Source organism: Kogia breviceps, chromosome 7, assembly GCF_026419965.1.
Source record: "Kogia breviceps isolate mKogBre1 chromosome 7, mKogBre1 haplotype 1, whole genome shotgun sequence".
In the NCBI taxonomy this organism is placed as follows: Eukaryota; Metazoa; Chordata; class Mammalia; order Artiodactyla; family Physeteridae; genus Kogia; species Kogia breviceps.
Genome location: NC_081316.1, coordinates 113194377 through 113320809, shown reverse-complemented (window position 1 = coordinate 113320809; position 126433 = coordinate 113194377). Strand labels below are relative to the sequence as shown.

The 126433-nt window shown below is 41.4% G+C and overlaps 6 protein-coding genes across 14 annotated transcripts; 2 read left to right on the top strand and 4 right to left on the bottom strand.

Annotated features, from left to right (window-relative positions):
- Positions 1–8148: 8148 nt before the first annotated feature.
- Positions 8149–33513, bottom strand: DDX25 (DEAD-box helicase 25). 4 transcript variants are annotated; one of them, XM_067039272.1, is made up of 12 exons: positions 33366–33513; positions 32693–32759; positions 32396–32440; positions 31537–31672; positions 30244–30336; positions 30028–30130; positions 28352–28466; positions 27020–27197; positions 18696–18933; positions 17124–17286; positions 14666–14854; positions 8373–10228 (listed from the first exon to the last, which is right to left on the bottom strand). In XM_067039272.1, the coding sequence occupies exons 1-12, from the start codon at positions 33426–33428 to the stop codon at positions 9858–9860; spliced, it is 1761 nt and encodes a 586-aa protein (XP_066895373.1). In that variant the 5' UTR covers positions 33429–33513; the 3' UTR covers positions 8373–9857. The 4 variants fall into 4 exon arrangements, with proteins under 4 accessions (XP_066895375.1, XP_066895373.1, XP_058924639.1 ...); XM_059068656.2 differs by lacking the exon at positions 8373–10228 and adding an exon at positions 13285–13492; XM_067039274.1 differs by lacking the exon at positions 32693–32759 and having other exon boundaries at positions 8149–10228.
- A 73-nt stretch (positions 33514–33586) lies between these two features.
- PUS3 (pseudouridine synthase 3) lies at positions 33587–43563 on the top strand. Of its 3 annotated transcripts, none has more exons than XM_059068658.2 (6): positions 33650–34776; positions 36090–36218; positions 41059–41479; positions 41593–42158; positions 42724–42914; positions 43031–43563. In XM_059068658.2, the coding sequence occupies exons 3-6, from the start codon at positions 41105–41107 to the stop codon at positions 43339–43341; spliced, it is 1443 nt and encodes a 480-aa protein (XP_058924641.1). In that variant the 5' UTR covers positions 33650–34776; positions 36090–36218; positions 41059–41104; the 3' UTR covers positions 43342–43563. The 3 variants fall into 3 exon arrangements, with proteins under 3 accessions (XP_058924642.1, XP_058924641.1, XP_066895357.1); XM_067039256.1 differs by having other exon boundaries at positions 34725–34776; positions 36104–36218; XM_059068659.2 differs by lacking the exon at positions 36090–36218 and having other exon boundaries at positions 33587–34776.
- On the bottom strand, positions 36963–47499 carry HYLS1 (HYLS1 centriolar and ciliogenesis associated). 4 transcript variants are annotated; one of them, XM_059068661.2, is made up of 3 exons: positions 46932–47499; positions 40428–40545; positions 36963–38304 (listed from the first exon to the last, which is right to left on the bottom strand). In XM_059068661.2, the coding sequence occupies exons 2-3, from the start codon at positions 40439–40441 to the stop codon at positions 37377–37379; spliced, it is 942 nt and encodes a 313-aa protein (XP_058924644.1). In that variant the 5' UTR covers positions 40442–40545; positions 46932–47499; the 3' UTR covers positions 36963–37376. The 4 variants fall into 4 exon arrangements, with proteins under 4 accessions (XP_058924644.1, XP_066895359.1, XP_066895358.1 ...); XM_067039258.1 differs by having other exon boundaries at positions 36963–38301; positions 46932–47057; XM_067039257.1 differs by having other exon boundaries at positions 46738–47051.
- Positions 47500–68037: 20538 nt separating this feature from the next.
- LOC131760383 (prostate and testis expressed protein 3-like) lies at positions 68038–69963 on the bottom strand. The gene is made up of 3 exons (XM_059070294.1): positions 69915–69963; positions 68598–68720; positions 68038–68180 (listed from the first exon to the last, which is right to left on the bottom strand). The coding sequence occupies exons 1-3, from the start codon at positions 69961–69963 to the stop codon at positions 68038–68040; spliced, it is 315 nt and encodes a 104-aa protein (XP_058926277.1).
- Positions 69964–74314: 4351 nt separating this feature from the next.
- PATE2 (prostate and testis expressed 2) lies at positions 74315–74929 on the top strand. The gene is made up of 2 exons (XM_059069862.1): positions 74315–74432; positions 74793–74929. The coding sequence occupies exons 1-2, from the start codon at positions 74315–74317 to the stop codon at positions 74927–74929; spliced, it is 255 nt and encodes an 84-aa protein (XP_058925845.1).
- A 33684-nt stretch (positions 74930–108613) lies between these two features.
- Positions 108614–111034, bottom strand: PATE1 (prostate and testis expressed 1). Its single transcript, XM_059069916.1, is given in 3 exon segments — positions 108614–108747; positions 109525–109695; positions 110950–111034. Coding segments are annotated over 3 exon segments (390 nt in total).
- Between the last annotated feature and the right edge of the window lie 15399 nt (positions 111035–126433).

The window sequence follows — 126433 nt, the reverse complement described above, 5'->3', positions numbered from 1 at the left end:
AAGAAATATTTAGGTAAAAGCGGCCTTAAGAAAACTAACTATAAATCTCTGTGATCAAATAATACATTAAAGGTAAAGGACAAGATAAATAGATCCAGGGGACAGAAATAGAAACCAGTCGAGAAATATATCCCAGTACATATGGATTATAGTATATGATAAAGGTGGTATTTCAAACCAGAGGGGAAAAGGATAGTTTATTTAATAAATTGTATAGACACAACTGACTGTCTGTCTGAAAAAACAAAACAAGGTTAAGCTCTCTACCTCATGAGTTATGAAAACCACAACTGACTGTCTGTCTGAAAAAACAAAACAAGGTTAAGCTCTCTACCTCATGAGTTATGAAAACCAAGTTTCAAATAGATGAAAGATTTAAATGTATTTAAATTTAAACATTTAAAACAAATTAAATATTGGTTTTTATATTTAAACAGTTTCATGAGGAAATATTTAAAACAATTTTAAACAATATTTAAAACAATTTAAATATTTAAAACAATTTAATGAGGAAAAAATTAGGAGAATATTTATACAATCTGGGGTTTGAGGAGATTTTTCTAAATAAAGCAGAAAGTCCAGAAGCTATAGAGGAAAATTTTAAATGTTTAAATTTTAGAAGGATAAAAGATAACATATACAGAGTCAAAAGACAAATTATAGACTGGAGAAAATATTTCAATTACCACCAGTAAAGAGTTAACATCTATAATATACAAAGAGTTCCTACACACAATAAGAAAGAGAAATGACCTAGTCGAAAATGGACAAAACAAAATGTCAGTACATATATGGAAAGACGCTCAACGTCATTAATAGTCAAGAAGATGTAAATTTTTAGAGTGTGACATCACTTTTCATTTATTGCAATAGCAAAAAGAACGAGGAAGGGGAAGGGGAAGGGCTGGGGAAGATGTGGGAGAGAAAACACTCTTAATCACAGCTGGCAGGTATGTGAATTACGACGGATTTTTGAGAAAGGGATCTGGTCACAGATATAAAAACTAAAAATATGCCTCTCTTTGACCCAGTAATGTCATGTCTGGCAATTTATCCTATGGGGGAAAAGAAAACCCCAGCAAGTTCCAGGATGCAAGGTTATGCATAGAAAAAAATTCTTTATAGCATTTTTTGTGGCGGGTTTTCCCACCATACTAGTAATGGTTGAGTGATACACATATATCCATATACTGTAATGTTATGCAGCTATTCAAAAGAATAAATGACAAAGACAAATGCTGTATGATTCCACTTTAGATACCTCTAAAGTAGTCACACTCCTAGAAACAGAAAGGATGGTGGTTGTCCATGGCTGGGGTAGAAGCGGGGATGGGCAATTGTTTAAGGGGTACAGAGTTTCAGTTTTGCAAGATGAAAAGTTCTGGAGGTCGGATGCGCAGCAGTGTGGATACTTAACACTATTGAAAGGTACACTTAGAAATGGTTAAGACGGTAAATTTTACGTTATGTGTATTTTACCACAATTTAAGAAAAAACAAATTAGAAGGATTTTCATGAGGTTATGTGACAAAAGCAACTTTCAGAGAAATCAGTGTGGTATTTGTGAACTAAATGGCGGTGGATGTACATACATATCTGTTGGGTAGAGTCCCGATCTGCTTGGCCGTGATCTGTGTCCTCTGGTTCCAGAGCGCCCTCACCCTCCTCAAAGCCCAGGATTCCAGGCTGGCGTTGAACTAAGCTCACTAGCTCTGTCAGCCCTTGGGTGGCAAAGCACCCTTTAGACTTTTGGCCTGGTCCTCCCCCATCTCAACCCTCCTGCTCCAAACACCAGGTCCCCCACAGGCTCTGGTACTGCCCGCCAAGGCCCACAGCTGTTTCCAATATTCTGCACAAACTTTTATGGAAATGGAAAGCCCCATTTCTCATCCATCAGGCCCCAGCTCCTTCTGATTAGGTTCATATGACCTGACCTGTCAGCAAGGCCTGAGCCAGCCATCAAAGGGGAGATTGTTCTGAGCCAGGAGGTGAGAGGGGCAGGAGCCTGGGAGCTGAGAAGGGCCCAAGGGAGTCTTCAGCCGGCCTGGGGCAGATGCGGGTATTCTCAAGCTGAGGGGAGGAAGGCATGCAGGGCTGGATAAATTCTTTAAGGGCCCCTGGTCTGCTCATCTTCTCTGGCCATATCTTCTCTCTCTAGCCTCCAAGGCTCTTCCAAAAGACATATCCTACAGCAGGAACATCTCCCCATCCCCAAGCTCCAAACTCAGCCCAGTCTCTCTTTCCTCTCATCTCTCACCTGTACCACAAAAGCCCTCTGGATGTAATAAAAAAGAAAAGGTATCTCTTCACAATTCCACTCTTCCTAGAGCTGCAGAATCATCAAAAGTCAAATATTGAAAATAACTCAGAGATCACCTAAGTCTCAACTCACTCTCAACATAGAAACCCCCTCGATAGCATCCTTGACCAATGGTCATGACAGTTGACGCTTTAACATTCTAAGCTATGTAGTCCAATATGGTAGTCCCTAACCCCATGCGGCTATTTAAAAATAAATCCCAGACTTCCCTGGTAGTGCAGTGGCTCCGAATCCACCTGCCAAATGCAGGGAACATGGGTTCGATCCCTGGTCCAGAAAGATCCCACGTGCTGCGGAGCAACAAAGCCCGTGCGCCACAACTACTGAGCCCGTGAGCCACAACTACTGAGCCCGCACACCGCAACGAAGAGTAGCCCCACTTGCTGCAACTAGAGAAAGCCCGCGCACAGCAACGAAGACCCAACGCAGCCAAAAATAAATAAATATATTTATTTTAAAAAAATCCCACACCTGGGCATATCTCCAAAGGAAAGGACATCAGTATCTCGAAGGTGTATCTGCACTCCCATCTTCATTGCAGTATCACTCACAATAGCCAAGATATGGAAGCAACCTATGTGTCCATCAATGGATGAAAAAAAAGATAAAGAAGATGTGGTATGAATACACAATGGAATGTTATTCAGCCATAAAAAGGAAATCCTGCCATTTGTGAGCACATGGATGGAACTGAAAGGCATTATGCTGAGTGACACAGGACAGAAAGGGAAAGAGAAATTCGGTGTGGCCTATGTGGGACTTTTAAACAAGAAAAAAACGTCAAACTCAGAGAAACAGAGTAGAATGGTGGTTGCCAGGGGGCGGGGGTGAGGGAAATGGGGAGACATTGGTCAAAGTGTACAAACGTTTAGTTATAAGATGAATAAGTTCTGAGGATCTAATGTACAGCATGGTGATTATATAGTTAATAATACTGTATTGTGTACTTGAAATTTGCCTAGAGTAATTCCCGAGAGTTATCGCAAAAAGAACGAAAGAAAGAGAAAAGGTAACTGCGAGTTAATTAAATATGTGTTAATTAACTTGATTGTGGCAATCATTTCACAATGTATACATGGATCAAATCATCATGTTCTACACTTTAAATATATACAATTGTATTTGACAATTATACCTAATAAAACTGGGAAAAATTTAAAACTAAAAATTCAGTTTCTTAGTCACCCTAGCCACGTTTCCAGTGCTCAATAGCCACGTGTCGGACAACGTGTCAAGAACTTCAAGGGATCTGACATTTTGCCCTAGTTGCAAGGTAACAAGTTAATCTGCCAGTTTCGTGAACGCTGAAGAAGACATGACTCCAGGGTCTGAGACAAGGGGCTTTATTATTTATAGCAGTATCAGTAGTTAGAGTATCAGCATCTTCTTGCTCTAGTTTTCTGAGCTCCAGTTCCTTCAGGGCAACATGAAGAGCGTCAGAGATACCTGCTTATATGTGCATGAAGTGGGTCACAACACTAGACAAGAACCCTGAGTGTAGAAAACCTGAATCTTTTATCACAGGCAGGAACCATGCTGTCCTTTGTTCTGGAGGAAGACACTACCTCTACCTTCCAAGGCTGTTGGCTATACAAAGGTTCTTGAAACGTGTCCAGGAAAAAGGGCACTCAGTGCCTCTGCTTGCTAAATGCGCAGAAATGCAAGACCCATGGAGAACTGTCTCCCAGCATGATGCAGATATTGAACACTTGCATTGTTGCAGAAAGTTCTGCTGGACAGAGCTGCTCTAAGCAACGAGGAGCTAGCTGCTTTGCTAGGCCCTCCCCATCACCTCTGAATTCTGACCCAAGGAGTCACCGAGAAATGAGCCAGCATTGGCTCTTTGTGTCCTTCCGTATACGTTTCAAGGTGTTTTCCTTGATGCAGATGTTCATTCACATCACACTTCCTGTCTTTCCCAGCTAATGATTTCACATTTATGTGGTGCTTCCCTCACTGTTTTCGTATGCTCTGTGGTCATGGGGACGCTGTGAGGGTCCAGGATGGGGGGGCAAAGGTGACTCAACCAGGACACTCCTGAGTGCTCCGACAGCCCAGTGCAATGCCTCCCTCCCTCCCTCCCTCCTTCTTCCTCAGGAGGCAGGCACAATCCCACCCTTAGGTTGCTTACAGTCTAGGAGACGTGCGCTGTCATCTTCAAAAGCTTAGAAGTTGTAGGGGTTATTACAGCCCTGGTCCCCACCCTGAGACAGAAGCCATCCCTCCCTTCGGCTGCAGCCCAGGACTCTGGAAGGAGGAATAAGCCCTAGCCTAGGGGATACTGGAGGGTCAGGCAGCCTGTCCTGGATGGCCAGACGCAGCTCCCCTCTGCTCCACACTCCTTCCCTTCGGGGAAGCTGTTACGTTTCTGACCACGTTGCCTCAGGTTAATAACACAGCTGCTTGGTGAATCCTGAGTCCCAACCCATGTGAGAGGGAAGGACTTGGGCCTGGCCCAGAAAATCCACTGGATTTTCTAGAGTTACAAGGCCCTGGTCTTAGTGGTAGTAGGGCAGCAGGAAAGAAAAAAAAAAAAAGACTTAATGAGACAGGAAAACCAATATTCTTGTGACCATTGGCACGAAGAAACCTCTCTGGGGGGGGGCCCTGCAGGGAGCTCAGGCCAAACCAGATGGTGAGAGGCAGCCATTTAAACGAACCCCCTGGGTTCACGCTTTCGGCTGAGGCCTCCAGACTCCAAGTGGTGTTTCCATCCTACCACCAATTCCACAGGTCTTTCTGCTCCCTGCCCTCCTCGTTTTAATGATCTCAGACAGACATAAAAACAGCTGAGCTCAGCACCAGCAACTGAGACAGGAACATTGCCTCAGGGTCCCCGAGGACCCCAGCTGGGTACCATGCCGCCCTCGTTTCCATTTTGACAGGATAAAGTGAACTCATTTATTCGGTTGTTTTAAGTGAGCTCACACGAGGCAGTGCCAGAGAACGGAGACATAAATCTCTCCCAGCACGTGGAGTCACTGCCAGACACCTTGGATAAAACTCTCTGCCTGTTCGAGACAGTTTTTCAGCCCCTTTAGAAATGAGGAGGGAAAAAGTACTAAAAATCGAAGGGAGTCGGGGGAGGGTGTTAGATTCTGGGAATGACAAACTTGTCAACACTTGGGCCTAATAAAATTCTTCCAGTAAAGAAGGCAAACTTTTAACTCCGAGATTTTCCTGAGCGCGCTTTCGGGGGAGGGGAGGTGCGTGGAGGGCATCGCTGGTCACCTGGCCAGGCTGCGGGTTAACCCTGATGGGGGAGAGGGGTTTTCTTGCAGCCCATAAAGGCAGCATCTGCACCAGAGGTGGGCAGCTTGTCACACTTCGCCCTCTGCGCTGCGGGTACAGCCTCACATGCTTCTAAACGAGAGCAAACTCACACAGGCTGTTGGAAAACATTTTGAAAACCCCAGCCAGAGCAACCTTACCTAGGAAGTGCAGTCACTCAGGAAGGGGACAATGGGTGGTGTGGCCTAGCCAGCCCCCGTGGCCACGGGACCAAGAACTGCTTTTGTTTTTCCTTCACTGAGAGTTCTTTAGAGTTTGTATTCTTCGCAAACACTTGAAAGCAACAAACATGTAGAAGAAAGTCGCCCACAACTTCACCATTCCTATAATGTATCCAACAGTTTTGTTTCGAAGTCTCTTGTCTACACACGTACTTTTTTAAAAAAAAATAAATCTATTTATTTATTTTTGGCTGCGTTGGGCCTTCATTGCTGCGTGTGGGTTTTCTCTACGTGTGGCGAGAGGGGGCTGCTCTTCGTTGTGGTGCACAGTCTTTTCATTGCGGTGGCTTCTCTTGTTGTGGAGCACGGGCTCTAGGCATGCGGGCTTCAGTAGTTGTGGCACGCAGGCTCAGTAGTTGTGGCTCTCGGGCTCTAGAGCACAGGCTCAGTAGTTGTGGCGCACGGGCTTAGTTGCTCCGCGGCCTGTGGGACCTTCCCGGACCAGGGCTCGAACCCGTGTCTCCTGCATTGGCAGGAGGATTCTTAACCACTGCGCCACCCGGGAAGTCCCTAAACCCATACTTTTAAAGCAAAATTGTGACTAGGACTCCAGGCCCCCTTCCCGCTACCCCCTCCCTTCTTTTTCAGCCAAGAAGTCTCATCTAGATTGGTGTTCTAGAACTTCACTACTCAAAGTGCACTCTGCAGAATAAGGGCATCGCCGCCACCCAGACCTGTGAACTCGGAGCCGCAGCTTAACGTGTTCCCTCGTGGTTTTCCGTTTACACTCAAGGCTGGGAGAGGATGCTCCAAACACATGGGCCAGGACAAAACTCTTCTATAAACTGGGGCAATACAATTCCTTCCTTCCCTCCTCTTCATGCAGGGATGGGACATGAGTGAGGGGAGGCACTGGGCTGGGCGCTGGATGGATTAGGAAGGGTCTCTGCCTTCCTGCGCCCGGTGTCTTCGCTGACATAACGCAGAGATGAGAAGGATTTCAGAGCTGGAAGGGACCTCTGGGGATGAGGCTAGAACCCAGGTGTCCTGACCCCTCCACTCGCATCACTGGAGCCTCACCTGGACTCCCTCAGGCAGACAGGTCAGCAGGTGGGCGTGCATGGCCCAACCTGAGAACACCCAGCGGGAACACTCACCCCCCAACCTCGGCAGTCACGGCCTCCTGGCCAGGCCATCCCTGCCCATCCCCTTGTGTCTTGGCTCCAGGTGTGCCTCCTGACTTTGTTGAGACAGGAAAGATTCAATATTGTAAAGAAATCAATTATCCACCAATTAATGTATGGACTGAGTAAACAAATTATTACTGCCAAATGGGTACAGATAAAAATTCAGAGGTTTTTGGAAATTGAGAAGATGGTTCTAAAATTAATCTTGAAGAATAAAATTGGTAATGATTTTTTTTAAATGAGAATTAAAATAGTTAAGAGGAGGAACAAGTCCTTGAATTAAAACACTGTATGACAATAATAGTTAAAACTGTGGCACTAGCGCAAGAACAAACCAAAATTAAGTAGGTACCCAGAATCCTATTATACGTGTGTAAGTGTACAGAAATTTAATATGATAAAGGAGATTGTGGAAAAAAGAAAGATTTCTCAATAAACGGTATTGAATTTAGTTAATTTTTTTTAAAAAGGGGAAATGTGACCAATTTGATGTACCTCACACCAGAATAAATTTCAGATGGATTATCAAATACCTCTTTTAAAGATAAAAATTACAATAATAATCAAGAATAAAACTGAATATTTCCTAGAGCAGGGCTGACATTCTAGAACCAGCAGACAGAAACCACAAAATTATTAAATTATTTCACTACAAAAATGAGACAGTTTTGTGTGTAAAAGCCACGGTATAAATTTAAAAGGCAAACTAGGAAAATATATGTTCAGTAAAAAGTTAATATCGTTATTTGGAAAAATCAAGTCACACGTGGATTTCACAAAACTTGGTAAGACGGTATTAAGATCTCATATGATAAATGGGCAAAGGACACCCCAGAGGTTTTTCAACCAATGAACCTCATGCCAAAAAATAAAAATATGCAACTTTGTATTAAAAGAAATGTAAACCAGAAAAAGTTACCAAGCAGTTTTGAAATGAAACTATCCCTTGCTGGTTAGGTGAGGTGAAATCAGTGGGGTAATATAAACTGAAATAGTCTTGGCCTTTGGAAGCAATTTGACACTACCTATCAAAAGCCAGAAAAATGCTCCTATTTTTTTGACCTAGTTCTCAAACATAACATCTCTAATTCTAAGAAATAATTCAAAACAATGGGCAAGAAGATTTGCTGCAGCATTATTTACAACACTGAAAAACCAGACAACCACATAAATGTTCAACGAGGATAATAATATGCATTATGTTATATTCACCTCATAGGATAATCTGATCAATTATGGTTATTATAATTCCAAAGACTACGTAGCAACATGAAAAAAAACCCGCTTGAATGTTTCAAATAAAAGGACACAATACCATCAATGCACTATGATTAACTAAGTCACGTTAAGATGAAAAGGACCATTTCAAGACAATAAGTGTCGTAATGAAGTAATGAGCTTTTTGATAATTTTCCCTTACCACTTTTTTGCTGTTTTATTGCTTTTATAAGGTAAATATTAAATTAAAAATGATCCACATTCTGCATACGCTGATGAAAATAGGTATAATGAGATGGTCACACGGGGAAGCCAGCGAATCTGAAAGTTAAGACAGGTACAGGCAGGAGTTAATCACTCCATTTTCTTTTTGCTTGCGGGAAACAGTCTTCCTCTGTTCCGTGTGCACAGCTCTGCTTGTGGCATCAGGGAAACGTGGTATCTTAGAATGGGTGGAGTCTCAGAGGTCACTTTATACCCAGCTCCCAGCTAATTCAAGAACCAGGACTACAGCATCCATTCCAAGTAACTGTAATGGATGCTTCTGAATGATTGAATATTCCCACAAGCAGGGAGCTCACCACCTCGCAGAGTAGCCTCTTCAGGCCTCGCCTTCTCAACCATATGCCTGAGGCTGCCGTACAGGACCACACCTCGAACCCTCACACAAAGCAGGGCTCCCTTGTCAATCACTTCCTTCCAACTGGGATTTCAAGCCACAGATCACAAACTAAGGGACTGAGTGAGACTGCATTACCTTCCTGACAAAAGAAAAACGTTAAACACAAACTAAGAGACTGTCCCCATTCACGACAAACGTATTCTAGAATGGGGAACGTAGAAACCCACGGCTATTCTACTGAAGAGGAAAAAATAAATTACGGGAAAAGATGAATTCCCAAAGAAAAGTGCAACAACAGAGAGTTGCCTATGCTTCTCCCTAAAGACTAAAGACTTTAGATCTGTAAAGATTCTCATCTTTCAGCTGTCTGATTACCAGAGGGGGAGACCCATCTTTTCCGTGCTCCTTTCTCATTCTCCCTGCCAGAGCTTCCGGTTGTCTCTAAGCTCAGCAGCAGAAGTGCAAGGCTGATGAGCGTGAGGGAGGGCTGGCGGCCCAGCGAGCGCCGGGGGACTCTGTCCTGGGTTTACAGGGCACATCAGTGCTTCTCTTAACCAAGAATCACCCCATTTCAGGTGTGTTTCCTGTGTTTCATGAGGTGAGTCTGAAAGTTTCATGTTTACAGGCGGGGTGGAAGACCAGCCACATTAAAAATAGATAGTGGTGCTTCAACCCCACCCAGATTTCCAAACGATGGGTAGCCAAGTATTATTTGGTGGGTGGGGCGTATTGTCTGTCTTCCACCCCAAATTCATATGTTGAAGCCCTCAACCAACCCCCCACCCCATCACCATGTGATGGTATTTGGAGGTGAGGCTTGGGGGAGGTGATTAGGTCATGAGGGGAGGTCCTCGCAGTGGGATTGTGGGATGAGAGACCCCAGATGGAATGCATGTCCCTCTCTGTCTGCCACGTGAGGACACCGTGAGAAAGCAGACCAGTCCTCACCGCACCAGAAGCCGACCCTGCCGGACCTTGATCTTGGACTTTCCTGCCCCCAGAAATCTGAGGAAATACATTTCTGTTGCCTAAGCCCCCCCAGTCTATGCGGTATTTTGTCACAGCAGCCTGAGCCAACCGGGACACAAAGCAGTAAGGGAGACGGAGGAAGAGGGCAGCATCCAGAGACAAGGGCTCTTACAGCTGGCCTGGCTGACCCACCCCTCCTTAGAGACGCGGGGACCACGGGAGGGCTCAGAGCCAGAGGACAGTGCTCCCGAGAGGGGGGTAGTGGGCAGGAAGGGAGGAGGGAGAGTCCCAACTCTTCTCTCAGCCGTGGGTGAAAAAGTACAGAAGGCGCTGGGATGAGCTCTTTCTGGGTTCCTCCCAGAGCGGAAAGCGGGTGCTCCCTGCAGCGCGGGGCAAGGCTGTGATGTTTCCCAGTCTGTGGGCTGCAGCGTGGTGACTGTCCTCGACACATGCTGATTCCCTGAAAGTGGCAGAGGGGTAGAGAGGGGCTTAGGATTTAACAGGACCCGACTCTTCTGCTGGCCCTTGAGAAAACGAATGCGCCCTCCGGACCAGCCTGCAGGGCTGTCCGTACTGCAGCAGGAAGGCCCCTGAGCTCGGAGGGCAAAGAAGAGCAGGCCCACGGGGAGCCCCTCGCTCTGGACCCCACTGCAGCATCCATCCCGGCCGCGGCGCGGTCTCCGCCTTGGTCCTCTTTCTGACCTGGGCTCCCGCCTGAGTCGACGGGAAGGAGGCTGAACCTCTCGGGGGACCAAGAGCGGAACCAAGGCTGGACACAACCGGCTCCTCTCCCAGGGTCTTCTCTGGAAAGGTACTGCTTCACCCCCAGCGATCCTCTAAGACTTTCCACTGTTGACCACACGTGCAGAGTCTGCCAGAGCTCTCCTGGGGCCCGATGTCTGCCGGGAACATCAACACTTTCTCAGGAGCAAAAGCAATCGTGTCTCCTGAGAAGGGCTGTCAGACGTGCTTCCAGACTAGGACCCGCACGTTTGCCTTTCCTGTTATTCGTAGTTGCCTCAGATCCAGCACCTAGCATCCAAGGAATCTGTGCCCCCGGCGGCGCTGAGGCGGTCACTCACAGCTCCCACGGGAAATTACAGCCCTGCTCTGCGTCACCGGGAATTTCAATATGCTCACCTGCGGCTGGCCAACATAAACCTAATGCATCTGGTCTAGTGTCTGTTGCCAAGTAACACACAGCTGATTAGCCCGGCTCACGGCTGCGCTGGAATCATCTGGCTACTCCCGGCTTCTCCGCGAACTCTTCCTCAGGCCGGCAACCACAAAGACAGACAACCCCGGCCCGGCCAGGCACACAGACGTGAAGGCTGCTGGCAGTTCTGGGCGAGGAGCTGTGCCCCGCAAGACAGCCTTGGGAATGCCGACTACTACCCAACTGGACGGTTCGGGTGAAGGCAGCTGTGACGCACACAGAACAGGGGTGGATTTCTGCCTCCTAGGTGGGGAGACAGATGCAAGTGAGGAGGGGCAAAGGGCCAGGAGGAATGCCCACTCCTTGCAGACTCTTTGGGAATAGCTGCCAAGTGGAAATCGCTCAAGACGCCTGTGAGGGGAACTGATAGAGATTCCATCAGATCTGGACAGGAAAGGGAGGTGGTAAAATCTTACTTAAGAGACCCCAATGCTCACCTGACTACGACGGAAAGTCCAACTCAACTCTCAAATGCTAAGAGAGAGCAAACCCTCTCGAAACACTTCCTATGTTCGTTCATCTTGCGCCATATGACTCCGGTTCAAAGCCAAGATGGCAAACATCAGGGGAGAACGTCAGTGAATGAAGAGATGGCAAGAGAACACATACTCAGCAGAACAAGTATTCACTGACTGCCTATTACATGCTGGGCGCTGTGCTGGGCGCTGCGTATCGAGTGGATAAGCTGATCCGGCCCAGAGAGGAAGGCAGACATACCTACCATAAGGAGAACACGAGGGGACCTTCAGAGGCGGAAGCTCTATTTTTTATAGATTCTGTCCCTGGGACTTCTCTTCGCCTCGGCATCTCCTCCCTAAGACAGTGGTCTTTAAGACCTGTTGCTTTACCTGTTTTCAGCTCCCTTAGGTAACTGTGTTCCTGAGCTCTCCACTAAGAGAGTTTGGTTTTTGGTGCCCAGTATGGGGAAGAAATCTGCATTTTTTTTCCCCCAAGTTCTCCAGGTCATTCTGGCGATCAGCTGGATCTGGAACACTGTCGCAGTGGATCTGTGTTAGGTGACCGCAAGTGGGTACTAAGTGCCTGAGAAGAGGCACCGTGAAACTCACGTTCTCTCCTATAAGAGGAGATACAATGTCTTCTCCTCTGGGAAACTGGCCCCGACGGTGTTTGGGGTGCCTCCTCTGAACCCCTTCCTTAAGCAAAGACCATTATTAAAATAATGCTGGCTTCTTCCGAGTCTCTGCTGTGCGACTCTGAATTCTGAAATGACTGGTACATCTTATTCATCTCTCTTCCTTGGTGCTTGGCATAAAGGGTGCACGATAAATATCTGTTGTGGGGTGAGGAGGCTGAATGATTTTCATGTATCTCTGAGCCCTGCCCACAGGATACAACACGGGCAGGTGACATGCACATGGAATATCAGAAGACATAGGCCAGAAACACCCCTCCACACTGGGATGACAGGCGCGTTCACGGGGGCTGCTGGTGGCAGCCTGCTGTGACAGAGCTGGGGCCCGGCTCTGGCTGTGGGCTGCAAAACCTGCTAAGGCTTTCTGGGAGAGTATCAATTTCCCCCCGCTTTTTCTCAAGCCCACTGTTTCACTTTTTAGGAGCAAATGTGAGAAATGAGAAGTATCTCAGCGGGACTTGCAGGAAAACATCCAGGATTCTCAGATACACCTTTAAGTTCTTAAAAGCGAAACCCTTTGGCTCCCTGAAGTGTCACCTCTTTACTTAGGCAAGGGGGTTCCCCGCACCTCCACTGCCTGCTTTTAAGAAATGTCTATAATAAAGCCACATTTCAGAGACTATGAAATACCTGATGATGGATTAAATCTTCTCTAATTTGAAGACATTAAGAAGTAAAATAGAAAAATATCTTGAAATTCTGTGTGTTGGTTGAAACACTAAAAAAGAAGCAAAATACTCTCTTTCAAATCGTTTTACTTTGTGAAGGTTTCATCCTGCACTCACACGTGAGAGTGTGTGTCTGTGTGGGGGGTGCAGGGTTGCGTGCACGTGTGGGGAGGGGGCGAGGGGGAGGGAGGGAAGAAACGGGGTGGGAGGGGCAGCAGTGAGCAAGTCTGAAGACGTGTGGTTTTTTCACTTGTCGACCAACTCAAATTCCAGAAACGGTGATGTTCTACTGCCATCTCGCGGCACCGTGAGATAGTCACAGGCGGCATGACCTGCTCAGATTCTATAAACTAAATCCCACAACAACCCAGTAGCCCAGGCAAAGATGTTTATCTGTGAAAAGATTGGAATAAGAAATAATCTCCCTTTTTTTACTCAAAAGGATCAAGTGCTTCACATCAATTTGGTTCAGAAAGACCTCAGGTCTTAAAACTAAGGCTACCAAGACATTTATTTTGCCATATATTAACAGTTTCATGTTGAAAAAGTTTCAACATAAAAAATCACTTTCAAAACCTACATTGTCGCATAAACCAGAATACTTGTAAACGATAAAGTTATTTCTTCAATATTCAATCTTTTCAATTTCATCCATGTCTTCAGGGTCGAGTTGCTTAATATTGCTATCTAAAATAACAAAAGAGAATGGAACAGTCTTATCCCAGGGCCTAAACGAAATTTCATTCCATCCAATTACATTTCTGAAGATAGTGACCCCTTGTATGGAAAGCCGCGAGGTACTGGGACATTCCCTAGATTAGGTAAGGAAGGGATGGTATCCAAATAACCAATCCATACTAACTACAATGGCATCAAATGCACCAGACAAGACAACATACATGTCTAAATACTGTGGGGCAGAAACAAATCGCCAGAGTGCAGAGAGGGGAACCTGGGAAGGTGCCTGGCTGAGCTCAGGAGGGTGAAGTGGGCGTGTGCATTGGGGGGTCGGGTTTGCTGAATGGCAACAGGGAGTGTTGATTACCGTAGCAACAGTGATCTTAATGCTTCTTTCTCCGCCCCCATCCCTCCTCCGTTATCCTAACGCAGGGGTGCTTAATCAACTTCCCTGAAGGGTCCACAGCTAGTGTGCAAACCTTTTAAAATGATATTCCAAACTGCACATATGTGCCTGTGTGCACTTCCCCGGGGACAGTGTCCTTTGCTTCCCACAGAGGTTAAGTACCATTGTCCTAAAGGTGAAAGATACATCTGGAGTCCTGCGAGGGTTCTTCCTCGCCTGCTCCGCAGCCATATCTATCCAGGGCCCTGGGGCAGGGGGACATCTCAGCTTCTGTTACCCTTCAAGTTTCCACCAGAATGCAACACGCCCGTCCAAGAGCCCCAGTGGGTTAGCAGAGCCTGCCTTGTTTAGATGGCGGGGCGGCAGGCACTGGAGGAAGGCAGCAGGCCTCAGGATTTAGGACTGTCCTAGTTGGTCGCTGGGGCAACAGGAAGGGAAAAATGTACATAAAAAAGGAAGCTGGGGACACAATATAACCTTAAAGGAGCTTATTACTTTGCCTCGGGTGGTTCTCCATGGATGTAAAATCTGCTCTAGATCCCAGAATGAGCAATAAAATAAAAATATGAGCTCATATCAATTCCACTTGGTTTTCACATCTTCCTTTAGTTACCCCTGCCTCCTGTCAGGAACTCTGGCACTAAGAAGTAGAAGCCTACTCCCTGGCTCCTGCCCCCACCCGATCGCGAGCCTCTGGGCTCGAGGCCCACGACGCACACCGTCAATGTCAACGTGGGCAGGTCCACGGCTCTGGGCACGAAGGGTACTCTACTCACTGAAGTGGTCCTGGACCTTCATCAGCAGGGGCAGCTTATCCACCTCGATCATGTTGAAGGCAAGGCCTTTTTTCCCAAAGCGGCCTGTCCGCCCAATGCGGTGGAGGTAGGTCTCATAGTCTGGCTCCTCTGCTCCATTCACAGGCAGGTCAAAGTTCACAACAATCGTGACCTGCTGCACATCAATCCCTGGAAGAGAAACGACACTGCAGGGTCCTGCAACTTCTTCCTCAGGACATAGCTATTCAAGAACCACATTTGCCAAGGGAATTCTCATTTAATAGACACAATCTGTAAATCAAACCTGCTTTTACATAAATGAAATAGGTCCTCTGGTCAGGCAGTTTGCTGGCAAGTATGTATGTCTATGATGCTGGATAAGAGTGTCAGTAGAAGCGGATTATACAGAAGTCTAAATATATACAAAGCGTGCGTGCGTGCATGTGTGCGTGTGTGCGTGTGTGCGTGTGTGCGTGTGCGTGTGTGTGTATGTGTGTTGGGGAGAGGCTCTCAGCAGGTCACAGAGCCCTTCCATCTTCTCCACCCCCACTGTGCTAAGTGCCCAGCAAGCCCCTTAGGCTCACATTCCCTTACCCATCACAGGGCCCCAGCTCCACCCCATTCCATGGCCATTGCCCTCATCAGGTCATTTTATCCATTGCCTCAACTGTTCCAACAATTTCCGGACTGGTCTCCCCAGTCCCTCATCTCCCACTCCTCTAATCGTCACCATGGTCACCACAGCAACGCCCAGAGCACGTGTGTTTAGAATCCAGCTGCCCAAACAGTACAGGATAAAGTACAAACAACTCAAGACTTCCAAGAGTTCTCCCCTTCCTTTCACACCTTTCACTCCTAACGTTTCCTAGGAAGACTCTTCTGTGCTCACCCAGTGCCTCCATGCCTCAACACTAACAAGCTGTCTGGGTCACGATTCCCGTCCTCCCTGTGCTGCGCTTTGACTCTGGAGCAATTTGTGCCCTCTTTTCTCTGGGGTCTGCAGTTGTGCTGTCCAGTATGGTAACCATTGGCCTTATGGCTATTTAAATTAATTCAAGTTAAAAATCCAGTTCCTCACATACTAGTCACACATCAAGTGCTCAACAGCCACCACATGTGGCTTGGACAGCAGAGGACAGGAGATGTGTATCCATGCAAAAATTTCTACTGGCCAGTGCTGGTCTAGAGAGTCAGTCGCCCAGGCCGTGTGCTCCCGAGGGGAAGGAACCTCATCCTCTTTAGGCTACTCCTCCAAGTGCCAAGCTCAGCACTCGTGGCAGGTCCTCAGTGCCATCTGGGGAACTAGTAATAAATTAGGAAACATGGTTTGAGCGTGCGGTGTAGGCAAGGATACACGAGGGATGAGGAAAGTACGAAGGCCCTCCTCTTGAAAAAACAAAGATTTTTCTTCCAGTAGTCAATAGTTTTAAAATTAAAAACACCTCAGAGGTCTTCCCTGGTGGCGCAGTGGTTGAGGGTCCGCCTGCCGATGCAGGAGACATGGGTTCGTGCCCCGGTCCGGGAGGATCCCACGTGCTGCGGAGCGGCTGGGCCCGTGAGCCGTGGCCGCTGAGCCTGCGCGTTCGGAGCCTGTGCTCCGCAACGGGAGAGGCCACAGCAGTGAGAGGCCCGCGTACCGCAAAAAAAAAAAACAAAACACCTCAGAGATGACCAACATCATCAGTCGTTAGGGAACACAAGCTGAACACACGAGATGCCACACGCATCTACCGGAAAGCTTAAGATGAAAAAAGAGTGTCAATACCAATTACTGCCAAGGATGGAGCACAACTGGGACTCTCCTGTATTGCTGGTAGAGACGCAAAAGGGTACGGCCACTCGGGAAAACAGCTTTGCAGTTTCCTATAAAGCTAAACATACACTTACCACATGACCCAGAAATCCTCCTCCTAGGCATTTACCCAAGAGAAATGAAAGCATATGTCCACATAAGCCTTATACATGAATGTTTATTACAGCTTTAGTGCAAACAGCCCCAAGCTGTAACCAATCCAAATGTCCATCAGCTGGTGAATGGAAGACCTAATTGTGTTACGACCCATTCAATGGAATGCTACTTAGCAATAACAAGGAATGACCTACTGATACATGTGACAACACTGATGAATTCCAAAGTATGATGTCAAGTGGAATAAATCAGACACAAAGGCTACCAACCGTATGATTTAACTGACATGTCATTCTGCAAAAGACAAAAATACAGAGACAGAAATCTGGTCAGTAGTTGGCAGGGGTCATTAGTTACAGCGACTCATTGAAAATGGGCACTGAGAAATTTTGAGGGGAGATGGAAATGTTCCATATTTTGATTACAGTGATGGGTACGTGACTATATATGTTTGTCAAAACTCTCTGAAACATCCTTAAAAAGAGTGAATTTTATCATATGTGAATGATACCTCAATAAACTTGACTTTAAGTGCATGCACATACACACCTCGAGCACAGACGTTGGTTGTTATAAGAACTTTCTCCTTCCCATCTCGAAACCTCTGAATGACAGAAGCTCGCTGATCCACAGTCAGCTCTCCACTTAACAGGGACACCTGGTGGCCATCCTGCATCATCTCCACAGTCAACCATTTGGCATTTTGACGAGTCTGCATGAAAATCAAAACCCAGCATGGTGCCCAAGGTGAAGCAGCCTGGCTTTGTGTGCAGCGCTCACTTCTGCGGGGCGTGGGAGCTGGGGGTGCTGCAGAGGAGTTTTGCTTCACCTTCCCTTTGGGGCCTAGAGGGATCTGAGAATGTGGCAGGGGATTCTCCCTCCCCCGTGCTTTTAAGGGGCACATCCTCTCAACCTGTAAGAGCTTTGGCTTCTCAGCCCTGAAACAGAGAATAAAATGCTCTGCCCGCCTCTCACGGTGGTCTGACGACAGAATGAGGTAACCTAACAATGATGACATCCTTGTGTACGCCAGGCACTAAACCTTTACGTGCATCACGTTCATCTGCTTTCATAATGATTTGATGAAGTAGCTGCCTAAGTTCATTTAAAAAAACTGAAAAATTGGGCTTCCCTGGTGGCGCAGCGGTTGAGAGTCCGCCTGCCGATGCAGGGGTGACGGGTTCGTGCCCCGGTCCGGGAGGAACCCTCGTGCCGCGGAGCGCCTGGGCCCGTGAGCCATGGCCACTGAGCCTGTGCGTCCGGAGCCTGTGCTCCGCAACGGGAGAGGCCACGACAGTGAGAGGCCCGCATACCACAAAAAAATAAAATAAAATAAATAAATAAATAAATAAACCCAAAGCTTAAAACCATTAAGTGATTTGCCCAAGGTCACATGGCTAATCTGTGGCAGAGCTGAGCTTTCCTTTACTCTACAAGTATGTTTCCAGGGCCATCCATGTGCTGGGTGGGGCTATTCTAGGGCGGGGCATGAAGGTGAGTGGAACAGGTGAGAGCGTGCTCTCACGGAGCTGACAGTGTGCACATGGCGGTGAAAAAATACAACCAAGACACGAACACGAAAAACGTCAGACAGGAAAAGTAAATACGAAAATAAAAACAAGGGGCTGTTACTAGTGAGTGACTGAGTGGCTGCTCTGCTCATAGTAAGTTAGGAGTAGAAGAGAACATTCTCAACCTGATAAAGGGTATCTATGCAAACACTACAATCAATGTCAACCTGAACGGGGAAGTGTTAGAAGCCGTCCCTCTGAAAGAAGGATGCCCAGGGAGTTCCCTGGTGGCCTAGGAGTTAGGATTCCAGGCTTTCACTGCTGTGGCCCAGGTTAAATCCCTTGTCGGGCAACTGAGATCCCACAAGCGGCGCGGCACGACCAAAAGAGAAAGAAAGAAAAAAAGAAATAAAAGAAGGATGCCCTCTGTTTCACATCATATTGAAGTCCTATTCCATTACTTCAGTTTCACCCATAAAATACAGATAATCTCTATGCAGAGTTGCTCTGAAGATTAAACAACGTAATGTACAAAAAGCAGCAAACACGGTGCCCGGCTCCACCTGCACAGAAATCTGGGCACGAGTAGGACAAGTCCCGGCAGACGTACCTGGCAGAATATGATGGCCTGGCCAATGGTGATGCCACCGTAAATGTTGCACAGAGCCTGGTACTTGTCTTTCCTGTTCCTGCACAACACATAGTACTGTCGGATGTTGTTCAGGGTCAGCTCCTCTTTTCGTAACTTGATAACGTTGGGGTCAGGAATGATTCGCTCCGCAAACTGCCAAACGGAGTCTTCAAAGGTCGCTGAAAAGAGGAGCATCTGGCACTCGGAGGGTAAAGCTCTACGGGAGAGGAGGGAAGAAGGCCGTCACCCGATGGCCAGGCCTGTCCCTCTCCTGCGGGGGCAGCTTCCAGCACTTGACGCCCACGGCCATCAGCTGCCCCCCACGCCCCTGCTCCTGCGCTGGGGCCACCGTGAAACGTGCTGCGGCCACGACAACTACACCTGCTGCAGAGCGCCACGTGTCAGCCCCTCCTGCCCACCAAGAACTTGGGGAAATGGATACACGGAATGTGGGGCTCCAGACTAAAGTTTACGTGCGTGATCTGGGTTTTCACGCCAGTGTTCTCCTTAGGAGAGACGGGCTCGTGAAGCTAGGCTGTTAGTCTAGGCGCTCTTTGGGGCACTCGTCCCGCACACGCTCCATGTGGAGGAAGGGCACAGAGGCTCATCATATTCGATGGCAGGTGTTCTATCTCTGGGGCGGGAAAGAACAGCCACGGTGTCTATTTGGACTGGGAAGAACCTGGATATAGATAAAAGGGGAGCAGAAGGGGAAGATGCTACCGCACGTGGAATGTAAACTGAACCCACAGTGAACAGAGGCTAATTGATAGCAAGTTCAAAAGAAAGGCGAAATGAATGTACAGAGTCAGCAGTCAGGATACAGCTCAGCCTGTACAGGAGAGAGGGGCGGGTGACAGCAAAGGGGCTGCAGGGGACCTCCAGGGTGCCAGTAAAGTTCTGTGTCTTGACCTGGGCCTTTGTCCCATGAGCATAGCCTCTCTGTCATAGTTCACCCAGCAGTACACTTAGGATTTGTATATTTCTCTGTACATATCTTACACATCAATTAAAAAGTTAATTCTTTTTTTTTTTGCGGTACGCGGGCCTCTCACTGCTGTGGCCTCTCCCGTTGCGGAGCACAGGCTCCGGACGCGCAGGCTCAGCGGCCACGGCTCACGGGCCCAGCCGCTCCGCGGCACGTGGGATCTTCCCGGACCGGGACACGAACCCGCGTCCGCTGCATCGGCAGGCGGACTCTCAACCACTGCGCCACCAGGGAAGTCCCCCAAAAGTTAATTCTTTAAACAACAAAATAGAAGAGAGACCAGAGAGGAATCACTGCCTTTGAGAAGACAACAGGGCACGTAGAGAATAAGCTGTTAGGACTAAAAGGGAGCAGGTGAGCTCATACAGTCCAGCGATTCCCAAACATTATTTCAAGCCTGGGACCTGAATCATCTGGGAGCTTTTCAAACAATCGGACCGATTTCTGGTTGGCCACGGCAGACTACGTTTGTTACCTTCTCAGTGTCCGGCAAACCGCTAATGTGACTATAAAGTGATTAAGATATGAACTCACAAAACGTGCAGAATAAGAGAAGAGAAACGGGTGAATGAGATATTTCAATATATTTTTGCAAGACGGAAAAGCGTGATAACCAAGAAGGTGGATGAAGCTACAATATGAGCACTACAGAGGGAAGCGCTGATGCAAAGGCAGCAGCTCCCTCAGAACCACTGGGAGGTCTAGGACGTGCAAGACCAGAGGCCTGGTGGGGGTGGGGTGAGGGCTGTGAGAAGACATGAGGAGAATCTGTATCAGCAGGCTGCATCGCTGGGCCATCTGCTCTCCCACACCCTTCACCTGGAAAAAAAAGGGCACTAGGGCTGGTATCCCACGGCTGCGGCCCTTTCATTCCAGAAAGAAAACTTATACAAATTGTCCAAGGGAAGGAAACATGGGCTGTTCTGCAGAACACACTGGATTTTGAAGACTTAGTATGAAAAGAAAGAATGCAAAATATCTCGTTAACAATTTTTAGTTTGATAACATTACTTGTTAAGATGCTATTTTTGATGTCACGTTAAATAAAATATTTTATAACATGAATTTCACCTGTTTCTTTTTTAATGTGGCTGTGAGAAAATTTTTAAGTTACACATGTGGCTTACATTATATTTCTATTGGACAGTGCTGTGAGTTAATGTATTTTAAGCAAAAGAAAGGAAAACTGAACAATGGAGGGGTGACCAACCAACATGAATACTCTAATTTTACTTAATATTATTTTCAGTAGAAAGCCCTGTTGACTACTGAATCTTCCCTGGACTTCCGCATCTCTTATTCACTGTTACATTTAAACATACCAACGTATTGGTAGGGGATGGCAAGAAGGGAGTCTTGCTTGACCTTGGGCCCACATTTTTTTAAATAGGAAGGCTGGGTGAAAATATATACAAGGAGCTTCTGGACCCCACCCTTCTTTGGCAGCTAAGCTTGTACAAGCAGAAGAGCCTCAGCAGAAGGGGAGGGTAAAGCAGACAGCTGAATAGGGGATCAAGTGAAAAGACGTATACTGAACGGTGGACCCCTCCCAGCCCGTCCACCCGAGCATCCTGCTCTGCTCCCAGGATGGCAGCCACGGAGTGTCCCAGGAAGGAGATTACATAGAGACATTACATGCTCCTAAAGACCTCCAGGTGACAAGCATCCTTAAGTGAAGCTTCCAAGTTACAAGCCCCAACTGTGCACACAGAGCTGTCGATAGATAAATAAGCTTTCTAGTTCCTCAGCTTGGGTTATGAAAGACTAGTGCAGGGTCACCAGATGTGAGGAGGAAAGATCCGCCACATAGACAGACTGTGGCCAACAAGCACAAAAGGAAACTTAGATCACTCAGAGACAGGGTTGAGAACAGAAAAAAAATTTAATGCTATAATTAATATCCTCAAAGAGATAACTGTAGATATCACATATCTTTCTTGTGTTATGGACGTTTTGCATCCATAAGACAAGAAGAGGAAGCTATGGAAAAGAAACAGAGGACAATGCCGCTATGATCCAGACAGGACAGAAAAAGGCTAACCGACTGTGTTATTTTAGTGACGGATGGAGTGACACATACAACTGGGTTAAAGAGGTAAACAATGGAAACAGAGCGGACTGCACGAAATGAAGGGATGAATTCGGGACTAGGCCTGGCGGAGAAGGTATGTGGAAAGCATATATGGAAACTCAATCGCACAAGTTCAGGATGAGACAAGCAGTACTTCTAAATTAAGTTTTTTGCCTCCTCCAAACACACCAGCGCTCAGCTGAAGTAGTTTGCCCGCACCATGCAAAGGGACACGTGTGACTGTATCTTTCCCTTGCCGTCCCTATGAGACTGAGTAAAGTTACATTTCCTGGTTCAGAGGCTGCAAGTAAAGTGTCCTGCGGGTGAACAAGTTGGGAACAGACGTCTTTCCTCTCTCAGTGTAGAGTGGAGTGTCTCAGATCTTACCAGAGACCATGCTTCTACAGTATATCCAGCGAGATTTCAAATCAGGGCAACACAAAATACACGCCCCCCCCCCCAATCTCTTAGGTACTTGGTTTTGAAAAAATGGAGTCTCAAAACATCTTTTTGGCTTCTATGAAGTTTTTATACAACACAGAAAATATACAACAAAGACTGTTGACATTGTATCCAAATACAAACTAGCCTTTGTTCAACGCCCTGCGTGAGCAGCAGACAGTGTAAATGTATATTCTGGCATATTCCATTCAGTCTATAAATTCCTTATCAAAGAACATGAAAAGATCTCACCAGCTAAATGTCCTGCATCCTTTGTACACGATACTTCTAAAAACACAAACAATTTGCTTACCTACGATATTGAGCTTTTCATTACCAAAGTTTTGGGTCACTTTGTTATTTCAAACTTGCAGAAGCCCTACTAAGATTTCTAACTGCAGCAATGGACAAAGAGCTACCTCAGACGTGTGCCTACAAGATGCCTGCCATTGCAGCTGGCCAGTGAAAAGATTTAAAATGTTGGCCTACTTGTTCAAAGTTTGAGACAAAAAGAATGTCCAACTCCAACTTGGAAATACGTCAAGGATGAGAATGGAGAAAAAAATTATAGTAAAATAGAAATAACACACTGTTTCTCCATAACTGTCTGATGCCTTGTGAAGAGGCCTTGTACTGACTGCCCCTGAGCTGTCTGGTGTTCTGTAAAGGTTGCAACAAAAACTTGTAGCAAAAAATGACTAATTTTTCCTTTTTGTAGGAATAAAACTGCTGCAGAAGTCAAAAAATGTCACCAGAAAAGGACAGCCAAGTTGAGGACTTCCTAATTTCTTTACTAAATTTGTAAAGAATCCATCTTTCAGTTTGACAAGTTTAAGTCACCTCTGTGCTTTGTAATCATTTTCCCGGAGGGGAAAAGGTTTCACTTACGATGACATCTAACAGACTTCAGAGTGTTTGAAAATGATGGACATTTTAGACTTGGATAACCTAAACGACGGATTTATAGATGCAAAGGATCTGAATGACAAACAGTTCGTCCACCGAAACAAGCCTGCAGATACAGTGGAAGAACATTTTGAAGGAGCTAGAAATTGATTCTTGCAAGTCTAAAAACCACTGTTGCTAGTAGGTAAACTCCTAAGTATTCTATGCTTGAACACTTTTGTTCAGAGGATATCACACTGGACTGATACCAAGAATCAGTGTGGGGAAAAAAAAAACAATCAGTGCAGGCTTCTACTATATATAAAATAAATAACTAATAAGGACCTACTGTACAGCACAGGAAACTCAAATCAATACTCTGTAATGACATATATCAAAAAGGAATCTAAAGAAGACTGGATATATGTATACCTATAACAGATTCACTTTGCTGAACAGCAGAAAACACACCACTGTGAATCAACTAAACTCCAAAAAAAAAAAGAATCAGTGTGGGCTTAATAAGGGCAGAGCCGCAAGTCAAAATGAATTTTAGATTTGACTGTATTCTGTTTTACTGCCACATACAAGAAAAGAGGGCTGCAGGGAGTTCAGAGGATACTGGAAAAGAGAGAGTCAAAACATCTTATCACACTGTGAGACAGAAAAAAAAGTGTCATTGTTGTTTCTGTCATTAAATACAGGTACAGTAAGTCCCCTACATACGAACCTTCAAGTTGTGAACCTTCAAAGATGCAGATGTGTGTTCACATGTCCAATCACGTAAGTTAGTTCATGTGTCTGGGGTACTTTGCCACACGCATGCATCCTCTACAAGTGGCTGTGCTTTTGTGTACTTTACTGTGACATACTGTATAGAGCACAGTAGTACAGTATCTTTCTTTGAAGCAAGAGGATGACTTCACTGAACTCCTTGCTGTGCAACACGAGGGGCTTACTAATGAAGACCTGATGGAACTGGAGGCCCAGAGAAAGGACGAAGAGAGACAAGAGGAAGGAGAAGGAGCTGAAGAACTGAAGAGATTCATGACGCAGGAAATGGCAAGGGGATGTTCTGTATTTGAGGAGGCACTGTTAGTTTCTGACGCACAGGACCCGAAGGCAGAACGGTACACGAAGGTTGCAGCAGCCGTTCAGAACGCAATCCAGTGCTACCGTGTCATCTATGATGAGAAAAAAAGAGCTACTACCCAGACGTCACTGGATCGTCTTTCAAGAGGGTAGATAGAATTGAATCCAGCAAGGAACCAGAACCCGTGCCATCAACGTCAGGCGTGAGTGACATTGCAGCCTGCCCTCCGTCTCCTGTTGCTGACGGTCCTTCAGCTCTACCATCTCCCACCCCTTCTCCCTCCTCCAGCCAGTACCTCTTCTCGCCTGTTCACTCGATGCCAGCCCCTGGATGCCAGCTGCTCTGCTGTACTACTGTACTTTTCAAGGTGCTGTACTTGAAAAGTAAGTTAAGATTACAAATATTTTATTTTGTGTGTTTTTTATGTATTATTTGCGTGAAAAGCATTAGGAACCTATTACAGTACAGCACTCTATAGCCAATTGTGCTAGTTGGGTAGCTAGGCTAACTTTGTTGGACTTACAAACAAACTGGACTTAGCGAACACGCCCTCGGGACGGAACTCACTTGTATGTGGGGACTTACTGTAATATGTTTAATTAGTTCTGTCGTATTTACATTCTCCTCATAAATAGTTCTATAATTATGTATCTTAAGCATATACAATAGGGAATTCCAGGGAGGTCCAGTGGTCAGGACTCAGTGCTCTCACTGCTGAGGGCCCGGGTTTGATTCCTGGTTGGGGAACTAAGATCCTGCAAGCTGTGTGGGGTGGCCAAAAAAAAAAGAAAAAAAAAAAGGGTATACAATAGCACAGCCTCCAAAATTTAAGCAGCCAGTCATGTTTAAAAATATTAAATTGCTATATCAGAGATGAAACATTATTGTTGTATTTTTCTCATACATATTAATTAGTTCTCCTATGAATTACTAATTGCCAGTTTAGTTCTACAGTTGTTTTGTTTAAATAGTAGCACTAATGTAACAGAAAAGTACAGAATAATACATAGTTTCAAATATACATGTATTTTCCATATTTTTATGTTAAAGTAATATCACATGTACAATTATTTCTTCTGTATTAGTTATATATATATATGAGATATATGTGTGTACATGTATGTGTATGTATGTACATATGTGTATGTATATATGTACACATATATTTGCCTGCTATGACTGTATCCCGGGTTGTCTTCCTAAAAAGTTGGTCACCGCAGGGAAAGAAGTAACATAAGAAATTTCCCCAGATCTGGCAGGCACAAGTTTTGGGAATGAAAAGAGTGTATCATGTATCTAGTACAATGAAGAAAAAAAAGATCTGAACCAAAAAGCACATCACTGAGAAGTTTCCGTACATAATGGAGAAAAAGATTCCAAAACCTTCTAGCAAGGAAAAAACAGATGACAGACAAAAGTCTGAGGATCAGGATGACATTAAACTTTCTAGCAGCAACACTGGAAACAGAGTATTAATTATAGTAAAAAAGAAAACACCTTTTTTCTGTTTTCAACACTGTCTCCAGATTTACAGGGAGAAAGCTTTTCAAGACAGGATTCCACATCCAGGGAAACTCAACACAAAGATCAAATTTACAGGTACAGTAAAAACATTTTCAGACAAGCAGGGGCTAGAAAATGAACTTCCTACACATCCTTTTGCAGGAAGCCATTAGCAGATACATTCCAGCATATTCAGTAAACCAACAGTAAACCAAGAAAGAGGACCCACAAGACAGGAGATTCGAAACTGTTAATGAGGACAGGGGAAACCCGTAATGCGGCTGTGACCACAGGGCTGGAGCGCAACCAGTCCAGGCTGAAACTGGAGACAGTGAGTAAGGGAGATCTTCCGGAAAAAAAGAGACCGATGGAATTTTAAGATGTATCTGACTATCTGGAGATATCACTGACGTATGACACGTATGATGAAACAGGCAGAGAAAAATTAAAGACCGCTACACGGTGATAGTAACCAAATGAAGGAAAAGAGGCTACACTAGGGGGAGAAGCACAAGAAAAACATAATTATAATAATTCAATACTCAGCAGTGAACGCTATTTGTGTTGTGATAATGATATCAATACCAGCTGTGAATGTAACCAACAACGTTGTATATAATGAATATACAACGAGAAATTGCAGTGTGAGCAGGTTATTTAAAGATATGAAAGTTAATGTCAAAACGGACAGTATCCTCTAGGGGTTGGGGCAGGGGATTACTGGTTATCATTACAAGTCTTTCAATATTATACTTGAATTTAACACAGTACATAAATACTTTATTTAAAAATGAGCGATGCAGACTCTCAAAGCCCACTCCCAGAAATTCTGATTTAGTAAGGTTCAGGTTAGGGCTGATAATCTCAAATTTTAAGCCCCTTGGTGATCCTGGGAGAGAGGCCTAGGAGATCGACAGGATTTATTTAACAACTTACAGGCAAAGTCAGGACTAGATACGAGGCTCCTGATCCCAGGCTACTGTGTCCTCACAATAGCGCTATCAGGTTTTAATGAATCTCTTTAGAATTTTGCTCAAATATAAGATTACTGCAAAATTTGGTGCAGACCCACTGTATACGGATTCCATCTGTAAGCCTGCAGCACAAGAGTAAAGCAATCAGGCAAGATTACAAGATGAAGCAGTCGGGAAATTACAGCAGGCTGAAGGCCCACTGAGCTGGTGAAAATAATGAAAACGCAACTTGTTTTAAAAGTGAAAGAAGTGGGGAATAAGAAGCAAAGACAGTTAGGAGCAGCAGACAAATGAAATTCCTCCTCTGGACAGAAGATCCAGGAAGAAAAGGCTGGATGTGAAGGTTACCTTTGAATACGGATGCTTTGGTCTGAGAATCCTTGCGTGTCGATCATCACATCTGCTTCATCCAGGACAAACACACGAATCTTAGTCAAATCAATTAATCTTCGCTTGAAACACCAATCTAGGACAGTCCCAGGAGTGCCAATTATAATCTGTTTGGTGACATGAGTGTCTCTGGGAACTAGGGAGCAAAGGAAAAGGGTTTAAAGGCTTCCTTCAGATGCAGACGACTCTAACCGGCCACAATTCCCCATTTTGTAATGGTTTTCCAAGTGCCAACCTGAGGGTCTTTGTGGTTTTTGATTTTAGAGTTTTAGGGTAAATTCCCAAGTTTTTAGGTTTACAGTAATGATAATAGTCGTGCATATTTGATTCTGCCCCACGGTCATTTAAAAAGCCACCCTGCAGCATTCCCATTGTCCTACAAAAACACTGGCACAGCAGTGAAAGGCCTACAAATCTTCCCCAAATGGAAAACAACCAAAATGTCTATCAACAGGTTACATGAAATAAATAAATGACAGAATATTATACAGCTAGTCAAAAGAATGAGGTGGGGCTATACATACCGACATGAAAAGATGTTTAAAATGCGTAACTTTTTGAACAGTGTGGAAAAAAAAAAACGCTCCCATTTTTGTAAGCACTCAAAAACAAAACAAAAAAACACACAAAGATTTGTTAACAAAACCATAGTTGTCTTTGGAAATAGGTTTTTGAAAGAACAACTGTCACTTTTACCTTAGAATTTTCTGTGTTTTAAAGTATTTTTTTCACTTTATGCATGTAACACTTCAATGAAAAAGTGAAACAATAAAAGCTGTTCTGCACAAAACAACTGAGCCTCACAGAAAAGAACAGGCAAAAGCATCCTCTTCTGGGCTGTGGGAATGATGCAGCTAACATTTGCTGGGTCCTTATTATGTGCCAGGGGTGTGCACAGTGCTTTATCTGTATCATTTTATTTAATTCCAGTAACATCTCTATGATATAGGTGCCATTATATCCACCATTTTATTTTTTTAAATTTTTTTTTGGCGGTACGCGGGCCTCTCACTGCTGTGGCCTCTCCCGTTGCGGAGCACAGGCTCCGGACGCGCAGGCTCAGCGGCCGTGGCTCACGGGCCCAGCCGCTCCGAGGCTTGTGAGATCCTCCCGGACCGGGGCACGAACCCGCGTCCCCCGCATCGGCAGGCGGATTCTCAACCACTGCGCCACCAGGGAAGCCCTCCACCATTTTAGAGGCAAGAAAGCAGAGAAGGCATACACCACGACTGTGTTAGTAGTGCAGTAGGGATTTAAAATATCAGCCAGGGCTGGCTTGCTGGTACTTACTTCGATTCCCTCGAATGGCGTACATCACTTGAACATCCACACAGAATTTCCCCATCTGTTCGACCACACGGCCAGTTTGCAGAGCCAGTTCATAAGTAGGAGCCAAGCACAGGCACTGAGGGAGGGAGAGAGAGAGAGAAGGGGGGAAGGAGAAACGTTCATAACGCCATCATGCAATTCTGAAATACAATTAAAATTTGTGGAGGGAGAGGCACAGAAGTGAAACTGGAGATTTTTGCTGAACAGAATATTTTTACTTGAATACGACTTAGCAGCTGATAGATCTAGGGTGAATGTTAAGTATGGGAGGGGAGAAGGGGCTGAAGGATGAAGCAGCATCTTCCTTTTATATATTCCTCTCTGAAAGGTCCTGAAGAAACACAGGTTACGGGTCACGCTGTTTTGGCAGGGGAAAAATGGGTTGTAGTGGGGCTGGGAATCAAGAAGAGAAGGGATGCAAGACTAACTGCAGCTCGAGTGTGGTCCCCATCACCTCTTCCCTGATATTAAAAGTCTGCCCATTTCCAGAGCACTCCCTGCTTGGTCCAATCCATCTTACACATCTCTGGCAGAATGTTCCCTGAAACTCTCTCATTTGTTACTTCCATCCCCCCTATAAATGGTGGTTGTTGATGAATGAAGATGTCGATGGAAGAAACTGGTGATATTTAACACATTTTTGAACTTCAATTAAGGATCTGAGATAGAGAGAGGGAAACACAGCTAAAGTGATAAAAACCAGTTTCCACACACATCTCTCAACATGTGTTCAAGCATGGCTTCTCCTCAAGGATTTTTACTCATGATATCAAACCCCAGATATAAACTTCCCTTAACCCGTCTAAAGAAAGCACAGGATTTCCTATGCCTGCCACTAGTCACCCCCATCCATGTCCACGGGTTATCTTGCTGCGCAAGGTTGTAAACTTCCTGAGGGAATCCTTGCTGCCCCATAGTTTTGAGTGCATCCAACACTTGGGCTCCCAGTTTGTCACCCAATTCGATGAACACAGGTTGGAGAAAGAGGGAAAGATCACCAGATACTTTCCATATATTGACACTAGGTTGGGAGAAGGGCAAGCGCAGTTCCAGCCCCTGCTCAGTCGCTTTCTGACAACTGTGACCTCACGTGTGACCTTTCCCTCTCCAAGCCTCTGTTTCCTTCTCCACTAAATGAGTAGGAGGGACTGGGTGACCTACAGCTATATAGCTATCACTACTGAATGCTCACTTTATGTTGAGCACGGTGCTAAAAAGGTACATTAATTCACTCACTCTGCATGGCAATCCTATGAGGCAGGTGTTCATTCATTCAATGTTTAAGGAATGGTTTCTACAAGCCAAGCACTGTGATTGAAGTTAGGGTTCAAGGGTGAACAGAACAACTGTGATCCATACCTTTGTTAAGTGTTATCTTCACTGACAAGAAAACATACTCCAAAAGATATACTACCTCGCCTAAGACTTTCAGCTGGTAAGTAGAGAGGCTGGAATTGGAACTAGTCAAACTATAAAGCCTGTGCTCTCAATCACTGCTCCATACTGCTGCCCAATACTCTGACTTTATGAAAGAACGTCTATTCTAAATATCATCACGTCATTGCAGCAATATTGCCTATTACTAAAATATCTTTGGCACAGCAAGCATTCACATCTCTCTCCCAGCCTTTCCTTACCTGTGGAAACAATTCCAAGGCATTAACTCTGCTTAGCATTGCCAAGACAAAAGCAGCTGTCTTTCCTGTTCCAGACTGACTCTGGGCTATGAGGTTCTGAGATCTGTAGAAAAGAGGATATGCTGGACATAAACTGAATACAAGTTCCTGGGCATAAACTGAATATATAAGTGACTAAAAATAACCAGGTGGAAAACCACTATCCTAGAAACTCACGGATGTGCCAGCATCATAGGGAGAGCCATCTCTTGAATTTTGGATGGTCTATTAAATCCCATTGCATAGATCCCTTTTAGTAACTCTTCTTTTCTGTCAAAAAAAAAAAAAATCAAATACTTAAAAGTCTGTGATGCGTCAGAAGCCTCAGAAATACAAACTTGAAAGGTGCATTTCTAAGTTAGGCCACTTTGCAACTGAGTATAAAAAGTAATATTTGGAAATATACAAGTTAAACCTCAACTCTCAAACATATACAATCATGTCTGCAGTTGGAGCACTAAAGTAATAAGTTATGTCATAAACCCAGGCCAAGGATAGTAGTAAGGGCCTAATGTTGAACTTTCTCTTGAACCAAGGAAAAAAAGGAAAAACTCATCTGATAGAAGTGCATCAATTTTCCAGGAGAGTTTTATTTTCCACACAAGCAGAAAACTAAGTGAGATTTATTGTTTATTTCTTTTTACTCAATGACAAACTTTAATGTTTCAATGGCAATTTTCAGAGAAAACACAATTCCATTTAGGTGATTCTTAGATCAATTCTCTCTAGGAGCAGAAGATGCAATATTAGCTCATCCTTCTGAGCCAGTATTTTTAAATGCATCTTTCCTGGGGTCTCAGGATAGATGTTACAAAGAGGATAAAGTGAAGTAGGCTGGAATACTTCCACTACAATGACATGCACATTTTGGACACGCTTAATTGGTAGATTAATTGGTAGATTACTGGCAGCCAACCTTTAATCATAAGTAAGCTTCTCCCCAACTAGAAAGCAGGCATTGGCATTTTGGATTTCCCCACTTACGTAAGTCTGTATCAGTAACTCGACCTATTCAAATCATTTCCTTAATGCCAGTTGATAACTCCCTAGGAAATGCAAACCTATTTGGGAAAGTTATTCATGTAAATACCATCTGAGACAAAAAAAAAAAATAATTAAAAAGGTAAAAGCTTGTAACTTATCTAAAGGGGTATTTGGGTCATCAAAATTCCTGTTATCTGTATTCTGGTATGGAGAGTAGCCATATGGCTGTGTCCAGCTTAGCTATCCCCCTTAGCATAGCAAGGTTAAAATATTTTACCATCAAAAATGTTCTCAAGTCGTTGGACAATTCAGATATCCTAGTGTTCCTCTTTGAGCTATATTTTAATTGCATGCAAAATGTCCACATCTCATTTGAATATTGACCATTAGAACACGAAGGAGATCCTGAAGATTATTATTAGCAGATTAGTTTGTTCTGTGCTATGCTCTCTGGAATTTTCCTACACTTAAAGTAAAAATACTCACAGCCGCAGCTCTTCAAATGTTTTCACTGAGTAGAGTGGAGAGCTGGGATCCTTTTGTAAGACTTCAACTTGGTGACTGGATTCTACTAAGGACTGCCGGATTAACTTGTTCAAGAGTGAATTAGCTGCCAATTCCACTAGAAAAACAAGGATAAAACGGGATATTGCAGGGGAAAAGTCAAGCCTCCTGAATGACATCTAACAAGTTGCCTCCTTCCATTCAGGAGTTGTATATCAAGCAACTGTTCCTTCTCTCATTTTTCTTCCCAAAGAAGGTTCTAAAGAGAATGACAGGGCTTCCCTGGTGGCGCAGTGGTTGGGAGTCCGCCTGCCGGTGCAGGGGACGCGGGTTCGTGCCCCGATCCGGGAGGGTCCCGCATGCAGCGGAGCGGCTGGGCCCGTGAGCCATGGACGCTGGGCCTGCGCGTCCGGAGCCTGTGCTCCGCAGCGGGAGAGGCCGCGGCGGTGAGAGGCCCGCGTACCGGAAAAAAAAAAAAAAAAAGAGAATGACACAGCACTGAGAATTCCTTTTTGTTTCCACGAGGATCCAGTTTCTTATGCTCTGTTGCTATACCAACCTCTAACCTCAACCAAGCCTACATCTATTGCCAGCAGACCTAATTTTTCCTTGCCAGCTGAAAATTTGTAACCCATTCCTGCATATTCTATTTAAATTTCCTCTAAAGAAATAATCCTGACTCCTAAGTTAATATTTCTTCTGACATTCACTATTTATAAAGAAAACAGAAGCAAAGATGGTTCCTTTCCAATTAAGATGGTATTATTCACCCACGTTGTGGAAGTCATGATTAAAGGAAACAGAATGCCAGTAAATACATGCAAATGAATTTATTTCCTACCTCTATCTTCTTCACCATCTTCTTCGGTGTTATTAAGAGAACCGTCTAAAAGGATGGAAGAGACACAACTGTAAAGATAAATGCCAAGCAGAAACGTCCAGTGTATCATCCCAGTTTCTCCTGTCGACTCTACAGTGTGTACAAAGGAAGGGTCAAGCAGTGGAGGAGTGGGTAAAAAGACTGGAAAGGTAGTGGAGGGTCTTGAATGTTAAATTAAGGGATCCGAAGTTGCCAGGGACATGAGGAAAGCAATGCTTTTTAAATGAACTGAGCTCAATCTTCTTTAACAACACTCACCTACGTTTGTGACCGTAGTACTCTTAATACCCGGAAGGTTTTTCCGGGGATGGATGACGTTTGAAAACTATTGAAAGATACAAATTTCAATCAATACTGGGCCCAGTGCCACCCCCTACCACGGGCTGGAAGGGAGGCAGGGAAGGCCACGCCAATACTGTTTCCTTTGCGATATTATGTATTAACGGATTCCTTTGAGAAGCAGGTCTCCTGTATGAATTATCCTAAAATCGGAGGAGACTTTCTACTGCCCCTGTATATGAAGTTCCTCTTTATAAGCCTCTAGTCTAAATGTGACAGTCCTGGGGGGGGGGGGTCACAGCACGAGCAAGGGATAGCAGATAGGAAAGCGCGTTGGTAGATAAGATGGAGGCTAGCTGAGGCTTAATGATCAAATTGGGACAGTAGAAAACTCAGGGTCTACTTGGGGCTCCCAGCTGCTTTCCCTCCCGCAGGTGTCTTCATTTTGCCTTTTCAAACCACAGGTCTTGTTTCTCTCAGGGTCTCCTTTCCCGTGGCCCTCTTCCAAATCCTTGTCACACCCTCCCTCCACCATCTGACACCCTGCTCCAAACCCTAGCGGAGCTCTCCCTTCCCCTCCCCAGCACATTTCCCTCCGCGAGTGCTGTGCTAGCCCCTGCCCCCTTGCCCTCCCCGGCTCGGTGGCAGTTACGTGGCCGTTCAGCTGCTCGCTCTCCGAAGCCCCTGCGTCGCCTCCCCAAAGTAACGACGCCATAGCTGCGATCGCTACTTCCGCTCCCAGCACGTGCGGCGGCCACAGGCGCGAGGTAGTGCCCGGCCTCACCCAGCGGCCAATGGGCTTTCTCGGGGGGGGGGGGGGGGGCCCGACCAGCCGCCGCGCGCAGGCGCCCGAACGCCGAGTTTGTGGGAGGAGTCGGGGGAGGAGGGCGGGGTCCGCGCAGGAGGGAGCGAGCTGTAGTGGTCTGCCACTGCCCCAGTCAGCGCCAGGCGTTGGAAACCCGGCCGGGGCGCTATCATGGTGAATGTTCGCCCGCGGCTGACCTTTGCTGAGCCAACAGCAGCGTGGGACTCTAAGCGGCAGCAATCTCCGTACTGATTCGAGTCCTACCTCTCCTACCCCACCACCCTCTCCCCAGACTATTCTCCTGGTGGTGAGGCAGGACCCCTCCACCCCGCTTCAAGCTCTCGTGCCCGCGTCCCCCCGAAATTTCCGCTTCTAGTTGCAAGATGTCAGAAAGGCTAGTGAATGGCATAGGAAAGTGGAGAGTCAGAATTGGTGAGTTTCATCTGACAAATGAATTCGAATGCGAAAGATGCAGAGAGGAAGTAAAGTTGTTCAAGCTCCAACTACCGTCCCTGTTACTAGATATCTGTGATGTTTCCACATACTGGCTTATTTTCATTTTAATTCTGATACGCGCCTCTTGGTAAAGCAATCCGGAGAAAACGGTTTCCCTTTCGGTACAACCTACACCTCCTACCTTCACTTGCATAATCCGGGATAGATTCTGTGCGCTAATGACTGCTAAATTTGGACAAAAGAACCAGATCCCCCACCCCACCCCCACCAGTTTTCTAACTGGAATCTTGCAGTTTCGATCAGCATCTCTAGAAAAACGCGCAAACAAAACCTAGTTATGATCTCTCCGTGGTGCTGAAGCAAGACTCCACATCCCTGTTCGGTCACTTGCGGACACCTCAGTCTTCTGTTTTGAGATTATCACATCCCTTTTCAGCCTTTCCATGTGGATTCTAACTGTAAATGTTTTTGGCTCTCAATGATAACTTTCTACTAATTTAAGTACGAATAAAATCAGATCAAGTTCTTTAATTTTAGTTTTCTATTATCTTAGCGCACTAGAAATTATCCTTTTATTCTAGTCCTACCGCAGGACCCAGACTCTGCCTTGTTGGAGGTGGACAAATGACTAGATTAGAAAACATTAGGCAGATTTCAGCGTCAAGCCTGCACTCCCGGCTCTTAGAACTACATTTCCCATGAAGATGGACTACATTTCCCATGAGGCCCCGGACGCGCGCGTAGAAGACGCAAAGGGACAGCTTCCTGTCTCGAGAGAAGCTGCGTGGCCGACGACCGGAAGGTAAATGTGGGGGTTTTGGGGTGGGTTATTTTCTGGGTTCTTCAAAGGGGAACGGGCAGATGGACAAACAGATGGACGTTTCTGTCTTTCCCTCTAAGCCCCTGTTCCCATACCTTGATCTTTTCAGGAAAGCGCTCCTTAGATCACGGAAATGGGAACTCGCTAAAGACCGTGTTTTTGTGTCTGGTGCTTCTTGGAGCACTTGTCAGAAACATGTAGCAGTAGGAGCTTCTTTAATTCGATTCCTTGAGGGCCCTGGGACTGCGGAGTGTAATCTCTTCTGCCTCAGTTAGAATTTTGTTTGCTCATAAAACGAAATATTTTATAAGCATAAAATATTTGCTCATAAAATATGAGGTCGGGATCCCACTAGTATGTGGGGTGGGCAGGCGTGGCAACGATTTTCAAATTGTTTGGGGGATGACTTTCCAGTATTAGTGATCACAGTGCGTGTTTCCTAATCCTTTGGCTGTTACCCCTGCTTACTTCTTTGGTTTAAAAGTTTATCGTGGGGAATGCTTTCTACTACTTCCACTGGTTACTAATATTTTCGAGACTAAACCTTTTTAACTTCAAAAAATACATCGAAAGTCTAGCGACGGCTGTTTTAATGTCTACAGTCAATGCTTAGCGCACGCACGAAATTCCTTTGTGGTAATTTGGTCGCCCCCCTCCAGTTATTACATGGCTGTTTGGGAACCACTGTGCTTCACCCGTCAGGAGTCCTCTTCCCCAAAATCTTATTACTCGCTTAACCCCTTTGGACTAGTTTTTCGGTTATATAAGGGGTTGAACTAGATAATCACTTCGGACTTTTTGATCCGGTAATATTGGGCTTTGATATATGAAGAGTAAATCATTGTTTTGCTGTAATTTGTATGTAAAAAGTGCCATGTGGCTTTTAACTTTTAAAAAAGAGAGGTTTAAATAAAAACTACCTTTAATCCCACCACCGAGTTAGGTGTGTTGATCTTTCCTTGCGCCTTGCGTGTGCAGTATGACTGAGATTGTACGGTACAGTCTGCAACTTGTTTGACCTAATTTGCATTTTTCTATTAGCTTACCATAGATTTCCAGTAACTAATAGTCTAACGTTTAATTACTTCACTGTTGTTGGGTAGTTTGCAGTTTTTACGTATTTGCAGTGAATGTATCCTACATATATCTTTGAGTCACTGATTCTTACTTTCCCTGATGAATGCCTAACAATGGAACTGGGTGAGTGACTGAATGAATGATGTCGCTCAAATATTAAGGAGAAAATGTATTTTAGCAGATAGTAATGGTCAAGGTCATTCATTTTTGTTACACAGCTGTTTTTTCCTAGAACAAGCAAGCTATTTCTGCTGTCACTCTTCTGGCTTAAATGCTAAAACTGACAACCTCCAGATTTTAGGTGTTTTTGGACCAGAAGCATCAGGAACAAATAGATCCAAGTTCAGGTGAGCTAAATTAGTGATTTGGTCTGTACTCTAATAGACCAGATTCATTTTGGTTATTATCTCTCCATCTGGTTCCAGCTGCTAGGAGTTTGAAGTTCTGTTGCAGAGTGGGAATAGCCTTCAAGTGACAGGCATAATTTCTAAGAAAATCTTAGTGGCAAATTATAAAAACAATGACATTCTAGAAGTAAGAAATGGAGGGCAATATATGCTGAAATAATTCTGAAACAAAACTTGGGTTAGAATCTTGCATGTCACACAGTGCTGTTATTGAGCATCTATTAAAAATTATTAAAAGTTAGCTGGATTTACTATATTCCTTTAGTAATGAAGGTTATCTACGTTGTTACCTTTCCTCCTTTAGGACTGTGTGTAAAGGGCAGGCTTTTGTTCATTCCCCTTGGCTCTCATTATTTAGGTAGTGAGAGTATGATGGGGAGTATGATTGGAAGCAGAATCGTAACCTAGGTTTTTGTTTGTTTGTTTGTTGTTTTTTGCGGTACGCGGGCCTCTCACTGCTGTGGCCTCCCCCGTTGCGGAGCACAGGCTCCGGACGCACAGGCTCAGCGGCCATGGCTCACGGGCCCAGCCGCTCCGCGGCATGTGGGATCTTCCCGAATCGGGGCACGAACCCGTGTCCCCTGCATCAGCAGGCGGACTCTCAACCACCGCGCCACCAGGGAAGCCCCATAACCTAGGTGTGAGATCATCTTTGGGAAGTATTTAAGTAAAAATAAGATCAAATTCACAAATTTCCAAAATTCTTTAATAGATAAGCTTACTGCCCAGCAACTTTAAACACACACTCATAAAAACAGCAACTCACATTGGCCAAAGGTAACAAGTTTATAAAACAGAAATAGTGCTGGCTTTGCTTACTAGTCTGACAAAACAGAAAGACCAGGTCTGTTTTTCTTTTTCTGGAATGTTTCCTCTTGCAATTGCTAGATATGAGTGGTAATTTGGAAGTTAAGTGGTATCCGATACCAATGTGACATACACCTAGGAAAGACCAGTGATGGGTGAAGTCTTTACTCTGTGTTCCATGATCTTTTGAGTTAGTTGTTTCTATTTAAGTAAAAGGAGAGAGGTTAAGAACCAGGTTATCCCAAACAATGCTGTGAAAGGAGAGACAGGTTAAAAAAAAAAAAAAAAGACTTAAGAAGGAGAAAGAGGGAAGGGAAGCTTCTTGGGCATCACACCATTTGCAAGGTCACAACGAACACCCCAACGAAGGGCAGATCGTTTCTTCTCAGTTGGTACTAGGTAATTGTTTGGAACATATATGTGCTGAGGCTTGGATTGGTGTTCTGCACGACAAAGCATCTGCTCTCGGACACCCCAGCGTAATTCCTTCCTATGATCTTCACCAGGTAACCGCATGGAGTCCCAGTCTCGTTTATATTCAAAATAGCGGGCTACCCGGTCTACCTTGCCCCGGTTTCGGCTCAACTGGTCCAGCCTTGGGAGAATAAAGGACTTGGGTCGGCTGGCAACGATCAGGTCTTGTTCATAAGCTGGAGGGCCCATTTCTTCTCTTCGTAGACAGCAGATGAGCTGATCTTGAGAAATTCCTTGGTATTCACGTGGTAGACTAAATTTTTGTGAAATATCAACTGGAGATTCCCTGTCATCCTGGAACTGCAGATTCATCAGCCTCTGTCTTAAGTCCCAGACATCCATGTCGCTTTCTGTACCAGACTCTGATTCACTGATGATGGACTCATCCGTCACTAATACTTCCCCACCTGGCTTTCGACGCAGTACCTTTCTCTTCATCACGGGCTTTCGGAGTCTTTGGGAGGCCTCTGAGACTGCTTCTGAAGAGGCATTGCTTTCTATATGTGGGTAATGCAATTGCACAGGAAGAGCAGGTCGCTTTCCTGGGGTTACTGAGGCTTTACTGTAGGGATCATATAGGATGGACTGGGCTGCTCTCCTGACATCTCCCTCACCCTGCACTGCAGAGATATGGGTAAAACCTGTAGCAGCTGCTAACATTCGTTCTTCTGGATCCATATTGGCCCATTTTTGTCCATCAGGTCCCACAAGTTCCTCCACTGCTTCCCCTACACTGTAGGACCTTCTGCAAGAGAAAACACCAATCAGTTTTCCAGTAATAAATTTCCAGCTCAAAAATGGTTCATTCCCTTCTTGTGTACTATTTTATAGCAGTGAAATGGAGAAAGAATGGCTAAGGCAGTCATAAGTAGAACAGCTAAGTAGATAGTAAAATACAGATTAGTACAGGCAGTATGGGAGCACTTTGGAGGGGCGTTAACTCAACTCGAGAGTGTATTAACCGCTTTCATTTCCACCGTCTGTTCTTACTCACTCCCACTTTTACTGCCTGGTAGTCTTGCCATCTTTAGTAGCTCCTAGGATAGGTGAGTTCAGGCATGAAAATAGCTCAAGAGGCTAATGATATGGGGCACAATACTTAATGTACATTATGTAACTTGTACTTAGAGGGACAATTTATGTATCCAGCACTGTTTTGTGTGCTTCACATTTATTAAATGCGCGTAATCCTCACAACTGTGGGATAGGTACTCTTAGTATCCCCTTTTCACAGATGAGTAACATAAAGCATTGAGAGATCAAACAGCCCAAGGTTACACAGCTAGTAAGTGGTGGAGCTGGAATTCTAACTCAGGCAGTCTGGATTCAGAGTTCTTGCTTTTAACCATGAGAGTGATTTAATTCAAACAACCATCACAAAAGCAGTCATATAAATGCATACACTCCGTATGCTTAAGAAACAACACACCTTCAGCTGCCAAGCTAACTATGTTCATCCCAACAGCCTGTCACTGAATTAACTTTTAGTACCCAAACCAACCAAATACCCAACGCCAGTTTCCTGACTGGATCTAGAATAAGTATCTACTGCCCACTATTTCCTGTGTCTCTACTATTTTTCTTCTTAAGCTGAAAAACTAATACATATACATGTAGTTTAAAGCAAGGACTCCCCACCTCACACCACCCAAACCAAGTTTCACTCTCAAAGGCAACTTCTTATAATTTCTCCAGTAATTTTCCATATTCATATGTACTTTTATACCATAAAGGAACATATTATACAACTCTTCTGAACCTTAAAGATAGTCTTGGTGATCCAGCTGTTTCAGTACATGTGGACATACTTCATTTTGTTTAAAGGTACATGGAATTCCAGTGTGTGGATGTACCATAATTTATTCATCCTGTCCCTGACTGATTTTAGACTTAGTCTTTAGTTCTTAAAAACGAATGTTACAACAAATATCTTGTAAGTTTTTGCATACTTGTGCAAGCATATGTGTATGTTAAATTTCTAGAAATGGAATAGGTGGGTCAAAAGGGATGTATGTGCTCAATTTTGATAGCTGTTGCTTGATGCCCTGTAAAGAAGTTGTACTGTGTATTCCAGATCTTGTTTCTCCTTCCTGTCTCCAAGGTGGTATACTATCAAACCCTCTCCTCTTTGCCATCAGTTTGGTAAAGAAAACACTTCTCATATAAATTGGCATTTATTTAAATTGAGTAAATTTGAGCATCTTTTCATACATTTACAAGCTTTTTTTCCCTTTTGTATGAAATGCTTTTATCCATTTACCTCTCAGGTTGTTGGATTTTTTTCTTGTTGATCTTTATATTAAAACTGATTTATATATTCATGGAATACATACCATCTTTACATTTTTCTTGCCAGTTTGTTACTTACCTTCTGACTTTCTGCTGGTAGAAACATATTTTTAGGTAGTCACATTCTTTTGGTTTTCTACAGTTTCTGGGTTTCTACAGTGCCTTACTTATAAATGCCTTTCCTACTTCAACAAGATTATAAGAAAGTTATCTCATGTTTTCTTCTAGTACTTTTATAGTTTCATTTTTTACATTTAAACTTTTCATCTACCATAGATACAGAAACTCACAGAGCAAAAAACTAAATGAGCTACCTGGACTTAGATAACCTACTCAGCCTTAGAACAGATGTGGAGATGATATTCTTTAACTAAAGTAACCATCAGTCAAAGGTTGTCTAGTACTGTCCCAGTATTATAGATATAGTACAGTTGTCCTCAGATTATTGCAATATGCCAGAAATTTCAACAGTGATATCTAAATTATATTATCTAGAGTGACTTTTAACTGCTAGAGGTACAGAAATCTTTTATCAGGACATGCATTAAATTTGACTTAAAGATCTTGATGCTTAATTACCTTCTTTCTGCCATCAAAACTGCTTAAAGTAGGAAAATCTTGACTCCAGATTCTACTTCCAATATGAAGTACAATCACTGACAAGTTTCTTCCATCAAGCCAGCTCTTACTGTACCACCTTTAAGACGGAACTGAGTATTAGATAGAACATACAAGCCACTAATTTTACCTGAAATATTGGAAAGCACTAGAAACTTGGGAGTAGACATAAATATTCCATATAAACAGATCTTATGATTGGAAAGATGAAACAAATATAATGAGAAGTCAAAAGGAAATGTTTTAGGGGAAAAAAAATCAATAACATCCGTCCTCAGTCATCTCAGCTCATGAAGAAGAGAGAAATGAAATCTACATATTCCGTAAATTCTGACTACTCTTAATGCTAGCTGAATATTTTTTTCATGCTACTTTCCCTTTCCACTGTGAACTGGCCAGACAGGATGGAAAATAATAGTAGCTGGATGATCAACCCATAACAAAGCTAATGCTTGTATCCCTGGGCAGAATCAAAAGTCCATATCCTTTAGGCATCAAATGAAATCTTAGATACTATTTGAACATAATGGAATGATACTGACATCACCAAAGCAATCAGCACTAAAATTGTACCTCTTTACTCTCTTTTCAGATAGGGTGGATCTCTATGATTTGTTTATTCCTGAGGTTGTCTTACCATGGCTGAAAATGACATAGAAAGAATCCAGACTGAGAAACTCCTAAAAAGAGTGCAAGAACTGGAGAAGGAGGTACAGAGACTTAAAAAAGAACAGGCCAACAACAAGGACTCAAACGTTATAGAAAATTCTTCAGGAGCTGTAAAAGCTAAGCGTGCATTTGACTTCAGCGCTCACGGTCGAAGACACGTAGCCCTAAAGATAGCCTATCTGGGCTGGGGATATCAGGGCTTTGCCAGTCAGGAAAACACAAACAATACAATAGAAGAGAAACTGTTTGAGGCTCTAACCAAGACTCGACTAGTAGAAAACAGACAGACATCCAACTATCACCGGTGTGGGCGAACAGACAAAGGAGTTAGTGCCTTTGGACAGGTAAGGGCCATTGTACTGTTCCACAAAGCGAGCAATACCAATATATTCTAGGTGTACATACTGAAGATTCATATTATTTGTATCCGTAAAACAATCTTTCTCTAATTCCACAGGTGATTTCTCTTGACCTACGTTCTCACTTTCCAAAGGGCAGGGACTCAGAGGATTTTAATTTAAAAGATGAAGTCAACGATGCGGCTGTAGAGATCCGTTATACCCACATTCTCAATCGGGTGCTCCCTCCAGACATCCGTGTACTGGCCTGGGCTCCCGTAGAACCTAGCTTCAGTGCTAGGTTCAGCTGTCTTGAGAGGACCTACCGCTATTTCTTCCCTTGTGCTGACTTAGACATTGTAACCATGAACTATGCAGCTCAGAAGTACGTTGGCACACATGATTTTAGGAACTTATGTAAAATGGATGTAGCCAATGGGGTGATTAATTTTCAGAGGACTATTCTGTCTGCTCAAGTGCAGCTAGTAGGCCAGAGCCTGGCTGAGGAGAGATGGCAAGAACCCTTTCAGTTATGTCAGTTTGAAGTGATTGGCCAGGCATTCCTTTACCATCAAGTCCGCTGTATGATGGCTATCCTTTTTCTGATTGGCCAAGGAATGGAGAAGCCAGAGGTTATCGATGAGCTGCTGAACATAGAGAAAAATCCCCAGAAGCCTCAATACAGGTAAGTTTTTAAAAAATGAAACAAGGAAACACCCAGACCCCCAAAACAAAACAGCTATTGCCCTGAGATATGTAAGAATATATTTTAAAATATTCTTCCTCTCCCCACCATTGTCTAAATAACTAAGTCTCTGATTCTGCCTTCATGAAGCTTTTACTCTTAACTTATAGAATGTTATGAACATGTAGCAGGGAGTGGTATCTTTTAATTTTCTTCTGTTACTGTTCTATCCCTTTCGTAAGAAACCGGTGTTTGGACCAGGCCCTTTAAATAATTTTATAGCATTATGGTGGAGCTGAGTCAGCTCACTTCTAGGTGACTTGTTACCACTGAAATTTAATGTAGACCAAGCCTAACTAGTTGATCCGTGGTTTGCTGCCTTTTTCTTTTTTTAATTATTAAGTTGTTCAAGGTTAGGAATGGTGTTTTATTTTCTTAACTATTAGATACTCAATACTGACAAAGTTTTCCCCCTCCTTTTAACCCAATTAATCCTGTTTTTTTAAGAATTGTTGGATGGCTGCTATGTATTCTCATACTCTGTTTCTTCTCTCTTTCTCTCTAGTATGGCTGTAGAATTTCCTTTAGTCTTGTATGACTGTAAGTTTGAAAATATTAAGTGGATCTATGACCGGGAAGTTCAGGAGTTCAATGTTACCCACCTTCAGCAACTATGGGCTAATCATGCTGTTAAAACTCAGATGTTGTATAGTATGCTACAAGGACTGGACTCTGTTGCGGTACCCTGTAGGACAGGTATGACAGGGAACCAAAGTTATACAGGGTTATGGCGGAGGGAGATTCACATAAAGTTTGGAGGGGATTCTATTGTGGTAAAGTATCCATGTAATGCTTGATTGTATACATTATAGGACCAAAGATGGATGGAATGATAGAATGGAGAAATGTTAAGCCCTCTGTCATAAAGCAGACCAGTGCCTTTGTAGAAGGAGTGAAAATGCGCACTTATAAGCCCCTAATGGATCGTCCTAAATGCCAAGGATTAGAATCCCGGATCCAGCATTTTGTACGTAGGGGACGCATTGAGCACACACATTTATTCCATGACAAAGAAACAAAAGCCAAAAGGGACTGTAATGACACACAAGAGGAAGAAAATACTATCTTGGAGAAACCAACAAAGAGAGTTTGTGTTGATACAGAAATTAAAAGCATCATTTAACCATAGAGAACTCACCAAGATCTAGGAGGCAACAAAAAACCATTAGGCTAAAGAAGTTCTTCCTTGAATAAGAAAGAATTTAAACATTCTTTCATTCCTGTTCAAGAGAATTAGAGATGGAAGAAGCAAAAAGTAATTTTAAAATGGACATATATTTATATACACCTGGAAACCTGTGCCTTGTGTTCAAATTCATTAAAGCCAGATCCTGCAAGTGTCTGATTTGTTGTGCTGTCCTTTTTTGTGTGTGTGTGTGTGGTACGCGGGCCTCACTGTTGTGGCCTCTCCCATTGTGGAGCACAGGCTCCAGACGCACAGGCTCAGCGGCCATGGCTCACGGGCCCAGTCGCTCCGCAGCATGTGGGATCTTCCTGGACCGGGGCACGAACCCGTGTCCCCTGCATCGGCAAGCGGACTCTCAACCACTGCGCCACCAGGGAAGCCCTTTGATCTCTTTTAAAAATAAATTTATTTATTTATTTTTGGCTGCATTGGGTCTTCATTGCTGCATGCAGGCTTTCTATAGCTGCAGCAAGTGGGGGCTACTCTTCGTTGCAGTACATATGCTTCTTACTGTGGTGGCTTCTCTTGTTGCGGAGCACGGGCTCTAGGTGTGCGGGCTCAGTAGCTGTGGCTCGTGGGCTCAGTAGTGGCACATGGGCTTAGTTGCTCCGTGGCATGCAGGATCTTCCTGGACCAGGGATCGAACCCATGTCCTTAACCACTGCGCCACCAGGGAAGTCCAGGTTTGATCTTAAGTGAAATTCCTTCAAGGTTAACTAGGTTGTATTATCAAATCTAGAAGAATAAGGATCTAATGACATTACTTTGGGTAGTTAAAACAGAAAAACTCAGGGCAATCATCACAGATAAAGCAAATCAGAAGTCCCAAAATATAACTTTGAAGAATTACTTCATTTATCTGTATTGTACAATACATTGTATAAATTCCAGTCAGACTGATGGTAGGGACTAAATGAATGTGAGGAGTAAGGTAGGGCTTAGCTTTTTCTTTCTTCACTGGAAAGATGGAAGGAATTATTTCAACAGGTTGTGAAGTTTAAATGAGATTTTATATATATATGTTTTTATATATATTACATATGTAATATATAAAACATAATATGAGTATATATATTATATTATAAATAAAATGGTGCTTTGTGAGAAGTATTACACCATTCATTTCAATGTTCATGCAATACAAAACTACCTACTAAAAAGATAAACACAGAACAGAGGAAAGTAGGGACAGAAATGGAACAGGACTCTGGGCTGGAATGGGCTGGAAGAATTCCAATACTAAAGCGCAAAAGAGATTTTTTTTTACGGCATGTGTAGTATACTATACTATGATTAACATGTTTTCTTTGCAGTTAAATTATTGCACAGTTTTTCTTTCTCGAATGTATGAAGAAGATAGATGTTTGCAAATAATAAAATATAAAATTTAATAAGGTCCACAAGTAGGTGTCAGTTTTTTCTCTTTCTTTTTAATATAAAGACCTGATAATCCTTTCTCCTTACTTTCTCCTTACTTAGGGGGAAACTTTCACATAGAAGCTAGCACAGCTTGTATTTTGTAGATAAATACAGATGATATTGACCAAAATACCCAACAGTACCTTCTGGTCAAAATCTTAAGCAATTCAGTGTCCCATGTTTACCTAGTTGCAAGTGAAAGGATTTTGAGGGTGGAAGGAAGGATTTTAAATTGGAATAGCAGGTCTGGATGACTAGTTAGATTCTAAACTTTGCTGGGAGGCTATTGCAGATTTAGAACAAATTTCTCTACCTCTCAGAAGGAAAGCATGCAGCTTCAAGAACGAAAGTATTAGAACAAAAGAAAACAAAACACCCTAAAAAAGACAACCATAATCCAAAGAGACAACAAACTAGTGGAAATACTGTAACAGGTTCAAAATCACTAATTCAAATTCCTATTAGAAAGCTATTAAAAGGTACAAACACCAGCAGAATAGGGAAAAGACAGATGATTTACTGAAGAAATAATAACTAATAAATATAGAAAAAGATGTTTCATCTCATTAATAATGCAAATAAAACATTAAGCTATCCTTCTAGATTAGTAAGACTTTTCAGTACCCAGTGCTGGCTGGAGCGTGGAGAAATAAGTACTCTTACTGTGTACTATGTGTGGGGGGAGGGTGCAGAGGGGAGATGACAGTTTTTCTAGAGGACACTTTGGCATTATGAATCATTATTTAAAATGTACCATAATTTCTAAGCCACAATACGTTTCCAAAAAATTATTCTAAGGAGATAGACTGGACTAGAACGCAAACATGTACATGTACAAGTAACCACTACCATGCTATTTTCTGTTGATGAAGAAACTGGAAAAACAAATGTCCATCATTAGGGGAAAGGTTAAATAATACGTGGTATAGTAGAGCCATACAAGAAATAACATGCACCCATTAAAAATGATAATGCAGGGACTTCCCTGGTGGTTCAGTGGCTAAGACTCTGCGCACCCAATGCAGGGGGCCTGGGTTCCAGCCCTGGTCGGGTAACTAGATCCCAGAGGCCGCAACTAAGAGTTCGCATGCCACAATGAAGATCCCGCGTGCCACAACTAAGACCTGGTGCGGCCAAATAAAGAAATAAATCTTTTTAAAAACTGATAATGCATATCTACATTTGGCATGGATCAAATCACTTATTCCTAAACTATTAGGGACTAAATAAGGCATAATCTGCTTTTAAAATGAATATACTTTGTTATATTCAAAATACACAATTATATAAAAACAAATACATTTTCCAATCATGTAAATATATACTCATAATGAATACCTCTTAAGTAAACCCAAATATGAACACGGATTTTTTTTTTTTGATCTGTGGCTGATGAAATCTCGAGTATTTTCTTCCTTTTAAAATATGTACTTAACAGTGCTTGGATTTATTTCTACAAATACTGAGATTGTATACTTTTTATAACCAGAAAAAAAAAAGTTGTTTTTCTTTCTTCATTTTGGGGCAGGACTATAGGATTCTTCAATTTTACACGCTATCCTAACTCATTAGGGAAAGAGCTTCTCGCACTGTGACATCCGGAGGTTCACAAAAGGTGAAACTAGAGGGGGAGAAGGCTTTTCTCCCTTCACGACGACAACAAAGACCAGAGTCTGCACCAGCTGGCCCGGGGCGTGGTTATTGTCTCAGACGCTCACGGACTCCAGGGAAGCCGGTTGCCCCGCGGGCACCGGTCCCGCCGCCCACAGGCCCCTCGGCCCCGTCCGCCTCGCAGAGCGGCGACCACGAGGGTGCTCGCCGCTGCAGGCGCCGGGCCGGCAGTGGACCGGCAGCTGGCGCACATCGTGACCTTGAAGGGTCGAACGCGCCAGGGGCACGCACGGCGCCGCTCACCCGTGCCTCCGCAGGCCGCACACCTGGGCTCGGCGGGAGCGTCAAGGCTCCGTACGGCGCGCTGGAGAGACCGGCAGCCAGGGGAGAGAAACTCCAATGCCACGTTACTCAGAACCTGACCTCTCCACATCTGTGGGCGGGCGGGCGGCCCTGGGGAGCCCATGCACCATCTCTCTCAGCTTTCTTCCGCTTACCGGTCCAGCGGACGTTCACTGGCCGCACCGAGTCCCGCCGCCCCGCTAGCGTAGTACCGCAGGTTTCGGTTAGCGTTCCACAGCTCGCGCAGGCGCAGGGCTCGCAAACGCGCCCAGGCTGCCGTTAACAGCCCGGCCGCCCAGATTTAAACCCGAAGAGCGAACGGCCCCCTAGGCCCCGCCCTCCTCCTTCCTATTGGCCCAGAGGGTGAACGTCTTCCAAGTGTACATTCCGATTGGTGCCTATTTTCTCTTGGCCCGCCCCCATGGGCGGGAGGAGGCCTGGGACTCCTGGCTTGGATTCGCTAGGGCCGCCACCCGCGTAACCCGGAACCGTCGCGGCGTCGCTTTTAGGTGTCCCTGAAGGGGAGGAGAGGACTCTCAAGCCTCGGTTAACAGCGAGGTAGCTGGATTTGGGGAGAGGTGTTCTAAACGTTCCGTCCACCTCAGGGGAATCAGTCTCCTCCCTTCGCTGCTCCGGCGGCTGCGGGGCTGCGAGACATCGGGGAGGGCAGTTCTCAGAGCCGGGTTGGAGCCACTTCCCTCGGCCCCGCCTCTTGCCTCCTGACGGTCGCCCTGGAGTCTGATATGCGCAGGTTCCCTATAAAGACCGGACGCGCGTCCGCAGAGAGTACTTCCCGTGGTTTCCGAGGCTCTCTGATTTGACCCATTGCTGTGTCTCCAACCCTTGCCAACGTGACTGTCAAACCGCTCCTGCCACTCCAACCTCCTTGGGTGAACGAGGCCTCGCTTGTGGTTTTCCTCTGGAATGCTCCCGCCTACTCCCTTCGCGTAATCTTACCCTTAAATTTGTTTTGTTTTGTTTACGTACCTGGGGGAAAAGGTCTCGTGCTTTGGGAGTTGCTGACGGTGAGACCTAGAAAAGAAAAAGGGTAGAGGTCTTCACAACTCATTGTCCTCATCACTGCCCTGCAGCCTAACTAAAGCAACTTGTCCTCCTCGTCCTGAGCGTTCTGTACCCCACCTCACAACAAATAGGAAAGTGACAAATTTAATGTACACTATTAAATTCAGGATTCAGTGAGAGGGAGAAAATAATCTGTAATCTTTTCCTCCAAACTTCATATTACCTCGTACTCTTACCCCTTTGTCCTAGGGCCTTTGCACTATCTTTAAGGCACTTCGGATTTGTTGGGGGAAAGAAGAGTAATAAAGGAGAAGAAGACAAGTAGTTTGTGAAGATGTGAATGACCCGACCCATTGATTTCCAGTGTCTTAACACGACTTTAGTGCACACATTCTTTTCTCATGAGCAAATATCCCACGTTTAGGTTTGGTCATCTCATAGCTGCATGTCTTTTTCAGTGGCATTGAATTTGTCTTAGAAACAAGAGCGGACAGAGTCATTTTTCTTATGTACTGCTTTGCTCATTCAACAAACTCCTTACACACACACACACCCCCCCATTAGTTTCTTGTTGTCCTTTATGTTAAAATTGTATCTTTGAAACGCTTTAATCAATAACTTGAAGGATCTATCTTCCGTCATCTTTCAAGTGGTATCTTGTGTTCAACTCAATCCCTGTTTTTTGGTGGACCACTTCATCCTCCAGCTTTGTCTAGATCTGATTTGATAATCCTCGTGGTTCCTTGAAATACGCTGAACCCAGGTCAAGAAAATTTAACCAGGGCCATCTAAACTACAGTATATGGAAGGAAATCCTATTCCTGCAAATCAAACTGCATCTTTCAAAAAATATATTAAGGAAAATTTCAAACATGAAAAAAATGAAGCTCTGTGAACTCAATGCCAGCCCCAACAATTATTAACTCCTGGCCAATCCGCTGCTCCCGTATCACTATCTACATAACTCCTCTTGTGTTTCTTTGAAGCAAATAGCAGGCATCTGAAAGCTATAAATATATCAGTATGATTTCTAAAAACATAAAGGACTTTTAAAAAGCGTAACCACAATATTATTATTACAGCTAAAATATTTAATGTGTTTCCTTAATATCATCAAATATCCAGTTTAATTTTCTACCTGCCTCGTAATTTTTTTTTCTCTACTGTGCTTGTTTAACCCAGGACCCAGTCCACTTCACACGTTGTGATTGGTTGATACGTCTTTCAAGCTTCTCTTATTCTACAAGTTCCACCTCCATGTTATTCCCTTGCAGTTTGCTTGTTGAAGGAACCAGGTTGTTGGTTCTGTGAAGTTTCCCATAATCTGAATTTTGCTGATTGTGTCTAAGTGACATAGTTTAACATGGTTTCCTTACCTTTCGGTAGTAATGCATCCTTTTCCAGATGCTTTCCCTGATTCGGCCTAGCTACTTTAATTAACGCATCAGCATCTTTATGCATTCGAATATTGCTTTCAACTGGTTATATCCTCATGTTTAAGTTAATCACTCCTTTATGATATCTTTCCTTACCTCACCCCTTTGTTGACATTTTCATACTCCTTCAACTGTAGACCTCTCATCTTTTATTTACGTGTGTGGATGGTAGTTTAAGGAATAGGTGAGAATGAGATCTTCCGGGAGAGTACAGAGTGAAAAGAGAAGGCAGCCTGATCTCTTCTGGACACTCTCATCTGTTGAACTCTGGGAGACAACCCTGTCCTGCTTCTGCTCCTGCCTCTCTCCTCTGCCTTTCAACTGTTTCTGGTCCCCAAGGATTGGTCCTTTTTTTTTTTTTTTCTCCTCCCTAGGAGAGCTTAATAGTTTTTTTTGTTTCCACTATTCATTTTATGTGAGATAATTTCAAAATCTATAATTTCAATCCTTACTCTCTCCTGAGTTTCTGAAATGTATCTAATCTGTATATTAGAATTTCTCTGTGAATTTCTTTTCATCTTTCCAAATGCAGCATATCTGAAATATTACTCATCTTTCCCCTCTGGAGTCACCCTTGTGATTTCCAAGGGTGAATGGTATTATCATTTCCCCGTGCTCACACCCGTTAAGAGATGATCATTTTTTTACTCTTTCTCATCCCCATATATCTCATTAAGTTCTGTCATTTGTTCCCTTGTAAAGTCTCATCTCTCTTCCTTCCATTTCCTTTTTATCTACTAATCATTTGTTCAGCCCTATTATTTTGTTCTTGGATTCTTTCAGACACATTTAATAATATTGAAGGATGCGGCATAGTAGCTAAGACTGTAGGCTCTGGGTCATATTATCTGGGCTCAAATTCTGACTCCTCCACTTCCTAGATGTGTGACCTGGGCAAGTTATGTAGCCTCTCTTTGATTCTATTTTCTCATTTTAAAAACGAAGGTGATAATTCAACTTCCTTTGTATGCTTTCTGTGAGAATTAAATGAGAAAAAGTACGTTAGCATAATGTCTATGAAATAATAACTCACTGCATTATAAATATTATATAATATTCTTTATTCTATTGTTACAAGAAGAATAGCTCCCTTTTATCCCTCTTGGCTCAGTCCATCCTATACATCATCGCCAGAGGAGTTGTCCTAAAACATTAGTCAAGTTATTCTGCTAAAGCACCTGCAGTGGTCTCTCTTTGCCGGAGTAAATTCATTCTTCTTGGGGCCCTGCATGATCTGGACCCATCCTGCCTTTTCAGCCTCATTTCCCAGGTCCCCTCTACTCAAGCTTCACATTCTAGTCAGTCTTGTTTCTTCACTGTCCTCCTCAAGCCACTTGGTTTATTTAACTTTGGATCCCTTCCTTATCTAGATTCTCCTCTTTTCTCCTTTCAAATCCTATGCCTCTTGAAAGCTCATCTCCAATTTACCCCTTCCACCAAGCCATGCCTGATTACCCTCAGTCATTGGAATTTGACCCTTTTTGAAATTCCTATAGCACTTACCTCTATTTCTCATTTAACTTCTAAAATACCCTCTATTTCTCATTTAACTTCTAAAATACCTAGACTGAGACTATTAATATTCTGTTTAGTTTAATCTTATCTCTTCATCCCAAGCTGCTCATTCCTTTCCAGTCTTACTTTCTGATACTTCATAATGTGAGCCCTTCACCAGTCTACTCACTAAGCATTCAGATGTCAGCAGTGATTATTATTATAACTATGATGATGATGTACACTTCTGCCATTGCTCATACAGGGCCTTCTCTGCTCATCTCTTTCTCTCTCTTCTTTTTTAGCAGTCACAAAGGCAACGGTTATAAACGAAACAGCAAGGGTGCGGAATCAGACCAGAGTTCTCTTCCCAGTAAGTTGCTAGCATAATTTGGACAGGTTAGTTTCTCTGTGTTTTTCTTCTCACCTGTTAAATGGAGTTACATGAGATATTATGTTAATTGCTTTCAGTTCTAAAACCCTTTCATTTTAAATCTATTTAAGGGCCAACTCAAGTATGTTATTCCCAATCATTCCTATTTATGTCTTAAGCACTGATACTCATATCTTGCTTTTTATTCTTTTTTTAATTTTTTTGCGGTACGCGGGCCTCTCACTGTTTTGACCTCTCGCGTTGCAGAGCACAGGCTCCGGACGCGCAGGCTCAGCGGCCATGGCTCACGGGCCCAGCCGCTCCGCGGCCTGTGGGATCTTCCCGGACTGCCATCGGGAGGCGGACTCTCAACCACTGCGCCACCAGGGAAGCCCGCTTTTTATTCTTATTACTTTTCCAAGTGTGTATTTCTTTTCCTCCCAAGAAGATCAAGCTCTTTGAGAGCAGGTATATGTCTCATATTTGCTGTTATTTGCCACAACTATCAAAGCTCTGTGTGTAATGCAATTCAGTGTGGTTGGATTAAATTAGAACGTTTAATTACTTCCTTTCACTCAGGAGCAAAACTCCTGTCCTGAAATTCCTAATAATCAGTGAGATGCCCCAGCTGGGAGGGGCAGATGCTGTATGAGTTGAGATGGAATGAAATATGGTGACGTTGTAAATCAGAGTTTCTCAAATTCAGCACTGTTGATATTCTGGGCTAGATAATTTTTTGTTTGGGAGGACTGTTCTGTGCATTGTAGGATGTGTAGCAGCATCCCTGGCCTCTACACTTTAGATGCAGTAGCATCCCAATAATGACAATCACAAATGTGTCCAGATATCACCAAATGCCAACTGTTGGGGCAAAACCATCCCCAACTGAGAACCACCTCTTATAAATGAAAGTCTTAGACAGGACATGCCAGATGGTGAAGGAGGTTTTCTTTACACCATGTTTCTTTGTATCTGCTGTACTTCTTACAGATGTTTACATTTTTAGAAATAAAAGAATTAGAACCGAGTAGAGTTTTTTGTGTGCAGAAGGGAAAATATCGTAAAATTTCTGTGCCCACAGTCCAAGGAGAAGCAGCAGAGTAAAGCCAGCATTTAGGTGGCTTCATAGAAAGTAGTTTCAACCTGAGGCTCAGAGAGAAAAGGACCGACCCTGATTTCTCAGAGCCTTAGGAGGTTGTGAGAAGGAATTTTAATTTTGGAATGAAGAAGGACAGTAAGATACCTAGGAGAATAATTGGGCCAAGGGTTGACCTAGAGTAGGGCTGAAAGAAAGAAACAGGGGAACCCTGGGGAGGAAAGAAACCCTTTGATGCCTTAATGTTGCAGTTATCGCGAGGTTTTGATATAACAGTCTTTATGTATACAAGGTTGCTTTAAGTTGCTGGTCTCTTAATTTCACATGCATTTCCAGTGTCCTGCATTTGTGCTCTCCTCTTGATTTCCTGCCTTTACTATATGTTTTCATTTACTGTTAAGCTTTCCCGTTTGTAATTTTCTTGTTTCTAGTTGTGGGCTTTTCTTTTCTGCCTAGAGAAGTTCCTTTAGCGTTTGTTATAAAGCTGGTCTGGTGGTGCTGAATTGTCTTAGCTTTTGCTTGCCTGTAAAGCTTTTGATTTCTCAGTTGATCTGAACAAGAGTATTCTTGGTTGTAGGTTTTTCCCTTTCATCACTTTAAATATATCATGCCACTCCCTTCTGGCCTGCAGATTTTCTGCTGAAAAATCAGCTGATAACCTTATGGGGATTTCCTTGTATGTTATTTGTTGCTTTTCCCTTGTTGCTTTTAATATTTTCTCTGTCTTTAATTTTTGTCAACTTGATGAATATGTGTCTCGGTATGTTCCTCCTTGGGTTTATCCTGTATGAGACTCTGCACTTCCTGGACTTGGGTGACTGTTTCCTTTCCCATGATAGGGAAGTTTTCAGCTATTGTCTCTTCAAATATTTTCTCAGGCCCTCTCTCTCTCTTCGCCTTCTGGGACCCCTATAATGTGAATGTTGGTGTATTTAATGTTGTCCCAGAGGTCTCTTAGACTGTCTTCATTTCTTTTCATTCTTTTTTCTTTATTTTGTTCCACAGCAGTGAATTCCACCATTCTGTCTTCCAGCTCACCTTTTCGTTCTTCTGCCTCAGTTATTCTGCTATTGATTCCTTCTAGTGTATTTTTCATTTCAATTATTATATTCTTCAACTCTGTTTGTTCTTTAAATCTTCTAGGTCTTTGTTAAACATTTCTTGTATCTTCTCAATCTGTGCCTCCATTCTTTTTCTGAGACTTTGGATCATCTTTACTATCATTACTCTGAATTCTTTTTCTGGTAGTTTGCCTATCTCCATTCGCTTAGTTGGTCTTCTGACATTTTATCTTGTTCCTTCATCTGGAAGATATTCCTCTGCTGTCTCATTTTGTCTAACTTACTGTGTTTGCAGTCTCTGTTTTGCAGGCTGCAGGATTGTATCAATAGTTCCTCTTGGCTTCTGGTATCTGCCCCCTGATGGGTGATGCTGGTCTAGAGGCTTGTGCAGGCTTCCTGGTGGGAGGGACTGGTGCCTGCCCACTGGTAGGTGGAGCTGGTTCTTATCCCTCTGGTGGACAGGGTTGTGTGAAGGGGGGTGTTTAGAGATGGCTGTAGACTCAGGAAGACTTTAGGCAGCCTGTCTGCTGATGGGTGGGGCTGTGTTCCTGCCCTGTTGGTTGTTTGGCCTGAGGCTTCCCAGCACTGGAGCCAACAGGCTATTGGGTGGGGCCAGGTCTTGGTGTTAAAATGGCAGCCTCCAGGAGAGCTCATGCCAATGAGCACTCCACAATACCTCTGCCACCAGTGTCCCCATTCCTACAGTGAGCCACAGGCACCCCTTACCTAGCCAGTATACCCTCCAAGACCGGCAGGTAGGTCTGGCCCAGGCTCCTATGAAGTCACTGCTTTTTCCCTAGGTCCGGGTGTGCATGAGACCTTATGTGTGTCCTCCAGAGTGGAGTTTCTATTTCATCCAGTTCTATGGAGCTCTTGCATTCAAGCCCTGCTGGCCTTCAAAGCAAATGCTCTGGGGGCTCCTCCTCCTGATTCCAGAACCCCAGGCTGGGGAGTGTGACATGGGGCTTAGTACTCTCACTCCTGTGAGAGAACCTCTGTGATATAATTATTTTCCAGTGTGTGGGTCACCCACCCAGCATGTATGGGATTTGATTATATTGCGTATGCACCCCTCCTACAATCTTGTTGTGGCTTCTTCTTTGTCTTTGGATGTATAATATCTTTTTTGGTAGGTTCTAGTCTTTTTTGTCAAGGGTTGTTCATAGTTTGTTGTGATTTTAGTATTTTCATGAGAGGAGATGAGTTCAAGTCCTTCTATTCTACCATCTTGTCTCCTTCCTCAGGGACATTTTATTTACTGATGTAAAATAAACTCTTTCCAGCCTGGCTTGAGCATGTGGTTAGAAAGACATTAACACCCCACCCTCACCCCAGTTACATACACCCTCATTAAGAACTTCTGTTTTAAACTCTCCTGAAGCCAAGATTCCTCACTCAGATCTTGGTTGTTCAGTCTAGTGACAGAGAATAGTCTATATGCAAATAAGGATTCTTGGGGAGCCTATGCATGGAATGTCAGATTCCCCCAATGCTTGCCTGCACTCTTTCTTTTGCTGCATTGTATCCTTTGTCTTTACATAAAAGTGGTACTTAGTATGCTCTATGAGTAAGTATGCTCCGTAAGGAATAAGTATGTTCTATGAAGTCTGGTGAGTCCTTTCAAATATCTAAACTTGGGAAATCTTTGCAAAGCCTCAAAGAAATACTCAAAAAATTTCAAGAAATAAAAATAATATAAGCAATGTTTATTTACCACATGCAATAAACGAAAGCTAAAAACAAGACTGAAAAGACTCTACAACCAGGAAATATTAGAAACATGTTAGTAAGCAACTCTTATGTCAAAAGGGCAACCCAAGAACAAAAAAATGTAGAATTTCTTAACAGCAAACATGAAAAACATGACATAGAAACTATGGAATACAGCAAAAGTATTTACTAGAGGAAAATTCATAGCATTAAATACACATACAAATGAAAAAAAAAATGAATGAATTAAACACTCAACTCAAAGTAGCAGAACAAGAAAAACAAAGTAAGCAGAGAGAAGGAAACAACTAGCAATAAATAAATGTAGAAATCTAAGAGTTAGGATTTTATTTTCGTTTGGCTGTGTTACTTTCTGTAACTGTGTACCATAGACTTAGTGGCTTAAAAACACATTTTTTATCTCACAGTTTCTATAGGTCAGAAGTCCAGGCACATCTTAGCTGGGTTCTCAGCTCAGAATCCCACAAGGCTGCAGTCAAGTGTAGGCCAGGCCATGTTCTCATCTGGAGACCTAATTGAGGAAGAATCCACTTCCAAGCTCCCTCTGGTTGTTGATAGACTTAATCTTGTTGCAGTATAGGACTAGGTCTCTATTTTATTTCTGGCTATTGGCTAGGGCCTCTTTCAGTTTGCAGAGGCTATCCACAGTTCCCTGCCATGTGGCCATCCCCGCAGGCAATTTTAATATCACTTCTTTAAGGCCAGTGGGAGAATCTCTCTAGTCTGCAAAGTGAGTCTTATACAATGTAACACAATAATATGAGTAGCACCCCATCACCTTTGCTATATTCTCTTGGTTAGAATCAAGTCACAGGTTCTGCCCACACACAAGGGATGGGGAGTTATCCAAGTGTGTGACGCATTAGGTATATCCCATACGTTAGGATATGTCTGCCACAGGTAGAAAACAGAAAAATATATATAACTAATGAACTAAAAAGTTCATCTAAATAGGCAAATCACAAGTTAACATATTATTTTTTTAAAGAAGCCTTCACAAATATTAAAAATTAGATATTGCAAAGGACAAATAAATATCCAAACTGAGGAAATTTAAACAAACATTTACTTTAAGTTTCAAAACTAATTTGTATAATTCCACACAAATGGATATAAGCAATAATTGAAATAGGTAATTTTCTAGGAAAATAGAATTTTTACCCAAACTGACCAAAGTAGGATGAGGAAGTCTACACAAACTGATTTCTATCAAAGAAATAGAGAAAATTATAAAAGAGCTCCCATCGCCTCCCAAAGAAGCATTAGACCTGTACAGTTTCACAGAAAATTTCCAAAAAACCTTTAAAGATTAGATGATCCTAATGCTACTTAAACTATTTTGTACTATAGATGAGGAAAGGAAATTTCATTGTTTTTATTAAGCAAACATTAATATCTAAATCTAATTTGAGTTTACATAATATAGAGCACTATAAAAATCTCACTTATAAAAATACTTCAATTTAAAAATCTTTAAAAAATATTAGCAGATTTCAAAAGCAGATGAGGAGATAATATATAATGAATCATTTAGGTTTTGTTGAGTAACCATTTAAAAACTCAGTGGCTTAAAATATATATATATATATTTTTTTAATTAATTAATTTATTTCTTTTTGGCTGCATTAGGTCTTTGTTGCTGTGCACGGGCTTTCCCTAGTTGCAGAGAGCAGGGGCTACTCTTTGTTATGGTGTGTGGGCTTCTCATTGCAGTGGCTTCTCTTGTGGAGCATGAGCTCTAGGTGCATGGGCTCAGTAGTTGTGGCTCGTGGGCCCTAGAGCACAGGCTCAGTAGTCGTGGCGTCTGGGCTTAGTTGCTCCACGGCATGTGGGATCTTCCCAGACCAGGGCTCAAACCCGTGTTCGAGCAAGACCCAAGCCCATTTTAAACCTCTGATTACATTAAGTTTGCTGACACCCCAGTGGCCAAAGCAAGCTACATGGCCAAGCCTAGAATTAGGAGACTGGGCAGGTTATCCCACCTACAGTGGGAGGACAATGAAAAATTATAGGTCAGAGGAGTAGACAAAACGAAGGGTGAATAATTGGAGCCAGATAATGCAATATATTTACTATACATCATGACTATGTGAGTCTTATTCTAGGGATGTAAGAGTGGTTTAATGTTAAAAAATATCAATTAATATAGTATTATAATGAAAAATCAGATGATCATCTTCAAAGAAAATAAGAAGTCATTTGACAAAATTTAACACCCATTTATATGAAAAAAAATAAAAGGAGAATTGATGAGTATCTTTTTTTGTACTTTATTTTTTATAAATTTATTTATTTTTTATTTATTTTTGACTGCATTGGGTCTTCGTTGCTGTGCACAGGCTTTCTCTAGTTGTGGTGAGCGGGGGCTACTCTTTGTTTTGGTGCACGGGCTTCTCATTGTGTTGGCTTCTCTTGTTGCGGAGCATGGACTCTAGGCATGCAGGCTCAGTAGTTGGGCTCTAGAGTGCAGTCTCAGTAGTTGTGGTGCATGGGCTTAGTTGCTCTGGCATGTGGGATCCTCCTGGACCAGGGATTGAACTCGTGTCCCCTGTGTTGGCAGGCGAATTCTTAACCACTGCGCCACCGAGGAAGTCCCAATGAATATGTCTTTAACATGATAAAATGATGTATACCTCGGTCCCAAAGCCACTATTTTATGTAATGGGGAAACATTAGATGGTCATGCTAAAATAAGGAATAAGGCAAGGACAGCTCATTAATATAATATTAGAAGTATAGCCAGTGCAATTAGACAACAGAAAGCAATTAGAGGGCTTAGAATTTGAAAGGAGGAGGCAAAACTATTTTCTTTTTCAAGTGAAAGAGTGTATAAAAAATCTTATGAAACCAAAAGAATCAATAGAAAAACTGAGATATAATGATAATTTATTAAAGTACTAGGACATGCAATTAACATTTAGTTAATTTTTTGCATTACAATAATAACTTAGAATATAAAATGGAATCTCATATACAACAGAAAAAATCCATATAAAGAAAGCTATTAAAACCTCCTGAAATATACAGTAGTTGGCTTGAAAAAATACCGGTAAAAGCATACCATCACTTTTTGCCCTGGAGTTAAACATGTTGAATATAAAGATCAATGGGAAGAATAAACAAGAAATAACAGCAAAATGCTAAAGAAGAGCAATGAAGGAGGGCTAGCTTTTTCAATATTGAACTCAACTACAAAGCCTCTATAATTAAAACAATATTAATACATGAATAGATGAAGAGAACTTCTTGAAAATATTTCCATGATGGTTTAAATGGCAGTTAAAATTTTTTTAGTTGAAGTAATGCTCCCTCTGTTTCTTCCTATGTTATAACCCTCAAATATAACTAACAGTTCTGAATTCTATCATCCTATGCCTGTCTTACTTGTTTTTAAAGTTCAGGTAAATGAAATTGTGTAAATGAAATGAACTGAATTCTGCCTGGCTCCTTTTGCTCATCATCATGTCGTTGAGAGTTATGCATGTTGCTGCATGTAGCAATAGTTCAGTCTTTATACTGTGATGTAGTGTTCTGCTGTACAAATATACCACACCATCTTTTCTACTGTTGATGAGCAGTTGTATTGTTTCTAGTTTTTAGCTATCACAAATAAAGCATCCATGAACATTTTTTGGCAATTCTTCTATTAGAAAACAGACATTAATAAAAAATCGACTGTGTTGTTTGTTCAAAGGAAGCAAAATAACTCTATCAGCTGCTCTAAGGGCATAAAAAAACAATGATTAAAGCAATCTTCTAATCTGATCCAGGCCTAATATGGCTGGGAACAGTTAAAAGGTTCAAGAAGAAGGTTGGGATTTTAAGTGAAATGCTTTCTGGAAAAATAGCAGACTATGAAACTATTAAATAGTTCTCTACATTTTTTTAAGATTAAAATGTAGCACATTTTAATCACAGCTGGGCCTTTCATAGGGGAATTCAGTTGGGAATGTGACCTCCCAAAAATACACAATGGCCCTCCAGTGAGCTAATTTCTATTAAAGAAAGAAGTGCTTTCTAAGGAATTTGGAAGCCCAAACAGCTTGTCCAATTGCCCTGAGTGATAAGGGGGGGGAAAGACAAGTCTTTAGAACCAGAGGGATTAGAGCTGTTATAGTGATTTAAGATTGTGCAATTTATGCTAATTCTGTCATCTCTCTTGGCCTCTGTTTACTCCTCTGAGCATTCTTATAAACATCTTTTTTTGGACCTGTTCACTCATTTTGCTACCTAGGGTAGAACCACTAAGTCATAGGGTGCACCTATAATGAGATTGAGAACATACTTAGCATATTGTTTCAAACTGATTGTACAGTCTCATCAGCAACATTTTTCAGATACTTATTGACCTTTTTGGAATTCTTTTTTTGAAGAACCTGTTCAAGCCTTTTACCCATTTTTTGTTGTATAGTTTGTCGTTATCAAATTGATTTTTAATTTTTATGAGATATAGTTGATATATAACAATGTGTAAATTAAAGGTGTACAATGTGTTGATTTGATACATTTATATATTGCAATATAATTACCACTGTAGCATTAGCCAATGCTTCTATCACATCACATAATTATCATTTCTTTTTTGTGGAGGGAATAATTAAGATCTAGTCTCTTAGCAACATTGAAGTTTATAATTGTGTATTGTTGTCTGTAATCACTATTTTGTGCATTATCTCTCTGGGACATATTTATCTACTGATTGCAAGTTTGTATCCTTAAACAACATTTCCCCTATTTCCCCACCCTGAAGCCCCTGGTAACCACGATTCTACTGTGTTCTTACTAGCTTGGCTTTTTTAGGTTCCAAATACATGGGAGATCATACAGTATTTGTCTTCCTCTGTCTGATTTATTTCATTTAGCATAATGTCCTCAAGTTTCATTCTTGTTATTGCAAATGGCAGAATTTCCTTCTTTCTCATAGCTGAATAATATTCCGTATATATATATGTACACCACATCTTCTTTATTCATTCATATTTTTATGTTGATGGAGACTTAGGTTATCTCCATATCTTGGCTATTATAACTAATGCTGCAATAACGTGGGAGTGCATATATATATATATATATATATATATATATATATATATATATATATATAACTTTTGTTGCTTGTGATTTTGGTGTCATGTCTAAAAACTTTTGCCAAGACCAGTGTCCAGAAGTTTCTTTCCTATGTTTTCTTCTAGAATTTTGATGGTTGAAGAGACTGTTCTTTCCCCATTGAGTGTTCTTGGCTCCCTTGTCAAAGATCAGCTGACTGTAAATGTAGGGGTTTATTTCTGGGATCTCTATTCTATTTCATTGGTCTGTGTGTCTATTTTTATGCCAGTACTGTACTGTTGTAATTACTATAGCTGTGTAGTATAGCTTGATATCAGGAATTATGATGCCTCCAACTTTGTTCTTCCTTCTCATGATTGCTTTGGTTACTCAGTGTCTTTTGTGGTTCCATACAAATTTTAGAATTGTTTTTCTATTTCTGTAAAAAAATACCACACCATTGGAATTTTGATAGATATTGTGTTGAATCTATAGATGGCTTTGGGTAGTATGGACATTTAAACAATATTAATTCTTCCAATTCATGAACATGGGATATCTTTTCATTTGCTTGTGTCTTATATTTCTTTCATCAGTGTCTCGTACTTTTCATCATACAGATCTTTCACTTCCTTAGTTAAAAGGTATATTGTTTTTTATGCTATTGTGAATGAGGTATTTTTATTTCTTTTTCAGATGTTTTGTTGTTAGTGTATAAACACAACTGATTTCTGTGCATTGAGTTTATATCCTGCAACTCTACTGAATTTGTTGATTAGTTCTAACAGTTTTTTGGTTAAGTCTTTAGGGTTTTCTATATCAAAGGTCATATCATCTGCAAATTCTTCCTTTTCAATTTAAGTGCCTTTTATTTCTTTTTCTTGCCTAATTGCTCTGACTAGGGCTTCCAGTACATGTCAAATAACAGTGGTTAGAGAGAGCACCCTTGTCTCATTCTTGATTTTAGAGGAAAAGCTCTCAATTTTGTACTGTATATATAATGCTAGCTGTGGGTTTGTCATATATTGCCTTTGTTATGTTGAGGGATGTTCCTACTATAATCAATTTTTTGAGGATTTTTATCATGAAAGGATGTTATATTTTGTCAAATGCTTTTTCTGCATCTATTGAGATGATCATATAATTTTTATCTTTCATTCTATTAATGTGGTGTATCACATTTATTGATGTTCATTGGTTGAACCATACTTGCATCCCAGAGATAAATCCTATTTGGTCACAATGTATAATCCTTTCAATATGTTGTTCAGTTCGATTTGCTAATATTTTGTTGAGAATTTCTGCCTCTATATTTATCAGAGATATTGGTCTATAGTTTTCCTTCCTTGTAGTGTCCTTATCTGGCTTTGGTATCAGTGTAGTGCTGGTCTTGTAAAATGAATTTGGAAATGTTCCTTCCTCCTTAATTTTTGGGAGGCCTTTGAGAAGGATTGGCATTAATTCTTCTTTAAATGTATGGTAGAATTTGCCAGTGAAGCCATCTGGTCCTTCAGTTTTCTGTGTTGGGAGGTTTTTGATTGCTGATTCAGTCTCCTTACTTATTATTGGTCTGTTCAGATTGTCTATTACTTCCTGATTTAGTCTTCATAGGTTGTATGTTTCTAGGAATTGATCCATTTCTTCTAGGTTAACCAACTGATTGGCCTGTAATTGTTCTTAGTAGTCTCATATGATCCTTATTATTTCTGTGTTATCATTTGTAGTGTTTCCTCTCTCATTTCTGATTTTATTATTAGAATCTCTTTTTTTTTCTTAGTCCAGCTAATGGTTTGTCAGTTTTGTTTATCTTTTCAAAAAAAACAGATCTTAGTTTTGTTTATTTAAAAAAATTTTGGGGGCTTCCCTGGTGGCGCAGTGGTTGAGAGTCCGCCTGCCAATGCAGGGGACACAGGTTTGTGCCCTGGTCCAGGAAGATCCCACATGCCGCAGAGTGGCTGGGCCCATGAGCCATGGCCACTGAGCCTGTGTGTCCGGAGCCTGTGCTCTGCAATGGGAGAGGCCACAACAGTGAGAGGCCCGCTTAATGCAAAAAACAAAAACAAAAAATTTGAGGGGCTTCCCTGGTGGCACAGTGGTTGAAAGTCCGCCTGCTGATGCAGGTGACATGGGTTCATGCCCTGGTCTGGGAAGATCCCACATGCCACAGAGTGGCTGGGCCTGTGAGCCATGGCTGCTGGACCTGTGCATCCGGAACCTGTGCTCCGCGCAGGAGAGGCCATGGCAGTGAGAGGCCCGCATACCACAAAAAAAAAAAAAAAAAAAATTTTGGTCTCTTTGCATTTATTTTCACTCCAATTTTTGTGATTTCTTTGCTTCTGCTAACTTTGGGCTTTGTTCTTTTACTAGTTCCTTGAAGTGTAAAGTTAGGTTGTTTATTTGAGATCTTTCTATTTTCTTAATATATGCATTTATCACTATAAATTTGCCTCTTAGAACTGCTTTTGCAGTACCCCATAAATTTTAGTATGTGTGATTCCATTTTCATTTGCTTCAAGATACTATTTGCTTTCTCATTTGATTTCTTTTTTGAGTCATTGGTTGTTCTGGAGTGTGTTGTTTAATTTCCACATGTTTGTAGATTTTCCAGTTTCCTCTTTTACTGATTTCTAGGTTCATACCATTGTGGTCAGAAAAAAAATACTTGGTATCATTTCGATCTTTAAAAATTTCCTAAGACTTGTTTTGTGTCCAGATGATCTATCTGGATCATCTATCTGTATGATCTATTTCTGAAAGTAGGGTACTGAAGTTCCCTACTACTATTGTATCATAGTCTATTTCTTTTTTACTCTGCTAGTATTGTCTTAATACATTTATGTGCTTCATAAAGTGGGTTTGTATATATTTATCATCATCATATCTTCTTGGTGAATTGACCCCTTTATCATTATATATTGACCTTCTTTGTCTCTTGTTACTGTTTTTTGGCTTAAAGCCTAATTTTTGTGATATAAGTATACCTACCCCTGCTTTCTTTTGGTTTCCTCTTGCATGGATTACCTTTTTTCATCTCTTCACTTTGAGCCTATATGTGTCCTTAACACATTTTTGACTGGAGACATATTATAGCCACAAGCATTAGTTTCTGCAAAAATCTCCCAGACAATAATGTGTTAAAACTGAAGTCAGTCTCTTGTAGGCAGCACATGGTTTGGTGTTGTTGTTTTATCCTTCCAGCCACTCTGTGCCTTTTGATTGGTGAATTCAATCCATTTACATTTAGAGTTATTATTGATATGTAAGGACTTACTAATGCCATCTTATTAATTGTTTTCTGGGTTTTTTGTATTTATATTGTTTCTTTTTCCTGTTGTTTCTGCCTACCTTTGTAAATTGGTGTTTTCCATGGTGGTTTGCTCTATTTCCCCTTTCTTTATCTTTTTTGCCTCTACTCAAGGGTTTTGTTTTGTGGTTACCATGAGTCTTCCCCCCCCAGTTTTATTGAGAAATTATTAACATATATCACTATATAAGTTTAAGGTGTTCATCATGATGGTTTGGTTTACATATATTGTGAAATGATCATCGTAATAGGTTAAGTTAACATCCTTTATCTCATAGAGATACCATAGAAAGAAAAAAAGTCTCCTTGTGATGAGAGCTCTTAGCAACTTTCTTATAACTGGAAGTTTGTACCTTTTGACTATCTTTTTCCGATTTCCCCTCCACCATGAGTCTTATATAAGACATCTCATAGGTAAAACAATCTAGTTCAACCTGATAGCAACTTGATTTTGATTGTCTACAAAACTTCACTCTTTTACTTCATCTTTTTTATATTTTGAGGTCATTATTTACCTCTTTTTATATTGTGTAGTTATTAACAAATTATAGTAGCTAAATTATATTTAATGCTTTTTCCTTTGACCTTTGTAGTAAAGTGGTTAACAAACTGTGCTATTAGAGTTTTCTAAGTTTGACTGTATATTTACCTGTACCAGTGTGTTATATATTTTCATATGTCTTCATGTCATTAATTAACATCTTTTTATTTCACCTTGTATAACTCCTTTCTGCATTTCTTGCAAGGCAGGTCTAGTAGTGATGAATTCCCTCAGCTTTTGTTTGTCTAGGAAAGCTGTAAGAATTTTATGTTCTGGATACAAGTTCTATGTAGGATATCAGTATTGCAAATATCTTCTGCAAGTCATTAACTTGTCTTTTCACTCTCTTACTGATACATTTTGATGGACCGCCATTGTTAATTTCAATGAAGTCTAACTTAGCAATGTTTAAAAATGGTTTTGCTGTTCAGGTGATGTTTAAGTAACCTTTTGTCTATTCCAAAGTTACAAATACATGCTGTGCTTTCTTCTAGAAGTTTTATTGTTTCATTTTTCACTTTGAACCTACAATCCAGTTTGAATTTCTTTTTTGTGCATGTTGTGAGGTAGAGGTAATGTATAGAAAAATTTAACTAAGTAGAGAACCCAGAATTAGTGTTAAGTACTAATGGAAATTCAGCATATTATGAAAGAGGCATCACAAATTAGTTGAGAAATATAAACTTTAAAATAAATGTTTTTGGTGCCCTGAGATAACCATAATTCAAAAAGATACATGTACCACAATGTTCATTGCAGCACTATTTACAATAGCCAGGATATGGAAACAACCTAAATGTCCATTGACAGACGAATGGATAAAGAAGATGTGGCACATATATAGAATGGAATATTACTCAGCCATAAAAAGGAATGAAATTGAGTTACTTGTAGTAAGGTGGATGGACCTAGAGTGAGTGATACAGAGTGAAGTAAGTCAGAAAGAGAAAAACAAATACCATATGCTAACGCATATATATTATATATATATATATATATATATATATATATATATATATATATAAAATCTAGGAAAATGGTACTGATGAACCTAGTGGTAGGGCAGGAATAAAGATGTAGATATAGAGAACGGACTTGAGAGCACAGCGGGAGAAGGGGAGTCTGGGATGTAGTGAGAGAGTAGCATTGACATATATACACTACCAAATGTAAAATAGATAGCTAGTGGGAAGCTGCTGCATAGCACAGGGAGATCAGCTCAGTGCTTTGTGATGACCTAGAGGGGCGGGAGGGAAGCTCAAAGAGGGAGAGGATATGGGGATATATGTATGCATATAGCTGATTCATGTTGTACAGCAGAAACTAACACAACATTGTGAAGCAATTTTACTCCAATAAAAATGTATTTAAAAAATAATAAAAAATAAATAAATGGTGTTGGACTAATTGGCTAGTCATATGGAAACATTAAATTGGATCAATTTCTTACAAGGGTAAATTCCAAATGGAGAATCAAAATGTTAATTTAAATCCATGAAAGTATTAGAAGGAAACATGGATGAATTATTATCTAACCTGGAGCATAAAAAGTGGCTGAATTCCATTAGTTATCAGTAATGTGTAAGATAAATTTTACAATGAGTAGACTAGTTAAAATTTAAATGACTGATAGGACTTCCCTGGTGGTCCAGCAGTTAGGACTCTGAGCTTCCACTGCAGGGGGTGAGGGTTCGATCCCTGGTCAGGGAACTAAGATCCAACATGCTGCAAGGTGCAGCCAAAAAATAAAAACACAAAAACAAAACAATAAATGACTGATAATAATTGGTGATGGGAATTATGTAGAGTAACTGGAATTCTCATACAGTACTGGTAGGACTATATATTGGTACCACCACTTTGGTAAACTATTTGGCAGTTTCTTTTAAATTTATGCATATGCCTACCCTATGACTCATACATGTTACTTTTAATTACCTACCAAAGAGAAATGAGTGTGTAAGTCCATCAAAACTCTTATATGAAAATGTTCATAGCAGTTTTATTCACAGTAGCCTAAAGCTGGAAACAACTCAATGTCCATGAATAAGAGAATTGATTTAATAAATTGTAATGTATGTATACAATGGGAAAAAAAAGAATAAACTTTTGATATAAGCGAAAACATGCGTGAATCTTAAAAATATTATGGTGAGTGATAGAAACCACACTCAAGATAGTACTTTCTGTATAATTTCTTTTATAATAAGTTCAAGAACAGGCTGAGACTTCCCTGGTGGCACAGTGGTTAAGAATCTGCCTGCCAATGCAGGGGACATGGGTTCGAACCCTGGTCCAGGAAGATCCCACATGCTGTGGGGCAACTAAGCTCGTGCGCCACAACTACTGAGCCTGCGCTCTAGAGCCTGTGAGCCACAACTACTGAAGCCATGCTCCTAGAGCCTGTGCTCCACAACAAGAGAAGCTACCACAATGAGAAGCCCACGCACTGCAACTAAGAGTAGCCCCCGCTCGCTGCAAGTAGAGAAAAGCCCACGGGCAGCAATGAAGACCCAACATAGCCAAAAAAAAAAAAAAAAAGAACAGGTAAAATTAGTTCTATGGTGATAGAAGTTAGAATAATACTTTTGGGAGTGGATTGTTACCTGAAGAAACTTACTAAGGTGATAAAAATATTCTATGTTTTAAATGAGGTGGGTGTTATATAGATTTATACATTTTTCAAATCACATCAAACTGTATATTTAAAATATATGCATTTTATTATATATGAATTATACTTCAATTAAGAAGATGATTATTATTCAACTCATAATGAATAACAGATCTTGTTAACAATAATCAATAGGGCTAAAATCTGTTAGATGAAAGATTGAAGGGAAACTTTAGATGGTATAGATAAATCTGAGAACAAGCTAATTTATGTGATCAATCCTGACATCATTAAAACTAAGAAAACATGTGCTTTCAGATATTTCCAAGGGTTGGGCCAGATTACCCTTTCTAAACTTCCAGACCTATTTCATACTTGATTAATAAAGTATTGATTATGAATTTTGAAGTAAGATTAGCTATTGAGATTTAGAAGAATCCCGTCAAAAAAATTTTTTTTAGTTAATATATTTGAATAGTGAAGGGTCCCATAATAAGAAATGTCCTTTCCATAATCTCTTTGAGAAAAGCACATGGTATGTTGGCACTGGAGTGAACATTCTATGTCTGGTAGGGAGTAGAGGTTAACATTCCCGGTATACTCAACAAAATAGGTAAAAAACCAGAAAAGTCATGCTAAACAGGTGGACAAGAAAAATTCCATCAACTTTACTGGCTGTTCAATTAAACACAATAAAGTTTAATTGGCCAGCTAAAGACAACAGAGATGAATAGGACAAGGCACATGTTCTAGCTGTGATTTATAACATACTAGGGCAAATTAGACAGAGAAATGATTCATTTTTGTGAGAGAGTGTCAAAAAAAAAAGTACCCATAAAGTGACTTGGGTATTCAGAAGAGGGAGAATGTGTATTGTCATTGTGTTCATTGCTGGGGAGGTCAGAGTAGAGGTGGGTGGCAAAAGAGGAAAGGAACTGAGAAGACTAGAAGAGGAATAGAAAGAAATGAGAGTTGTAATATATCTTGAATGTACATCTTGACAGGCCTAGAAGTGGCTATGTGTGAGCTGTGAATGTCACAGAGGCAGGAAATTCTTTATTTGCTCTTTCTTACATTGTATATGGAGACACCGTGTAAATGCTAAGAAAATCGTGACTGAGTGTGAGATGGACACTGTCCACGGGGGAAAATAACTTTTTGCCAGTAGAGGAAAATCTTGAGTGTCCACCATCTGTTTTGTTGCTATTTCTGCTTAATCATAGCCATAATAAGAATTTCTAGTCCACCTCCACTATCTAAGATAATCACAAGGATCTAGAATGGTCTTGTTTTCAAGTTTTCTACTGGGCCTCTTGGGGGAGGCCTCTTGAAGTACAGAAATGCCAGACCCTGTAATGGGAGAAATCTGTTGTTCAGAATCATTATCCTCCGACTGAGGTAGGAACCAAGCTTGAGGCAACAGGAAGGATAACACTGAATTACAGAGAGAGCTGGGATCCTTCCAGGACAGACAGGGCAGAAAAGCAAGGGCGGTCAGACTGTGAAGGCAGAGAAACATCAATAACATTTTAAAGGGACAACTTAGGAGAAAAAATATTTTAGATTTTTGAAGTTACAATAATTGTAGTTGCAGCATGTATGAACATAAGTTCGATCGTTGAGATTGTATGTCAATTCTCTGCAGAATCTCTGACACACCATATATGATAACTGGAGGATGTTATCTGTAATAAGAAGGAATCATAGAAAATAAGCCAGTGATATAAGTTCTTTAAAGACAAGTCAAACCTGGCACTAGTCCAGTCAGTAAAAATTTAATTAGGCATCCGCGGTAGGTTTGGGGTTGGCTTCCCATCTTGTACTTCCCAAGGGGACTCAGGCAGGGAGATGAAGAAATCACAGGTCCCCTGCAGGGGTTATTTGCCTATGTTCCCTGGCAACCCTCAACTCTTTGTACAGATGCTTCTTCCTCCTGTCTAATTTCCCCAAGTCCTCTTCGGTCCGCATGCACAGGGACCCATGCCCAGGGGTATACGGCACTTTGGTTCCTCTCTTGAGTTGGCCTTAGTCTGAGATAAGAAATTGGTGAAGTACTCTCCTAAGAATTGTCTAGGAATCTCACAGCACCTCCTCTAACTTACCCTGGAAGATCTTTAAGATCATGCATGTCTCGTGCTTCTCAGCAACACAGACACCGAAGCCCCTTCTACAGCGATCTGTCTGTGTGCGAAGGTGGCATGTTATGCATCTCAGGGGTGTCACTGCTGGAGAGCACAGAGCTGGTGTGAGGCCAGGGGAGGCAGGGACTTAGAAGAAGCTAGACCTATCCAGGCCTGGGGTGTGGGGTGCGGTGCAGGGGCGGGTGAAGAGCTGGAGGCTGGGATCCGGGAGTAAGCAGCTGGATCTCTCACCAGCTCCACATCCCCGAGAAATGCTCTGTGAGAGTTAAAGGTTTCTGGTCCTGACTTCAGCCCTTTTAACCTGGTGACTTTGAGCAAAGATTTAGCCTCCGGCTAAATGGTTTTCCAGCTTAAAAATGGTTCTGTTAATGCTGGCCTGGCTTACCTGGCAGCACTGTAGATAGACAAGAGTGTGATAATGAGGCTGAGAGCTTTAAACTGTTTTACCTATGCTAGCATTACTACGATGGGATTTCTGAGATTGGCGGCTTACGTATTGTTAGGTGATATACTCTGTTTTTAACTTGGAACTGAATCTACTTAAAGGCCTCATGAATTATATCATAGTCAGTGCCACTTTATGTGGTACTGTGGGGTGAGCTGGTCAAAATACAGGTTTAATTAAAGAAAAAAAAACACCTGTCCCGGGTGCACCTAAGTGAGAAAGTAACATTTATCGAGCATCTCATATGGACCATGTTCTCTTACTTTGTATCTGATTGAATCCTCACCAAAGCCTTGTAAGTAGGGATTTCTCCATTTCTCCGGTGAGCAACCAGAGGTACAGAGAATTTAAGACAGTGACTGAAACATCTTTTAATCTGTTTGATTCCAGTGCCTCCGGTATTTTCTTTCCTGCAATCACTTGTAATATAAAAATCCCTGATAAAGGGCATCAAAAGCCCTAGATAGCACTAAAACCAACTACAAAATTATTCATTGTAGACTCAGCAGATGGGATACAGATTTATAAATGGAAAGGATGTCCTGAGGAAAATCTCACTAGGAGTTTTGATGATGGGGAATGGTAGGGACAGAGTGGGGAGCACTATGATGGGGCAGCCACAGCAGCTTGAGCCCTGGGTGGGGAACGGCAGAATGTTGAAAAGGGCAGACAAGTTGGCATGGAGGCCCAGGGAGCATTCTGAAGGCTGGCTTCCCCTCCCATATAAACGTGGTCAAGACTCAGCCCCGCATGGACACCGACTACACATGTGGAACTCCATGGGGCTTCCTAGATCTTGTCTCTGGAGCCCACTCCTCAAGTCTGTGACTCACCCACAATGCAGCAGAAGATGGATAAGAGCAACAAGAAGTGTTTGTCCATCCTGTCAGAGAAGTCTGTTATACAGGAAGAAAAGAAGCCAGGGTCTGCAAGCACAGGTCTTTAGGCCACAAGAAGAAACCTTCCTCTTCATCATAGGGCAGGGATTATTCATGCCTAAGGGGAACCAATCACACAAGGTTTCCTCTGGGAGCTCAAGTTCACGCTCTCTCCACCCCATAGCAGAGAATGATAATTAATAAATGTTGGAGCTTACATGAAGTTAACTTTGTTTTATTATATACTGTTCATCATAGCAATTATTATTAATGCAGTTATGATACTATCATTCTTATCCCAATTTCACAGAGGAGGAAACTGAGGCTTGGAGAGGTCCAGCATCGTACCCAAGATCACATATCTAGTGACTTATAGCTCCAGTACTCAGAGCAAGACTTTCTAGTTCCAGAAGCCATACTTTTAACCATCTTGATTGAATGCCTCTTGGAGATTTATTCATACGTTCAACTAATATTTATTGAGAGCTTTTATGAACCAGGCACAGTTTCATATGTAAGAGCAGAGCAATGAATAAGTCAAAAAAAAGCTTACCTAGCTCCACACTTTATGGATGCGAAAACGAAGAGTGAAAGAGATGAAAAGGTGTATAATCTATGACCAAGCTGGGCCTTCCACCTAGAATTTCTGATTCTCAGCTCAGAACTCTTTCACTTTACTAGAAATCTATTCTCCAAGGCTAGGGACTGTTTACTTTGTAGGGCTGTGAAATCATCTCTAGAATTATCACATGGCTTGATCTTTAGGAAATTTATATTGTGAATCTGGCCAGTTTTGCCCATGCTTTAGGTATCTATCTCTACAAAAGTTAACTCAGGTAAGGTTCACCATGGGTAAACCACTGGAAAATTATGACCAGTTCTGGCACTGTCCGTCTCTGAAACCCATCAGTGAGCTTATGGTACTTTGGCTAGAGGCAATAGGAATCTTCTATCATGAATTCATTTTAACGACATGTTCTTTAGTTGTAGGAACAATATGTTCATCAAAATATCTTAAGTATGACATTTTTTGATATCAGATAAAGATTGGGTGAAATAAAGTCTTAGCTCAAATGCCACAAAATTTATAGTGTTCCTTTTCTATGACCAGAGTGTGGAGCCCATCTTTGCCTAGGAAGAGAGGCCTTAAACATGAGGGAATTTGTTCCTTTGAAAAGAATTGATTCTAGAATGGCAATCAAGATTGTGAAGTCTTTGAATCTCATTTTCTATTCTTCCATCTTTCAGAAGAAGTTGTTGGAAATTAGACAGCATTTTTCAGGACTTTCCAAAGGCTTAATCAAGAAGGCAAACTTCTGAACCTTTGTCACCTGTTTTCTCTTCTCTCTCTTTAAAGCAAGTGACTCTAGAATCACAGCAAAGGAAGAAGAAATTCTAGGTTAAACCACAGAGGGTTTGCCCAGTTTCTATTCTTCTTCCTTCAAGGTGCCCCTTGGAAGATATTTTCTGGAAGGCCCATTGAGTTCTGAATCTCTTTTCTATGGGATTATTTTCAGTTAGGATTGTAGAATTTTGCAACTCCACCCAAGCAAGAGGTTCTCTGATCTACTTCTCATCCTACCACAGTATCTCATCCATCAAGTTTTCTCTTGTAAGCAATGTCTTGTGGTATGTGTGAGCCTTTTAAAGTAAAATGTGTATTTGTGGATGTGAATCTGGAACTCGAAATGGAGGTCTGAGGTAGAGATATGAAATTGAGCATCATCAGCTCGTGGATGACCTCAAGCTTGAGCTATGAGAATGGGGCCCAGTTCTCACCCAGGCTCAGTGAATCAGAGCTCAACTAGCTCCCAGCTGCTAACCCCCCCAAAGCAAATTAAACAGTTTGTTCTAAAGCTATGTCTTCAAAGTTCATTCTAGAAGACAATGTAATTAATCTTTCCATCTTTTCCAATACCCAAAGCCAAGTGTAAGCCTTGCTGCAACTTAACACCTGACAGGATGCTCCCAACATCATCCTCATAGCCAGGCTCTTGGCCCTTGAATGCCAAAACCACAGTTACAGCCTCTACCTCATTGCCTCTCTCAGTCAGGTGCCCTTTCCTGCATGTGGCTCCTTTAGACTGCAGTTTCTGACACCTACCCTAGCAAAAGGGCCCAGGCTTCTCCTGAAATTTTAAGCACTGCACAGGGAGTTAGTGCTTGATAGTTTCCAGAGCCTTAACAAATATGAGCTTTCTCTTTTCACAGACCTTAATATACTACTAATACCAATCCTATGATGAAAATTATTCTGAACATCAGTAACTCACCCAGAGTTACAATGTTGGCAAGCAGCAGAGCCAGGATCTGAACCCATGTGTGTACCAAACTTAAGTTTGGGATAAAGGGAGATGTCCTTTCTAGAATTCAGTATTGGTACAGGGGAGTGGGTACTTTAATGTCTTTTCCAGCCCTGGGAAAAATGACTCTTTTCATTGACGTCTTGCAATTGCAAATAGTGAGCAAGAGATCCCATTTTATGTGCTTGGGACGAAGTAATCTCAGCAACAAGTGCAGTGCATTGTCCCCTTGAGCCCCTCTCTTTACCCATATGCCATCACCTCCAACAAGGTGCATCTCTCTGAGTTTCTTGCTCACCCGTGTCTCTAGAACCACATGAGGAGCTCTCATCCCAGTGTGTCAGGTTGCCTGACATCTCTGTATTTTGACATTTGCTGTTCCTTTGGGTGCCTGTCCCTATTCACTTCTTCTAGCTAACACATCACTAGCCTTCAAAGTCCGGCTCAACTATCCCTTCTTCAGGGAAGCCTTCCCTGGTCAGGCAGTCAACTTTGAATGTCTCTCATTTAGGCCCCCATAGCCAACTGTGCTTGATATACTTGTAGTCTCCTTAACTGGACTCAAGTCTTTGTGAGGCCACAGATTAGTGGCCTGGTTTGCTTGGTGACTTCTCTTTTTGTGATGTTGGCATTTGGTATGTGTGTAGAAAATATTTACTTTAAAAAATGCATGAATTAGTTAATAACACCTGAAGGCAAACTAGGCACATCTCACCTTTCTGCTGAAAAGTCCCTTTCCTACACCACAGAAGGGACACTCAGTGTTTCCCCCACATTCAGACTGTACCTGGAATCCTGAACTTAATTCCTGGTGCTTCAGTCTAAGTGAGACAAAGACAAATCTGAGATGATTCTGAGATTAGTGAAGAGAGCTAAAAGGAACTAAGCTGTCCAAATCCTGTCTTGAAATATCTGAAAAATATTAATTATTTTAAAATAATTAATGTGGGATAATTATCCCATATTAATAATACATTAATAATAAAATGTATTATTAAAAACACAATAATAATGTGTTAAAATGTGTGAAAAAAAATTGACTTTACTTGCAGAGCACAAGGATTAGCTATACAATAATGAATAAAGAATGTATATATGTGTGTATGTGTGTGTGTGTGTGTGTGTGTATTTATATATATATATATATATATATATTCATCATTGAGAATTTTAAAATAGATACCTTAGGGGCATTGAGACTCCAGTTGGTGTTGGTTGGTTCTGGGAACATTGAGGTACTGTTCGTCACTGAAATTTTATGATTATATGATTTAGATGAATAGCCCAAGGGCAGAACACTGGGGGAGATCAACCAGTACCTTCCACAGGCAACTGCACATGACCAAAGTCCCAGGATGTTTGTTCTGTTTCTGCTGTGCATAGTCTTTCTGGTCTGCATGAGTAAGGGTAAGTCCTGGAGACAGAGGAAGGGTTGGTTGTTGATTAAGAGATGGGAAGATGCTGGGGGAGGAGAAATTTCCAGAATTGGTTCTTGGGGCTTTGGCCAATGCATGTGCGATTATGACAGGGAAACTTCTTCTTTTCACAGGTGAATTTCATGAACATCTGATAGGTACGACCACAGCTTGTCTAAAGTCCTTGGTAAAAAGGTTATTGGTGACATTTTTGGAGTAAATCTTCCCCTCCATCTTTTGAGAGAGCTGTTATCCATTCCTACTATAGAATCCTAGGAGTTTGATCTTCTCCCAGACCAATTTAGTCCATTTCGTGGAGTAAGGAAGCTAAAATCCCTGTCTTTGCTTCCATTTCCCCATTACTGGACAAAATCATTAGGCTAGATAAGCGGTTCATTACTTGGGGACCATAGATAAATTTTATAGGAACTCTAACCTTTTGAGATTATATACAATATTTGATTTATGTCTGTATAAGTTAGATTTCACAAGATTATCAAAGGGGTCAGGGTCCCAAGAGAAGTTGGGAACCACTAGTCAATAGTAAGTTCCTTTTGGGAAGCCCCCAGGCCTGGAGAACCTTCTCCATACTGCATCCTTTAAGCACCTCTTTCTGTGTCTGGCAGAGCCTTCAACGATGTGTTATAAATGTAAAAAATATCATCTTGGGATATGCTATGAAGGCATGAGGTCCTGCACCCTGAAGTACCACCAGACCTGTGCTGTTGAAAACATTTACTTACTTACCAGAAAAGGTAGTGTTGGGTATAAAGTGACTGAGAAACAACCACCTTTTTTCCCCTAAGAGACAGTTACCTGCTTTTGTCCATGGAATACATGGGTGAGTGGTATGGGTGAGAATGGGGTGGTCCTGCAGAGGGTAGGGCAAAGACAGACTTTTCCTTAAGACAGCATTGAGGAAAGGAAAGGTGAATGTTCCTTATAAGTTAGGAAATAAAATCCACTCTCTGGGTCAGTAATTGATAGACTCTGTCGTTTAGCTCATTTGGGTCTAGAGAAAAATCAGTGAGTCTCTGAAAAGAGGTTATTCCTAGGAATATGGTAGGAGAAAACAGAGTCATTACAGTTATATTCCCTTTCTTTCACCTCCTCAGGGCGGAGTATGTATTTTTATTCAAAACTGTCGTGTATGACCAACTGTGAGGACATCAACTTCTTAAGTTTTGAAAAGAGGACAGAGCTCATCTGTTGCAAACATAAAAACTATTGCAACCTCCCTGAGGGAGTCTAGTTCTGCATTTCTCCTGGATTTTTGATTATTCTTCAACTCACCATCCCCTTTATCTTTTCCCCCAAACCTGTATTTTGTTCTTCACTTCTAACCAATGGTAGAGAGTGAGAAAGCCAGCTGGTAGTGAAGAGTAGCCATCATAAGGAGGCTACTAGGAGATAACTGATTCTCGTTAATGATGGAGCACTAGACGGAATTTTTGCAAATCCCCGCGCACAGCGTTTTGGTTTTCTTATGATGGTGCTGCCATGAATAGTGTTGGGTTTTAAATTGGTTATTTATTATCTCCTATATGGAAATGCAAAGACTTGGGTCAAAATAATCCCATGCTCGTCCTGGGAATTCTGTGATCATACTTTATCCTTGTCCATACCCACCCCTCTGGGCTGGGATTCTCTCTTGATTAGCTCTGACACCTGACACTCTCCTTTTGCCCATGGGTTATGGAGATAAAAGAAGACTAACTCCAGTTTTCCAATTTGCTGGCAACATGAGCCCCATCTTTCTCTGGTAGAGCTCTTAGGAGGAATCTCAGGCCAGGAAAGAACTGGACAGGCAAAGGGATGAGGCATCAAGAAAAATTTTAGGGGCATTTCAGTTTGTGGAAACTAAGATATGAGAAACAATTTGATGTGGGTGGAGTTATCATGGCCCTTCCTGTCCAGGTAGCCAGGTAGCATTTGGTTGAACTAGGTTATTGAATTGGAAATGGAAACCTTGTGCCAGCATGGCTGGTCAGTCTCCTCTCATAAGAATGTGAAAAAAATGTTGATAATAAAGCAGGTGAAGATAATAGAATGTATAGAGATGCCATGTGGTAGTGTTCCAGTTACAAAGTGTACTATGTAAGATGCAGTTATGAGTAAACAGAAGGGATGATATAGCAGAAGCTAGTGGGGGTGGGAAGAGATGCAGGTGACACGGAATGAAACAAATAGAAACTGAGTAGCGTTGGTGGTGAAACAACCCACCTGTGGCCAAGGTAGTGAAGCTTCCCTGGGTATAGAATAACCCTGGCATTTCTCTCCTTGTGAATGAAGCTTACTGCAGTTCTTGGTCCTGGATTTCCACGATCATTTTTCTCCCTTACTATGCCACATGAAATTCTTACAGTAAAACAATTACTTACTTGAAGAGTTTGGTGTACTCTCTGCCTTTGTCTGCGCCTGAAAATACAATCCTTCCTGAGGAATTCTCATCTGGGATTTTAGCTGGGATGAAGAAAGACATGTAGATAACTTTTTCAAAATAGGCAGGCAGGTTGGAAAAGCCAATGTAACATGGATATTTTTAGTTAGGGAAGCAACATATATTTTTTAAAATTTTATTGAAGTATAGTCGATTTACAATGTTGTTTTAATTTCTGCTGTACAGCAAAGTGATTCAGTTATACATATATATGGTTTTTTTCATATTCTTTTCCATTATGGTTTATCACAGAATATTGAATATAGTTCCCTGTGCTATACAGTAAGACCTTGTTGTTTATCCATCCTATATATAATAGTTTGCATCTGCTAATCCCAAACTCCCAACCCATCCCTTCCCCACCCCCATCCCCCTTGGCAACCACAAGTCTTTTTTCTGTATCTGTGAGTCTGTTTCTGTTTCATAGATATGTTCATTTGTGTCATATTTTAGATTCCACATACAAGTGATATCATATGTTATTTGTCTTTCTTTTTCTGACTTACTTCTCTTAGTATGATAATCTCTATGTACATCCATGTTCCTGAAAATGGCATTATTTCATTTTTTTAATGGCTGAGTAATATTCCATTGTGTATAGTACCACATCTTCTTTATCCATTCATCTGTTGATGGACATTTAGGGGAAACAACATATTTTTATTTCTGGCTGTATATGGACTCTCTCACCCATTGAATCATGGGGTTGGGAAACATCATGTAGAAAAAAAATAGAGAGAGGGATCATTGTTTTTCACTGGGTTTCAAAATAGACTTTAAAAATGTTTGTGAATCAATGTTTAGACAAAACTTGGCTTTGCTGAACAGGAAGTTTCTAATTATAAAATCTTTCCTTGATCTTTCAAGAGCAAGCATTGGCATTCTCAGCAATAGAGCATTGAACATTACATTATGTAGTGGATGATTTTGATATGATTTTGGTGCCCTGCCCAAATCCTTTTTGCTAATCAGTGCATCTGTGACCCAGCTGTGTTGAGTGTTGGCTTATGACAATTCACAGCTATTTACTTCTCTGGAGATTTGCCCTCTGCCAAATCGGAGCTGCCTCGCCTGGATGCTGAGCTCCCAACTAGAGCAAAGACCTCAGCCAACAAATGGCTGACTCCTTCCACCAAGCTGGGACTAAGTCTGCGGTGCAATTTTTGTGCCAGAACTTTTCCATGGGCTCTGACTAAAGCCAGTCTCCAGTTGAGACCATGTTACTGTTAACATTTCCCCAGATCTCCCTTGCTTTCTTTACTCCTCCTCTAAATTTTAAGCTGAGAAGACCCAGTGTTTTCTACCATCATAGGGCATGGAGCTCTAAAATAAGATGAGGGAATTCCCCAGCAGTCCAGTGGTTAGGACGCTGAGCTTTCACTGCCGAGGGCACGGGTTCGATCCCTGGTCGGGGAACTAAGATCCCACAAGCCGCGTGGTGCGGCCAAAAATTTCAAAAAAAAATTTTTTTTAATATAAAATAAAACAAAATGAGGTTGGGTTAGAAAATGCAGTTACATTTTGGTACCTCTGAGTGACAGTGCATGTAGTGTGTTAATTAGCTCCTCATGAATGAGGAGAATCTTTTTTTATTAGGCTTCCTTACAGCCTAGATAAAATTGCTGTAATCTTGGAGAGAATTTTCTTTTGGTTTACCCCTTCTTGGGATATTCTTCCTGTTTCCATTTTCCAACTTGAACAAATGAACAGAATAAGACCTAGGTGAATATTTCTTTACCCCCATGATAGCACACCAAGTATTAATCCTGAAATAAGCATAAGCTCTTTTTTCATATATGCACATTTTTTCTTCACATATCATTTTAAAGAGAGTAATTTGCCTACTAATCTAAATGTTAATTTAGAGTTGACTGGTAAATAATACATACAACCTTATGCATTAAACCAAAATAATTTTCACATATATTAAAGATTTAAAGGTAATAAAATCTTTACTTTTTAATTGTTGTGACTATTACTGTTTGACCTCTTAGTGTGCGATAGACACGTGTTTTGTACTTTTCATAAATGGTCTCATTTAATCTTCACAACGTCCTATGAAGTAGCTAGTGTTGGAAAACAATGTAATAGATGAAAAACCTGAAGAAGAGATTGCCCAGATGCTAATTGAGAAACTCAACAAGTATCACACAATTATCCAGTTATTATTGATGCATAAAAAATGATTGTGTTCACTAGTACTGTGGGTCAGCAATTCAGAAAGTAGGTAGTAGGGATGGCTTGTCTCTGCTGCATGATGTCTGCGACCACAACTGGAGAGACTTGAAGGCTGGAGGTGACTCGAGAGTGGGAGACTGGAATTATTCAGAAGTGTCTTCACTTCTACATTTTTGCAGTTGATACTGGTATAAGTTGTGATGTCACCTGGGGCTGTTGGTCAGAACACCTACATATGGACTCCATATGACTTGGACCCCTATACTGCATGGAGGTCCAGGCTTCTTACACAGAAGCTTAGGGGCTCTAAAGGCAAGTGTATATTCTAACAAGGTGGAAGTTGCATCACATTTGGAAGTCATGCATCATCACTTCTGCTACATTCTATTGGTTATAAGTGGATCAAAAGCCTGGCCAGGTTCCACTTTTGATTGGAGAGTAGGTAAGTTGTAGAAGAGCTTGTGATATGGGAGATATTGTTGTAGCCATCTTTGGAAAATACAGTCTGTTACAACTAGTTAATGGCAGAGCTGGAATTGAATCCAGTATCTATACAATCCCAAAGCTCTCTCTCATTCTAAGCTCACTATTATATTAAAGAGATTTAGAGGGCTTCCCTGGTTGCGCAGTGGTTGAGAATCCGCCTGCCGATGCAGGGGACAAGGGTTCGTGCCCCGGTCCGGGAAGATCCCACATGCCGCGGAGTGGCTGGGCCTGTGAGCCAACGGGAGAGGCCACAACAGCGAGAGGCCAGCGTACCACAAAAAATAAATAAATAAATAAATAAAAATAAAGAGATTTAGAAATATTTATATAATCTAGTGATAGAGGGAGCTTTTCTAATTATGGCATCAGTCACAAAACAGGACAAAATTGATAGATTTGGGAATTCCCTGGCAGTCCAGTGGTTAGGACTTGGTGCTTTCACTGCCAGGGTTTGATCCCTGGTCGGGGAACTAAGATCCCACAAGCCACGTGGCGAGGCCAAAGAAAAGATTGATAGGTTTGACCACGTACAGAAGTAAATGTTTTTGTATGGTAAATCAAAACCATCAGAAAAACCCCCACATAATATCAAGATTGTTATTTCCCTTAGCTGTTGTACCTTTAGTTGAATAGCTAAAGAGAATAAAGCTCCCTAAAGACCTGTTACCATGATTGTCTATTGTTGTCAAAGAAAGGATTGTGGAAATAAGAAAAAAAAGAAGAATCTCCAGTAGGTCAGAGAGCAGGATGGAGAAGGGTAGAGAATTGAAGTGAAAGGGGTAAATGGAAGAAAACCAGTACACTCCACCACCTTTACCTCTCAGCATCCATTGTCCTTCATTTAGGTGGAAACTGCATTCCCAGCACAGGGAATGAGAAACTTCCCATTACAACCTTGGAAGATGATAGAAATTCAGTCATATTATCACCCCAAACTAGGAATAGCTACCCCCAGGGCTGTTTCTGGTGGGAGTCAAGAGAGAGTATTGAAATGAGCAAGCAATGTAAAATCTTCCCTGAATGGCCCCACTCCTGTAAGTGGACATGAGGCTGAAGATAATAATCACAGCTGCATTCACAATGTCTGCTCCATTTTCTCTCACTTTTGCCAGTGTCTCAGCTGGTCAGGGTTCTTGACCCGATGGCATAGTCCAGCCTTCATTCCTGTAAGATCTGAACCCTTGGTGGTTTTGTCCTTATTGCATTGTTGCAGGTTTCTATTGAACAAGTCTGTTGGACAAGAGAGTACTAAGGATGTTCCAGCATATCCTGTGGTTTTCAAAAAAGTTCTTCTTACCTTCATTGAGTAGTAGCAACCTAAGTTCCCTTGTAATCCAAATAAATCATCACAGTCAGTGCAGTGAATTTTTCTCTGCCTCTTAGCAACAGGCATTTGAGACACTGTGATGTTCTGCTCCCTCTCCCTGCCCCCACCCTCTCTCATCACAGGCATTGTAGGTTGACGGGGGTTGGGTGAGGCATTCCCTTTATACCATAGGAGAACTGTCCAATAGGTGTCTCCCAGGTTCCATCATAAATGAAAGGTAAAGGAATTCGGAAAACTCTTTCTCAGAATAATTCCCTGGCTTATTGTCATGTTGCATACTCTGTTTTAAAATGTACAACCCTACCTATTACTACATTATTTTAATTTTCTTTTGTTTTATACCAAATCTCGTTTTATTCCTGCACAGAGGGTTACCCAGGCTGGAATGGGTCGGCTTGGTTCCTGAAGGAGACAAAAGAGAAAAATCACACAAAAGATAAAACAGAGCTTTTCCTGGTACCACTTTTCCCAGTCTTAGAAGCCTCTGCAACTGCGTGCAGGACTTGGGCTGCTGGGCCACACGTACTTCAGTGCCTCTCAGCTGGGCTGAGCTTGGGTTCAGAATGTCAACTTGAGAGACTTCAAATTTCTCCTGTCAACCAACATAGAGTTTCTTCTATCTTCCTCCTCCTAAATTAACTGTATTAATAGTGAGAATTTTCTAGGACTTCCCCTTGTATCTTACGAAATCTAAGCTTCTACAGTAATGTTTTGCTGTTAAAAGCCTCAGAAATCTTCTCCCATGGGTCCTGAATTTCCCAACTATGTTCCTATGTTTCCTATTTGCATGGTCTCTGCAATAATTTATCTAACCTCAGCATATAAGAAGATATTTTGGGTTTTCTTCCAGCAGGTGGCCAGAAGTTACATGTACTTTCTCTAATATTAACCATGAAACCAAGTTTCTATTCCAGGGCTGTTGAAGACTGGCCACCTACCCTGAGGCATTGGCTGCTTTGAAACCACAGGCAGAGTGTAGCACAGGCCGGGAGGCTTTCTCACACTTGGCTGCCCTTCTGGCTCAAGAGAGCACACATTGCCACATTTTAGCAATTTGATCCAGCAGCAGTTCAAAGTACTCCTCTCTAAGGTCTGTTTCTGCACTTGCTGAAAACTTCCTATTCAAAGGGCTCCTCTTGTAACTATATTTGAGAGTAAAGGAGGTTTAGTTTTATATTCACTCCTAATTCAGTTTAATCCTATAACTGCTTCTCAGTGCAGTCTTGTTTCCACAGTAGGCTCTGGTTCATTGGATGCTGGTCACCCTCTGGGACTCCTCAGCCACTGTCCTTCTTGATGTAATAAAATTTACTATAATTATAATTTTTACATTAAATAGGTAATGAGCATTTTCTTGTGCCAAGTGCTGATCTAAGCCATTGACGCACATTAACTCATTTTATTCTTACTGCAACCTTATGAAGTACAGAAAGTTAATATACTTTGGTAAAGTCGCATATACAGTAGAGCTGTCATTTGAACCCAGAAATCATAAGAACATTATTTTAAACTGATATGATACTGCTACCATAAAATGGGCCTCAATAAAGAAATTAATGTACAAAGGCCCAGTTCCTTTATTCCTAACAATACCACCTTTCAGGACTGAATGAATATATCAGACTTTATGGAGTGTCTGGCATAGGTGGAGCAAAAATGCAAACCATTGGGTTGGCCAAAAAAGTTCATTCGGGTTTTCCGTACAATCTTATGGAAAAACCCAAACGAAATTTTTGCAATACATGCTAAATATGGCTATCTCCATAGTCCAATGGAAAGAGAAGGAAAGTGAAATCTATCCCAAGTGGCCCTTTCACACATATGACCCAGGTCCTAGCTTTGCTCTGTCAACCGAAGTAAAGAGGTAAACCGAAGCAAGTTTGAATGACCAGAAATTGAGTTTATTCAGGAATAGCAGAGGAATTGCAATTCAGAAAATTTATACGGTAGCAAGATACAGGCATGTTTGTTGAGGGTTTGGGGTGAGCTGTATTTATGGGCAATGAGTGCAAAGAGGGCTAAGTCCAGCCAGAGTCCAAGCAGTAAGTTCATTGGATTGAGGATGGGGAGAGATTCCTGCTGGATGTTCATTGGTCGGGAGGTAAGTCCCAACCTTCTGTAAATCAGGCACTTATGGGAAATCAGTCTCTCAGTAAGTTCTGTTCTTCTCGGGGAGCATGCATGAGATTCTTCGTTACATATCCTCCAGTTCCATTTTAGATTGAAATCTCTTCCTCTGTTCCTCTGAATCCTTCTTCAAAGCACTATTTACCCCCTCCTTCTATTGTTCTTAGTAGCAACCCCAGCACCTCAAACAATTCCCCAATATCTATCAGATGGCAAGCATCCAATATATTTGTTGATGGTTGTGTAATTGAGTGTTAATTAATACTCTGTTAGGCCTGCTCCCTCCCCAGCAGTCTGATGGTGGTACTTGGCAACCCATAGAATTTTGTTTCTAAAGCAATGAATTGGCCCACATTGCTACAGGCTTAAGGATGTATATTTCAGGAGGACAGTCTGGGATGAGCTTTAGCTCTCTAGAGCCAGCCCAAAGTGCAGCAAGTGGTTTCAGCTCTTGAAAACCTATTGCCTTTGAGATCTTCCCAGCAATACAAGATGAGGCAAAGCCCCTTCAATCATGGGGAGTTTAGTTGTAAATGATCTTATCCCAAATGCAAACATCGATTTTCAAAGATAAATATCCTACTAAATGAACTGTAACCTCATGGAGTTCCATCAAATATGAGGACACATTTTTCATGAATATTCTCAGTGTTACAAGGGCTTCCTTATTCCTCCTCCTGTTTCAAACCCTGCCTAGAAGCTCAGGTGCATAAAAAGGCCGTGAATTCTATCTTTTTATTTTCTTCTTTTTAATTCTATTTTAAATTTTTTTTATTGAGGCAACCTTGGTTTACAACATTATATTACTTTCATGTGTACAACAGTATTTTCTACTTCGGTGCATACTACAGTGTGCTCACCACCAAAAATTTAGTTTCTCTTCATCATCATACAGTTGGCTCCCTATACCCATTTCACCCTCCGGCCACCCCTTTCTCTCTGGTAACTACTACAGGTGACCCTTGAACAATGTGAGGGTTGCAACATCAACCCTCCACCAGTCAAAAATCCATATATAACTTTACAGTCAGGCTTCCTTATAGGAAATTCCACATTCGGGGATTCAGCCAACAGTGGATTGTGTGGAACTATAGTAAGCATTTAGTGAAAAGAATCTGAGAATAAGTGGACCCACACGATTCAAACCCTTGTTGTTCAAGGGTCAACTGTACTCTGTTCTCTGTATCTACGTGTTTGTTTTGTTTGGTTGGGTTTGTCACTGATTTTGGTTTTTGTTTGTTTTTAATATTCCATCTGTGAGTGAAATCATATAGTGTTTGTCTCTTTCCATCTGACATTTCTCTTAGCATAATACCCTTAAGGACCATCTGTGTTGTTACAAAATATGGCAAGATTTCATCTTTTTTAAAGGCTGAGTAGTATTCCATTGTGTGTGTGTGTGTGTGTGTGTGTGTGTGTGTGTGTGTGTGTGTGTATGTATATATACACCACATTTTCTTTATCCATTCTTCCACTGATGGGCACTTAGGCTGTTTCCATAACTTGGCTAATGTAAATAATACCTAGATGAACATTGGGTGCATATACCTTTTCAAATTACTGTTTTTGTATTTTTTGGATAAATACCCAGAAGTGAAATAGGTGAATCATATGGTAATTCTATTTTTAATTTTTTTGAGGACTATCCATACTGTTTTCCAGTGTGGCTACACTGATTACATTCCTACCAGCATTGTATAAGCATTCCCTTTTCTCCACATACTCTCCAGCACTTGCTATTTCTTGCCTTTTTGATAATAATCATTCTATTTTGAAAATAGCACATTCATAGGTGTGAGATGATATCTCATTATGGGCTTGATTTGCATTTCCCTAATAATTAGTGATGTTGAACATCTTTTCATGTGTCTGTTGGCCATCTATATGTCTTTGGAAAAATATCTATTCAGTTCCTCTGCCCATTTTTCAATCGAGTTTTTGTTGTTGTTGTTGTTGAGTTGTATGAGTTCTTTCTATTTTGGATGTTAACACTGTGTTGGATATATGATTTGCTGATATCCTTTCCCGTTCATTAGGTTGTCTTTTTGTTTTGCTGATGTTTTCCTTTGCTGTGCAGAATATTTAGTAGTCTCATTTGTTTATTTTTGCTTTTGTTTCCCTTGCCTGAGGAGTCATAGCCAGAAAGATTGCTAAGACCAGTGTCAAAGAGCATATTGTTTTCTTCTAAAAGTTTTATGGGGCTTCCCTGGTGGCGCAGTGGTTGAGAGTCCACCTACTGATGCAGGGGACACGGGTTCATGCCGCGGTCTGGGAAGATCCCACATGCTGCGGAGTGGCTAGGCCCATGAGCCATGGCCGCTGAGCCTGCACGTCCGGAGCCTGTTCTCCGCAACAGGAGAGACCACAACAGTGAGAGAACTGTGTACCGCAAAAAAAACCACAAAAGTTTTATGGTTTCAGGTCTTACATTCAAATCTTCAATCCATTTTGGGTTGATTTTTGTGTATGGTGTAAGATAGTGGTCCAGTTTTTGTTTCGTTTTTTGTTTTTTTTTTTTTTCTTTTTGCATGTGGCCGTCCAATTTTCCCAACACCTTTCTCCATTGTATGCTCTTTACTCCTTCATTGTAATTAATTGTTCATATATGTATGGCTTTATTTCTGGGCTCTCAATTCTGCTTCATTGATTGATGTATCTGTTTTTCTGTCAATACCATGATGTTTTGATTACTATAGCTTTGCAATATAGTTTGAAATCAGGGAGTGTAATACCTCCAGCTTTGTTCTTTTTTCCTCAGGATTGCTTGTTATTTGGACTCTTGTGATTCCATATAAATTTTAGAATTTTTTGTTATATTTCTGTGAAAAATGTCCTTGGAATTTTGATAGGGATTGCATTGAATCTGTAGATTGTTTTAGGTTATATGGACATTTTAACAATGTTAATGCTTCCAATCAATGAGTATGAAACACCTTTCCATTTTTTGTGTCTTCTTCAATTTCAACAATGTCTTTAGTTTTCAGTATACAGGTCTTTCACCTCCTTGGTTAAAGTTATTTTGTGGTGTTTTATTCTTTTTCTGTAATTGTAAATGGGATTGTTTTCTTAATTTCTTTTTCTGTTAGCTCATTGTTAGCATATAGAAATGCAAGATTTTTTTGTAGGTTGATTTTGTACCCTGCAACTTCTCTGTATTCATTTATTATTTCTAATAGTTTTTTGGTGGAGTCTTCAGGGTTTTCTATACATGAAATCATGTCATCTGCAAATATTGACAATTTTACTTCTTCCTTTCCAATTTGAATGCATTTTGTTTCTTTTTCTTGCCTAATTGCTCTGACTAGGACTTCCAATACCATGTTGAATAAGAGTGGTAAGAGTGAAAATTCTTATCTTGTTCCTGATTCTAGAGAGGTAGTTTTCAGTTTTTCACCATAGAGTATTCGGTTAGCTGTGAGCTTGTCATATATGGCCTTTATTATGTTGAGGTTTGTTCCTTCTATAACCATTTTATTGAGAGGGGTTTTTTTTAATCATAAGATTTTTTTGAATCTCGTCAAATGCTTTTTTTAGCTCTATTGATATGATCATGTGATTTTTATCCTTGATTTTGTTAATGTAGTGTATCACATTGATTGATTTGCAGATGTTGAACCATCCTTGCATCCCTGGAATAAATCCCACTTGATCATGGTATATGACCCTTTTAATGTATACAGTAATACAGTACAGTATTTGGTTGGCTAATATTTTGTTTTAGGATTTTTGTATCTATGTCCATCAAAGATATTGGCTTATATTTTTCCTTTTTGTGTTGTCCTTCTCTAATTTTGGTATCAAGGTAATGTTGGTCTCATAAAATTAGGGAGTGTTCCTGCCTCTTCAATTTTTTGGAAGGGTTTGAGAAGAATACATATTAAATCTTCTTTGAATGTTTATTAAAATTCACCTGTGAAGCTGTCTGGTCCTGGACTTTTTTGTTTCTTGGGTGCTATTTTGTTTTTCTATTTCTTCATGATTCAGTCTTGAAAAGCTGTACAATTCTAAGAATTTGTTGATTTTTTTCTAGTTTTATCTTTTATTGGCATATAGCTCTTTATAATATTCTCTTATTAGTCTTTGTATTTCTGTGGTATCCATTGCTAGTTCTCCTCTTTCATTTCTTGTTTCATTTATTTATCAGGCCTTCTCTATTTTTTCTTAGTGAGTCTAGCTAAAGTCTTGTCAATTTTGTTTATCTTTTCAAAGAACCAGCTGTTTGATCAATATTTTCTATTGTCTTTTTAGTCTCTGTTTCATTTATTTGTGCTCTGATCTTTATTTCCTTCCTTACACTGACTTTGGGCTTTGCTTTTTTCTTTTCTAGGTCCCTTAGTGTAAGATTAGCTTGTCTATTTGAGATTTTTCTTCTTTCTTTCATAGGCCTGTATTGGTATAAACATCCCTCTAGTACTACTTTTGCTGCATCCCATAGATTTTAGGTTTTCATTTTTATTTGCCTTTAGGTATTTTTTTGATTCTTCTTTGATATCTTTGTTGACCCAATAGTTGTTCAAAAACATGTTGTTCAGTCTCCACATATTTGTTAGTTTTCTAGCTTTCTTCATGTAACTGATTTCTAGTTTCATATGACTTTGATTGGAAAAGATGCTTAGTATGATTTCAATCTTCTTAAATTTATTAAGACTTGTTTTGTGTTCCAACATACAGTCTTTCTTTGAGAAAGTTCATGTGCACTTGAGAGGAATGTGTATTCTGCTGCATTTGAATGGTATGTTCTATACAAATCTATGAAATCCATTGGATCAGATGTTTCATTTAAGGCTGCTCTTACCTTATTGACTTTCTGTCTGGATGATCTATCCATTGATTTAAATAGGATATAAAAGTCCCCTACTATTGTTGTGTTGCTCTTAACTTCTCCCTTTATATCTGTTAATAATTTCTTTATGTATTTTGGTGTTCCTATGTTAGGTGCATATGTATTAATAAATGTTATGTCTTCTTGATAGATTGTTCCCTTTATCATTCTATAATATCTGTGTTTGCCTCTGGTTATATTTTTTGGTTTGAAGTCTATTTTTGTCTTATATGAGTATGGCTACACCCACGTTTTTTTTTTTTTTTTTTGGCTGCCATTTGCTTGGAATATCATCTTCCATCCCTTTGCTTTGAGACTGTGTTTTCCTTTAGAGCTGAGATGGGTCTTCTGGAGGTAGCACATAGTTGGGTCTGTTTTTTCATCCATCCAACAACTCACTGTCTTTTGATTGGTACATTCAGTCCATTTACATTTTGGGTGAGCATTTGTCTTTTGTTTTCTGGTTGCTGTATATCTCTATTTTTTCTTTTTCCTCCTGTTTCTCTCTGCTATTTTAGTTTGGTGGTTTTCTATAATGTTTTTCTCAGTTTCATCTTTTTAAAAAAATATTTTATGTCTCTGCTCTAGATTTATATTTTGTGTTTACCCTGATGTTTGTATAAAACATCTCATAAGTAAAATAGTCCTTTTCTGCTGATAGCATCTTCATTTGCCTATATGGGTTTCATTCTTTTCTTCTACCCCTTTTAGGTTTTTGTTGTCTCAGATTATCCCTTTTTATGTTATTCATTACCAAATTGGAATAGCTATAGCTATGTTTTCTGCTTTTCCCCCCTTTTAACCTTTATGCTATAATAAAGTGTTTAAAATGTTTTGTGATATAAGAGTTGCAATTTTCTGATTCTGTCTCTCTAGTTATCACCTTTCTCAAAGTTCTGCACTTTTTGCTTTTTTATTTCTGGTAGAAGAGCTCCTTTCAGCATTTCTTGTGGAGCAGGTCTAGTAATATTGATGAACTCTCTCAGCTTTTGTTTGTCTGGGAATACCTTTATTTCTCCTTCATATCTAAAGGATAACTTTGCTGGATAGAGAATTCTTGGCCAACAGTTTTTATCTTTCAGTATTTTGAGAATGTCATTCTACTCCCTCCTGGCCTATAGAATTTCTGCTGAGAAATTTGCTGATGGCCTAATGCGGTGGGGTGGGGCGAGTATCTCTTTGTAGGTTATCATACTTTTTTTCTTGGCTCACTTTCAAATTCTTTCTTTGTCTTTGACTTTTGACAGTTTTGTCTTGGAGATGGTCTTTTTGCATTGAAGTAATAAGGTGTTCTCTTAGCTTCATGGACTTGTATATCTGGTTCCTTGCCAGGTTTAGGAAGTTTCAGGTATTATTTCTTTAAATAAACTCTCTCCTCCCTTCTCCCTCTCTTCTCCTTTTGGGATAGCCATTACCCTCATTTTTTTTTTTTTTTTTTTAGATCTTAATTCTCTTTCCTCTTCTATCTGTATCATTTCTAGATTTCTATCTTCTAGCTTGCTAATTCTCTCTTCCATATGATCTGCTCTATTTCCAATGCTTTCTAATGCATTGTCCATCTTATTTATTGAGTTCTTCAGCTCCAGAATAATTTCTGCTTGCTTCTTTCTTAGAATTTCAATCTCTTTGGTAAAGTATTCCTTCTGTTCATTAATTTTATTCCTGAGCTCATTGAATTGCCTTGCTTGTAGCTCATTGAATTTCATGACAGCTGTTTTGAATTCTCTATCAGTTAGACTGTAATATTCTGTGACTTTAAGTTTGATTTCTGGGAAATTTTCATTTTCTTTTTGTGTATTACTGTGGTTCTTCATGGTGTTTGATAAGTTGTTCCTCTGCCAGTACATTTGAAGAAGCAATCACCTTTCTTCTTTAGATTAAGCTTTATTTTAAACTTGATTCCAATGATTCAACAGGTTAGAAATTAGAGGCCTCTCTTTTGTTATGCAGTAAGTGGCACTATAGTACAAGTTTTTGGGGTTTCTTGCACCTGAACTGCCTCTGGTTATGTTTGAGAGTCTGCACTCTGTCATGGCTGTAGCCCAGTGCCCGCCTTAACGCTGCTTGAGCCTCTGGAGTTATTGGTGTCTTACTATTGCCAGTGTCTCTGGCCTCACCTCCTAGGGCACAGGGATGGCAAGCACTTCCACTGCAGCTTGGATCTCCTGAGTTGCACTCTCCACTGCTGTGGGGGAAGAAGGGAGCTGGGATCAGCATACCTCTGCCATTTTGGGTATTGTTGGGTTGGTGGGAGCCACTGCTGTAGGTGGTGGCCTAGGGACCAGAGTTGTGGATTCCTCTGTGGCTGGAGGGATGAGGTCACAGGCTCCTCTGTCCCTGCTGTTCAGTTACCTGTGTCTGTGAGCACCACCGCAGCTGTGGGGCCAGAGGCATATGGCTATCTCTCCTGATGCTACCAGATTCTCTGGGGCTGAAGGCTCAGCCAAAGTGGCCAGGAACCCAGGATTGTAAGCAACATTTGTGCTGTTGCCCTGGTTCTGCCTCCTCTTTGTATTCCAGTCCACCTACCTTTAGATATAAAGATGTATGGGTTTTCTGGCATCCTGAGTGTGTTGGGAAGAGCTGCTCTGTTGAGTTGTGGCTGTTTAACTGATCAAAGGGGAGAGACAAAGGATGCATCTCAATTTGCCATGATACTGATGTCAATACCATTATTTTTAAAATAAATAGTCTGTAATTTGAAAGCCCACGATTGGCTGCAAAAGTATGAGCTGAACTTTTGAATCTACTACTTTGCTTTGGGAAGACCACCTTTGTAGGCAGGGGATTTCTATATTGCTCTCTATGTGTGAAGAGAGATAGCAAGAGGATTAAATAATATTATATACCCAAATGAATCAGGAGTCAGAGAGGTGACTGTGTTGGTGTTACCATATGTGCAGGGTGATGCGGTAGCAGAATAGGTTGCTCATCTAGATACATAAATTTTCTGAAACACAGTGTTATAGTTTCTATGTCATTTCTTTATTTGATACATTCAAAACCTCCCAGGAAGTCTTTGCTTTAAATTCATATAACAAATATTATCTAAATTGTAAGATGTTTGTGATCTAAATGGCCTATATGGAAATGGAGAGAGAAGCCAGCTAATCCAGGATGAACATGTTGTTCACAGTAATAGGAGCCTTCACAATTGGCTACAATGTAGAGATCAAGGAATTCTTCTTATCTATCTCTCTCCAGTACTATCTATCTCCCAATCAAGATTGGATGGGAAGAGTGACATATTTGAATGAGAAAGCAAAGGCACTGTGCAGAAAAGAGAGTAAGGAAGGAGAGGCAGAGAGATTGCCAGTGACAGCAAAGGCATGTACATGGGAGAATCTGGGGAGGCAAGCAGTGGAAATCTTGATTGCAGTTTTTGAACAGTATCAGGGAACTTCCTGATTAGAGGGCAGTGCCTTCTCTTCCCTCCCTCTGAGACAGAAGCTCTCTATTACTCTCTTGCTGAGTTCCTGGCTCCCATCACTAACTGTAATATGAGTGAGGGAGTTTTTGATTCTCCCCTCTACTGGAGGGTAATATATGAGTTCACATGATCTGGAGCCTTCAGAAAATCATTGAGTAATTGATAAAGTTCCTGTTACAGTGTGCTAAAGCTTGGGAAATTTTGCCTGACCTAGGCTTGGCTGGGAAATAGATTGTCTCCCAAGAATTCTGGCACTCCCTGCAGGCTCTCTCCTTCCTTTTACCCAACTACCTCCTCTTCCCCTCCCAAGCCACCTAGAGAACACTGCCAATTCCCAGAAGTTTGGAACATCTAGAAGGGCTCTGGTGGGTTGCCAGCATTCTCCAAGAGTTGGGAACTCTATAAATGAATAGGAGACACAAGGAGAACCTCCCTAGCCATTAAATGCAAGCTTTTGGGGCGCTATGCATTCTCTGACTGTTTCGTAGACAGTGACCATCCAGAATTGTAGACTGAGGCCCAGTCTCACCCAGGAACAATTACAGAGTTCAGTGAACATCCTTGATGTTCACTCACCAAGGAAAACCGGACAGTCTGCTCTGAACCTGAGCCTCCATCTTCAAGAAACTTCCTGATTTTGAGAACAGGAACACACAAGCCAAATCTAAGCCTTGGTGGCAGGTAAGGTTTAACAGGCCACTCTTTCAGCCACCGGCCCTGCCAGGTTCTTCCTCATCCCAAACCAGAGCTTTAGCTGCAGGCCCTAGCCCACTGTCCTCTCTGGGCAGATGACACTTTCAGAGAGTGGCTTCTGCTGGCTGAGGTTTCTGACATCTGTTCTGGCTAGGAGATCAAAGCTACTATGGAAAACTAGAAAAAGCATTCCATGTTCTTACCTGAGCCCAACCATACGACTTTTTATTTGGGTAGTCCTGGTGAGCACTCACCTGCTTCACTCTTGGCCTGAGGAAATAGAGACAATGGATCCCACAGTGTCATGTTTGCAAGTGTCAGCCACTTCCAAATGAACTTATGAAGAAAACTGTACGAAGTTAAAGTCAGTGTTATCATTCTGGTGGGCATTGTGCTTGGGTTTTTTTGGGTAAGCAAGAACAGACAGACTACACGGCTAGGGGGCAGTATAACCTCTACTCCCTCTTCTCCAGCCTGACACATCAATGTCCCAGAAGCCTGTAGTAGGAAGGACACATGATGAGCATCCATTATGACTGCAGTCCTAGAAAATAGGTTGGGGACTGTTGTTTGGGGTGGCTTGAAGGAGCCTCCCATCTGAACTCATCACTCCTAAAGTTGGTGGGCTACTATCAGAGCTCCGGACTGGAAGGCAGTAGCTGGGGTGATGGGATGGGACTTTAGAGAATGGTCTCAAGGCAAAGCCCAGTCTGCCTTAGAGACTGAGATCCTGGTGACTCATTCTAGGAAGAGTCTCAGGAGATGGGGTCATGGAGAGATCTTTCAGAGGAGTCCTTATGAAACAGTTAGTGGTTATTCCTGGCCTTCCCACAACTGATCCCCTTTTCAGCTACGTTACATGAGTTAAGCTCCTAAGCCCAACATGTAGTAGGAGCTGAACTGATGAAAAGTGGTGACTCAGAATCCATATCTGACTCCAAATTCATGTTCCTTGTTTCTCTTACCTGTCAGACATGACTCCTGACCTGATAACTGAGAGGACATGGATCAGGATCTCCCTCTGCCTTTACACTGTGGTGAAATTTTAATTCAGTCCTGTTTCGTAGATGTAAAATCAAGGCATTGGGCTATAGTGCTTCTATGTCCAACTCCTCTATTTTACCCTTGAAGCGTACCTTCAAGGCTATCCAAGACTAGAAAGTTGAGAAGACGGTTAAAGGAGGGTAAGTGGGGCCAGGTGAGAAGGCAGATTTGGGCTGAATATAGAGGAGGAGAGGGTGGGTCAATGGTTTCTGGGGTGAGATCCAGACATGCAGGGTGACATTCTGGGGTTGATCCAGGCTGCTAGAGGGAGCAGGCATCGGAGGCAGGTCTTAGTGTCAGGCGATCTGCTGGCCTGGGAGTGAGGCAGGTTAGAGGTCCTGGGGAAGAGACGTGACTGTTTCCCCACCACACACATCCTTTCTCCTGCCTGGGTGAGGGCTCTAATGGAAACCCATAGTAAAGTAAGTCTCTGTCTCCTCACGGACCAATCCAGGGACAAGGTGATTCCATTCTCAGGTCTCCTCCCTGCTGAGCAAGCCCAGAGGCAGTGCTTGTTTGAGGTTGGCTGAAATGCTTGAAGAGTATATTGCTGAATGCAGGAAACATTTGGGGAGAATTTTTGTTTTTATTTTATTTTCCCTTGCATCCCATGCCCGTTCACTGTCCTCCTACAGAGGCAAAGTAAACCCAACTTTGGGATGACTACAGAGGAGCCTGATTTGGCCTCAAAGGCATTACTTTTCCTTCCTTCTGTAGAGATAGGGGATGGGGACAGCTTGTGCCCTGGATAGGACAGGAGCAGGACAGGACAGGACAGCAAGTCCCACAGCACCCCTGGTCTAGGAAAGAGCAGCAAGGAGTGGAACAGCCTTGAATGGGAGGCAGTGGGGGGGGGGGAGCCAGTGCAGGCCCTGGCCACAGGAGAGGGGGGTGCTGAGAACCAAGTTCTTGGGGCTCATTTAGAGGTGGGGAGGAAAGAGAGGGTTGGAAAGCATGTCCTCCTCCATCTGGGGCAGGGAGAGGTTCCCCAGGTATCTCAGGTCTGTCTGTGGCCCACAGTAAGGTCCTGGGGTGAGAGATGTTGAAAGGCCAAGCATCTGGCAAAGCTTCTGGTTGAGTCAAAGGCAGGCTCAGGTATTAGCCTTTTGAAAGGGGTTTACCAGGGGATCAGCTCCTGAATCTCCTGAATCTCTACTTCTGGGCCTCACATTCTAGGAGGGGTAGTAAGGTAGAGAAATAAGGGTGCAAATTCCACAACAAAAACTCAGAATATCACATATATCATGTCAACTGTGATAGTCTTTAATAACATGAATATGAGATATATATACAGAAATAATATTATATGGGGATATGGCAAAATATTCACATTGTTATTCTCAGATTCAGGGGCACAAAGAGAATTTTAATTACTTCTTAATAAGTTTGGTATAATTCCAAAGTTTCTGTGACTTTTATTCTGAGAATAATGTTTTTCAAAGTTGCCTGAACAAACACAGGGGAAAGACTTGGGTTGCATGAAGTTTGAAATTCAGGCCCAGATTTTAATGACTGATGCAGGAGCATCTTCCCAGGAAGAATAAAAGGCTCTTTGCTTGGAGTGGTAAGCTTAATGCTCTTAGCTCAGACCCCCTGGGACTTCCATCCATGTATTGCTGCCTGTGTCTCACACGTTCCAAATGCAAGACTTACAAAGGTGGTCCCTACGTGAATTACTTTCCTGACAATGGCCTGTAAGTTTTAAATCCCAGTCAGGCTTGTGGGACCCCTAGTTTCTGTGGGAGTTTGCCCATGAATAATATTTTCTCAGCTAGCAAGAGAGAGATTCTTTTTTTTATATGGAGACAGTATTTTTCTTACCCCTTCTCCCTCTCTCCCACTGTCATCTGATGATTCAGGGTACATGTCACTCTAGAGCTCCAGCCCTAGGAACCCTTCTCCAGATTGTAGAGAGGAGACAGCACGGTGGAGTGGAAAGATAACTGAATCAGACAGATGTGTGCCTTGTTACCTGGGGAAAGATATTCCAACTCTTAAGTGCTCCTGGTCGTCAACTGTAAGATGAGGTCAATTATTTCCAACCTACGAAGCTGTTCAGAAAATTCAAAAGGTGAAGTGTGTCACATGCCCGAAGAATGTTGGACACCCCGTGGGTCTTAATGTTTGTTCCTTCCCCTTTGCCATTACCCACGTGTGAGTTTATTAAGTCCTAACAACTATATCAGCTATACCTCTGAGAGTTCCTGTTTTCACCTATGCAGTCACAAAGGCACAGAGAAGTTCAGTAACTGATTTGAGGTCACACAGCAGGGAGGTAGCACACTTGGGATTCCATCCCAGGTGTGCAGGGAGTACTGTCAGCATGAAGATTACGTGAGGGATCCTCCTTGGGTAGAGCGTGTGTCTGGCTCTGGGAATGAGCCCACTCAGGTAAAGAGGCCCCACACTCACTCACTCCCCAAGACGGGAGTCTGCCATCACCACTGCCTGTCTTCTCTGTCGTGACTACTAACTGCAAGGTGAAGGCCAGGAACTTCATCCTGCAAACTTGGAATTAGAGGCTGTCAGAACAGAGGCACCCTTCCCTTGTGCCTCTCAGGTGAACCATACCAATCGTGCCATCCAGTTTGTCATCAGATATTTTTGATTCTCTGATATGTTCAAGGCACCATTCTAGGTGCTGAGAAGAAAGCAGCGCAACACAGGAAACTCTTGCGTTTGTGGAGCTTTCGTTCTTGTGAGGGGAGAGAGACAAAATAACCATAAATAAGGAAAAGCTATAGAATGACAAACTGGGTTAAGTACTCTGGAGAAAAAATCAAATAGGAAAGGGGCATGAGAAGTGTGGTAAGGGAGTTTTGTGTGTGCATATATATATCTGTATCCATAGCTATATTTTCTAATACTGCCACATTCCCTTTCTAGTGAGTAATCCAAATATTTCTTCCTCTTTCTCCCCATCACCCCCAGTGTACATCTCTCCACTGTAATCATTTATGATCTTTGTCCGCCTTGAAAATTTTAACAAATAAAGCTGGAGGGAAGCTAAGGTCACTTTCCTTCCTGGGCTGTCCCATCCATCTCTCAGAGAGGGATGCTATACCAGGCAGTTAGACCGTATCTGGGGAATCGGCTCTGATCCCTGTGACTCACTTTGTGCGGATGTAGTGCCTCTGGAGGTCATGCTGAGGTGAATGTCCGGAAGGGTTGTGGTACCTTCAAGGGCCTGAGAAACTCACTCATAGATGCTCAGTGACCCCAGCTTTGTTACAGCTGAGTGGACATCATGTGGACGTGGACTTACACATGTTTTGCGTAGACCAACAAACAGAAATACAACCCTGTGAAGAGGTACTAGGGAGAGAGATTCGACACCAACATTAATTAGTATCTCATGATAGAGCTAACAAAAATGACATGGGACATCTGCCTGGCCTGAGTTCTAAGTAGGTGGAAATGAAGACAGGATGTACTGTCTCTTGGGAATGCTGTAGAGAGGATTCGGGTGGTTTGACCTGAAATTTATGATTGTGTGATTCTAGTGGGATGCCTGAGGGCAGGTGATGGGGATAAAAAAAGCTGGAGCTTCCCACTGGGACCTTCTCAGGAATGGGCCCCAGGATGTTCCAGTTGCTTCTGCTGGGCATATTCACAGTGCTCTTCATGAATGAGAGTAAGGCCTGGTGAAGGTGGCACTTGGGTGGGCAAACGGGTGGGCAGAGGATGTATGGGGAGGAAGAGAGGGATTTGGTGACTTGACTCTTGGGGCTGGTGTGAAGTGGTTCAAGGAGAATTTTTCTTCTCTTTACAGGAGACAGAGTCCTGACATTGAAACGTACGGTGTAGTTCATTTTCAGTTCCTGGGTAGATAATGCCACAATGAGAGAGGACATTTTTGAGTTCTTTACACATCATCTCTCTACCCTCCCTGACTACCCACCACTCTCCTCACTCACTGTTCTAGTGTCTTCTTTCAGCCCCCAGCCTTGGGTGGGGGGCGCTCCTTAACTTCTTGAAGGGAGTAATGACCCCCTGACAGAAGCTGGGAGGGGTGTCAGCATCCTTCTTGTGAGTGTGACACCACCAGTGTATAAATGTTTACAGGTGGGGGCAGGCTTCTGGAGCAGAATCCCTCTCCCTAGAACTCTGCATCAAAGTCTTCCTCTCTTTCTTTAGTTTTTCGAGTTTGCAATTATTGTAAAAATTTTAATGGAATGCAGTGTCGCAGACCTATGAAGAAGTGTTGGAAGTTCAATGTATTGCTGTATAACAGGAGTTGTACCACAGACCACTTTTACTTTAGTGATCGTGTTACAGGTAAGCGGGGATAGAAAGAGACAAAAAATATTACCAATGGTGCCCACAGTCCCTGGACTCAAGATGTGGAGGGAGACTGGGACCAGGGGAGGGTGAGGAAAGTGGGATTCTCCATACACGGACCTGGGATGGAGGCTGTATGGGGGGCAGATGTCTTTTGCCTGGTCCTATTTAGAGAGACAAAGATGAGATGCAGACACAGCCTTGGGGCTCATTGCTGTGTATAGAAAACCTTGAGGTTCTGGGGAGAAGTCATTGCTAAGAAGATGGTGAGAGTAAGCAAGGTGGTCACATTTGCTTTTCTTTAATCTTTAGGGAGACATCTCTACCGCTACTCAGCACTATCTTGCAGGGCTTGTGAAGAGGGAGTGTTCCAAATATTTCATGACTTAGTGAGAGAAACATATTGCTGTAATCATGACAACAGGTGTAATGATGGAAGCTCTCTCCCAGAAAAGTCAAAGATATTTGGACTACAAGGAAAGGAAAGTATATATGATACTGAACAGGTTAGCTACAAATAAAATGATTAACATTTTGAAACCATCTCTCCCAGTAATTTTTGCCCTTCCCTTACCCAATGGCAACATCATCTTACATTTTCTTTTTGTTAATAATGTTTTGTTTATTTATTTTATTATTATTTTTTTAATTTGTGGTACGCGGGCCTCTCACTGTTGTGGCCTCTCCCGTTGCGGAGCACAGGCTCCGGACACGCAGGCTCAGCGGCCACGGCTCACGGGCCCAGCCGCTCCGCGGCACGTGGGATCTTCCCGGACCGGGGCATGAACCTGTGTCCCCTGCATCGGCAGGCGGACTCTCAACCACTGTGCCACCAGGGAAGCCCTGTTTCTTTATTTAAAAATGTATCAAGAGTAGTTTGAAAAGTGCTTGCTTTCTTTTCATTATATTACTTATAATATGGATTGAGCATCTTATCTATGTTTGGCAACTTGTCATACTCCTTTCTAAGTTTGAATCAGCTTCCAAAATTTTATCCTTTGTGTTGTCAAATGTCATGAAACATCTCTGAGAGTTCCTTCAATGTGAAGTTTTTCAACACATCACTTCCTTAGAGACACATTCATCCTTTACAACGATTTTCCTCACTTGAAACTTTATATTCACCTTCACTAAGTTCTGCCTCCTGCGTATCTAAAACAGTTTCTTGAATGGCAGCAGTGTCAGCACTCCCATGGTCATCTTTATCTTCTAACTCCATTTACATTCTATCCAAATCCTGTAGTTTTTTTGCACAGGACAGTCTCTTACTACTGTGCAAAACAAGGACTGCCTGTAATTCTTAGAATATGGGTGCAAATTTCACAGTTGCATCCTTATCTGCACTTGTAGCTGTACCAGGTATCTTAACATTAATCAATTCATACTGACTTCTGAAACGATGAAACCAGCCTTTACTGGCAGTAAACAGATGTCCCTGTGACTACCATTTTCCTTCAGTGTAGCAACTAACTTCAATGCCAAACTGATTGGGATTTGTTTTTGATTGTAGTCCTCAATCCAAAGTAGAAGTAAATGCTCCAGTTCAACCATGAGCGGCTTTCTGTTCCTAGTGCAATTTAAACTAAGAGATGTTGAAGCAACTTTATCTTGTTTTTATATTCATCAGTCTTTTAAAATATGCTTTGTCTTGTAGCTTCATGTAGGCCTAGGTCTCGTCCTATCTTTGCTTTGCTGTGGCTATTTTCAAATCTTCTAACAACATTTAATTTCACTTCCAGTGTTATCACTTTTCATTTTTTTGTTCTGTCATATTTGTTGACTAATTCCCTCTTTTGATTATCTACTTTTGTAAAATGTCGCATGGGTTTATCACTGGGAGACAAGGAGGCGACACAACTACATGCTTTACTATCTGTGTGTAACTAATAGATGTTCAGTGACCAATCACCAAGACTTTAAAAGAAGTGATGTAACTGTTACTGTTCATGATGCACATCTTTTATTTGCATAATGAGTTTGGAATAAAGAGCTAGTAGCAAAGTTTATGCAATAGTTCACAGTTAATATTGTTACAACTAAAAGTTCAGCCTCATTGTTGGGGGACAGGTGTTGTTTAACTACACTGTGAAAACTGATATTCAAGCATGTTGAAATGTTGCATAGGACTACCTGTATCTTATTATATGAATCTTAGCTATATATTTATATATACATATATATTATTCTAGGGTTTGTAGTATTCCTCCTGATATGCAGGCTTACGATGGTTATTAGTTTCTTCCATATTCTATTTCTATAAAGAAGAAAATATTTTAATATACAAATTAATTTTAAAATATTTTCAATTTATTTATGCTGGAATTTCCCCCAAATTGCATCAGGTTAGAATGAATATTATACTTTAACATCTTTCAAAGTAGAAAATATGGTAGATTCTTCCATTCAGGGTTGTTTAATTAGTTTATATGAATAGAATGGAGATACTAGCAGCAGGTTGCACATGTGAAATGATTCATGGGGGACTTACTGTGATGTGTGGTTAGTGTCTCGAATGGTCTCAAATAAGTCAAAACTAGAAACTAAGAGGAAGCATCACATTAATAAAGAGATACAATGTGAGGAAGGTAACTGGTAGCAGGAAGAGTAGCAGGTACACACTGAGTGATACAGATGGAGACCGACTGTCACACATTTATAGCTATGCTTGATGTGAAGATTCCTAAAGCACTGTGGCAAAGCCCCTAGAGTTTCATCATATTCACAAGACTCCAGGTCTGGTCTTCCCGAGCCTGTCCTGCATGTTTCCCATCTTGGATTTTCATGAGATTCTGACTCCCCTTTGCCCCATGTTACAACACCCCATCGCCCCCTAATTTCCAACTCCATTCTTTATATTTTACAGAACAAACAACAAACAAATGGGAAGTAGAGGGAACAGTGAGGGAGACCAGACCCTGAGCAAGTGCAGTAGTTCTAGATTCGGGTCCAAAATTCTCTTCCAGCCAAAGATTCCTTAGTTGGTGGTGGACCTAAACTGGCAAAACTGATCAAAGAAGACAAACCAACTGTACAGAACTTTCAATCTGGAGGGTTATTAATATCAGGAAAAACAGGGTTTCTTTTGTATAAATGTGTGTAAAAATCATAGATTTCCAATAGAAATGTGTTCATTATTGAAAAATTGTCAGGAAATCACATCTCAAAACTTTTGATTGCAAATTTTATACAAGTTGCACTTGTATTGGAATCCAGGAACCTGATCTGAAACCTCAGTAGGCTCTGTCCAGAGATATTATATGATCTTGGGCTTCCAGTTTGACTTTATGTTTTAATGGACTGGGCTCTAAAACAGCTGCTGATTGTTTCAAAACATGCCTTGTGAGTATTCAACACATGTATGTGGATTTCTTGATTTATGCTTGTAAGGTGCTGCTAATGGTGACAAAAAGAAACTGGAAAAATGAAAAATTATTTTTACTCTTTCAGTCTTTTGGATATATATTTATTTGTTGTTCTATTGTGGTTTCACTGGGGCAGGGAAACCTGCCCATGGGCCCTCAGGCAGAGGTACCAGCCACCAGGAAGGATGTTATGAGCTGCAGCTGGGAAGAGGCTGTTAGGAGGCTGAAGGTGTTTGCTGTGGAGTTCTTGGGTTGATTTTAAAGCTTTGCTTAGGACTGTCTAGGTAGGACTATGGTCTCTCAGTTGGGACAAGTTGGAGGCTAGCAGTATAGTTTATGAATCTCCACAATTTCCATTATAAAAAAGGCAGAACAAATAGGATAGTAAAAAGAAAATGCCATATAAAATACCAGGGTCGGAGCTTCCCTCATGGCACAGTGGTTGAGAGTCCGCCTGCTGATGCAGGGGACACGGGTTCGTGCCCCGGTCTGGGAAGATCCCACATGCTGCGGAGCGGCTGGGCCCGTGAGCCATGGCCGCTGGGCCTGCGTGTCCAGAGCCTGCGCTCCACAATGGGAGAGGGAGGCCGCAACAGTGAGAGGCCCACGTACCACAAAAAAAAAAAAAAAAAAAAAATCGGGGTCTACTAGAATAGCCTAAGCCCTCAAAGATCTCAGAAATATAGAAGTACGCCACTAACATTCCTTCTGCAAAAATCGAGCTACATTCTGTGCAAGAAAGGAGCTGTAGGTAGAAATGAAATTGAGCAGGGTAAAAAGACTAAGGAATAGGCAAAAGTTCAATTATTGGTAGGAGAGGAAACAAGAGGTAGCAAGTCCTGGAAATTATTATGGAGGTTTCTTTACAAAGATAAAAACCGATTAACTACTTTGCTTTCAGTGCATTCAAGAGATCAAGCTAGGAAATCTCCCCTGGCCCAGTTCCATCGCTGACATAAGAATCTGCTTCCGTACTGGAAAAATACCTTTAATTTAAATATGTATGACATAAAAAGACTGCAAATGAACCTCATATAATAATATGTAAGAAAAGTAAATTGAATACCATATTAGGGAAAACAAAACAATACCGGAAGAACATGTCTCTAAAATAGAAACTCGATGTGACATTTCAAAGTTAACCAAAAGAGAATAGATGAAGGAAATGATAGAAACTATGAAAAAGCAGCATAAATCAAAATAAAAATAGGTTCAGAGCCTTCTTTAAATGTCAATGGACTAAATGCTCCAATCTAAAGATATAGAGTGGCTGATTGGATGAAAACAAGCCTCAACAAATTTTAAGAGGATAAAAATCATACCAAGCATTTTTTCCAACCACAATGGTATGAAACTAGATATCAATTACAGAAAGAAAAAGGGGAAAACAACAAACACATGTATGCTAAACAACATCCAACTAAAAATACCAATGGGTCAATGATGAAATCAAAGAGGGAATCAGAAAATACCCTGAGACAAATGAAAATGGAAACACAATTTTCCGGGATCCATGGGATGCAAAAAAAAACAAAAAACAAAAAACAGTTCTTAGAGAGAAATTTATAGTGATACAGGCCATCCCAAATAAACAAGAAAATACTCTGGTTTCTCTTCAGAATGCATAAATTTTTTGCCTTTTACCAAATAAACAAGAAAAAACTCAAATAAGCAAACTAAACTACCACCTAAAAGAAAAAGAAGAATAAACAAAGCCCAAACTGAGCAGAAGGAAATAATAAAATCAGAGAGGAAATGAATAAAATAGAGACCAAAAAGAAAAACCAATAGGAAAAAAAAAACCAATAGAAAAAAAAAAATCAATGAAACCAAGTTCTCTTTTTTTGAAAAGATAAAAAGAATTGACAAACCTTTATCTAGGCTCACCACAAATAAAATAAGAGAGGGCTCAAATGAACAAAGAAATTAAAGAGGTGAAATAACAATCAATACCATAGAGACAAAAAAATCATAAGAGAATACTATGAACAGTTATATGCCAACAAATTGGACAACCTAGAAAAAAATGGACAGATTTCTAGAAACATACAAGCTGCCATGACTGAATCAAGAAGAAGCAGGCAATTTGAAGAGGCAGATCGCGAGAAGTGAAATTGAATTTATAATAATAATGTTTAAAAACCTCCCAGGATGGGCTTCCCTGGTGGCGCAGTGGTTGAGGGTCCGCCTGCCGATGCAGGGGACACGGGTTCGTGCCCCGGTCTGGGGTAGTCCCACATGCCGCGGAGCAGCTGGGCCCATGAGCTGTGACCGCTGAGCCTGCACGTCTGGAGCCTGTGCTCCGCAATGGGAGAGGCCGCAGTGGTGAGAGGCCCAAGTACCACAGAAAAAAAAAAAAAAAAAAAACCTCCCAGGAAATAAAAGTCCAGGACCAGGAGGCTTCACAGGGGAAGTCTACCAAACATATAAAGACATACTTATCCTTCTCAAACTATTCAAAAAAAAATTTTTTTTAAATGAAGAGGAGGGAACACTGCCAAATTCACTTTATGTTACCACCAACATCCTGATAGCAAAACCAGACAAAGACAGTACGAAAAGGAAAATGTCAGGCCAATATATTTGAGGGATAAAGATGCAAAAATTCTCAACAAAATATTAGCAAACCTAATCCAACAATATATAAAAAGGATCATACACTGTGACCAAGTTGGATTTATTCCAGGGTCACAAGGATGATTCAGCTTTCACAAATCAATCAGTGTGATACACCACATCAACGAAAGGATGGATAAAAATCACACAATCATCTCAATAGATGCAGAAAAAGATTTGACAAAATTCAGCATCCATTCATGATAAAAACTCTCATCAAAGTTGGTATAGAGAGACCATATCTCAACATAATAAAGGCCATTTATGACAAACCCACAGCCAACTTCACACTCAAGTGAAATCTGGGACTTCCCACTAAATTTAGGAACAAGACAAGGTTGCCCACTCTCGCCACTTCTATTTAACAGAGTATTGGAAGTCCTAGCCCGAGCAATCAGACAAAAAAATGAAAAATACCCAAATTGGAAGGGAAGTGTTAAAACTGTCATTATTTGCAGATGACATGATAACTTCATATAGAGAGCCCTAAAGTCTCCACCCCAAAATAGTTAGAACTAATAGATGAATTCAGCAAACCTGCAGGATACAAGATTAATAAACAGAAATATGTTTCATTTCTATACACTAACAATGAAACATCAGAAAGAGAAAGTAAAAAGACAATTCCATTTAAAATCACACCAAAAAGAATAAAATACCCAGGAATAAACTTAACCAAGGAGGTAAAAGACCAATACCCTGAAAACTATAAATCATTGATGAAGGAAATTGAAGATCATACAAATAAATGCAAAGATATCCCATACTCTTGGATTAGAAGAATCAATATTATTAAAATGACCATACTGCCCAAAGCAATCTACAGATTTAATGCAATCCCTATCAAAATACCCAGGACATTTTTCACAGAACTAGAACAAATAATCTAAAATTTATATAGAACCACAAAAGACCTTGAATTGCCAATGTGATTGTGAATAAAAAGAATAAAGCTGGAGGTATAATCCTCCCAGACTTCAGACTATACTACAAAGCTATAATAATCAAAACAATTGATATTGGCACAGAAACAGACACATAGATAAATGGAACAGAACAGAGAGCCCAGAAATAAACATATGCCCCTATGGTCAATTATCTACAACAAAGGAGGCAAGAATATACAATGGAGAAAAGACAGTCTCTTCAGCAATGGTGCTGGGAAAACCAGACAGCCTCATGTAAAACAATGAGATTAGAACATTCTCTCATTCCATATACAAAAATTAAATGGTTTAAAGACCTAAATGTAGGACATGGAACCATAAAGCTCCTAGAAGAGAACATAGGCAGAACACTTTATAGTAGAAATTGTAGCAATACTTTTGGACCAGTCTCCTAAAGCAAAAGAAATAAAAGCAAAAATAAACAAATGGGACCAATTTAACCTAAAAGCTTTTTCATGGCAAAGGAAACCACTGACAAAGCGAAAAGACAATCTATGGATTGGGGGAAAATATTTGCAAAAGATGTGACTGACAATGGGTTAGTGTTCAACATATACAAACAGCTCGTACAACTCAATATCAGAAAACAAACAACCTGATTAAAAAATGGGCAGAAGACCTAAATAGTCATTTTCTGAAAGAAGACATACAAATGGCCAACAGACACATTAAAAGATTCTCAACATTATTAATCTTCAGAGAATGCAAATTAAAACCACAATGAGATATCACCCCACATATGTCAGAATGGCTATTGTCAAAAAGAACACAAATAACAAATGCTGGTGAGGGTGTAGAGAATAGGGTACCCACTGCTTCTGGGAGTGTAAATTGGTGCAGCCACTGTGGAAAACATTATGGAGGTTCTCAAAAAACTAAAAATAGAACTACCATATGATCCAGTAATTCTGCTCCTGTGTATATATCTGGAAAAAACAAAAACACTAATTTGTAAAGATACATGCACCCCAGTATTCATAGCAACATTATTTACAATAGTCAAGATATGGGAGCAACCTAAGCGTCCATCAGCTGATGAATGGGTAAAGAAGGTTACTTAGCCATAAAAAAGAATGAAATTTTGCCATTTGCAGCAACGTGGATGGACTTGGAGGGTATTATGCTAAGTGAAATAAGTCAGACAGAGAAAGACAAATACTGTATGATATCACTTATATGAAGAATCTAAAAACTACAGCAAACTGCTAAATATAACAAAAATGATGCAGACTCACAGATATAGAGGACAATCTAGTGGTTACCAGTGGGAGGAGGGAAGGTTGAAAGGGCAATATAAGAGTAGGGGATTAAGATGTACAAACTCTTATGTATAAAATAAGCTACAAGGATATATTGTACAACACAGGGAATATAGCCAATACTTTATAATACATATAAATGGAGTATAACCTTTAAAAATTGTGAACCACTATATTATACACCTGTAACTTATATAATACTGTACATCAACTATATCTCAATTTTTAAAAAGATATAAGAGGCAACAGAAAAAATAGATAAATTGGAATATGTCAAAATTAAAAATTCTGTGCATCAAAGGACAGAATCAACAAAGTGAAAAGGCAACTCATGGAATGGCAAATTGTATACCTGATAAGAGTTCATATTCAGAATGTATTAAAAAAATAACTCCTATAACACAGCAACAAAAGACAGCCAGCTGATTATGTGGACAGAAGGACATGAATTCCTCCAAAGAAGATACACAAATGGCCAATAAGCACATGGAAAGGTGCTCAACATCACTAATCATTAGGGAAATACAAGTAAAAGCCACAATGAGGGCTTCCCTGGTGGCGCAGTGGTTAAGAATCCACCTGCCAATGCAGGGGACACGTGTTTGAGCCCTGCTCTGGGAAGATCCCACATGCCGCAGAGCAACTAAGCCTGTGCACCACAACTACTGAGCCTGAGTGCCACAACTACTGAAACCCACGCGCCTAGAGCCTGTGCTCTGCAACAAGAGAAGCCACCACAATGAGAAGTCTGCGCACCGCAACAAGAAGTAGCCCCCGCTCGCCACAACCAGAGAAAAGCCCGCGTGCAGCAACGAAGACCTAACACAGCCAAAAATAAAAATAAATAAATAAATTTATATATTTTTTAAAAACCACAATGAAATAACCCTTCACACCCATTAGGATGGCTACTAACATAAAAACAGAAAATGACAAGTGTAGGTAAGGATGTGGAGAAATTGGAGCTCTAGTACACTTTGGGTGGGAGTGTGAAATTACGTAGCCACTGTGGAAAACAGTATGGCAATTCCTCAAAAATTTAAACACAGAATTACTATATGATCTAACAATTTCACTTCTGGATATATACCCTAAAGAATTGAAAGCAGAGACTTGAACAGATACTTGTACACCTATGTTCATTGTAGTATTATTTGCAATAGCTAAAAGGTGGAAGTAACCTAAATGTCCATCAATGGATGATGAATGGATAAACAAAATGTGGTATAAACCTACTATAGAATATAATCTGGCATTAAAAAGGAGGGAAATTCTGGCACATTCTACAGCATAGATGAACTTTGAGGACATTATGCTAGTGAGATAAGTCAGTCACAAAAGAACAACACTAGATGATTGCACTTCTATGAGGTGTCCAATATAGTCAAACTAAGAAACAGAAAATAGAACGTGCTGCCAGGGGATGGGAAGTATTGTTTGATGGATACAGAGTTTTGGTTTTATAGGATGAAAAAGATGGATGTAGGATCCATGTGGAGATGGATGGTGGTGATAGTTGTATAGCAACATGAAAGTACTTAATGCCACTGAACTGTATACTTAAAAATGATTAAAATGGTAAATTTTGTTTTATGTATGTTTTACCACAATAAACAACAACAACACAGTGACAATAGTAGCACAAGAAGCAGAAGTGAGTAAATGGAATCAAATTCTTACAGTGTTCTTGGGTTGCTAATAAGGTGGTAAATGTACTAATTTAAGGTAGACTGTAAAGAGTTAAGTATGCATAACTATTAGAAGAATTATTTAAAAAAGAATTATTAAAGAATGTATAATTAAAAAGGTAATAGAGAAGATAAAATGACAAATACTAGATTAATCTTAAAGGGTCCAAGAAAGATAAGAATGAGAAAATATTCTATAGTTGCATAAAATACAAAATATTTTTTGTCATAAAGCAGGTTCTGATAAATTAATACATTGAGAACATCCACAAAGTATTATTCTTATTCTCTTATCCATGGGGAGAAAGTTATAAAAAAAATTTTATTATGTTGTTTTCCCTTACCAAAAGATTCTTTTAAGAACCTTGACTTCAAAGTTGTTGCACTCGTTCATGAAAACGGCTATCTTAATTAACAATCTGCTATGCCAGAAATAAAACTTAGACTTGACTTTTTCTGAATTTATACATTGTTCTAAGTTTCTTTGTTAAGACTTTGGCATTTATTCTTTCTCCCTTTATGCTTTTCATGCTCTTTCTTACTGGAAGTGCTTAAAGATTTGTCATCTTTCATAGTCTTTAACTTATGTTTTACTATATATAACTTATGTTTTACTATATTTAGCTTATGTTTTTCCTTATGTCTTAGGTCTGTACTCTGTAAGCCTTTCTATTCTATGGTCATCGTTTCTACATCTTCTTTCTTACTGTTTTCTGGGAGAGTTCCTCATTCTGATCTTCCAACTGCCTAATTCTTCGCTCATCTTTTTCAAGAAATACATGTTATATTTCATCTATTGTGGGCTTTTAAAAAATTTGTTATATTTTGTACCAAATATTCCCACCTATTTTTTTTATTATTTTGTTTCAACTTGCATGTTTAATTATCTCTTTATATTTTCATTCTTGCTTTAGATACATGAGGATAGCGATCATGACTACGGTATCCTAAGGTCCAGAAGTGCCTTAAATACAGGACTTTTAAAATAAATATTTGTTGATGAAATTAAGGAAGGGTTTGGAGAGGAGAGAAAGAAGAAAACACAATATGGGTATGGAAGAAATGTAACTTTCTTTATTATATTTTTATAATATTAATCACCCTTTTCAGGCCTCATCCTATCAGTTTGTTAGGAATCAGTAGTCAATCCTTATGAGCATACATTTTCCAACTCCTATTTTTTCCTAGGAAGGGAAAAAGAGGAAAAGAAGGGAAGGAGCAGGGAAAAGAATTGACCTATCCTCTTTCTTTTCTGAAGCAACTTGGGTATTCAGTGAAAGCACTAGGTTCTGTAACAACCTGCAGGATGTATGTGCTAGAACTGTACAAGCGGAAGACCTGAGCGTGTGTGAGGTGGAGGTGGAGGGTGAGGAAAGGCATCTGGTCATGGGGACAGCTCTCCACAGAGGTTGCTGCTGAAATGTCTAGTGGACAGACCCACATGGCTTCCTCAGACCCCACAGATCTCAGCTTCCTCCATGCCACACTGCAGGCATGAGAATATTTGTGTGGCTACTTCTGGTCTCATCTCCTTGGAAGCATACTACAGCTCTTCCCTGTCTAGGGGTTGATGCCTTCCTATGAGTTTGCCAGGGAAGCAGAGTGCAAATACTATCTCTAGAATTCCAGGCATGCCTTCTCCTTTTCTTCTCCAACCCCCAACTCCGTAGAGAGTCTCATTCTACAAGGCAGAAAATCTTTTTCTCTTCATGGCTCTGGTACAAATTTCTTTCTATATTCTGCCCTGCTCCTCACTCTAGGAATAGCATTCATGAACAAAATTATGAAGACTTAAGTCATCTCTTTTCACATTGCCCCCTCCGTCCCCGTGAGGCCAGAGTTATATGCTTTAATTGGAGTGAGATAAGAAGAACAATACCAAGAGAAAAAAATGAAAATATTCTGTCACAGAAGGAAGGGAAGGAGCAGGGAAAAGAACTGACCTATCTTCTTCCTTTTCTGAAGCAACTTGGGCATTCAGTGGAAGCACTAGGTTCTGTAACAACCTGCAGGATGTGTTGATCTTGTATTCAAGGTGTTCCCTACCCCTCACCCCGCCAGGGGCCAAGGCAGAGAATCTATTGATAGAAAAAGAGAGGGCTTTTTCTTACATATGCAGAAGGCAAAGCCATATGTTTGCCATATGAAATGTATTTTTTTAGAAAATCATTGTGAAGAGGTGGCGCCAACAATGTCACCCACCCAGAGACTGGAGTCAGAAAAGGACCAGTGATTTCTAGAGGTCTTCATTGCACAAGTCACGGCTCCTGCAGCACCTGAAGTTCACCAGATAGACACTCCATTTTATATTGTTCACATTAGCACAGTTCTTTAGGCAGCCCCTAAAGGTTAACCAGGGTGTACCATCATCTGCAGAAGGATGAGAAACAGATCAGCAAAGAGGTTTCTGGAAAAACAAATGAACAAAAAACATCTTCTTTCCAGCCTGCACCAGCATACAAAAACAACCTTCTGTAGTTCAAGGCTTGGTTATTCAAATGTGAAGAATCGGAAGATGTTGGAATTTGGGGGTTTCCCAAAAGAAAAGCAATAGCAGAGTAGTTTAAAAAAAAAATTCCTGGATATGAGGATGTAATGACAGCAGCAATTCAAGGATTGCCCAAGCTGGATGTTTCTACTGGGAATGTTAACACTGGTTTAAGTAAGGTAGAAATACTAAGGAATCGCTCAGCACAAAGGCTAAGAAAACTGAGAAATCATGATGTTTAGTCTTACCCATGAAGAGCCATTTAGTCAATATTTATTGCTAACACTGGCCCCTCTATTTTCACAGTTTAAAACCACCCACAAGGAGGTCCAGGCAGGGACAAAGACAAAGAACTGCCCTCCTCACTCTAACATGCAACTGTTCTCCACTGGCTGTATTGTGCCTCTCCTTTCCCCCCAATTAAGTCACCCTTGTTTTCTTCAGGCTTCTCAAAATATTGATTCCATAGCTACAGACCCCCACCCCTTAGAGACTACCTCTATCTATTTTTCATTATGGCATGCGATGGGGTAGAGATAGTCAGTCCTCCCAGAGTTGAGACTGCCTGAGCTGAAGTAAGGTCCCACCTTTTTACTATGACTAATGTATCCCTGTCTGCTTCCTCTGCCCCTTCCTCCTTCCCCAAACCCACAACTTACTTCTGAAAATCCTCCCAGTTGTGCAAGCCTCTTCCATTGTTGCAGTACATATTCCTCTGCCTCTGGAACACTTCTCTCCTGGAAACTGGAGGTGGCACATCCTACACTGAATAATTTCTATAATTTGGGCGAGAGAGTAGTGAAGTCGAAGTGAGAGCGGGTCTCACACTGCTACGAAAGGACCCACCTCCCCTTTCAAATTCGAAGTCTGCTGGGAGCCCCGAGGGCCTTGTCAGAGACTCATTAAACATGGGCATCTACCTCTATTAAAATAGGCTAAGTCAAAAGAGGGGCTAAAGTTTATGGTCTCAGAAGTTTTAGCCTGTAAAACAGGTGAAGGGTTAAGGAAAAGGGGAACAAAATCAAAACTGAGATAATCAGGTCAGGTGCTCTTCATACTCACCAGGAATACGGTATTCACCAACAAATAGTTCATGGACTGTGCTGGCAAAGAGAAATAAAACGTATCTGCGATTTTCTCTAAGATTTACCCTTGCCCAGGGTCACTGTAAGCCTTGTAACACATGAGGCCCATTCTGCACTCTTAACCTGGAGCTACTCTAGGCTCTCACATCCCTCCAAAGCCTAGTCCCCCATCTCGTGGCATATCTGCACGTCTCCCTCATTTCAATTCTCTTCACCTCTAGAGGGCCTCTCAGCCTCCCCTACCCATCTCTTAGGATACAGCACAGACTCAAAGGAAAAAGATAAATGCACATTTTGTGTGTGTGTGCCTCATTCCCTTCTTTTTAATTGACCTATGTGACTTTCTTACCTACATGCGCCTGGAAGCTGACAAGGGGGAAAGCCTCTGAAATCCATGAAATTGCTACACTTTGGATTTAGCCAGCTAGTGCCTTAAAAATCAACATTCCACTTCCCCCTCTCCCTTTTTCTTGCTTTTTAATACACTAATCCCTAACCTTGTCAACTGCTGCTCATGTTTTTTCATCAAACTTAAAATCATCTCCCATCCCAACCCGATCCTGCTGGAAGAAGTTGTTGAATGTTGAAATTCAAGGTCTATCTCTGGATTCCTTTCAACCCTCAGTGCTCAGCCTGCCCCTTTCATCTCCTCTCTTCCCCCAAATTCCCCATCCCACACCACTGATCCATTTCTACTCACTTTTATGTTCTTTGTCTGCAAATGACCCGTACAGTACTGTTGGAAAAGAAAAAAGATACACTCTCTGAAGACCTCATTTTACAAACCTCACCTTACAGCTTCTGTGAAAATCTTTTCAATTCCTTTATAATCTACCTGTTTCCTTCTACAAGGGCAGACTAAGACTTTGGTGAAGGTCCCAGGGACATGATGCGTTGTGGACAAAAGTCATGGCATCAGAATGACAGCTTCTGTTACCATATGGCTCTCATAAGAGAACTTCTGTCATGTGAACCCCGACCCATTCCAGGATCCTGGACACGTCTCTCCAACTGTCAACCATAAGGACTCACCTCTAAAGCAGCAGAGGAGGATGGGGAGTCCTAGCAGGAGGGAGTTGCCCATTTTGGAGGGAGAAAACAGCAGGGTAGAGCAGGAAGCTGCAAGGTTCCTGTTTATATATCTACCAGGTTGGGCTTCCCCAGGAAGGGCTAGGGGTGGGGACATTGCAGAAGTCCTTCAAAGGCATTTCCTGCTCCTAGGGAAACCAGGGACTCTAAAATTTTTTCTTTTTGGCAAATTGTGGAGAAGAGGGACTGCCTAGGTAAGTCCTGGACCCAATTTATTTCAGTCCTAGCATTCAGAATTTTTGATGCCATGTTCTGTGGTCTTTTCATTATACCACACTATGGGAGAATACAAGGATAAATCCAGGCTAGGTGGGTTGGATTCAGAGCCATTTACACTAAGATGCTCATTCAAGCTGAGAGAATATGTGAGTGTAAATCATTGGAATGCAGGAAGTCCAAAAGAAGGCTAAGCACAGAGCCTTTAAAACTCAGTACTATAGGGAATGGGGAAGAGAGATGGAGAGGTTAGATTCAGACGCATTGACAGAGGATAATCATGAAGGAAATAGTTTCCCACTGTCAATAATCCTGGAACAAATTAAACCCTGGGGTAGAAAATGAGAGCTGAGGAGGAAACTGCTTCCTGTACTTGGAGTTCCCAGTGGTCGAGACTTAGACTTTTACTAAGAGGTTTGAGATTACTTCACCTGGAGGGAGGTAAGCTGGTCCTTCCCACTTGATGTCGAGCCAGGAATTGTGGGGGGGGGGGGGCGGGGGTGTTACCTTAACTCTGAGAGTGACTAGGTGATCAATTAGGGTGGTGATTGAATGTAAAATTCCTGTAGAGGGGATTGAGCCTGTGGATTCTAAGAACAGCCATATTTAGTATCTCATTCTAAGTTTTCTTTTAGTTTCCTTCAGTTATTCCTATACCTTCCAAAAATTGTGATGGGAGTTGCAGCTTAGTCTGTGCTGTCATTGCAAGGAGTTGAAGGAAGGTTCTATGCCCATGCTTAGGGCAAAGAAATACAGGGGAAAGAAACAGCAACCTGAAGGAAGCAGACTGTAATAGAGCACACTATAGCTCTACAGCAAAGTGGGGTAGTAGTCTAAGACAGATGTTGGCTGAAGAGGCAGGGACAGCAAGAGTGACATATGGAAGAGATGCTCTCCAGAACATACTGGGGGTTGTTACTACGCGCCCAAAGAGCAAATGGACATTTCCATACAGGGAGGAAGGAGGAAGGGGATATAACTAGTTAACTGCTTACCTGTGACACCTAGGACTCTGGTGAACCTTTGAAATAACACCATGAAGTAATCATGTATTACTCTCTAACACACACACACACACACTCGACATCACTGGTTTTTGTGTTCTGCATATTCACTAGAAGGTCTGTCCCTTTCCCTCCTCTCAATGCCCTGAACTTTAGCATCTTCTCTTACACCTTTACATTTCTTTCTTCGACTTTTTGAGATCTCCCCTCCTTTCCTTCTAGGAATTCCATATTTAATTCTTTGACGAATCGTGGCACACATGAAAGAAGGGAAGGTTTTCTTCCTCTCCATACAGATGGCCAAGAAGCCCATGAAAAGCTGCTCAACATCACAAATTATTAGAGAAATGCAAATCAAAATTACAATGACGTATCACCTCACACCTGTTAGAATGGGCATCATCAGAAAATCTACAAACAATAAATGCTGGAGAGGGTGTGGAGAAAAGAGAAACCTCCTGCACTGGTGGTGGGAATGTAAATTGATACAGCCACTCTGGAGAACAGTATGGAGGTTCCTTAAAAAACTAAAAATAGAATTACCATATGACCCAGCAATCCCACTACTGGGCATATACCCAGAGAAAGCCATAATTCAAAAAGACACACGCACTCCAATGTTCATTACAGCACTATTTACAATAGCCAGGTCATGGAAGCAACCTAAATGCCCATCGACATGAATGGATAAAGCAGCTGTGGTACATATATACAATGGAATATTACTCGGCCATAAAAAGGAACGAAATTGGGTCATTAGTAGAGACATGGATGAATCTAGAGACTGTCATACAGAGTGAAGTAAGTCAGAAAGAGAAAAACAAATATCGTATATTAACGCATATATGTGGAACCTAGAAAAATGGTCCAGATGAACTGGTTTGCAGGGCAGAAATTGAGACACAGATGTAGAGAACAAATGTATGGACACCAAGGTGGGAAAGCAGCAGGGGTGGTGGTGGTGTGATGAATTGGGAGATTGGGACTGACATATATACACTAATATGTATAAAATGGATAACTAATAAGAACCTGCTGTATAAAAAAATAAAATTCAATAATTCAATAAATAAATAAACAAATAGAGCTCTCTTGGTGGTAGTAGAGTCGTTGAAACAGCACATTGAAAATACAGAACATTTTATTTGAGCTGTAAGCTATACAGGAACAATGGGTAGATTATTCTTCATTGTTGACTGCCTCCCTAGTTACTTTAACATCCACGTTACCTTCTCCAGCCCCCAGCACTCTAGGAATGAACTATCTAGGGAACTGTGGACGTACTGAACAATTCTGAGACTCCCAGCCAATCCTCGGGGATGCTGGGTCTCATGGTAGAAAAGAATAAGCACAGAAGGTCTCCCCAGAGACACTTCTTTCATGTTCTTTCTTGAATCTGCACATATTGTATGAAATTTCCATTTTCACATCCCTCAAGAGGGTAGAACTTCTCTGGTTTCATGTAGTCTCAGTCACCCAGAACTGTGCTGCTCCCTTGCTTGAGGGAAAAGAGACAAGATTTTCTGATCTGACTGTTCCTTCAAATCCTGATCTAGAAGAAATTGTTCTTTTCCTGCCAGATCACTGGTATAAATCCTATGAGTACTGGGAAAACCCCAGGAGCTTAAGGTCATTGGGCTGCATTGGAACAGTAACTATGGTTCTTCATCTTATTGACCTTCCTCATCACATGTGGCATCTGCCTAAGGTGAGATCTCTTTCCTCAAATCAAATCCTGGCACTCACCACCAGCCCCATTAACCTATCCAAAAATGTCATTGTGTGAAAATACCTCTATTACCAATGAATTTTAGGATATTTTTACGGTATTCACCATGGAGAGTAGATCTATGTCTTTTGAAAATAATGGTAACCGATTGGAAAGTGGATTTCCATTCAAGAAACATCATTTTTATTGTTTTGCATGGTAACATTGGAGATGCAAACCAAAAATCCTACTGCATAATCTAAACATCTTCTAATCATATACATAAAGATGTAATTGAGTACTCACCTAGTCACTCTCAGAATTGAGGAAAATCCAGGGCTACTCTTCTGGACTAACTGGACCTCCAGAACTCTGTGATGGAGAGAAGGGTATCATAAGTAAAAGGGTAATACAGACTCCACATGAGGTTTGGGGCAATAGGCAAAAGGAATTCATTCCTGAACACTTTTAAGTCATGGGTCTGTAATTTATAAAATAAGAATAATTATTTTGGGGTGCCCTAAGAGGATAGGAAAAAGGATTAAGAGCACTGAGAAAAGGTATTGAATGTGGCCCAGTAAGAAAATCAGTTATTATGGGATACTAAGACTGGGAGTGTGAATTTGAGGAGATTTTAGAAGAAAAGTAAGTCAATAAAATAGGGTTCAAATATAAGCAAGTAATTCAGGTGGATCAGTAAAGCTGAGAGGGGGAAATTTCTGCTTTAGGAGAAGTGGTAAAATAATATCATCGGAGTGTAATTAAGTGAGGAGACAGGGAAATTTCTGCTTTAGGAGAAGTGGTAAAATAATATCATCAGAGTGTAATTAAGTGAGGAGACAGTTTCAATTTTATTCATTTGAGTCCTCTCCCTCTTTTTCTTGATGAGTCTGGCTAATGGTTTATCAATTTTGTTTATCTTCTCAAAGAACCAGCTTTTAGTTTTATTGATCTTTGTTATTGTTTCTTTGTTTCTATTTCATTTATTTCTGCTCTGATCTTTATGATTTCTTTCCTTCTGCTAACTTTGGGTTTTGTTTGTTCTTCTTTAGTTCCTTTAGGTGTAAGGTTAGATTGTTTACTTGAGATTTTTCTTGTTTCTTGAGGTAGGCTTGTATAGCTATAAACCTGCCTCTTAGAACTGCTTTTACTGCAACCCATAGGTTTTGGATTGTCGTGTTTTCATTGTCATTTGTCTCTAGGTATTTTTTGATTTCCCCTTTGAATTCTTCAGTGATCTCTTGGTTATTTAGTAATGTATTGTTTAGCCTCCATGTGTTTGTGTTTTTTACATTTTTTTCCCTGTAATTCATTTCTAATCTCATAGCATTGTGGTCAGAAAAGATGCTTGATATGATTTCAATTTTCTTAAATTTACTGAGGCTTGATTTGTGACCCAAGACATGATCTGTCCTGGAGAATGTTCTGTGCACACTTGAGAAGAAAGTGTAATCTGCTGTTTTTGGATGGAATGTCTTATCAATATCAGTCAAATCTATGGGGCCTATTGTGTCATTTAAAGCTTGCATTTCCTTATTAATTTTCTGTTTGGATGATCTGTCCATTGGTGTAAGTGAGGTGTTAAAGTGCCCCACTAATATTGTGTTACTGTCAATTTCCTCTTTTATACCTGTTAGCAGTTGCCTTATGTATTGAGGTGCTCCTATGTTGGGTCCATATATATTTACAATTGTTATATCTTCTTCTTAGATTAATCCCTTGATTGTTATGTAGCGTTCCTCCTTGTTTCTTGTAACGTTCTTTATTTTAACGTCTATTTTATCTGCTATGAGTATTGCTACTCCAGCTTTCTTTTGATTTCCATTTGCATGGAATATCTTTTCCCATCCCCTCACTTTTAGTCTGTATGTGTCGCTAGATCTGAAGTGGGTCTCTTGTAGACAGCATATATATGGGTCTTGTTTTTGTATCCATTCAGCGAGCCTGTGTCTTTTGGTTGGAGCATTTAATCCATTCACGTTTAAGGTAATTACCGATATGTATGTTCCTATGACCATTTTCTTAATTGTTTTGGGTTTGTTTTTCTAGGTCCTTTTCTTCTCTTGTGTTTCCCACTTAGAGAAGTTCCTTTAGTATTTGTTGTAGAACTGGTTTGGTGGTGCTGAATTCTCTTAGCTTTTGCTTGTCTGTAAAGCTTTTGATTTCTCTGTCGAATGTGAATGAGATCCTTGCCAGGCAGAGTAATCTTGGTTGTATGTTTTTCCCTTTCATCACTTTAAATATATCATGCCAGTCCCTTCTGACTTGTAGAGTTTCTGCCGAGAAATCAGCTGTTAACCTTATGAGAGTTCCCTTGTATGTTATTTGTCATTTTTCCCTTGCTGCTTTCAACAATTTTTCTTTGTCTTTAATTTTTGCCAATTTGCTTACTATGTGTCTCAGCATGTTTCTCCTTGGATTTATCCTGTATGGGACTCTCTGCACTTCCTGGACTTGGCTGGCCATTTCCTTTCCCATGATAGTGATGTTTTCAACTATAGTCTCTTCAAATATTTTCTCGGGTCCTTTCATTCTCTCTTCTCCCTCTGGGACCCCTATAATGCAAATGTTGTTGCATTTAATGTTGTCCCAGAGGTCTTTTAGGCTGTCTTCCTTTCTTTTCATTGTTTTTTCTTTATTCTGTTCCACAGCAGTGAATTCCACCATTCTGTCTTCCAGGTCACTTATACGTTCTTCTGCCTCAGTTATTCTGCTATTGTTTCCTTATAGTGTATTTTTCAGTTCGGTTATTGTATTGTTCATCTCTGTTTGTTCTTTAATTCTTCTAAGTCTTTGTTAAGCATTTCTTGCATCTTCTCGATCTTTGCCTCCATTCTTTTTCTGAGGTCCTGGATCATCTTCACTAACATTTTTTCTGAATTCTTTTTCTGAAAGGTTGCCTATCTCCACTTCATTTAGTTGTTTTTCTAGGGTTTTATCTTGTTCCTTCATCTGGTACCTCGCCCTCTGCCTTTTCATCTTGCCTATCTTTCTGTGAATGTGAGAATTTTTTCTAAGGGTGACCTCAGCTAAGGAGAAATAAGGGATTCCTCTTCTACTTTCCAAGTTAAATTCACCAGTCATGAAAGTCATGCTCAGAGACCAGCAGTCCCATGGTGGCATATAACCTTCTGTTTTGCTGTGTTTACTACTTACATTGAGACTATTCCTGACCAGTTTACTGAAGCACATTCCCTCTTCTTATTTCCTCTCTCTCTCTCTCTCTCTTTCTCTGTCTCTCTGTCTCTGTCTCTGTCTCTGTCTCTCTCTCGCTCGCTCTGTGTTCATGTGTGTGTGTGTGTGTGTGTGTGTGTGTGTGTGTGTGTGTGTGAAGCAAGCTGGGAGAAATCTGTTATTTTATAAATGCCACAGAACTTCCCTACCATGTTTAAGCTGCCTTATTCTGATTCATCATTTCTTGGTTGCTGTAAACCTTAGACAAAGTGGATTTCAATGAATTTTGCTCTTTTGGTCAGTGTTTCTGTGGAGGGACAGTCCTTTCAAGCTCCCTCATCTGTCATTTCCACTGATGATGCCTCCAGGGCTCCTCAAAATGTATATTTTAAAATAATTAAATAGCTCATAAGTACTAATTTAGTCCTCACAATTATTCTTGATAGATACCATTGTTTATTTTTTTCTAGGTAAAAAAACCCTGAGGATAGAGAGGTTAAAGGACACACACAGGGTCACACAGCCAGCAAGTGGAGAATCCAGATTTAAACAGAGTTTCATCCAACACTGAGCATAATGCTATAATGATCACCCATGGATCACCATGGTTTTCATAGACCAGAGATTATAATAACTTGGTAAGATTTTATATATATATATATTTATTTTATTTATGTATTTATTTTTGGCTGCATCAGGTCTTAGTTGCAGCATATGGGATCCTCATTGAGGCATGGGGGGTCTTTCGGCATGTGGGCTTCTCTCTAGTTGTGGCATGCGGGTTTTCTCTTCTCTAGTTGTAGTGCACAGGTTCCAGAGCACGTGGGCTCTGTAGTTTGCAGTATGCAGGCTCTCTAGTTGCGGCTTGCGAGCTCAGTAGTTGTGGCATGTGGGCTTAGTTGCCCCGCAGCATGTGTGGTCTTAGTTCCCCGACCAGGGATCGAACCTGCATCCCCTGCATTGGAAGGCGGATTCTTTACCATTGGACCACCAGGGAAGTCCCTAACTTGGTCAGATTTTTAAAACTCTTGTAATGTTCTTGTGTTTGAAGTGATCAGCAGTAAAATCCCCAAACTGAAAAGTGTATGTACGGTCATGGCCACACACAGGTGGAGAAAATCTCTGAAACATGAAGTGGATAGTGGTAGTGTGGGAAGGAAAGAAAGAGAGTTGAGTCTCTGGGTCATTGTGAGGAAGGCTGGAGGGCCCTGGAAATCTCCCAGGGTGGGGTGATGCTCTCTCCCGTTTGCTTGCTATGCAGACAGCCCCACTCAGCATGCACTCTAGGCTTCCACAATGGAGAACCTTCCTCATCTCCCTGCAGAAGCCCCATTCTCTCTTGCATATGCTAGGAAAATGCCTCAACCACAGTTCTTGGTGTACATGTTCTTTCTTCCAGGACTCCTCCTCCACCTCCCTGTTCCTCCTGTGTGTTCCCACAGCACAGCTGAGACCCATGATATGAAAATAGTCAGCCTTATCTTTGACTCCTCTTCCTCTCTCATTTCACATTAAACTACTGACAGAGTCCAGTCTGTGCTGTTTTCATAAGAACAGGACTGTCATTTCCTTCTCCATTCCCACTATTGCTGCTCTTGTTATGACTTTCATTTTGCCCACGTGGAGCTTATTCTTTTCTCAATATGTAAGCATTTGTTGAATTAAATCCATTGAAATAGAGTCTTAACAAGCATTGATTAGAGAAGCAAGCTTTGCTTCTGATCCTTGGAGCACAGGAAGTCTGTCATTACAGAGCTGGGATGCTGAAGCTGCTTGGAGGAATGAAGAAAGAAGGAAGGAGAGATTATTTTAAGCACTTCAACCTGGGAGAAGCTTCAGAGGAAGGAAGAAAATGATGAAACTGCAGAAGGAGGTGTTGCATAACCAAAGTCAAGAAGATGAGGCCCTGAGAGAAATGCATCCCCTGGTCATGACTCACAGCGCCAGGCAAAGTCAGACTGGATCCTGCTCTCAAAGAGGGGCAATAATGCAAGGCATCTTCTTGAGAGCTTCATGTAGCTCCAGACAGGGTAGGAGGATGGTTGTGGACCCAGTAGTTCAGCAGAATGTAATCCTGATACGCCTGGGAGCATAAGCCTTGGGTGCAGCCTGTGGGGTTAGGAGAACAGAACATCTTCTTCTTGAGGCCTTGAGCTGAGATAGTTTTTGATCATTAAAGTCCAAATGGGCATCAGATGAGAGGTGAAAAGCTTAGTCATGTGAGAAGAGGAGCAAGGCAACACTGGAACTCTTGGCACCATCCAGAGGTGGGTGGAGAAGGAGTAAGAGGGCACTAGTACATTTATAACACATCAATATACTCAAGAGAAAAAAAATAGCGCTTATCATTTCAAAGACTTAAACATGTGCCAAAATGTTGACAATGCAAGGTTAGAAAGAGGACACAGCCTCCTTTCCATGTCTTAGATGTTTCCTGAGAGTGTGTGCTCACACGCAGTATAGGAAAGTGAGATTCCTGTAACAGCTCCATACTCCCCTCCTCGTCCCAGAAAAGTTCCTCCCCCAAGTAGAAGTCTGGAATGCAGCTCCAAAGACATTGTGATGAGGACTTTCTGCTCAGGTCAACCAAGGTACCCAGTAATTCAAAACTGATGAACTAGCCACAAGTTTAATATCACAGGTATAGTGGGGCATAATTTGAATCATAATATATATATATATATATTTAATTATAAGGTTATCTTTTGTTTCTCAATATGCATCAGTAGTTTACCATTCTGTCTTCTGTCCCATCTCCTACCATTCAGTACCACCAATTGGCTTTATGGGTTGGGGGACCTACTTTTGCTATTTGCATTATTCTGATGCTGCCATTTGGCGGATCCTTAGAAGACAATCAGTTGACACAAATCTGACTGTACTCATTCAGGAGGATTCTTAACAAGCAGCATAGGCCACAGTGTGAAAGCCAGACTGAAAACACTGTGCTTATTGGGCATGCCATATGCAAGCAGGTGCACAAGAGCTGTACGAAACAATAATAACAACAGCACCACCAGCAATAAATAATAATAACACCTAGTGGCTTGAGTTTCAGGTTTTTATTTTTTCTTTTCAGTTCATTACCAAAAATCTGAGGCTATGGAGTGATATGACTTTCTCAGTCCTTGGTCTTCTTACCCTATTACTTAACTCCTCTACTGATCACATGTCATAGTTCTAAATACACTCTATACGCTGATGACTGGCAAATCTCTACCTTCCTCCCTCAACTCTCCACTGCCTTTAAATAATCTGCATTAGGTGGGCTTTTCAAACTTAACATGCCCTAAAACAAACAACTGATTTCATATCCCAATTCACTCCAACATCATACCCTCCACACACCTGTCTCCCCACTCTAGCCTCACCTCACTTTTCTCACATTCTGTCCCATGTCACCCAGTCACTGCACCATTCACCCAATTGCTCGGGCTAAAAACTAAGGGCCGTCATAGATTTCTCTTTTTTCTTTCCTTACCCCCCCCACCCCACCACACATTCAATTTATTAGCAAGTCCTGTTGGCTCTCTCTTCAAAGTTTTCCCAAGACCCATCATTTCTTACCACTTGTTCTCTAAGTTAACATTATCTCTTTTCTCTCATAGTTTAATTTTTTCTGAGTTTCATTTTCTTTTTTCATTTTTTTTTTTATTATATAAGTTTCAGGTTATAATTCAACATCATTATATACTACATAGTGATTCTCCCAAAGGTCTAATTACCATTCATCACCATACAGTTGACCCCCTCAACATTTTTCACCTACCCCTAGCTCCCTTCCCTCTGGTAACCACTGATCTGTTCTCTGTATCTTATGAGTTTTGTTTTGTTTGTTTTGTTTGTTTTGTTTTTGGATTTGACATATGAGTGAAATCATATGGTATTTGTCTTTTTCCTTCTGGCTTATTTCACTTAGTAGAATACCCTCGATGTCCAACCATGTTGTCACAAATGGCAAGATTCCATTCTTTTTTATGGCTGAATAGTATTCCATTGTATACATATAAACCACATCTTCTTTATTCATTCATCCATCGATGGAAACTTTGTTTCCATATCTTGGCTATTGAAAAATAATGCTACAGTGAACATAGGAGTGAAATATCTTTTTAATTTTTTTTAATTCTCTGGATAAATAACCAGAAGTGGAATAGCTGAATTATATGGTAGTTCACTTATTAATTTCTTGAGGAAATTCCATGCTGTTTTCCATAGTGGCTACAACAATTTACATTCCCATCAACAGTGTATGAGAGTTCCCTTTTCTCCACATCCTCTCCAAAACTTATTTCTTGTCTTTTTGATAATAACCATTCTAACAGGTGTGAGGTGGTATCTCATTCTGGTTTTGATTTTCATTTCCTTGATGATTGAGCGTCTTTTCATGTGCTGGAGACCATCTGTATGTCTTCTTTGGAAAAATGATATTCAAATCCTCTACCCAGGGACTTCCCTCGTGGCACAGTGGTTAAGACTCCGTGGTCCCAATGCAGGGGGCCTGGGTTCAATCCCTGGTGAGGGAACTAGATCCCACATGCATGCCACCACTAAGAGTTCTCATACCATTGGGCTTCCCTGGTGGCGCAGCGGTTGAGAATCCGCCTGCCGATGCAGGGAACACGGGTTCGTGCCCCGGTCCGGGAAGATCCCACGTGCCGCGGAGCGGCTGGGCCCATGAGCCATGGCCGCTGAGCCTGCGCGTCCGGAGCCTGTGCTCCGCAACGGGAGAGGCCACAACAGTGAGAGGCCCGCGTACCACAAAAAAAAAAAAAAAAAAAAAAAAAAAGAGTTCTCATACCACAACTAAGAAGCTGGTGAGCCACAACTAAGGCACCTGTGAGCCACAACCAAATAAATAAATAAATAGAATATTTTTTAAAATTCTCTGCCCATTTTTAAATTGGGTTGTTTGTTTTAAGTTGTATGAGTTCTGTATATATTTTAGATGTTAACTGCTTATCAGATATATAATTTGCAAATATATTTTTTCATTTACTAAGTTGCCTTTCATTTTGATGACGGTTTCCTTTGCTGTTCAGAAACTTCTTAGTTAATGAAGTCCCATTTGTTGATTTTTGCTTTTTGTTTCCCCTGCTTTTAAAGTCAGGTCCACAAAAACATCACTAAGGCTGATGTCAGTGAGGTTACCAATGTTTTTTCCTAGAAATTTTATGTTTTCAAACATTACATTTAAGGCTTTAATCCATTTAGAGTTTGTTCTTGTGTATGGTATAAAATAGTGATCTAGTTTCAATCTTTTGCATTTGTCTCTTAGTTTTCCCATCATCATTTATTGAAGAGACTGTCTTCTCTCCATCATTATGTTCTTGGCCCCTTTGCTGTAAATTAATTGTTTATGTGTGCATGGATTTACTTCTAGGATCTCAATTCTGTTCCATTGATCTGTGTGTCTGTTTTCGTGCCTGTGCCATAATGTTTTGATTACTACAGCTTTGTAGTATAATTTGAAATCCAGGAGCATGATACCTTCAGCTTTGTTCTTCTTCCCTAAGATAGTTTTGGCTATTTGGGATCTTTTGTGTTTCATACAAATTTTAGAATTATTTGTTCTAGTTCTATGAAATATACCATTGGAATATTGATACAGATTGTATTGAATGTGTAGACTGCTTTGGGTAGTATTTACATTTTAACCATATTACTTCTTCCAATACATAAGCAAAAAATGTCTTTTCAGTCATTTATGTCTTCTTCAGTTTCTTTCATCAATGTCTTATAGTTTTCATTATACAGGTCTTTAGCCTCCTTGGTTAATTTTGTCCTAGGTATTCTTTTTAATACAGTTGGAAATAGGATTGTTTTCTTAATTTCTCTTTCTGATAGATTGTTATTAGTGTACAGAAATGCAGCAGATTTCTGTATATTAATTTTGTACCTGCAACTTTGCTGAATTCATTTGTTAGTTTGAATAGATTTTTGTTGTGTCTTTAGGGTTTTCTATGTATAGTATCATAACTTCTGTGAAGAGAGACACTTTCACTTCTCCTTTTCCAATTTGAATGCCTTTATTTCTTTTCTTGCCTAATTTCTATGGCTAGGACTTCCAATATTATGTTGACTAAAAGTGGTGAGAGTGGACATCATTGTCTTATTCCTGTTCTTGGAGAAAAAGCTTTCAGCTTTTCAACATTGAATATGATGCTGAAGGTTTGTCATATATGGTCTTTATTATGTTAAACTGTGTTCCCTCTATACCCACTTTGTTGAGAATTTTTATCAGAAGTCAATGTTGAATTTTGTCAAATGCTTTTTCTGCATCTATTGAGATGATCACACAATTTTTTTATAGATCTTTATCAGAGTATAATTGCTTCACAATACTGTGTTAGTCTCTGTTGCACAAAAAAGTGAATCAGCCACATGCATATACATGTCCCCATATCCCCTCCCTCTTAAGCCTCCCTCCCCTCCTCCCTATCCCACCCCTCTAGGTCATTGCAAATCACTGAGCCAATCTCCCTGTGCTATGCTGCTGCTTCCCACCAGCCAACTATTTTACATTCAGTAGTGTATATATGTCAATGCTACTCTCACTTAGCCCCAGCTTCACCCTCCCACCCCAAGTCCTCAAGACCATTTTCTATGTCTACCTCTTTATTCCTGCCCTGCCAGTGAGAATGGTCATACAATTTTTATCCTTCATTTTGTTAACGTGGTGTATCATGTTGATTGATTTGCAAATATTGAACCATCCTTGCAACCCTGGAATAAACCCCACTGAATCATGGCGTATGATCCTTTTAATGTATTGTTGAATGAGGATTGCTAATATTTTGTTGAGGATCTTTGTATCTGTGTTCATCAGAGATATTTGACTGTAATTTTCTTTTTTTGTAGTGTCTTTCTCTGATTTGGTATCAGAGTAATGCTGGTCTCATAGAATGAGTTTGGAAACATTATTTCCTCTTCAATTTTTGAAATAGTTTGAGATGGATAAATATTAATTATTTTTTTTAACGTTTGGTAGAGTTTACCTGTGAAGCCATCTGTTCTTGGACATTTGTATATTAAATGTTTGTTTTATTACTGATTCAATTTCATGATTAGTAATCAGTGTTTTCAGATTTTCTATTTCTTCTTGATTCAGTCTTGAAAGGTTATCTATTTTTAGGAATGTATCCATTTTTTTCCACATTGTTCAATTTGTTGGTGTATAATTGTTCATAGCAGTCTCTTATGATTCTTTGTTTTTCTGTGGTATCTGTTGCAATTTCTCCCCTTTCATCGGGTTTTATTTATTTGAGCCCTCTATTTGTCACTTATACCTTTATAAAGCTGAAATTAAAAAAATAAAAGCTGTATGGGCTTTGGTGACAGATCCAAGTTGAAATCTCACTCCTGCTGCCTAACATTTTGACCGTGACAAATTACTTAACCTTTTCTAGCCTCCATTTCCAAACCTGTAAAATGAGTATAATGAAGCCTCAAGGAGAAAACAGTCTAGCATAAATATCTTGGAGTGTTTTCTTACCTCCTTTTTGAACTTGGGGTCCAGTAGACTGGTAAGAAATCGGGGATTTTTCTTGTTCTTTAGTTGGAAGTAGTTCCTCTGCTATTTCATTTTACTTAACTATCTCTGTCTCTGTGAATTTAGGAGAAACAGTTATCTAACGTGGTCTTGATGGCGTGTTTTATGAGGGAGCATCCCGTGTAGACTGTATGAGCCCAATATTTTTGTGGTGCGGGATAGTTTTGATATGGTCGCCAGCCACGTCTTTCCTCAGAGTGTGCCGGCTGTTATTCCCTTGATAGGGGGTGTGATTGGTGTCCAGAGCCTGCACTGGATGTTGGGTGGGGACTCCTCTTTGCTTCTTGGCTGTCACAGCCCAGACAGGATGGGGTCTGCTCCCCAGTTGTTGGAGTAGAAGCCAGGAGGATCGGGTTCAGTCAGGTTCTGTTGCCCTTGAGTATGTGCCCTGACCCAAAGGAGGTGACCACTGAAGCAAGTGAGGCCTGTGTGGTCACAGCAAACCTATGTGTCACCTGTGTGTGCATCTGTGGTTCTGCCCAGAAGCAGCCCAGTCTCATCCCATTCTCCACTGTGTTAGTCCCAGACCTAGTGCCAGACTGTGGTGTGGAGTGGGCTGCGCTGGGGGCCAGGGTGTGGTGGCTGCAGGAATCAAGGTGGTTGTGCTGCTGCCTGGGACCTGGGCTGCCTCTGAGACCCTCTCCCAGGACCTGTGAACCCCAGATCCGGCTCCAAGCTGTGGCGTGGTATGGTCGGAGCCAGAGTTCTCCTGTCAGGTGAGAAATGGAATATTTCCTCCATATCAGTAAACAAAGGATGTCATAGTCATCAGCATTGCAGGTGGGGACTCAGGAAGGAAAGAATATCTGCCATCAGACTGCAGCCACCCCCTACCATGAGCCCTGAGGAAACTAAGGATATGAAAGCACAGGATACTGGCCCCAGAGAGCTGAGGTGCACATCAAGGGAATGATTTCAGTGAGCCCAGACTCTTGCCTCTTCCCATCCATAGAAAAGTACTAAATTCCTTAACTTGAGATATCTCGTTTTCTTTTATTAACAGTAATCTTTTGTTCCTACTACCTGCTCTTTGTTGCCAAACTCCTATATATCCTGCTCCTCCTCGCCTCCTCCTCGGAGCAGTTTCCTCAGGGTTACTTGAAATGATGCCTCCTGGGCTTGAAGTCCTCAGTGTGTCCGCCGAATAAAACATAACTCTCAACTTCTAGGTTGTGCATTATTTTTTAGTCAACACAGGAAACGAACCCTTGTGTCCTCCTGCCCAGAGCCTGTCCACCCAAGACTCAGCGACCAGCTGCTGTACATTTCTGGGGCGCCACCTGATGCGCTCACCAACAAAGTCCTGCTTGGTGGGATCCGCCCCCATTGTGCTCACTGACAGTGGGCTCCAAGGTTTGGCTGGGACCTCATCCCAGGCCCTCCAGGCTGTCTCCATGCAGCTAGATCCCGTCCTCTCCTGGGGCCAGTCTGCGGAGACTCAGTGCTTAACTCAGTGCTTAGCTATTGCATTAATTTGTGGCGCCACCCAGAATGCCCAGTGTGAGCTCTGGATTGGGAGTGCAAGGACCTAGTGGCTGCCACTGCCATTCTCTCTGTTAGTGCAAGTTCGTGTTCCTGATGCAGAATGAGGCCAAACTGAGTTTGGAGGAGAGAAAGGTTTATTGCAAAGCCATGCAAGGAGACAGGTGGCTCATGCCCTAAAAAAAAGCCCAAGCTCCCTGAAGGGTTTTGGCAAAGCATTTTTAAAGGCCAGGTGAGGGAGTGGTGGTCACAGGGCAG

Excerpts from the sequence above, each read along its gene's own strand:
- DDX25 (XM_067039272.1), bottom strand. The coding sequence starts at position 33,428 with ATGGCGTCGTTACTTTGGGGAGGCGACGCAGGGGCTTCGGAGAGCGAG. Across the intron at positions 32,441-32,692 it reads TACTACGGTCACAAACGTAG|ACGGTTCTCTTAATAACACC; the intron begins GTGAGTGTTGTT and ends CCATCCTTTTAG. Across the intron at positions 30,131-30,243 it reads CCTATGATGCTGGCACATCC|ATCTCAGAACCTCATAGCCC; the intron begins GTGAGTTTCTAG and ends TCTTTTCTACAG.
- PATE2 (XM_059069862.1), top strand. The coding sequence starts at position 74,315 with ATGTGTTATAAATGTAAAAAATATCATCTTGGGATATGCTATGAAGGC. Across the intron at positions 74,433-74,792 it reads TTACTTACTTACCAGAAAAG|GGCGGAGTATGTATTTTTAT; the intron begins GTAGTGTTGGGT and ends TCACCTCCTCAG.
- LOC131760383 (XM_059070294.1), bottom strand. The coding sequence starts at position 69,963 with ATGGACAAACACTTCTTGTTGCTCTTATCCATCTTCTGCTGCATTGTG. Across the intron at positions 68,721-69,914 it reads CATCTTCTGCTGCATTGTGG|CAGTGACACCCCTGAGATGC; the intron begins GTGAGTCACAGA and ends TGTGCTCTCCAG. Across the intron at positions 68,181-68,597 it reads GATCTTAAAGATCTTCCAGG|ATAACATCCTCCAGTTATCA; the intron begins GTAAGTTAGAGG and ends TTCTTATTACAG.
- PUS3 (XM_059068659.2), top strand. The coding sequence starts at position 41,105 with ATGGCTGAAAATGACATAGAAAGAATCCAGACTGAGAAACTCCTAAAA. Across the intron at positions 41,480-41,592 it reads GAGTTAGTGCCTTTGGACAG|GTGATTTCTCTTGACCTACG; the intron begins GTAAGGGCCATT and ends CTAATTCCACAG. Across the intron at positions 42,915-43,030 it reads TGCGGTACCCTGTAGGACAG|GACCAAAGATGGATGGAATG; the intron begins GTATGACAGGGA and ends TATACATTATAG.